The sequence below is a fragment of the Ziziphus jujuba genome, chromosome 6 (assembly GCF_031755915.1).
Source record: "Ziziphus jujuba cultivar Dongzao chromosome 6, ASM3175591v1".
Taxonomy (NCBI): Eukaryota; Viridiplantae; Streptophyta; class Magnoliopsida; order Rosales; family Rhamnaceae; genus Ziziphus; species Ziziphus jujuba.
In genome coordinates this window covers 27,525,975-27,653,148 of record NC_083384.1, presented here as the reverse complement: position 1 = coordinate 27,653,148, position 127,174 = coordinate 27,525,975, and the positions used below count along the sequence as shown (strand labels likewise).

Below are 127,174 nucleotides of genomic sequence, written 5' to 3'. Positions count from 1 at the left end.
TACATAATTCACCACATTAATTGATAAACAAATTTGCTAATATTTTGGTATGTTTAGCATTTTTATTTTTCAAATGTATCTTAGATCAAGTGACGTTGACTTAGTTAATATGTTATTGACACTCACATTCAAAAGATCATAGATTCTACTAAGGTGAGGAAATTGTTGTAAATTATAAGAGAAAACATGTACATCTTAGTGTATTTTTGTCAAAATTTTGAGGTGTTGATGATATTTTCTCTTATATAAATAAAACATGTGTTGTTTGTATATGTATCTATATATGTATATGCATATTGATCGTAAGTCATATCTACATTGTGCATGTAGTACCCATTTTGGTCCGGAACGTTAAACATTTGGTCCGGAACATTAAATATTATTAAATAAATGCATGTAATTTGGTCATTTGAAACTTATTTTGAGGGAGGAAAAAAAAAATATAGGGAGTGTGTACAAATGAATGACTACATACCCTGGTTAGAGTCTTCTCTTGGATTCCAAAATCCCAAAAATTATTGCAAAATTGAATTAGGTAAATATGACAAAGCTACATATATATCTATACTATAAGTCTATACTATAAAGGAGAAGAGAGGTGGTTTTTGGTCCTTTTTTACTGTTCATTTTGGTCCAAAACGGCACTTCTCCCATGTGTTTTGCCAACCTGTTTTTGGTTCCTTTTTACTGTTTATTTTTTTCTCATATTGTTATTTATTTTAGTTTAACTTTTTTTTTTTTTTTGGAGGGGGGAAAAACTTGTATGGCCTTAGCTTGATTTCAATGTTTACTCTTATTATTAAATTTGTTTAATTCAGGTCAATAATGCCTATGTCATTTATTTTATTTATAATATTAAATATAATTACAAGTAAGATGATAGTATTGTCTATTTGATTTCAATGTTTACTCTTACTATTAAATTTGTTTAATTCAGGTCAATAATGCCTATGTCATTTATTTTATTTACAATATTAAACATAATTACAAGTAAGATGATAGTATTGTCTATTTCAAATTTTGTCTAATTTTGTCAAAATAAAAAGGAAGTGTGTAATTTTCACTTTTTGATATATGGAAAGGAATTTGAACTTTAATAACTTAGCAAGTTTTTTAGTTGCACTCAATTAAACCCTAATTCATCAAAAGATGTTTAAATCATTATTTTAATATAATAGTGGTGCTAAAATGATAAAAAGCAAATAGTTGTGGTAACATACAATGGATATGCACATAATATGATAATAGTCATACATAAGAGTTAGACATTATTTCAACATTAATACAAAATCAGGTTCAAATATCCATTTTATGGTTTGGGTGAAAAGAGTAATATATAATAGGAGTGTTATTAGTAATGCAAAAAAATAGAAATAAATAAAAAGAGTAAAAACAAATCATTTTTTGTTTTTCAATTATGGTTGAATTAAATTTTCTTCGGGAGGTTGTAACATGTTGTATGGCATGGTATTTTTATATATAAATAAACATAACCTTAGAATAAATAGATGTCAATACAAATCATTTTTTGTTTTTCAACATATTTTTTTATATAAATATTAAATTTATTACTTATAAAAGATTTATTATATTGATGTTTTTACTTGATAAGGTTTTTAGATGTCCATTATATATATATATATATGTATTTTTTTTTTCACTACAAAAATGTAACAAAAATTCTCCTACATATATCTTTTAATTAAAATAACAAGTTAATACCATTTACACAGATTAAAATAATTTTCATTTTAAATAATATCATGACTAAAAAAGCATAGTATATTAGATAATATATACTATTTATATATAATATTAAATTAATCTAATAAAAAAATCAACATGTAAAGAGCTATTGAAAAAAAGGTAAGAACAGCTACAAGTTTACAATATCCTATTAAGAAATATGTTATGGTTTCATGTGTATGCATATAAATTGAATTTTAAAATAAATTAAAAAAAATCAAATATTTTTACTAAATATTTTATCAAATATACCAGCATGTATATATATATATATATAATATGATACTGATTTGATCCAATATGTATAAAAAAATAAATGTAAAATGAAAAAATAATTTATGTTTTGATGTGTATATAAATATGTGCATACAATATATATATATATATATGATTTTCAAAGTAAATTAAAAAAAATAAATATTTTTGTTGAATATTTTATCATATGTGAGATGTAGTAAATTTTTTCACTTTAAATATTAAATAAATTTCTGTTAAATGGACTGGACTTTTTTGTTAATAAATAATGGATTGGACTTACTCAAACTATTGCTTTGCATTAGCCTTTTATCTTTTATCTATTACGTTAATTAAAATCCTTGAATGTTCCATCACATATTTGATTTTCAACAGTTGCCATAATGGTGAGATCCACATTTTATGCTTCTTTTTTTATTTTGCCATACAGGTGTCACGGGTTGTGGTATGGCATGCATTATGGTTATGATGACTTACAGTATGGTAAGGATAGAGTTGGTGTACTTTATACAAAATTCTGGACTTCATTATTGTACTTCAGAAAGGACTTTGACTTACCATGTAAGTAAAGATTTTGATTTATAATATTTTAAAGCCTATTTCCTTGGTTTTCAGTATTTAAATGCCATTGGCTTTTTTTCTTTTCTATTTTTTTTTTCAACTTTTCTCTATCGCTACTCTCTTTATCATTGACGACAAAGAACCTGAGGATTGTGTTATTCACTACAAAATTGGTAACTTTAATTTTTTCCATTCCTTTGTCTTATTACTTAATTTCCTCGTGCATTTCAATTCTTTTGTGAGTTCATGAATTTCATTGTGCATGGATCATTGCATTTTTCATTGCTTTTGTGTGCACATGCATATGATTTATATTTCAGCTCTTCACCCAATATCACATATTGATATATGAAAAACCAACATGTATTTATATTAACAAAAGGACTAGCTTGTCTGCGTAGATTATCTCAAACATCCATTTTTTGAGAGCTCTAACAACTGCCAGAGCATCCGTGTTCCTCATTCTATAGTCTTCCCTTATTTCATTATTTGTTTTAGAAATTGCAAAATGAAATGTAGCATATTCAACAACCAACCAAAATCTAAATAAAAAAACTTTTTATGAACACCATGTAAAAAACAACTCAATATAAATTCTAATGCATATATATTACAACTTTCAAAATCAGATATATCTGGAAGTGTTGACAATGCTAAGATAGAGCAAATGAGCAATGAAGATAAAGTCCTAGCTGCTTTGGTTTCAAAGCCTACTGCAAGAAACAATGCAACAAAGAAACTAAAGCTGATGATTTCCAAAAGTGCAGGTGAGGCAGATCCAATAGCGTTGAATCTTGAAAGTTCTCATGTAGAATTTGGTGAAGGGAGTAGGAAGCAGTTTGCCGAGCTTAAAGACAATGCTTAATTTGTTATCATGGGAACCATCTTTTTGTTAATGTGGACATGATAGATTACTATCAGTTCATAAGTAGATTATTATCAGTCTTTTGTGAACTTATAGCATATTTAGACTATACTATGATAGTAACACTAATATTATTATTTTGTACATTGCAAGATGTAATAGAAAATTGATTTAGATATAACCTAATACATTTCTATTAAATCTTGCAATTTATCTTAGGAAGATAGCAATGATGCTAAGATAGATTCATCTATGACACAAGTATTTTATGACAACTTTTTTTTTTAACGAAAGTAAAATAGTAATTATGAGTTTTTATGATTGTACTTATATTTCCTATGATCATTTTTTATTTTTTGTGTTTCTTTTAGTTAATATATAAATCCATGAATAAATTAAATTTCATGATAATGGACTAGAATCAAAATAAATTGTTTATGTTTTAATTAGTTTTAAAATTAATTTATTCTCACTAAATATCTAAAACATCTCAATATTGATTGGTGTATAAAAAAAAAAAAAATTGAAAGGATGAAGCTAGAATCTAATTACAAACAATAATGGTTTTTGCTTTTTCAGATTTTCTGCTTTTCTAGATTTTCTGTTCATCTAAGAGTTGGTGATGCAAACCCGCCCGAGCTCGCACCATCGACAACTCGCTGGGGTACTGATCCGATACAGATGAAGACTGGACCGATCACTAGGGCTCAAGCTAAAAGGTTTAAGGACAACCTTGCTACCTTTATCCAGAAAGTAATTCATTCTCAAAAGGGCGTGTCCATACCTGAAGATAAAAGATCTGTTTTAAGTATTCAAGTGGTGGAGGATGATACATCAGATACCCATACATCGGATATTTTATATCGGACATCCATGTCTCGGACATCTGATCTCGGACTTCGGATATCGAAGCCTTGCCTCGGACATCTGATCTCGGACGAGTCTTGCCTCGGACATCGGATGTAACTTAGCTCGGCCAGACACAACTTAGCTCAGACAGACATCAGTTAGTTCGGCCAGACACAACTTAGCTCGGACAGACATCAGTTAAACTTAGCTTGGACAGACATCAGTTAGCTCAGCTGAGACACAACTTAGTTCGGACAGACATCAGTTAGCTCGGCCAAACACAAGTTAGCTCAGACAGACATTAGTTAGCTCGGATAGACCATAAGTTAGCTCGGACATCAGGCAGACATCAACACTATCCTCGAATATTTTATATCGGACACCCATGTCTCGGACATCTGATCTCGGACTTCGAATATTGGAGCCTTGCCTCGGACATCTGATCTCGGATGAGTCTTGCCTCGGACATCAGATGTAACTTAGCTCGGCCAGACACAACTTAGCTCGGACAGACATCAGTTAGTTCGACCACACACAACTTAGCTCGGATAAACATCAGTTAGCTCGGCCAGACACAACTTAGTTCGGACAGACATCAGTTAACTCGGCCAAACACAAGTTAGCTCAGACAGACATCAGTTAGCTCGGATAGGGCATAAGTTAGCTCGGACATCAGGCAGACATCAACACTATCCTCGGATATTTTATATCGGACACCCATGTCTCGGACATCTGATTTCGGACTTCGGATATCAGAGCCTTGCCTCGGACATCTGATCTTGGACGAGTCTTGCCTCGGACATCGGATGTAACTTAGCTCGGACAGACATCAGTTAGTTCGGCCAGACACAACTTAGCTCAGACAGACATCAGTTAGCTTGGCCAGACACAACTTAGTTCGGACAGACATCAGTTAGCTCGGCCAAACACAAGTTAGCTCAGACAGACATCAGTTAGCTCGGATAGGCCATAAGTTAGCTCGGACATCAGGCAGACATCAACACTATCCTCGAATATTTTATATCGGACACCCATGTCTCAGACATCTGATCTCGGACTTCGGATATCGGAGCCTTGCCTCGGACATCTGATCTCGGACGAGTCTTGCCTCGGACATCGAATGTAACTTAGCTCGGCCAGACACAACTTAGCTCGGACAAACATCAGTTAGTTCGGTCAGATACAACTTAGCTCGGACAGACATCAGTTAGCTCGGCCAGACACAACTTAGTTCGGACAGACATCAGTTAGCTCGGCCAAACAAAAGTTAGCTCAGACAGACATCAGTTAGCTCGGATAGGCCATAAGTTAGCTCGGACATCAGGCAGACATTAACACTATCCTCGAATATTTTATATCGGATACCCATGTCTCGGACATCTGATCTCAGACTTTGAATATCAGAGCCTTGCCTCAAACATCTGATCTCGGACGAGTCTTGCCTCGGACATCGGATGTAACTTAGCTCGGCCAGACACAACTTAGCTCGGACAGACATCAGTTAGTTCGGCCAGACACAACTTAGCTCGGACAGATATCAGTTAGCTCGGCCAGACACAACTTAGTTCGGACAGACATCGGTTAGCTCGGCCAAACACAAGTTAGCTCAGACAGACGTCAGTTAGCTCGGATAGGCCATAAGTTAGCTCGGACATCAGGCAGACATAAGTTAGCTCGGTTGAAGAAATAATTCCGCCTAAATGTCAAAGTCAACTCGTTACCTAATTTGCGATTGACTTTCTTTCTTTTTGGGTTTTTATTTATTTATTTTCTGGACAAATAACTTTAGGAAGGTTTTTATTTTATTTTAAATTAATTAATTCCTAATTTAATATAAAGGAATTAATTAATCAAACTTAGATTAGGAAAAGAAGTATAGTTGCGGCCAACTAGGATTCTTTATGTGTGTGGCCGGTTTTACCTAGGGTTTTTAGGGTTTATTTTGTTTCATTCAAAGCCTATTTAAAGGCGTAGTTATCAATAAGAACTAACTTTGATTTGATTGAGAAAATACTTGTGAGATTAATTATCTCTTTATTCTTTGAGAACACCTAAAACACCATTAGAGAATTGGTTGTTTTAGCTTAACTTATCAATAGGTTTTCCATCCCCTATTGTGGAGTCTACATTATACCAAGGTTTCTAACCACAGGTTGGTTAGGGGTTGAGGTCCATTCCATTAGAACTTGAACTTAATTAAGATCCGGGCTAATATAATACAGGTTTAGGAGCAGGTCGTCCTAGGTTCGTATCAGTTGGAAGTGTTCTTACTTCAAAATTATATGATGCGATTTGGATATTAAATTTATGAAAAACTTGGGATAAAATGATTAATTTCTTTATATTTGTTAATAATTTAAGATTAAATCCTTCTAAATAAATTGAAAAATGTTAATTAAAAAAACTAATTTAACAACTTTTTAATTCAAACTTTTCCATATTACTTAAAAGCTATTAAACATTCAAATTTTAATTCAAACCACGTGCATCGCACGTGGCCATACCTAGTATATATATATATATAATTTTTTTGTATATACTAGATATACACCATAACATGTGGTCTAATATTAGGCAATATATTGCTTAGCATCTTTATTAGGCAACTTGTTGTTTGATATTAGATATGTACATTATAGTGCATATCTAGTATGCAGTATAGAAAGCATATATATATAATTCTCTTATTCAAAGCATATTTGTCCAGGATTTATACAAGTGTTTAAATAAGGCTCTCAACAAATTAATTATTGCCAAACAAGAAAAGTTCTAAACAAATTTTCCTGACTAAAAGAAAAGTTATATTACATATTTGAACTGATGATCATACATAAATATACACATAAAACAATATTATAGAGACATATTAAAATAGAGAAGCATTAAAAGATTTTTCTAGTAATAGAGAAGCAATGTAGGATTTGTGTTTTTTTTTTTTCTTTTTTCTTTTTGTGTGTGTGTGTGGATAAAAGTCAATTGATTCCAAAAAGAACCACAAACACACCTCCAAAAAGAGGATTATAAATTTAAAGCTAAACTAAGCAAATCAAAGGTGAAAACATAAAAAATAACCCTAGGAAGGGAGTAAATACAAAAGTTCTCCACCTCAAAAAGCAGCTCATCACTTAAGGCTAATTTGGCTGTGCAATCTGCTAAACTATTAGTAGCCTTGAATCCCAACTTAAGACTCAGTTAGAGGCCTTCATAAAATCCTCCACCATGCGATTGAAGCGCACAACCTCATCACATGGATAACTAGCACCCGAAAAAAAATTATTTCATTTTTGCATTTCCAAATAAAATACATCAGAGAGGCCAAAAAGATAGTTATCTCCTTGCTTTTAAGATAATGGAGGTTGATATCAAGTTTCGGGTTGATGCATTACTTGCAATTGCAAGCCTTCTCAGGAAATGATAGTCCTTGAAGATATGAAAGACCGTTTCCACACATTATACAAAATTGGTCCCCTGTTCCAGTTCTGTTAGTCACAACCTCACAGGTGGGGATAACCTTGGAAAGCACTCGCCATAGAAAGAGCTTTAGTCAATCATGGATTTTGAGACTCCAATAGTTCTTCCACAAAATATTTCCTTCATTGGCATGAGGGGTCCAACTATTAACTCGTAACAACTTTTGACAGAAAATTTACCATCCTTGTTTCCTAATTAGATGAGCTTGTCCAACCAATGAATAAATGGCCATTCATATTCAGAAGGGCTTCTGCCAAGGTAGGATCAAAATTCTGTCTAACAACATCATCTTTCCAATGTTGGGTACTGGTATCCCAAATTTCGTAGACCTTTCTTCAATGAATGCTAGCTTACTCATCTCTTGCTATAGAGCATCTATTGGGGAGTCTTGGTAGCCAAGGGTCCTTCCACAGATCTATAGAAGAGCCATCTCCAATATGAAAGCAAGCACCGGTCCTTAAAGCAATTCTAGACTTTGAAATTCCTTTCCAAACCCAAGAAGTACCTTTTTTTCAACCTATAGCTGAAAAAGGATTCATTTTTTAAGTATTTGGCTTTTTATCATCTTTATCCATAGACAGTCTTCTCCATTAGCTAATTTACAACCAAGTTAAGCTAATAAAGCCAAATTCATGTCTTTAAACTTCCTGAAGCCGAGACCACCTAGCTCTTTGGGTTTGCACATATCATCCTAAGAGTTCAACACTAGAAAATCTATGGCTTTCAGTCTTCACAGAAGCCAAGCGGAAGGTGAAAAATGGCCATTGTGTAAGTAGGTATGGCTTGAACAACCGATTTGATCAGAGTGACCTTGCCCATTTTTGAGAGAAGATTTTTATTCCAGCCTTCCAATATGTTCTTAATCCTTTCTTTCAAATTAAAAAATTCCTTTGTTTTGTTTCTTTTGAAGACAAAAGTGTTTCCTAAGTAGATGGCTTTAAACTCCATATCTTTGAAACCCAAAATATCTTTGATCGCCTTCCTATCACTTCTGTTTGTGGATTTGGAGAAAAGGATATTCAACTTTTTGTTGTTTGCCAACTGACTCAACCAATTGCAATAAATATTGAAACACTCTTTGACAACGGAAACTTCATGGGGATCAACTCAACACATTATGAGAAGGTTGTCTGCATACATAAGATGGGAAACCACTAAGGTGTTTTAGGCAATCTTTATACCATGTAAACTTCCTTGTTCCTCTTTCCTCAAAAAAAGTCTTGATAAAAACTCAAAGCAAAGAATGATGAGAAGGGAGAATAATGGATCCCCTTACTGAAGACCTCTTTCTAGGAAGAAGGAACCTCTAATGCTACCATTCAGAAGAAAGTATTTTACCAAGCTAACACAGCTACCAATCGAGCCTTTGAAATCCAAAGAGAAACCCCAAGCTTTTAGAGCTTTAGTTAGAAAATTTCACTCCAAATGATGAGAGGCTTTCTTGAGATCTATCTTGATAATCATTAAACATTTTTTTCCTTTATGATTTTGAACTTTTTGAATGATCTCTTGTGGTACCATAGTATTTTCTACAATCCATATTCCTTTTCCAAAAACTTCTTAATTAGGAGACATAATTTTGTTTGACTTTGCTTAACCTCCTAGCAAGAATTTTCGCAACTATTTTACAAACAAAATTGCATAAGCTAATTGGTCGAGACTGATTAAAGTTCTGTGGCTAGTTTGTTTTCCCAATAAGGATTATAAAGGCCTGATTGAGATTGTTGGGTGGCTAGTTTGTTTTCCGAAAAAGGATTATAAAGGCCTGATTGAGATTGTTGGGCTCTTGAGTAGACGATCATAAGCACTGTAAGATTCGTTAATTAAAACCGGTGCACGAAGAGACATATTATATGGTTATAATTTGTATGAAGGCAGCATAGGTTTACAATAGCTTAGCTACTTTGTAGTACTAAACATCATGGTAATATTGCATGTGCATTAATTGTTATTTTGACCTACAGGTCATGTCACCCTTAGCCTTTTTTCTTCTTTAATTATATTAGTCCGACAGCCAATTTACGAACCCTACCTTTCTTTCTTTATTTATTTTTTCAAAATTAAATTAAAAATTCGATTTCGGATCATCGTCAAAGAAACTGTGGCTTTTATTACTCAATTATTCCTCAGATACATCATAAACCTTACCTTAACTCTTTGGATTTAAATTTTTTTTTTTTTTAGTAATTAACTCTTTGGATTTAATTAGATACTCAGATTATGGCCCTAAATCATGAGATAAGTCATTTATGTGGAGTTCAAATTAATTAACTAAGAGCCCTATTATCATTAATCCATTTTCCTCAAGTTTTAAACATATTTTCTTAACTAATTAAATTAGTTTTCATTGCATACGGCAAACAAACTTGTTGAAGCTATATAGCTGTTCTAAGTACATTATTGGGAAGTTAGGGTCTAATTAACTAATTAATTAAAATAGGATTCGAAGTTCATCAGCTCAATATATATATAAATATATTTCTGTTGGTAAATAAAATTAAGTGCTTAATTGCATTGCGCTCCCCCCATATATATATATATATATATATATGGAAATAAGCATTTCAAACTGCCATATAATTAATATATTATACACCCACAAACGTATATTTTTACATAGCAATTTAAGTTTCAGAAACTTTAATATTCTTGCAATTAATTAATTAAAACCAGTGCACAAATTGTTAATCTGCAGCAACTAAAACAAAACGTCCTAAACTTCAATGAATTGAAATATTTTTTGTACTTTCAATATTTTCCCACTTTAAGAAACAAGCTAGCCAAGTAAATAAGGCTTTGGCAATGCATATAAATATATATATATATATATATATATATAAAATATATTATTGGGTTTGATTATTTATGTCAAAAACCAGTGATTTCTGCTGCGGAGGTCACAGTCAAAATGGCGATGATCATTTTTCTATGTCCCCCTGACCAGGTTCAAGCTTTTAAAAAAAAAAAAAAAAAAAAAAAAAAAAGAAGAAACCAGTGATTTCTTTCTCCAAGAGGAAAGGAATCCTCTTTCTTGCTAAAGCCAGAGACAAACAAAATGTACAAAGAGAACCAAACATGGAATGCCAAGCATTCTGGTCCCATATACTTATCATGATCTTGGACCACATACCTAAAATATATTTCGTGTTCCCCTTTCTTTATTTCACACACCCTTTTTCAACAATCTAATTGACAAGATTTTTACCGAAAAAAAAAAACAAAAAAATTCGAATTCACAAGATACTCACCCCAATTGGCTTTCAATTTCTGATGGGGTTCATCTGATAAATATAAAATCTAAGGTAAATTCTCAGAACTGTTGGATTTTCTTATATTTGCTTAATTGGATTGAATTTATTTCTTAAAATTAAGTTTCAAGGGTTAATCCAATAAGTCTTTTAATAATTTATTCTATCAAATATTAGACAGTGAAAACCCTGAAATAATGACAAAATGAACATTGTATTAACTCAAATAAATCGTTGTTACATGCTATTACATCTTTAAATTTTAACCCTAAATTCACGTAAGAAATGATCCTCTTTCTTTAAAGAGAAGCTTAAAACTGACCTCAATAACTTAATTAGGCTATACCAATCGTGTATGTGTATATATATGTATGTATATAGATTATCAATCTATTTCCCTAGCCAGCTAGACATAATCGACTCCAAATGTAGGATGCAATTTGAGAATCTGGCCGTATACGGTAAAATATAAATTATAAACTAATGTTGATCAGAAGGTGAATTAAAAAAAAATTATCATAATCAAAATAAACCACGTTTAATCATATATTAAAAAAAATTCCCCAATTGATTTTTTTTATTAAAAAATTATATAGTTTTATATAGATTCTATAGAACTTAAAATAAATAAATAAATAAATAAAAGGTCCAATGAATGAGATAAAATGTGGGTTCTAAAATCGATCATTTGACCATTTGGTAAAGAAGGGTTGGTGGGGGTCGCTTTGCAGGTTCTTGGCTTGGAGTTTGAAATCTCTTTCAAATTTCAACCCCTATAAAAATAGGTATAAAGTGATTTAATTATTGCTTCAATAGTTACAAAAAACTTTTATTAGAGTAAGGACAACAACATTTAATTTGGGACTTCAAAATTGTCACCACACTACTTGTTTCTTATAATACTATTTCACAGAATTTATTCAATTATGTTTAATTAGGATTAATTCTATTTTTTTATGCCCTTTTCATATCAAAGTAATTTTTCAATCCTCTAATTAAATAAAAATAAAAATTAATTTGTAATTTATTTATATTGTTGGACTTAAAACTTCGTAAATGTATTGCATCGAATTTATTTTATTACCCAATTTTATTCATCTTCATATAATAATTGTTTTCATTTGATTGAATTTGTAATGAAACGATGATTATTGACATTAAGCACATACTTGTGGAGAAAAAGTTGCATTGCTCTCTCTCTCTCTCTCTCTCTCTCTCTCTGTGGAGAAAAAGTTGCATTGCTCTCTCTCTCTCTCTCTCTCTACACAAGGCAAATAAATGATAGTGAGTGCTTTGAAGTAGAGTTGGGAACTTGTATAATATGTATTCAAACGAAAAAAAATTGACTTAAATGCTTCTTAACTTTGTTTAATATTTTTTGGTTTTTTCAATCATTTTCATTTAATAACCAAGATTTCGGTGACGTTAAGTAATCTCCAACTAAGACTCAGTGTGAAGGGAACCAATTTGAAAAGCAATATTGACAATTGACCCTCATGAAAAGCCACTGAAAAGATCAAAAGTTTTCGGCCTACGAATTGAAATCATTCTGTATTATAAAAAATATATATACATATTGAAATCATTCTGTTTCTAGCAAATCTTGTCTGAGATGAAATTGATAAATTGAAAAAGAAAGATCAACAATAATGATAACTGGAATTTCTTTCTGCTGGTTATGGTCAAGCCAAATGTCAAGAAATCCACAGCCATTACAGATGATACATTCACATTTTTGGACCTCGTTATCAAACCCATTAACAAAAAGTGGGCGAAAGTGAACGACCAGCTGTGGACAATCTTTTTTTTTTTTTTTTTTTTGCTAGAGAGCTATGGACAATCTTATATCTACCAATAATATATATATATATATATATATATATGAACTATTTTATTTACCACAATAAAAATAAATAAAAATCATTTGGACCACAAATTGTCAGAAATCCCCAACATTGCATTAATCAAGGAATTTGAATTTTCTCTTCTTCTTTTTTATCCCAATTTCTATTAACCAATGATTTGATAACACCTTATATAAAAACATTAACAAAAAATAAAGTAAAATACATAACTATTTTTCTAAATAATAATACAAAATACTATCACTATCCTGACAGAATACGAATACAAAAATAGCGTAAAAGATCTCCATCCTCGTTAGAAACTTTCTTACTCTCCTTCCCATTAAAATCCATCGTCTTCTTTAAATACTACTCGGATCCTATGTTAACTTGGTCCCTATCATTTTGAACAAGAATCAGATCCAAACGCTATCAACATGAACTTGTGCTGTTTCTTTCAGACTCTGTAACTTTGGACAGACAGTGCTTATGGTGGTGGACATAATCCATGGCATGAATGTTTTGTTTTTCATTCAATCAGGAAGTCAATTAATTTTCACTTTAATATAAGTACAAGCAGGGTCTTCTAGAGACCAGGTTTCCATTTTTGCAGACAAGAAGTATTTTGATAAATTTCCATAATCCCACTTTCACCATCTAAAGTTCCAAGCACCACTGTCACCTTGATTCTTCTTTCAACAATTGAAGACTACTTGCTCAATTGAAGACTACTTACTAGGCTAAACTAGCATATTGGTGGTAATTGTGAATTCGATTGATAATCAGTTTAATGTTCAGTACAATGGAAACTAAATAAGTCCATGAATATACATGTAAGAATCTTAAGATGAGACCTCTATCGAGCTTAGTTTTAAGTCCATGAATGTATATGTATAAATCTTAAGGTGAGACCTCCATCGAGCTTGGTTTAACGCTGGCTTATCAAAAAGGCTGTAGTTCACCAAATGAGCGCGATGATTCAGCAAATGAAACCGTGGATAAAATGCAGACATTTTTGAAAGAAGGGTTTCCATAACGAATTCTTTTCAGTCAAGTCAAGCAGGATTTTTTGTCACGGAATATGGAGGAGCTTGTTCACCGCTACATCCAGAGCATCAACATTTCTCCTCAAGATTTTTCTTAAAGCATTAAGGAATTGCAAAAGCAAAGGCACATGAAAGACTACGCCCAAGATAGCATTGCAATGAGATCTTAAATGCCAGTATAAAAATAAACACACACACACACACACGAACACATAAATTACCATCTGATTGATAGCCCACTGGCCGAGTGTCACAGGATAGTGGCTAGCCCAAAACCGTAAGCCATTAGGTGAGTAAATCAAATCTTGCTCAAGGCCCAAACTTTCCCCTTGAACTCCCAATATGGAGGTTTTTGGGTTGGGCCTCCATCCCATGAACACCAGTTGATTTCACAATGGAATGAGTCACTGGAACCATAACCAGCTTTTAGGAAGAGTGAAAAAAATAACAATGCAATACAGAAAGACAATAATGGGATCCAAGTCAAGGATACAGCTGTGTGGCTAGACTATCCATGCCTTTCATCTCCTGATTTAATCTGCCAACAACAAATTTGATATTTTAATTAGAAAGGCCATTAATAAGTTGCAGAATCAGAAACCGATAAAAAGAACAAAGTTAAATTCCTCTTCCAAGCTGAGATTATAAATGTGCCAAAACTGTCACTTGAACTTTTAATTTTCTAAAAGCCAAGTGAGTTGCCAGAAACAGTCAGCCATAATCACAGAGTGGCCAGTTAGCCAGAAGTCCAACAATTATCACTCCTCTCTATGTTCAACATTAACAAGACTATAACAGATACTATAGAAATACTAGTCAATGACCCTATAAAAAGATGCAAGGATGCATTTATACATTCTTCATTTATGCTACCATTGCAGCTAGCGTAATTCAGAGTCATATCTTTCCACAAGATTTCATTATAAAGACCTGTAATGAATTTAAGACATTTATTATTAATGAACCTGCTTCTCACTTCTAAACCATCTTAATATGATAGGGGATTGCTCGATTTAGTACACAAGAGAGGGGTTCTTATTATCATTACAAAAATTTTTGGCTCTAAAGAAAGATTGAGGTCTGCCTATGCCTCACCATACTATTGCTTTGTCAACAATACAGACACTATTGAGGATAGCAGCAAGGGCAATCTGACAAGAGTAAAGATACTGTTAAGAATTGAAATCAAGTTATGGTAAGCTCTGTGAGGGATTCCTACCACCTGCGCTATCACAATCACACAATGGAAGCCAACTCCAGACTTAAAATTAAAATATCTTATACATTTATTTTAATATATATAAATACATATATATTATTAATTTAAATTGCTCAATTATGAGAACCTCAAACCAACAAATTGGAGTTGCCTAATCAAATCAATTTTTTTTGCAAATCGAAGCCTATCTAAGACCAATTTATGATACATGCCAAACTAAACAATAAGGTGAAACCAAAATGGAGTAGATAAAAATTCCAGATTAATGCGATAATTTCCATGCAAGGAATCATTTGAAGCCCTCACAATATCACAATTACCTAAAACTTAAACCACCATACTCAATCAATAATTCTGAGGGGGCATACTAGGTACTTCTATTATCTGTTACTTAAATTATATAACAAAAACTTCATTTATAACAAAAACTTCATTTACTTATGTAATTCATCAAGTGCAAAGTTGATGACTAAAGAATACCTGAGACATGAATTTATATATCGATTTCCCTTCGTTGCAGCATCAAGTACTGCACGACAAAAAACAGGGGAGCAATTAAAGAAGGAGACCAGTGAAGCACCCCATTTCCAACAACTAATAATGTAACACATGTGTGAGCAGGTTAAGAAATACGGAAAGGTCCACGCAAATTTACACAGACCCAATAATGTTCTACATTGAGAAATTTAAAGAGAAGCCATTTATGACAAACAAAAGACAACAAAGAACTTTCATATAATCATTCAAGCATAAATACATTTACTTTACAAGATAAGACTTGATTTATAAGAAATTCTAAAAACTCCATTTGGGAATGATTATGTAGGAATCACTTTGCCTCTAGGAAGTGATTTCTGAGAAATCTGAATCACCTAGGATCACCAAATAGTTGATTTCTGTTAAACAAATCAATTATTTGCATTAAGGGGCTCATTAATCTTACTCATCCAATGCCAATCACATCCAGTATCTGAATCTCCATGAATTATATCAAATATAAGTCCTCTTTTACCCCTTTTTTTTCCTTTAATTTGTTTTTAAATGACTTCTATAAGTTAAATAACTAAGATAGCTCCTGTAATCTTTTGGCTGAAAATGAAAGCTTTTATGCTCTTCATGTGAACAAATACATACCCGATTCTTGAAGACGGCCTGCAGCATCACTGAAACAATGCATGTGATCGACCGAGTTGCTTGTAACCTAAAAAATTCACATTTTCAAAATATTTAACTCTCTCTGCACCTTATGAGCTAATAAATTTTATATATATCTATATATATATATATATATATATATTTTCTTAAATAAAAATTCAAGCTTTGAACATTCAAATTTTCTACTTTTTTTTATTTCTTCCTTTTATTTTCTCGCCATCCAAACACTAATTATAAAAGAGAAAAAGTGAAACAAAAAGACGAGAAAACCTCGGAAAGAACCAAGCGAAGGGAATCGAAGAGAGAAGAGAAGCTCTCGGCGATGGCGATAGAGTCCCTCTCTACGACTTCGACGGCTCTGAAAATATCGGTACGGTTCGCCGGAGATTCCGATCCCGATTCGGCAACGACTCCTTCGGCGGGATCAGTTACCGATGACTGACACGCGGAAGGTGGATTAGGATCCGATTCCGATATCGGAATCCCTGAGTTAGCCACAAGCTGTTGCTCCGCCTTAGCTTCTATTTCTTCCATTTTTTTCTGACTGCCCAAACTTCCGATTCAACGCTCCGTTCTGCGTTTCCCTCTGCAAATGCTTCCTTTTAACCCCCACTTCATTTCTTTTTTAAAGTTAATTGCATTTTTAGTATTTTTAATTTTTAAAAAATTGCATTGATTTTAGATTTTTAACGTAATAGACTTATTGGTAAAAAAAATACACATACATACATACATATATATATATATATATATATACACACTAAAATAAAATATAAATTATAAATTTTTATTATTTTTTTCTTAAAAATATTTTTAACTTATCAGACTTTATTTTAAAAAAAAAATACTAACAAAACAAGTTAAAAATTAGAATTACTAATTATATATAAAATTAATTTTTTAAATAAAATAAATTATATATATAGATAAATCATGTCCATCTTAATAATTAAAAAATTTAAAACAAATTAATTTAATATGATAGCAAACACAAACATTTTCATTGGCTTAAATTCTTAATTATTTGTCCAATCCAGTTATAACTGATATTTTTTTTTTTTTTTTTTTTGGTTATGATAAGTAATAACAACCAAACTAAGCTTTAGACATCAATTTCAATTTTTTTTTCTTTTTTTTATTCAATTAAACTTTTTAATTGTGAAAAAAAAAAAAACAATTTTTATCCCGTTTTATTAATACCAAGAGGAAACCCGGCCCAATTTATTACAATATAGGCTTTTCAATTTCAAAATTTTGCATTTTTTTTTAAACCAAAAAAAAATGAAAAAATGAAATTAATTATAGAAAATAAAATAAATTAAAATATAGTTGGGCCAGGCCCAAGTTTTTCCACGCCAACATAAACATTGTGTTGGGATAAGTCCGAGTTCGGAAAGTAGAATACTGAAAAATATTTACAATACAACAAAAAAATAATAAATAATAAATAAATAAATAAAATTACAGATATTTGAAAATCCCAAAAAGAAACTTGGAGTGAAAGAAAGAAAGAAAGAAAGGAAGAGACCGAAGTACAAAGCGTAATAGGACACCCATATTTATCCTTTTTATCTGTATCTTATGATTCGAATCGATCGGATATATTTATACATACATACATACATATATATATATATATACATATAGAACCATCTGTCTACCATCTTTGCTTGTTAGTTTGATGCTTGAGAGTGTTTTGAGAATGGAAGGAGATAAAGACAGTGAATGGATGTTGAACACGAATGATTACGTTGTTCCAATTCGCGCTCTGAATGCTCAGGGCGTCGAGACTGTTTCTCTCTTATTTCTGGAGCACCACCAGTTTGACTATGACAGTAGCGTCGGTGGCGGTGGAGAGAGTGGAACCACCGCTGCCATTGGAGTGAGACTGGGAGAGTTGAAGAAGGTCAAGATTGAAAGCTCGCAAATATCGCATTCAGATTCGGTGAATCAATACGGCGGCGTCGCGGTGTGTGCGGTGTGTTTGGAAGAGCTCTCGGTGGGGATAGAAGCGACATGCACTCCTTGTTCCCACCTTTACCATGAAATTTGTATCCTCAATTGGCTTCACAACAGTACTACTTGTCCTTTGTGTCGATTTCAGATGATTTCTTCCTAATAAATTCCAATTGTTACTTGTTGCCGAACAGTTTCTGTTATTTTATATTATAATTTGTGTAAATTTTTTTTTTCTTCTTTTATTTTCTTAATTCTTAATAGATTTTTAAAATAAATAAATAAGTAAAACTTTTTACTGAAAAATTACGTAATGATACTGTTTTTTTTTTTTTAAAATTATTTTTCGGTTAGTGCACATTGAAAAAGTTTTTTCACAAGGAAATAATAACCACATCGCATACCGGAATTTTTTAGACAAATAATAATTTTGCTCCAATTTATTTCTCATCAATTTTGTTTTAAGAAAAATATTGCTTTAGATATTGTTTATATACTATATTTACTTCAATGTTATTTACAGTTAATTTCGTCAAAATCTACTAACAAAAAACCTGGAATAAGAGAGTAATTTCAACATTATGGAATAGTTGAGGGAAAATTGCTGGAAAAAAAAAATGTTGAATATTCAAATTGAAACATAAATGAAATAAGAGTTCTTTTTTTTTTTCTTTTTTAAACAAAATTAAACAGTGAGAACTCATAGATACCAATATTTTGTCCATTAATTTAGTTTTCAGATACAAAATTAAGAGTACATTTGCTTGCAATCTCCCTCTGGAACATATAGCATCAATGCCATAAAATAATAATAATAACAATAAGACACCATTTTGATTCTAATTCGATCATGGGTTTTAAAGGCTGAGTTCCAAGCATCGTACAAAATATTTTGGCTTCTCTTCGTTCCCAAAAGATACCACCAACCTAATCTATGACAGAAACTCCAATAGAATTTGTTTTAGTTTTGCTTCTTTCTGTAAAAATAACTTTGAGAGAATAAAGACAACTTATTGTAATGGTAATGACCAAATACTTCCAAAAAAATATCACCTCAAACGAAAAATACCAACAGGTTTGTTGGGGAAAAAAGGTTTAGTTTGAAAAATAATTAAACAAGTTAATTCTTCTCGGGGAAAGTATACCATGATTAAAAAAAGAAAAATAAAATTACAAGAGTTTCCACCGCCAATTGGAACAAGTGAAAGCGGTGAAGATATTAAACGCCTTGATCCATTGTTCATCACTTGGTGACTCTGAAAGCCTATAAAACACCATCCAATACCAGTTTTAATAATGGTTCATTGAAATTCAAAGAAACCAAATATTTCTTTATCTAATGGTAAAGAAACCGGAGAAATACCTTGACCCTTTTTAAAAGATCTTTCGCATTGCTGTCTGTTCTGAAGTGTTCCCGCACAGGCTGCAGGTATGAAAAATAAAGTTAGCCAGTAGAAATTGATTAAAAGATGAAAATGAAACTTCTTCTAGGCAGATCTCATAACAAACAGAAGTTTTTTCAAAGTAAAAAACGGAAACTCTGAGTCCCTTGAGCCAGCTACAGGTGATGTTACAAATTTTGTATGTACTCTAGAAACTGCATAATACCCCCAGTATTTTATTCAAAGCCTTCGATAAAGCCGGTTTGAGGTCAGCTGGATGTAGCTCCCCACTTTCATAGTCAGCAATCAATTCTTCAAAGCTTCTGAAGGTCCTGAATGAGATAAGAGGGACAAAATGAACAATTATAGTTTTAAGGATCCATGGGAAAAGGCAGGTCAAGCAATTCCACTAATTTCAATCGGGAGAACATGTCAAAATTCTTCCATCAATAAGATGAATCAGTAAAGAGTAGGTCCTAAAGGTTCATAAAACTTTACTTATCTCCACCGTTATCTGCACTGCGCTCTACAACAAATTGTTTAAACCAAGGTAGAACAAGGTGCTTTATGTACTCCAAGCATGGATTCCCTTCCACAACCTTCGGAGGGCAGTAAGCTTTCTTAATCTTCAAATTCACTTCGGCCTAAAACATTGATAAGAATTAGGATTTTGAGAATAAGTTTAATTTAAATCCGTCCCCTTCCCAAAATTACAATATTAATTCCATTGAAATTGAACCCACCTCATCATCTTCCATAAAAATGGAGGACGAAGGATCACTTTTGGACATCTTCTCCTGCCCTTGTTGCAAACCAGGTAACATGTCTACAAATCATCAATCAAGAAAAGGAACAAACACCATGTAAGCATAGACTTCAACATACGTAGGCAAAAATTATAAGACACTGAAATTGCAAGAATAGGGAGGTTAGGATAATACGGTGAGACAGGATAATAGGCTTGTTCTTCCTCTTAATGTCATCACAATACTCTCTTGCAAGTACATTAACTTTCCGCTGGTCCATTCCTAATTGGCAGATGTCCGCCTAATTTAAAAGGGAACTCAAATTAGGCCACAGTTATACCTAGGACAAACCAATGTAATGAACAATTAATTTTTGGTAAATGCACTAGACAACTTTTGAAATAACATATCAATAGACAATGTTCAAGAGTAAAAGACCTAATCAGAAATCTGTCCTGATAGACTAAATCAAAATCGCATTCCATAAAGATATTTTCTCAATACTTGCACTAGTGACATTTCCATAGCACCAACTTCATACTTCTACTGGGCATCAAAATGAAAAGGTTACCAGACTTTTCATCTAACCACCACTGAGAGGTTGGTTGTCAGGCTTAAAGAGGCAGAGGCATATTTGGGCATAAGCAATGCAGGCAAAAGAATACAAAAATAAATAAGCAAATTATGGGAACATCACATGTGTACCAAGTGCCAACAGATTGCCATCTACTCTAAAATTAGCTTCTCCACAATTACTGGTTGTTCTAAAATTGTAAGATACTCTTCATTCTTTCTATGTCAATTACACAGAAGTTTACAAGTCCACTTTATCAGAAATGTCATAGGAACAGCCCACCACCTAGCATATGTGGTTTCTCTTCCCACTTTTATGACTTAAAAATTCGCACTGAAATGAAACCTTAAATAAGAGGTGTAAAAACTGAAATAGGCTAGCACCAACTATAAGCAGATTAACCACATACTGCCTGTTCGCTAAACTCCATACAATGGTCAAGCAAATAATGCATTGCAAGATATAGTCAGTACCAAGAGAAGGAATCTTAGCCACAAAAAAGGATAAAACATAGCTAAATAGCTAGAAAAAATAAAATAAAAAGCAAGCACCTTCAGGAAGAATATATCAGCACATTGCATGCATGGGTAGAGAATTTGGGCTGCAGTCAGCTCATCTTGCTCACTTCGTCCCATAATTTGACAGCATCTGGAACCAGAAACAAACATTATGAGTCCAAATTCATCACCATATATTATACCAACTAAAACAATCAGACTTAAATTCACCTCATTATCCTCGGAAGTTTATTCCTACGAGCTATATCCATTACAAGGGGCCAGTACTCATGTGCTCTTGAATTGATCTCCTTTGACGACCATAAAAACTCAACTTTGCCCCCTTCTAGGTCCATCCCAGCAGCTTTCCAAATCTCAATGAAGTAGCGGCCCACAACTTCAATTTTCTTTAGGTCACCTCCCATTTTATTGTTCAGCTGAGCAAACCAATCTGCAATCCATATTTTCACTCTGCACCCGGCAGATGTCAACTTATTTACATTTATGGCCTTCAAAACTCCCTGCCCAAGGGTAATAAATGCATGCACTAAGCTTTATACTGTAAAAACAAGCGCAACAACCAGAAATAATTTAAATACTTTATTTGATAGAAGCTTTAAAATTGAAATCTTAATTACTCCTCATGTAAAACCAGTGGAAATCGCCACGTTCAAGAAGTTCACAGTACAATAGAGGGAATCTGCAGCCCGAAAACAAACCAGTGGAGAGTCTAACCACAAAGTAAAACAACTATGAAAGCAACAACCAAAACTTGTAGGTAAAGCAAGCAGAAAGAGCCAATAACCATTTCCGATTGCTTGGGTGATTCGCTAGTAGCCCATCACAACAAATATTTTTTTTCTCCCATGGCTTCCAACTCTTTTAAGCAATCTAACAAATTTTTCAAAAGCCAAGATACGCCCCAAAAAAATAAAAAAACAAAAAAATAAAAAACAAGGAAGCTCAACAATACCTGAGCGATGTGCATTCGACCAGAGGGTTCGAATCCATCGTAGCAGACGGGCTCAGGCTTTTTCTCCAGAAGATTCAGAAGCTCATCCTCTTGGATGCACTCCTCTCCTATGCTCCTCACAATCTGGTATTTCTCCTCCAAACTCATTCTGCCCCCAAAATCACAAACACATAAAATACACAAAATTCAATTATTATGTCTCACACACATATTATATTAAAATAATAATTTGTTCATCTTTAGAGATGGCGATATATGTATATATACTTACAGATTTGATCGATTAGAGGAGCTCGAAGGTTCCTCTTCCGTCTGTGAATTGGAAATGGACAGCGATTCCACTGCTTCGGTTGGGGTCTGATCTGGTGCTTCCGTCGCCATTGGAGCGCTCAAGGAAATAGCTTTCGCAGAGCTCTTGTGACTCCCTCTGACTAGGGTTTTGTTTTTAAAAAAAAAAAAAAAAACGATTGAAAGCGACGCTTTGCGTTTGCTTTATATAAATATTAAAATAAAAACAATGAAAATAAAAAATGGAAACAGAAACAGTTTGGAGAATACGTTAGCAGATGGAAGGCCCTGATTGGATGGTTCTTTTGTTTTTTTTTTATTCTTCTTGTGATTAGATGACTGCCGTCGATCATCCACGGTGGTATTAGTACACGGGAGTCATAGGCGCTTGATTTTTTTATTTTTTATTTTTTTTATTTTTAATCAGTAAACACTAAACGGTAACTTTTTTTATTTGACTGTTATTATTTCATTACAATAGAATATTGCCTTTATACGCTCCCCAACGTTAATTTGAAAATAATAATAATTAAAAAATAGAAATCTTAACGCTTTATCATATTCTGTGCTTTTAAAATATATGGGCCGACCTAATATTATTATAAACTTTATATAAATTATGATGTTAATTATGAATAAATTCTTATTGATTATGTATAATTATTAAATGAAATTGATTTGGTTATTAAGTTACTCTCATATTTTATGGATTCCAAACATCAAAATCAATCTAAAATACGTCATAATAGCTTAAAAACATTAGGGAATTTCTTTTTATTAGCAGTGATCCAGTCTTTATTCTCAAAGTTAAAAATATTCTATGCAGTGGAAACAAAAAAGTATAAATGCAAGAGAAGCTTAATAGCATCTATGATAAATGTAAGAGAAGCTTAATAGCATCTATGCCCTTACAAAAATGAAGAAAAACCCAATGCTGAATATTATTTACTGAAAAAGGTCATCCATAAAGAAATTCCATTCTTGCACAATGCACACCACATACATTTCTAAGCAAGTACTATTGCTCAACATGACTGTTTTGGTACACAATTCACAAGTTAGCTCTGTTTAGTATTTATAATTAAACTTAAGTTATATTATGAACTTTCCTTACAAGGATTTACAAATATAAATCATAAGAGTCAACATCTTTCTTGGGTGTAAAAATATCAAATTTTTTTAATGTGCACTTCTTCTCTTTCATTTCAACATTTTTTCTATTTAGAGAACTAAAATTGTTAAGAGGGAGAGAGAGCTATTTGCTCAGTTATTTTAGTTCACAATTCACAAGTCAGGTTTGCTTAGTATTTTTGAATAAACTCGAGCCATTTTGTAAACTTTTTTTAAAAGAATTTACAAATTTAAATAACAAGAATCAACATCTACTTTGAGTGTGTAAAAATATAAAAAACTTGAATCGGCACTTATTCCCTGTCATTTCATTTTTTACTTTCATTAAAGAACTAAAATTGTTAAAAAAGGGAGAGACTACTTGCACACCACATTGTTTTGGTCCACAATTCACAAGTCAGGGTGTTTAATTTTTGTGAATAAGCTCAAGTCATATTATAATTTTTTCTTTGAGAAATTTACATATATAAATAAAAAAGAATCAACATCTGCCTTGGATGTAAAAATACCAAATTTTTTTATGTGCACTTATTCCATGTCATTTCAACTTATTCTTTTATTAGAGAACTAAAATAGTAAATTAATGATGATTTACCTCCTTAAGCTTGTCCACTTTCATAAAACGATGACCAAATGATATATGGTCCATGCCATAAAGAAAAAAGGTGTAAGATGCATTTTAAGTTATGCAGCACATTAGAAGATGCGATCATAAAAGAAATGATTATTGCACAATACTACTGAAAATTTTTGCCGTTAAAACAAAAACTGAAATATAGTCCATGTCATAAAGAAAATGGTTATTCCACACCACTATTGAAAAAATTTTCAATTAAAATAAAAACTGATATATAGTCCATGCCATAAAATGCAAGGTACATTTTAAGTTATGCAGCACATTAGAAGATGCAGTCATAAAATAAAAAAAATAAAATAAAAATAATGTTATTGCACATCACTGTTGAAAAAAATTGAAATTTAAATAAAATATAATTTTTTTATTTTTTATTTTTTCAAATTGGTAGAATTGGTTGGAACCTTCAATTTATGAAGCTGAGAGATATCTATTGCATTCTCAATTCTCGTTGCTTCAACTTCAACACTCTGTAAAATATATCAATAACTTTTTAAATGAAAAATAAAGCAAGAGAGAATTACAAACAAACACAGCAGGCAGTATTATACCTCGATAGTTTTATAAATTCTTCATATCAAAAGAAGAATTTGAATCTTCTATTAGCCTTAAGCTTCTGTATGTCAAATTTATTTAGTATCAGGATTCAATTGTATGTAACAATAAAAACTTCAATAAAACTATACAATTACTCACTTGTTTTGATTTTTTAAGGTTAAGGAGCAAGTAGATACCACCTTCTCAATAGGAGCCTTTCTTTTTCTTGCTTCCACCGCCTTCACTGCATTAATCCGTGCCTTGTAAAACCAAGCAAATGATGGATTCCTAATAAGTGGGCAAAATTTTCACTTATTTAGTTTTTAAAAGCTTCATTATTTGCAGAAAAGTTAAGCATTTAATGGTTATTTGATATTGTTTTGAGTGATTGTATAGGTTGGCTTTTATTTGGAAATCAATGTAAAATCTTGACTTTTAGAAGCTTTTAAGAGTAATTGCAGATTGAGATTCAAATTTGGAAGCAACATTTGGTCATAGCATCCAAGCTAGGCACCAAAATGTGCTAATAAGTTGCCAACATGCTAAAAGCTAGCCTAACACGCCAATGCAAGCCATCACACGCCACCAGTACTATCACACCACAAACGGTGAACAACATGAGCTTTCCATGACATTCTCTTGTTTTCAAGCTTAAATGTTGACTGTTAAGTGTCTTTCTTTTAATTTTGACTTCTTTGATTTTAGTTAAAATGGAGCTTTGGTGAGAACATATGCCTTAGTGTAGAGATTTGTATGTGCAAATTTTGTGATCTCATTTAAAACAAACATATGAGAATCATATGCACATCTATGACTTTTTAATCTTGGTTTAAATATTGAATTTAACACAAAAACTAGGATCGTAGAGATCATCTTAGGAGGATTTTATCTGGATGGCTTATATATATATATATATATATATGAAAATGTGGGCTAGAGTTTGGGAAGGCCACATTTGAGAGACAAATTTTAGTTAAAGAGCTTAGTGAAGAATCTAGAGAGCAACACCCAATTTAGAGAGAGAGAGAGATATTAGTTTGGAAGAAGATTGAAGAATTAAAGGGAATCATCTCCTATTTCTTCCAACCTTTTGGTTTTTCTCTATTTCTTAATCTCTCTAAATTGTATTAGAATATATATATATATATATATATATATATATATATATTTATATATTGTGTATTTGACATAGCTTTAATGATAATATATATTTTATTTTAGATTTGGTTTATATTTTGTACATGGATTGCTAGATTGATTATCTATGATGTCCATGAAACTTTTTATTTGGATTATAATTGAATGTTAAGTTGATTATTGTTGTGAAATTCTATTATTTTCTTATATATTTCTTGTAATTAATGTTATTATGCCTGTTGCAATTAAGAAATTGTATGGGTAATGGTTAGATAGAACAATTAAAGCTAAAAAGGCCTAATTAAGTAAATTGGGCACTTGATTTACACAATTCTTTTACAAATTGCTTTTGTTTCCTTGATTTAATTGTTATAATATACGTAATTAGATTGTAAAATTAATTAGGAATTGAGTAGATCTATAAATTTTCCATTGAAAAAGTGTTATTTAATGGATGTATCACTGATATTACAAAATCCTTGTTCTAATTAGAGCTGGGAAGTTTAATTAGGATTGGGTAATTAGTAAAAGGGGATGCTAGTGCTTGCGTTGCCAGAATATGATTAAATTTTATTCAAATAACATATAAAATATAAAAATAATTACCATATAAACGAGTAGAGTTTATAAAAAAAAAAAACTAATATTATATAAAGATTAAAGTTGAATTCTATATCCTTAAGATGAACTTGCCGTACTTAAATGTTGACGGTTTTATAACAATCATCTCTCAAGATATAATGATTTCATGATAATAAGAGCATTCTAAATAACCAAAATCAGTCAACCAGACTTGATTTGAACTTCTGCACATACATAACACTTAATATTCTTTAAATATTACAAATGTATAATTTTAAAATTGAATTCTTCTCATAAAAAGTGGTAATCTTTGTGAAACTGTATAGCTTATAATTTATGGATAGATACCTTTTATAATTCTATTCAATTTTGAAAAATTAATTAATATAATTTAAAATTTTCTAACAAAATTCAATTGTAATTATCCAAACTAAGTTCAATTATTAAAAAAATAGGAGAGAGATCAATACTTTAAAGCTTTAAATTATAATATTACCATTTTCATTACATTGTGTTTTTTTTTTTTTTTTTTTAACTTTTGTATCCTACTATCTGAGTTTAGAATTAGATTAAAATTTAGTAATTAGAATATTATTTTTGTACATAAATAAAGTTAAATTGTGATTATTACGATCCTTCCTTGTGGATATAATATTCGACTTTTATAAATCCACGTCATTATTTAATATGATTCATACCTTTAATGTTTAGGAAAAGTCATCATCAATTCCTCAGATATGATTGTTATTTTCTAGCTAATTGGTGTTCCTTGCTTTAATGCCCAACTAAATTAATTTCTTGATGAATAAACAACCAAATATATATGGAATAGACTAAGCCTGCTAGACCAATAACTATAATTAGTACTTAAGGTAAGCGATATTGATGGCCTAACACTACCAAACCGTACCACCGCTCACGGCCATTACACCGAAGATTTTTTTTTTTTCTTTCTTTTCTGTAAGACCCTCTTTTTAAGATACTGTATATATAATGAAAAATCCACCAAAATTTCCTTTTGGGGCAACATCTTTACTAGCCTTCAAAATAAAATAAAAAAAATTGATAGCAGTAAAAATAATAAATAAATTCATGAGCATAACAAAAATTGGATGTGAAAGAAGTTGAGTATTAATTTAAATAAGATCTGCATAACAAAGTAAATAAGTAAAATATGGAAAAGATAACATTATAACCAAAATAAATAAGAAAAAAGCATTATTGGGAAATGATATAAGACAGATATTCAATATATATCAAGCAAAAAAAACAAGTTACCATTTAGGAAATAAATAAATAAACTAAAAAAAAAAATCTTATTTTTAATCAAGTAACAAAAGCCGATTTAAGGAGAAAAAAATCAAATAATAAAAAGTTATTAAGAAAATAAAATATTTATTACAATATGGACATATATATATATATATATATATATATTAAAGCAATATGCAAATACTTAAGATAAAAGTTTTCATAAAAATACTACAGACAAACGAAATGGTCTTAAAAATTAAATTGGCAATAATATTTTATTAAAAATTATATATATATATATATATATATACACATATACATGTTTGCTTAAGACATTAGTCAACATTAGTCAATAGTCATATATACTTGCTCAAGACATTAGCAAAATTCATGTATACAATTAATGACAAAATTTAGTACATATTGTTACCTAGGAATTTTTTAAAACTATTTCCTTAATTTCTTATAGTTTTTTTGTTTTCCTTAAATTCAGCACACCCAAAAAATTACAGTTAAGGAAACATGCAAGAAAATTAAAAATTAAACAACACATTCCATTGACCAAATCAGGAGCCTCCAAAAATCAAAAAGTATTCAAGCTTCTAAAAAAGACAAACAACTATTTGAACCGTTAGGTTTCCAACTCCTAATGAAACGGATCAAGTTTCTATTTTGTTTTCCTCTGAGCATTAGGGTAATATAGAAAAAAGAAATTAATAATTCAAACCTTTTAGGTGGCTGTGGATTTAATCAAAAATAAATTTCATACAATTTTTAAAAAGAAAAACATAAAAACATTCATAAGAGAAGGAAGCTCAAAGAACTCCTATGCTCTATTCCCCGACCTATTAAGCTTGTAAGAAATGGATTTATGAATTTCTTTCAACTCCATTAAATGCCCTTAAAAAATGGTCATGTGAACTTTACGTATAAATTTTTATTAGGCTTTTAATATCTCTTTATAAATTAGACTAAAGCGACACAAAAATGCTAAATCAGATGAAAATATAATCATTTTTAATAATTAAATGATAAAATATTAAACACATTAACATTCAAGGATAAAATGTATTTTATTCTATAGTTATTTTCTTACGTAGTTATGATTTAGAGCATTCTTAATGAATTTTTTAAATATGATATTTTTTTTTATTTTAAAGAGATAACATTTAAAAAAAAAATTCTAATAAATTTTTTATTTTAATTTTTTTTATATAAAAAGTTAGTTTAGCTTTTCAAATGTAAAAAACCAAAACCATTATTTATTTTAATATTATATTTATTTAATTGAATACAATATAATTTCCTATGTTACTATTATAATATTTAAAAAAATAGATAATTCATATAAAAAATATATACTATAAATAAAACAATAAATATTTATAAAAAAATAAAAATAAAAAATTTAAATAGAAAATATATTACAGAGCATTTTTAAATTTTATTAATTATTTTAAAAAATATTTTTTATTATAGAAAATATACTCTTTACCTTAAAAAATCTCTTAGTTATTATGCTTTTTGATGTTTTCATGTCCCAAGAAAGGAACAAAACGACAGTGTCTCTATTGGAAATGGCCAGCAGACCAAATATTATTATTATTTTTTGTTTTTTTTGTTGATCGATGTCAAGAGCCCAAATGTGATTTTGTAGTTGAAGTTGAACTACTAAATTATTCATGCTATTATATAAAGTTTTATTAATTAATCTTAATTTATAGATAATCAAATACCTTTCCATTAAAACAATGTGTCTATATGTAAAATAGTATCTTCTACGCAATATTTATTGAAGATGCCAATTTCAGATTTTGACATAATATCTGTTCCAATATAACAGAGTATCCCACTCACCAAAAATTATCAAAATGGCATATCGTGTTCTATAATTCAACATTTGAGTAGCCATTTATTAAAATTTAATATGCCAACCAAAATTCCCCTGATAATTCATTTTGAAAATTTTGATTATTATATTTCATTTTCTAAGTGGTATTTTTTTTTTTGGTGGGTTATAAATGATTAAAAATTTAATAATTGAAATGAAAAATAATTGTTTCAAATAAAAGATGTTTTGTTTGGTGCAAGCAAGATGTGGCTATAATTATATTAGCAAAGTTATTATTTTCAGTTGAAATGATATGTATATATGCAATTACTAAAAAGAAATTTATATTTTTAAAAAGAAGAAATCCATTGTGAGTAAAATATAACTTTTGAAAGTGTATTTTGAATATTTGAAATTTATTTTTTTGGGGCAAATATAATAGTTTGAGTAATTATATTAATATTTTATATTATGAAATACAAAATAACATAGACATGAAAAATATACAAAGTTTAATAACGCTTCACGATTGTTTAAAAAATATAAAAAATGTGATTATTCATTAACTAACCAATAGCCCCCCCCCCCCCCCCCAAAAAAATAATAATAATAAAAAATTATTTCTCGAATATTTAACTAAATAAATCCATATATATATTTTATTAAATATCTGTTTAACCAATTAAAGTGTATTTTTTCTGTTTGTTGTCCAAATACACCAAAAAATCATAATATATATCACTAGTCCAACTGCATCCCAACTAACAGTCTGGTTTTAAATCCCGTTAAGAAAGAAAGAAAAGAAGAGGAAAAAAAAAAAAAAACCCAAAAAGGAATAATACACGACGCGCTGTAACAGGAGGTCGCGTACACGTACCAAAACCACTCGCTTTAGAGTTGTTATTTTAATTTAATAAAGAATATTAAAAAAAAAAAATCAAAATTTTATTCATCAATTTGTCTCCACGCGGCAGGAGGAGGGCTGGTTGTTAATTCAAAATCCTGAACAAAGCCCAAAAAACACAAATATTACAGGGCGGGAAAAACCCTTATCTCCCAAAATCGTGGATTCCACGGATACGAACCCAATCAAAAAAAAAAAAAAAAAAAACCTTCATTTATTAATTTTCAATAAATAAATAATAAATAAATAATAATAATAATTAAACTTTAATTAAATTAACAAAATCAATATAATTAATCCCCACCAATCCCATTGCTTAAAAACGAGAAAAAAAAAAAAACTTTTTTTTGATTATTTATTTATTTATTTTTTAAATTTCGAATCCCACTTCCCAAAGTTTCGTGTTTCTCGAACTACAAACAAAAAAAAGGCACAGAGAGACAAGAAGGCCGTCCTTCTCAATCTCTCTCTCTCTCTCTAAAATCTCGGACCTGAATTTTATTTTGGCCACTAAAAATAGGAAAAATACATTGCTTTTTCGCTCTGTTGTTTAATATTATTGTTGTTGTTATTATTATTATTTTTAATTGTTCACTTTTTATTGACGGATCGGTGCTGAGAAAACTTGGGGGGTTTATTATTATTATTATTGTTGTTGCTGTTGTTTTCTCTCCAGCATTTCCAAATATATTTCCCAGGAAATTTCAAATTCCCCCTTTTTTCGATCTCGAGCCTCCAAGTGCGATATTTTCATCGCTGAGGAGTTTCGCGATTCGCATGTCACATCAGGTTCGTAAGTCCTTTTTTTTAATTTTTTTTTAATTTTTGGGTTTTTACATTTTTGCATTTCTGTGTAATTTTTTTTTTTTTTTCCATGGAGAAGCTAAAGGGTTTTTGGGGGCGGATCTGGTAGTTTTTCGTTGTGTATTTTTAGAATTGTGTCCAAGAACTGACAATGCAGCTTGGTGGATTTGTGTTGAGGGGTTCGAATTATGAGCATTATGTTTTTTGCCTTTTTTAAATTTTTTTTTGAGTTATTTTGAAAATTGTGTGGACGTTTGGTTGGTGAGAAACTGGGTTTTACAGTTGTTTTGTGTTTGTTTTTCTTTGCTGAAAAAAATCAAGTTCGAAATGTAAGCGAAAAATTTTAAAAATACAGTTTAGTGTGGAGTTATAAAAGTGCAGGACACGAAAAGGATCTAAGAGCTTTAATTTGCCTTTTCTTGTACCTCGTTTTCTTTTTTACCTTTTTTTTTTTTTTGGTTAATCTTCTTAAACCTCAGGAAGCTTCATAGGAGGGGTTTAGCGGCTTACCTAAGATAATTTTACTAAGTTAATATGGATTATGAGCATCAATTCCAGAGTAGCACTTAGCTTATCATCACCTCCTTTTAAGTCCTTCCTTATTGTCGTTGAGAACAAGAAACAACAAATTTCCTATTCAAGTATGTGAAATTGGTTATCTTGATAGAATATTATATGGGCATACCCCCCATGATGAAATGAAGTTATGAACACTATTCGTTGAATCAATGCAATGCCATTGGAGATCTTATAATATCCCATGTCGAAGACTCACACAGCCATTGAAGAATTATGGCTTCAGGACACTTGGATTGGCTATATCTTGTTACAATGGTATATGGGCATACCCCCCTTGATGAGATGAAGTTATGATGAACACTGTTCTTTGAATCAGCGCAATGCTATTGGTGATCTTATAATATCCCAAGTTGAAGACTCGCACAGCCATTTAAGAATTGTGGCTTCTGGACACTTGCATTCTTGCTATTGTGCCAACACCTTATCCTTTTATATGGAATTGTTTCTTCCTTTTGCTAATGTGCATTGTCTTTGTTTCGTTATAGCTCTGTGTCTATATTGATTATGGATGCTATTAATTCTTGTAGGTTTAGCCATGAATATCACATTAGAGTCACTGACAGATGAACAGTGGGGACTTGAAAGTTCAAATGGAACCGTTAATGAGGAAGCTGGAGGAGAACAAAATTATGTTGCCATGTTTCGAGGTACTTAATACCTGAAGCCATGTGCCTGTAGCTTGGTTTAATTCCAAATGCTTCTTTCTTGACGATATGCCTATGAACTCTGATTTTTGTTTAGGTAACCAGAAATCATCGCTGGTGGAGTGGTTAAATTGTATGGTTCCTCATTTGAGGTTACCACTGGGAGCTTCAGTGGAGGAAATGAGGGCTTGCTTGATTGATGGCACTGTTTTGTGCACTGTTTTAAATCAACTCTGTCCTGGTTGCATTGAGATGGTAGGTTTGCAGTTTATTCTGTCTGTCTACTTATGGCCTCTTTTGTCACTAACTTGTGCTATACTCTATGATTTCCGTTATATGTTCTGTCTTTATCTTTTTCTTTTTTGGTGCTTTTTAATTGCACAAACATGGAATTCTATCTTGGCTCTCTAAGTCATTTTTTTTTATTTTTAAATTTCTTTTTCCCACTTTAGGAAAGCAGTTCTGATCCTGATTTCACAAACGTAAAAAGGTTTCTTGTAGCTGTTGATGAATTAGGTCTGCCTAGCTTCGAACTGGCAGACTTACAGCAGGTATGTAAAGATCCACATTTCCTTCTCTCGCTCAATTTATTTGTTTTATAGTAACTCAATCATGGGTATTTGCTTGTGGTTTCGCATCAGTTTAAGCAATTCCATTAGTTAGGTTGGTTGAAACCAAGTACATCATGATCTACTTTGCCGTAGGCTATTAGGTGAGGTCTACTGGTAAGATCTGAATTATGGGCAATACTTTTTGGTGTATATTCCAAATTGGAATAGAACCTTGAGAATCTTTGTTTTATATTTAGCAAACTGAAAATAAATGCACCTGTATTCGATGTAAAACTGTTCGACAGTTAAGTGCTTGCTCTCTTATCTACTTTTTAGCTTCTCTGAAATTAATTAGTGGTATAAGATTGTTTGCAGGGATCAATGGTGCCAGTTTTTCATTGCCTTAGTACACTAAAGGCATCTTTTGATTATGCTGCTGGGGGAGAGAACAATGAAAATCATACAAGAAAGAGATGGGATTTTTCAGAGACAGGATCTCTGGAGGATATTGATTTTTCCCAAGGGGATGTGTCAACCTGTGGACAACTTCCTGGGCATTGTCCTGTTATATCAGGTATGATCACTGTTTTCTTGAGTTATTTGGGTAAGATCTTAGTCAAATTAGTCCGCAATTTGCTAGCTGAATGCACAGTAACAATTATCTAGCAATCCAAGTGAAATTTTTAGATATGCAAAGCATCTGTGTTTTCATGATTTGCAGCAATCACTTGCTGAGTGCTGTACATATTTCAATCCAAGCATCATATAATTTTTGACTTGACATTTAGTAGGAATAAACTAGCATCCTTTTGTCTCACTTCCTTCTTGGCTGATAAAATATATAGGGCATTGCTTGAGATTGGCTTGTCAGCCAGCTTGCCTCAGAACTGATGCTTTAGCTTGATTCATTACTTCCTGATAATGAGCACTTGTGATATTTTGTACTTTTTATTTTTATTTTTAAGACCTAATCAAATTTTAAGTCCTCTAGTTATGTAATTGTTCAGCAGTTTTTTATTTAATTATTTTATAAACTAATCTACTTTCAACGGCTGGATTCTTAGTTGGACACTTAATTATTAGGGTTAGAAATGTTGGCTTATACTAGGGCTGCTATGATTGTGCTGTATGTTTTGGTAGTTATTCAATTTTGACTTCTCCAGAGATTCCATTGACACAGCCCTTGGAGGGCTGGAGCAACTAAAGTGTTGAGAATTCAATTTTATATATGGAATTGGGCTTGTATATTGAATTGAATTAAAAAATACGTGTCTGAGATCATGTGATTGTGACAAGTGCCCAATGGCTATTTTTTATTTTTATTTTTTTTATTTTTTAACCTTGTGAAAATAGCTTACTAGATTATATCCCTGATTTATTCAATATGCCCTTATATTGTAGTTAGTATCTGATTTCTGTTTAGTCTTTTTGAGTTTGTTACGCTAATTTAGCATGTGATTTTCTGTATTGCTTACTTTATTCAATTTCTTATGTTTCTTCATTCTTGTTTTAAGAGCCGTTATCTGCCCATGAGGTGTTGCAACTGAAGCAAGCTGCCAATCTATCCGAAGATAAGATTTTGGAATTGACAAAATCAAACAGTTTTGATGTAAGCTCGCAAACTTTTCTTTTTCCTCCTTTTAAAGTTTATGAAAAGTTATCAATTAAATGTCTCATTTGTTTATAGTTTTGGCAACATTGCCATTAATGTTCTAAATGACAAATAATTGCCTGATTTCAAATGTTATATATCTATATTCATTAGGAAATAATGATACGTAAATATTAATAAATTTTGTAAAACATATCAAAAAATTATTTACTGCTACAAGGAGTTGTTATAGTAGCATTTTATTTATACTTGAATAGATTTTTCTTTTTAACCGTTTCACAAACAAAATTATTTTCGGACAAGGCATCCAATCCTGCAATTATTCTGGTATTGATAGACTTGTGATAAAGTTTTTCTTTTGCATGTACAAACTTTTTGATGCAATTCTCATTTTTGTTTTGAAATTTTTTTATGCAGAATGCTTCAACTCAATCGCTTTTCCTAATGGTGTATAGGATCCTAGATGATAGCATTGAAAGAAAGAACGGGGATGTTTCCAATGTATGAGGATGCATGCATGTTGATGTTGCTAAAGCATGCATGAAAAATTGGTTAAAATATTCTTTGTTTTCCCTTCTGTACATATTTATATTTTATGTCTAACACGTAACTTTTTTTAATTCTTTGCTCAGCGTGTTGCATATCTATTGAGAAAGTTTATGCAAGTATTTGAGCAGCGAATCTCAAATCAGGCACAGAACTTGAAAAATGTAAGATACCGTGTGTTTCCTTCAAAAGAAAACATTTTTCATTACTCTGCTTATCAATTTTGTGTTTATATTGTTGAATGCTTGTAGCAAAACAATCTCTATAGGGCTCGTGAGGAGAAGTATCAATCTAAAATAAGAGTACTTGAAACCCTTGCAATGGGGACTACTGAAGAAAATGAGGTACTTTTGTTATAATTTTTCAGGTATTCATCTTTTTATAGAAAAGCACTTATATTTGACTTCCCTAATAAAATTTTAAACTGATCTTTCTCTGTGCAGGTTGTTTTGAACCAGCTTCAGCGTGTGAAGGTGTTTATTCTTTATAACATATTGAATGATATTACCATATGTATCTTATGTTATATTTCATGAACTTGTTCATTTTAGAAATCTTTGGATTATGTTTCATTCCTTTTAACATGCTTTGCTGTGTGATTTATGTTCTGGTAATTATGACCTACTATTGTTTACCATAGTTGGCCTGATAAAATAACTAATATTTATGCATATATGGCTTCATTTCTCAAGTTAAAATGATTTTTCACGTTGCTTTTAGACTGTGTAAAATATACATTCTGAATCTTGCATGCTTTGATTATGCTCACATTCTACAAATTGGACATGGTTTAAGTAATAATTCGATTTCTTAAGCTGCAACATGTCTGCTTGAGAATTCCTTTGTATTTTTCACGTTTAATCTGTGAGATGCTGATAAATTAATATATTTAAAATGTCTGATAAAGACTCTAAATCCTTGTATTTGTGTGTGAAGCGGGACTGAATTTTGTATAATATGTGATGTAGCTGATAGGTACCAGTTATCTTGCTTGCTCTCCTACCTTGTTTTTATATGTTTTTGGCTTTGCAGATTGAGAAATTTGAAGTAGAGGAGAAGAAAAAACATGAAGAACAGGATGCGGATAGAATAAAGAAAGAGAAGTATTTTAGTGATATGGAGATTTCTACACTAAAACAAGAACTAGAAATGACAAAAAGCTTGCATGAAAATCATTACCTGCAGTTGGAGGAAACCTCTAAGGAGGTTAAAGTTGAATTAGAAAAGCAGTTAAAGGAACTGCAGTGTCTTCTAATGGATTCAGGGAAAAAAGTCAAAGAACTAGAGGCATTTTCTGAATCTGAATCACGGAGATGGAAAAACAAAGAGCACATTTATCAAAGCTTTGTAAATTTACAATTTGAAACACTGAAGGTTTGTCTGAATTGCCATGGTCCTCAACCTCATAGTTTGTCGATGCTGTTACCTTGTAATTTATAGTTTATTATTTTGTTAGGAATTAAGGGCTTCCTTGGAGTCCATAAAGCTTGAAATCTCGAAGAGCAAAAAAAGTTACTTTGAAGAATTTAATTACTTGGGTAAGAATAATATTTACTAGCTAAAGTTTGCTTTTCCAGTTATTGCATTTATTCTTTTCTTTTCTTTCTTTCTTTTTTTTTTTTTTTTTTTTTGTTTTTGGCAGAGAATTTCTTCATGATGAAAATGTTTTACTTCCAATAGGATCGAAGCTTAGAGGACTTGCAGATGCTGCTGAAAATTACCATGCAGTTCTTATAGAGAATCGCAAATTGTATAATGAGGTTCAAGATTTAAAAGGTATATATAGTATTCTTTTAGTTGGTTGGCTAGTTTTGCTTGTTAGCTGATGATGTTTGTTACTTTCCTTTACTTTCCTGTAGGTAATATTAGAGTTTACTGTCGGATAAGACCATTCCTTCCAGGGCAAAGTAGGAAGCAAACCACCATAGAATATATTGGTGAAAATGGTGAGTTAGTTATTGCAAATCCCTCTAAACAAGGAAGCCGCAGACTGTTTAAATTCAACAAAGTTTTTAGTCCTGCAGCCACTCAAGGTATTAATTTCCTATCTTATTTAAATGATGTTTGAATTTACTAATATTTTTGTTCTTGTTGCTATATGCCTTTATAAGTACGATTACTAACAGTTACATCATATGTCAAAATGTCAACAGAGGAGGTGTTTTTAGACACTCAACCATTAATTCGTTCTGTCCTTGATGGATACAATGTTTGTATATTTGCTTATGGTCAAACTGGCTCAGGAAAGACCTATACAATGGTGTGTAAGTTATTTATATTTTCTCAGATTAAATATGTTCATATTTCACTCTTTCATGTATTATTTTCTTTTATTGCCAGAGTGGGCCAAGCTTATCCTCAACAATGGACTGGGGAGTCAACTATCGAGCATTGAATGATCTTTTTCAAATTTCTGAGGCCAGGAGGAGCTCTATTTCTTATGAAGTTGGTGTTCAAATGGTTGAGATATACAATGAGCAAGTTCGTGATTTGCTCTCAAGTGCAAGCACTCAAAAAAGATATCCTTTGTTTTTATGTCCTTGATTCAGTTGAGATTTAAATCCACACGTTGCCTTTCACTACAGGAGTAATTTTGGCAATGATTACATGCCTAGATATTTCTTTATTTGTTTAGTGCTTGATAGTTTTCTATCTTAAATGCTTTATAAGGATATTGAATGTTTCTGCTTGACTGAGTATAAATTTATTTTCCTTTAACTTGCACACACTTGGGATTTGGAATACTGCCCAACCAAATGGGTTAGCTGTACCTGATGCTAGTATGCATCCTGTAAAATCAACTTCAGACGTTCTACAGCTGATGAACATTGGGTTAACGAACAGGGCAGTTGGTGCAACAGCCCTAAATGAAAGAAGCAGCAGATCCCATAGGTTTACTCTCTGTGAAAGTTTGTTTGCACACCTACATTGCACATTGGATTTATTCCTTAAGCACATTTTGTTTAACCAATTGATGCAGTGTTCTCACTGTTCATGTTCGTGGAATGGACTTGAAGACCGATACTGTTCTGCGTGGCTGTCTACATTTGGTAGATCTTGCTGGCAGTGAAAGGGTGGATCGCTCTGAAGCAACTGGAGATAGGCTTCGGGAGGCACAACATATAAACAAATCACTATCAGCTCTAGGAGATGTAATTTTTGCTTTAGCACAAAAGAATGCTCATGTACCATATCGAAATAGCAAATTAACTCAAGTCCTTCAGAGCTCTTTAGGTGACCTTATAAATTGTGGTTTAGATACATTACATGAATCTTAGTTCCATATTTCAAAATGTCTATTGATGAATTCTTTACTTTCATGATTGTAGGTGGTCAAGCAAAAACCCTTATGTTGGTACAGCTTAATCCTGATGTGGAATCCTATGGGGAAACTATAAGCACCTTGAAGTTTGCAGAGAGAGTTTCAGGTGTTGAATTAGGTGCTGCGAGGAGCAACAAAGAGGGAAGAGATGTTAGAGAACTGATGGAACAGGTTTGAAGCTAATCACCACTTCTCTCTCTCTCTCGTCTGTTCCATTTTCCTACAAAATGTTTTCATTCCTGAGCTTGAAATGAATCCAAGTAGGAATTCCTAAATCCATAAACATTTAACTGGAAATTGATTAGGTCATTTTGATGCTGTAGTGCATTTCCTATGGACCAATTGGCTGTCTTATGGGAATCTTAGGAATCTAATTATTTACTAGATATGACTTTTTATGCTGTGTATTGGAGCTATAGAAAAATGTAAAGCATATGATAGTCAATAAAAGGAGTCACCGTCTGGTATCATGTGCCATATCGTAGATGCATTTGCGTTTGTATTGTAATAATTCGTAAGCCTTGCTATTGATTGGATGTGTAGCATTTCAAACTCCAATTACAATTGGTCTTTGCATTTCTATTATTTTGGTGTTGAATTTTGCTTGTTCATTTCCCCTTACTGTTCCTATGAATATCTCTGTTGCTTCTTTCCTCCTGGTTATGGTCTAAAGGTTTCCCTCTACCCGCAATTCATGTCAAATTATCTATTCTTTTTTCAGGTTACGTTCCTTAAGGACACAATTTCCAAGAAAGATGAGGAGATTGAACAGTTGCTGAAGGCCAATACTAATGGTTTGAGGCGTGGAATGAGCCCACTGAGATATGGGTCTTCATCTCCAAGAAAAAGTTCACTTGCAACTCCGAAACAGAACCATAAAGTGTCAGAAGGAAAAGGATTACGTCTATTTGATAAAATAGCTTCTGATTTTGACAACTGCTCAGAGTATAGTGATAAGCATTCTGAAGCTGGTTCTCAGAAGTCAATGAATGGCTTTAGACATCAGAATGATATTCCCTCTCAGTCGAAGCCTGCAGGAGATTCAAGTAAGGATTTAACCGAAGATTTTGAACTCTTGGGCTTTGGAGATGCAGATTCAGAGGAAAGATTGAGCGACATATCTGATGGCGGTCTTTCCATGGGAACAGAAACTGAAGGTTCCATTTCCAGTGTTGTAGAGTATACTCTTTTCCCTGACGTTGCAAAACCAGTGGAAGACACTAAAGCTGGTAACGTAGAAGTTAAAAACTCTCAAGCTAATGTAATAGAAACTGAAAATTTACATGTTAAAAAGCCTCAAGCTGAGAGAATTCAGGCGGGGAACACTCAGGCAGAAAAGACACAATCTGAGAAAACAGAAAAGTGAGTGTTTTCTATTTTGCCCTGCTGAGGGACATTGCTAAAGTTCAATCTAATGTCCATTCTCTATCATATTTGTTTTTCTGTAGTATTCATTTCAATGATCACCCTCTACTGTTTTTATGTCTCTAAAAATACTTTGACTTGGAAGTTGTTCCTCTCACTTTGCTTTGCTAATTATTGCAAAAAGTTTCAAATGGATCTAATGTCTTGTTTTATTTCATCAGACTTGAAACCAGGAACAGTTTACCATCGAAACTTCCGAAGCCCACTCAAAAGCTTGTGCAAACAAAATCTTCTCGTTTGTCATTGGCCAAAAGTTCCTCAAAGGTTTTGCCAAGTACGTATTGTTTTTGCTTTCACTTTATTTGAATACTAATATTTGTAGTCCTAGTTCATTTTACTTTTTACCCCATATTCTCATTCCGTTTCCTCCTCCCCTTTTTTTTTTTAAAATTTTTTTTTTAATGGACATCAGGTCCTAGGAAAGCTGTTCCTAGCAGCAGCTCTTCCTCACCAATGAAGAATTCCAAACGATGGCATTAAAAGTGGCTAAAATTTGATGGCAATAGAATTCATAGAAATACTGTGTGTGCATTCTTGATAGGAATCCATTGTAGTTTGTGTTAACTATATGCTCCCCATTTGTCTCTATATTTCAATAGGCAGTTGGTTATCTTGTAATATATCTATTTTAAGGATGATAGTTAACAATTTCTTCTTCTTTTTTAGTTTTTTTGGTTCTTTTTTCCTTTTTTTTTGGAGTTTGTTTGTACTCAGTTTGGTTATAGATGCTGTAAGATTCTGACACATGTCATGTTACCTATTCCTTCCACTACATGATTAGATGCAACGTGGGGAAAGTTATTTAGTGATCCAAGCAATTATTTCTTCTCGAAAAGTACTATTATATGCTTTAGGACCATATGGCTGATGCCGCTAACGAAGACAAATAAAAACCTACATAATATAAAATTTCATCTCTTGGATACTATTTTTCCTTATTACAACAAACATAAGTATTATTTATATGCAAAGAGAACGTCGTTCGAGCTTCAGTTTCATGGAACAGTATTTGTTGAGAAGCCATTCTTTCCAATTCCTTATAGCTCTACTTAAAATTTCTCCAACATTTCACGTTTGGCTCCCTCCTTTTGAGCTTCATTTTTCATGGAAATTCTTGAAATTCCTTATTGCATGCTTAAGAAGTATGCTCATTTAAAGAACTTACAAATTTGTCGTTCACTAAGAATGCAGAACCTACCGAGTTGTGGTTGCATCAGCTTATAAGTTTGATGAAAATGTTAGGTTTTTGATAACATTTTTCTACATTTTTGCTTACCATAATAAAAAAAGAAGGTATCTTTATCCATCTTACTTTTTTCTGAACAACTCTAGATCTAGACATAAACTGGGACGAAGCTGTTCAATGGCAAGGGTGGGCTAAGCCAAATAAAAATTAGATAATATATTATTAGTATTATGTTTAGTTTTGATCTATTGGGCTAGGCTACCTAGCTTCCCTTATGTTATATGCAACCGATTGACCTGCACCAATTAAAATTTTTTGGTGACCGATGACTGATCGGTCCGATAACTGCCACCGACAAAGAGAAAGCGCTTGACTTCGGTTCTTCGAATCCCATAGCTGTTAGTCACCGAAACCGATCGATTCTTCTGCCATATATGTTTTAACATTTATATATATATATATAGTATTATAAATAAAATAAATGGAATCTTTTTCTTGAAATTTGGCACTTCTTCAAGCTTAGCGAGAGACGGAGAGCACGAGAGGCAGAGTAAGAATGAGAGAGAGAACAACATGATAAAAGAGAAATGAGCAAGAATACTGCCAAGCTCGTACATATAGGTGAGCACAGAAAGAGAGAGAGAGAGAGAGAGAGAGAAGAGAGAGAAAGAGAGGGAATTTTGGGTACTCGCGGCTTCAAGTACTCTGGTTTTTGATTATGAGGCTGCAACAGTGAGTTGGGTCTCACTTGCTCTGGCTTCTTGTCATTTTATCAAAGACAGAAGGGTTTTGTGGATGTTGAAAGTTGATGTGCAGTAATTTGGCTTTATTAAACTAAATTACCATGGGTTTGTTTGAGTAAACTTAACTTAGAATTAATCATTTTTAATGTATGGTTGATATTTTGCCACTTGTAAGGACATGATTTTAGATTTAGAAATATTTAAACAAAACTTTTGACTTGGCGGTGTAAAAACCTGTGTAATAGCAAGAAATCAATTTTTAAATAAAATATAAAGTGAATAGATAAGTGTTCTCTGCTCTTTCTCTTGCCTCCATTATTGATATACCAGTAACAATAGATAGAAAAAAAATATGTGTGGAAATGTAAAGCTTTCTCTGCTCTTTCTCTTGTCATTTGCTCTTTTTTTGGGATTTTGATTTTTTGATTTTTCACTGAGTTTTGATTTTAACCGAAACTGACCGAAATCGACCTGTTAATGTACTAAACAATAATATTGATAATATTATTATTATTTAGCATATTATCAATATAATTTACATAGCATTTATATTTTGGTAAATATATATATATATTAAAAAATAAAATTACTTTCTAACAGAATATATTTTATTTTTAATTATTAAAATTGTCGGATAGTGGTAAAATTAATGAAAATCTAAAATTCTATGTGAAAGTAAATTTTTTTTTATTTGGATAATTTTTTTAAAAGAAAAAATTTATGGATTCTAGTAAAAAAATAAATATAGTAATGTAGAAAATTGACAGAAAAAATGGATACTATTAAAAATGTGTCATTCTATTAAAAAGATGTCATTTTTAAATTTTCTGAAAAATTGATATTACGTATTTTTTTAAATATAAATATATAAAATTATTTAATTATTTGTAAGTTTTATTTTTTTCTATAATTAACCAAATAGTATAAAAAAAAATTCCAAAAAAATTTATTCTCAGAAAATTGAATTTCAAAAAATTGATTCCAAAAATTAATTTTTTTCAATATTTTTGTTTTTTACCAAACACCCATAAGAACCTTATATTAAAAACTAAGGTTGATGAGAATATGGTCATTTACAAGGATTATACAAAGCATGTCTAGTTTGATAATCCTATTTAATCAAATAACCGTCAATGACAAAATTACTGAGTGGGTCCCAGATTTTTCATTTTACTATTGTTCATTACTATATTCAAAATAAACTTATATTTAATAATTTTCTTTCTTTGCTTATTTCATAGTCTAGATTTATAGGTTGTGAATCCAGAACTAGAAACATAATAGATTTAATTAGTTGGTTTTGGAAGTCGTATAGATTAGTTGGTGATAGCAAATTGGAAAACTGACACAAGAGCTTCTACATCCAACATGTTTGGAAGTAATTGTCATAATCGTCATGCGTCAAAATATAGAGGTCAAAGATGAGGAGACATTTCCTTACTCTAATTACTCATCCAAATATTCACGAATTAAACAAAAATGAAAGGGTTTTTGTAAAGAATAATATAGAATTGAACAATGCGTAAGAATTTTATATTGATTGGTTGGATATGAATATATAAAATATCCTTTCCGGATAAATTTATTATGAATATATAAAATATATAATGTATGTATAATTGATTAGTTTATCTTGCATATATTTGTTAATATGGATATTAAGAATGAAACCTTTTTTTCAACATATTTTCCAAAATAATTGAGAACTATCATAAGGAAATACATATATATATATATATATATATACAGTCCGTCTATGGTACGGACGGTCTTTATGCGGACCACAGTATTGGTGATGGTTTTTCATATTATTGTGACGATTTTCTAAAAAACCGTCTTTAATACTATGAAAAACCGTCATCAATACTGTGGTTCTTATACGGACCGTCCTCACCATAGAATTTCCATACATATATATATCAATAACAATAACTTTTCTTTTTTTAGTAAGTTTGATTGTAGTAAGGTCAATTATTGTAAGTGTTGTAAGATTTTGATATATATTACATTATTTTAGGAGTACCAAAAATTTGTTCCACATTATTTTTCCACCATGTAATTAGAGGTAAGCAATTTCTTTCTTAATTGCAGAAAAATTCAACATAAAAGGTTGTTCTCTCAAGAAAACTATATTTCATATTCAAAATTCTCTCTTTGCATTACTATTTTCTCTTTAGGAAGTTTTTATTTTTAATTTTTTCTCATTTCTCTCTAGTAAGTTGCACAAAAAATGTGTAGAAAATCTATATAAAAAAAAAGTTAAAAAAATTATTTCTTTAAAAGGAAAAAAGTTTCAATAATATAATACTATAAATACAACAAAACAAAACCAAAAAATATAAACATATTTTTGTTACAATTTATGTAATACGACTTCAAAAAACACTACAAAACCTTCATTCAATCTCGACCGTTGGTGCTCTTTTTTTTTTTTTTTTTTTTTTTTTTTTTTTTTTTTTTAAATCCCTACCATTGACTTTCTCATCTTCATGATACTCAAACCCCGATCACAATCAAGAAAATCATATACCAGTTTACCAAACAACAAATAATTGAATAAGGTCAAATCTATACGGTACAACCCGCCGCACCAGAAAATTCGTAGTAGTTTCCGGTTCTTCCACACCGACGAGCACTTTTCATAATGTGCGCCTTCCGACGAAGAAAAAACAAATCATATAATTTGAAATTATGCTCCGTACAATTCTCTATTTAAACCCACCCTCCTTAAACCCTAATTTTCCCACGAATTTTCTCGGGAAAATGAATCTTACACTGATTTTGGCTCCACATAAATCCCTTTCTTCAGCTCCTTGTGTGTGAGTAATGGTGTTTTATGCATTTCATTTTACAAGTAAATTTTTAAGTTTATTTTGCTGTTTGGTTGCTGAGAAAGCTGAGATGTCTTTTTTTATTTTATTTTATTTTATTTTTATGATTTTTTTTGCTTAAAAGTTGTTTCGCTTTTTTCAATGAAGTTAACGCTAAAATGAACTGAATGCTTACATTAGACATTTGTCGAGCAGTCATTACTCAAGTCTAATGAGCTTAAAATGCTTTATTTTTTTATTTTTTATTTTTTTTGTTCCTGTATTGAGTGTCAAATTTTTCTAGTTTTCTTTGTTAAAAGAAACTTTATCTGCAATGACCCCTTTGGGTTGAGTAAGATATATCTTGTTATTTCAATTATTGCGGTTGTTAAAATGTATAATTTTGAAATTTGATTACATTTTTTTTTTTTTTTACCATGCTATACTACTTGGAATATAGATGGGTCTGTTATGTTATTCGGTTTTGTTCGGATGATTGTTCTTCTTGTTAATTTAGTGCATGTGGGTGTGTGACTTGTGATTTCCTTTTCCATTTCAGGGTTACTCTGTTGCTACTCAATCTGTATAACAGAAAAAGTTGATAGACAGGAAAAGCAAGGAATTGAATGGTAAAAGTTCTTCTAACATGCTTTCTGTTAACCGTTTTTACTGAAATTATTTGAAAATGTCTCACGGTTAAATCAACATGATTAGGAGTTGAATCCTTTAATTTATGTGTAAACTTTCCAATTCCATTTGTAGATTGGACAAACTCTTTTACTGATCTATTTTTTGTTCCCCTTTTAATCATTAGTGATCCTTGTTTGGTTATCCAACAATTCTGTGAATTTATTTAGGTTAGGTTGTTAGTCTGCATTCAGTTATATAGTTTGTTAATCTGTGTTGCAGTTACTGTTCTTACATGTTACTCTACTGCGATCAGGTTTTTCAAGGAAGTTCTTAAAATATTATGGCTGCTCGCAATAAACCACTTAGACGTGATCCACCTTTAATCAAATGCAGGTGGACCAAAGCTCAGACATCACCTGAGCTTGCTAGTTTTGTTCGTGAGGATTATGCCATCACCATTTCTGATAATAATGATAAGCAATGCAGCAAAGCATCTCAACCCAAGACTCCTGGGATAATGAGCACTGCTCAGCTGATCTCAGTGGTTTCCAATATATGGGATTCTGCAAGTGGTCCTTTGGCTTTTTTCCAACCAAAGGCAAATTTGAAACACAAGGACTGCAGCAGTCAGGAAGAAGTTATCTTTGGTACTTTGGGTGGGGAAGAGCATGGCGAGGTACCTAATTCAGCTAAGAGTGACTACTTTTGTGTTGATTTAGAGAGTGCTGGTCAGTTTTCATCCATACAATCAGATCTGGATTATCTGAAAGTAATCCAGAAGATGTCAGCTTTTGAAACTTCTTGTAAAAATAATAAACATTCGTCATTTTGGAGGTTGCTAAAGGGCAAAGAGAACAACAATGAATCTTGGAGGGGAAAGGGGATTTCAAGTGTAGAAATCTCATATGAATTGGAAAATGTATATGGATGGGTTAAGCAAATAATTCATGCTCGCTTAAGATATCCAAAAAAAGTTATTGAGGTAGGCAACAGAAGTAAAGAAAACTGTATTTCAAGAGATAACGTTAGTCTGGTTGAGGGCATAATGGGAGAAAGTACCAGTCCTCCAAATAATCTGACCACTGCTAATGCTGACTATAATTCAAATATATCCAAACCCTACAATTCATCATCATATTTTGCTGCAGGACTGGAGAGCAATGCAAGATACTCTCTGAATTCAGATTATTTCCTTATGGTTGTCCAAGACATTAAGGCCGAGAGCAGTATAAGGACACTGTATACAGACTATTATATTAACTTACTAGCTTCCCATAGTGGTGCTTTTGAAGATATTGCTGATGATAATGAACTGCTCGAAAACAAAAGGAAAGAACCTGTAAAGCTCGTCAGTGAGGAGGATGAATTTAAGAAGGAAATATGCTCATCAGCTGGTGGAAAACCTCAGTATAGTCTTGCGAAGCAAGAACATGCCTTTGCAGGAGCATTGGCTGGCATATTTGTTAGTCTTTGTCTACATCCTGTTGATACAGTTAAGACCGTTATTCAATCTTGCCGCGCAGAACAGAAGTCTGTCTGCTACATTGGGAAATCAATTGTTTCAGATAGAGGTAAGTTGCTCTATTGGAATAAAAGTTACTATGCCTTATTAACCTGAAGAATTTGTTTTGATAGTATAACGACTACAAGGGTTTTTTTATATGTAACTTGTCCATAGAGCCTTGTAGAGAAATTTGATGGAGTTTATTTATTTCAGGTTTATTTGGACTTTACCGTGGAATTGCTACCAATGTTGCATCTTCAGCTCCAATTTCTGCCATCTACACGTTCACATATGAATCCATTAAAGGAACTTTGCTTCCGCTCTTCCCCAAAGTACTTCTTGATCATTGATCTGCAACTATCTTCTTTTGTCTTGTCTTTTGTTTCTCTGGCTTGTATGCATGTTTCTACATCCCCTTATTTTATTATTATTTATTATTTTTATGGAGTGGGCTGTGAGAACGGAAATTAGATTGGTTTAAAACATTTTGAAATTATTGTGAAGCATTATAAAGAGTGTCTATCATTTGTCTTACTCCAACTGTAATGTTAGATGGTTTTTCAAAAGACTAAATCAAATCCTTGTCTTTGATGCAGGAATATTACCCTCTAGCTCACTGTGTGGCAGGTGGTTGTGCAAGCATCGCTACTTCTTTTGTTTTTACTCCTAGTGAGCGTATAAAGCAGCAGATGCAAGTTGGTTCACACTATAACAACTGCTGGTATACCTTTAAGATCTTAGTATTATCTTGGCTTGTATCACAATCCAAAGATTGTATACTTTCAAGTAGAAATCATGTTTAATGTTGGAATTGCTTCTTGACTCAAACGCCTCAAAAGTATTTTACTTTCTTCAAGTTTTTGGAATTGCTTCTTTTCCAACCAATTTACTTTTTTGTATGATTCCTCGAATAATGTTATGTGTTTTGATTGTTCTCTTAATGTTTTGTCTTTCCAGGAATGCAATGGTTGGAATTATTAGAAAGGGAGGTTTGCCTTCATTGTATGCTGGATGGGGAGCGGTACTCTGTAGAAATGTTCCACACTCGATTATCAAGGTTAGAATTTCTGCATACCAGATGACTTTGTGGCTAATGATTAGAATGCTTGGCAAAAAAACATTAAGGAAAAGAGAGGGAGTGGGAGGAATGCATTGGTTGAAACTTGTAAGTAGAAAGTATGTGTAGAGGAAACACCTTCACTGCCATTTTATGCGGGGAGGGGATGAGTTTTTTACATAAACATTATTACCAAGATTTCATCTTACCGAATGACTTTTTGTCTAAAGGACGGGAACTTCCTGATCAAAAAGCATGGCAGCCTCACATTGTTTTTTTATTTTACTCATTTTGATCTTTTACTACCTTTATAATTCTCTTCTGTACTCCAGCTTGTAAATTTTAAGGTTTCTTACTGTTTTATGTAGTTCTACACCTACGAAAGCTTGAAGCAATTGATGTCATTTAGTGCTCAGCCCAACCCAATTCAAACGGTATGTTCCCATTTTCTTCAACCCCAGCTCTTCTTTTTCTTTTTCTTTTTGGAATTTATTTTAGTAAAATAGTTTCATTTTTATTGTTTGTTTGCAAGTGGCTCTTTGCTTTTTCCATTTTATTTTTTATTGCATTCTCTTCTAATCCTGCAATATGATTTTTCCATCCCTGCAGCTAGTTTGTGGAGGACTAGCTGGATCCACTGCTGCTTTATTCACAACTCCTTTTGATGTGGTGAAGACAAGACTTCAGACACAGGTCAGTAACTTTTGTCTATGGTCTCATTGAGCCCATGATTGGCTTCCTGGTTAGACTTAGTGTGCCATTTTAAAATGGCTATAGAGTAAGCAAAATCATGTTGTGAAAGGGAATATCACAACCACAAAATTAGATTGGTGACATGCTGACAGGTTTTTCTGGTCATTTATAGAAATTTAGATTGGATATCTGCCAAAGAATATCAAAGCCATATAAAACTTGATGTAAATTTTTGTGTGCCTGTGTATCTGTTATGCTTCTTACAAAGTCGATGTTCTGCAGATTCCTGGATCCATGAGACAATATAACAGTGTGATTCATGCCCTTCAAGAAATAGGGAAGAATGAAGGTTTGAGGGGCCTCTACAGGTATGGGTTGCTCTGTTTCTGCATTATCATCTCAGTCACGAATCTTCCATGCACTTTATTTGTGAATGCCTTCATTAGAGCTGTATTGCTGATGTGGTAATTGTTATTATTAGGGGATTGACCCCAAGATTGGTCATGTATATGTCTCAAGGAGCACTCTTCTTTGCATCATATGAATTTTTCAAGAGAGTATTTTCTTTGGAGATTCCACAATCCAACAGAGAAAGAATCCAAAGCCAACGAAGCACGAAAGATGATCTATTATTACCATCATCCTGCGTGACAACATCCTTAAAAACATCATCATTATCCTCTACGTCAGCATCACCAGGCTGCATGCATCATAGTTGATCTTTAACAGGGGCAAAACCGAAACGTGGAAACCAGTAGTTGAGCAATTAGTTGGAAAATTTTGTTTGATGTGAAAATATTTTGTGGGTAAAGGGTGTACAACTGATGGTAGATTGAGAGTATATCAGCCAACTGTATATCACTGGTGTTGTTTGTTATACAAGAGCGGTTTGAAAAGAAGGTTCTAATTTGCAGGAAATAGAGTTGTAGAGAACTTAAAATTAATGTTCGATATTGTATAGAACTTCATTCTTTTTGACCGTCATATGGGGAATAAAAATCACTATTTGGCTTGGTACATTCTAAGATTTCTTATATACAAAGTAGCATCATGTTTTTCCATTGTCCCAATCCCCAATGCTGCTCCAGTTGGTAGCCAATGTTTATTAATAAATTCTGCAAAAAGGATACTCAACAGAAGAAATCTTTCTCATATTCATTGGTACCCACTATGCTAATCTAATCTTTGTTGCATTATCAAGTAGGTCAAAAACTTGTTACAGCTTTGCTTGCCTCCCATCAATGTGGTAATCGAGTTTGGTAAGAACATTAATATTTTAAAAAATACTATTTGTCACTATTTAACAAACGATAATTAGTGAGATTTATATGTCATATAACAATTTAATTGGTTACCGTTAAAGAATTCAATTATGTATTAATATTAAAATTTTAATATTAAAATAATAAAATAATAAAATTAAATATTCCAATTAAAAGTTATCATAACCATTCACCAATGTGAAAAAGGTAAGAGTTTAATATTTTTACTTTCAACTTTGCAATTTGCAGCTCAAATATGTATTGCCATAAAAATATATAAAGTACATCCGTTTTCGCACACAAAGTCGTTGTAGTATAGTGGTGAGTATTCCCGCCTGTCACGCGGGCGACCCGGGTTCGATCCCCGGCAACGGCGGGATCGATTTTGTTATTTTGATATACAGATTTGTAATGCCACATTGCATTTTTCTATAGACTATTTAACAAAGTCCCAGATATATTTTTTTATTATTGTTATTCTGATACCACAAACGAGGTCCATCTTACAAAATACTAAGGAAAAGAGGAAAATGACTTCTATCTCTCAAATAACATTTTGGATTACTACTTTTCCCCACTATTATGTTACAATATGGACAACATCTTATTCTGTTTAAAATTTTGATTATAGATGTTAAAAAAAAAATAAAAAATAAAATTGGGGAATAAAATGATACAATGAAATGATCCTGGCAGGTATGGTAATAACCCATAGACCGAGGCAAGAATTGGCAGGCCACGTTCTTCAAAAAGTTTGATACAATTTGAAGAAATCCATTTTTGCCATACCAAGTAGGTTTTTTTAGTTCATCCCATAAATCTATCCACATGATATAACCCCCAGTATATATCATTCATCTTGGAACTGGCATTTTTGACCTTTGCTGTCTTCCAATGTTTTTGCAATGCAGTTCATCTTTTATCAAAGTTTTGGGGGTGGTCTCTGGACCCCCAATATGAGATTCTGTGGCAAATTGTGTAATAGCTGTACCAAAGCAAGCTGGGCTTGAACCTATGCTCTAGACATTGGAGAAAATGGTGGGTTAAGAACAAAAGATGCTGGGATTTCTTTTACCCTCTTTGTGACATTCCTCTTCTCCTCTGCTGTGACTGCTTCAATTAAGAATTTCACTTCATCCTCAATAAGTACCTTCAGCGAATTGCAATGCGGCAACTGTTTGTCTCTCTCCTGCATTTGTCCAGCAGAAGAGGTTTCTGTACTGTGCAGAATAGCAATACAGATGGAGAATGCTTGTAATGTGGATAGCTGGGCATGAAAATCAACCGCATATAGTCCCTCCTCGACAACTGACATTGTCAATGCTGGTGTTTGCTCTTTTCCTCCCTGTGTTCAAATAGAAACCAACAACACCTTGTAAGATGCTTTTCTGTCTATATTAGCATACACTTAAATGGAATGAAGGATGATAAGGTAATATCAACGTCATTCGACAATGCTTAGGCATGGAGTAAACAGTTACTTGTGTTCAGTTCTTACCATTTTATTAGTCACAGTATGCCTACGTTTTTGACTGCTTAATTTTACATCCCTAACTGTTTTTTTCTCCCCAAAAACACGGTTAAGCTATAACTAAGGTTGGCCAACAAGTAAAGGCAAGTCAATTACCTTTTTTGAGACAGAAAATATAATTAATCAAAATGCATCCCATGTACAGGAATATGCACATAAAAAATGATCTAAATCCCACTATTTCAGGTGTTTTGTTCTTTGTAAGAGATCTGAGTGCCGTCCTTGTGTGTAGGCCAGCATTTTAAGTGGCTTCTAGAATTATATTTATCCAAATTTTCAATAACATGCTCATGAATTATCCAATTATGATCATGAAAATATTCTCTACCATCAGAAAAGAAATTACCTGAACAAAAAGTTCCAGAGGCCCCTGATTCTCTACAAGTGGTTGATTATCAGCAAATTGAAAATGGGGATTGCCCAAAACAACAAGAGGACAGGCCATGTCCCATCCACCACAATCACAGCCTCCGCCCAACCTCCACCGATCCAGTAATGATGATGGGCCACGGCTTTCAGCACTTGGCAAACCATGGTTTCCAGCTGGGATTACCACCTTCACCTTTTCTGGACTTCTGCTCTCAGGAAGGTCTTCTTTCCTCTGCTCAACAATTGAGAGACTTAGAAGGTTTTTAGGTGCTTTATCACTGCCCTTATCCCCTCTTTTGTATTTTAAGCTTTCTCTCTTCTCAAATGGGACTTGCATTATGATAGCTGCTATTTCAAGATTTGGATGCAAATTTGCAGTTGGCCAAGGGTGAGGATTTGACGAATTAAATTGACCATCGTAGGTAGCATGGTCTTGTTTAAGTTTGACAGAAGATGTATGAGTCACATCATCCAACTTCAAAGTTTGCCTATCCAAGCCTGGATTAGAATCTTTGGATGATTTTACAGCATCAAGGGTACAGCTAGAGTTCTCTTGAGCTGCCACATTTAGTCTTGCATGAGCAATATCATACAAGACAAACTCTGTCACCATGGAGTTGTCAAAAACTCCATCTTTTAGTTCTGAACATAGATAACAGGAAACTTGCATCTGTCCAACCATTGAAGAATCTTTGTCGCCGTCAAACAAACCCCATCCACTTGCACTGCTCTTCTTTCCACTGTCAACGGAGTGAAACGTATACACCCAGTTACATGCATCATTCACTTTCCATGACTTGGCTACAAAGACATCTTGCGGGCACTTCAATGAAAACTCAAAAAATGGTATCCCATGTTTAGTTTCTAACTTGAGGAATCCATGTAGGTGAACTGGTGAACATGCAAAAAAGGACTGATGGTTATCTCTCTCACCAAGGGTAGACTTATATTCTGGATCCCGTGCATTATTTGAGAAGTCATCCAACAAAGATTTACAATATGTCCTATTTACCCTTTTGTTTTTCATCCCCTTTATTTTCACCTCACCAGGTTCTAGAGCATAACTTAAGGGGCTTCTCAAAGACTTCGATTTAATGAACGGATCAAACATCTTTCTAATGGGGCTGAACCGGGACTTTGAGCTGGCTTTAGAGGAGCAATCACTTTCTGATGGAGAAGGTGAATGGCGCATTTCCACCTTGGTAGAGAGTGACTTGTGAAATGTGTGCACCGCCTCTCTTTCAAGAAGCTCATTACCATTGTTTAGAGGACCAGCAACTGGTTTACTTCCCAAACTCAAATCCATTGAACCTGAACCTACACTTTCAACAGAATTTTTTCCCCTGTTACCTGGATACAAACAGATCTCAATAAAGCCGTCTGATGAGGATGGCACTATACAAGGCTTGCTAACAGGTGATGGAATCGAGTTTGAATTTGAAGACATTGCTTGAGATCTCCTCTGTGGGCTTTCCTTGTCTGAATTACACAATGAGTCGACAATTCTAGAAGAGATAGAGGCATCACTACTTGGCAACATTTTGATTTTCCTCCTTCCTTCAATAGTGCTCAATTTCTTTATTTTCCTCACTTCTTTGGAGCTTTGATAGATGGAACCTCGCTTAACTTCTATTTTACCTTCCTGTCCAAAAGATCTAGATGGAATGCTTTTACAAGAAGTGCTGCGGTAGCGATGAAAGCTAATTTCTCTAAAATCTTCCTTCAAGCTCAATAAATCGTCCTTCCTCCTGGGCCTTCCTTTCGTGTTTCTCTTCCCAACATAAGAACAATGTTGATGAGATGGAAGAACAGTTTTAGGGCTCAGATCCACTGCACTGTTTTTTCCAAAGTCCAACTTCATCTCCAGTCCCATTGAGAGATATGCAGTTCTAAAAGAAACGAAAAAAAAGGAAATTAGAAATACATAACAATGCACAGAAACGATGGTAACGATCTATCCACCAATTGCATCATGAAACATTATGGAAACTAACTTTAACTCTAACCTGAACCTCATTGTTAAATTCTAATCTGCAGAACTATAGATTTTCTTTAACCAAACCAGGTAATCAATGAATAAGTAAACACGCATGAGTTTAAATCCTAATATCACAAGAATAAAATCTTCCATATATGATTTTTTTTGGCAATTAAATTACAATACAATGAACTAAGACACACCACCTATTTCATTAGGGACAAATTAAATTAAAAAAAATAAAAAAACAGAGTACATCAGTATCTGCTTCAGTTTTTCAGAAAGCAGAAAAAGATAGCAAATGAAGACTGAAAACAGATATTAAGAACAACTGCTTGATAAATAGTACCAATGCATTTAGAATTTCTACACAAATAATTTATTAGAATCATAGACTCAGATGCTCAAAATTAAAGCAAAAATCAGAATAAAAGTTATTCAGCATCTTCTACTCTTAGAGAAATAGTTTAAAAAATTTAACCTTGACAAAAACCAGTCTCTGAAAAGAAGTGAACCCCATCAATGATTCCAAACTTTGAGATCATAGAGACCAAAAAAAAGAAGAAACCGGAATCTTCTTGATCTAGTATAAAACTGAAAAACCCTATACGCCTACAGCAACAAGGGATCCTATGATCTCTATAAACTCCCGAAAATGAATAAAGTTAAAGAGCTAAAAGTTATACACATTAAAAACAGCTGCTTTATTTCACTTGCACTCCAAGCCAAAACAAAAAGCAACCAAACAAAAACCGAAAAAAAAAAAAAAAAGACAAAACAAAAACGGTGCTTGAAGAAATAGTCTTACCCCACTAGATCTCAAACTCAAAGAAGTGAAACCAAAGAAAAACCCCACAAAATGCCAGTAGATGCAATATCACTCTTCAATCTCCAAAGCTGAAAATTTTACTAAATCTACTATTAGAAAAAATAAAAAATATAAAAACCCAAAACCCCACACTTAAAGAACAGTAAGCTCTGACCCAGAAATGCCACTTAAATTTATCATACTAAAAAAAAAAAAAAAATTTAAAAAATGAAAAAAGAAAAAAGTAATGGGTAAGGGAGAAAAACCCAAAAAAAAGAAAAAAAAAAAGAAAAAAGAAAAAAACATACTAGACCCAACAGCAGTAAAGCACAATAGACATAAAAAGTGAGTCATATATTATAGAAAGAGAGAGTGAGATGATATAATGGTAGAGAGAGAAAGCATGCCTTGTGTAAAGATGTTGGGAAAGAGTGAGAATGCAAACTGAAGTTTCTCTTTCTCTCTCACAAGAAGAAGACTTGCAAAGAGAGACAGAGAGCTGCTAAGCTCCTGTTCATGTCTGCTACACAAGCCATGCCCTTCTAGTCATCATATGCTACAATCTTTCTGTGTGTTTCTTTCTTTATTAAAAACTTTTTCTTTTTCTATTTTTTTTTAATTTTTAATTTTTTTAATAATTTTTTTTAATTTTTTTATTTTCAGTGCTATTCGCTTAAAGTGAGATGACACTGAGATGACAATATTAACCTTTCCATGACAAACTGGTTTGCGTTGTTTGGTATTATTGGTTAATTGCTATGTGGGGTGTTTTTGGAATTTCAATGGCGATAATTAAGAGGAGAAGTGGAGTAATTATAAAAAAGATTAAGTGTGCTTATCACTACTCATTATGTTATGGTTTCGGGAATAGATAGAATCTAACATTTAATTTAACAGCTTCCAATAATTAATTAATTAATTTAAACCCAAAAAATTAATTCAATTAAAAGGCAGATCTCGTACTTTTGTAAGTTTACCAAAACGCCCATTGCCAGGATGACTATAGAATGAAATTGGTAATATGTATTAATAATTTTTTCAAAAATATATAATTTTCCTTTCACTTATTGTCATATAATTTAATAACATACTATTTATTTTCACTATCAACAATTAAAGTAAAAAAAAAAAAATTATAATTTTCCAAAATTGCAAATAGAACCATAATTAACTTGATTAAGTGCCACATTAAAACAAAAAAATGACTAATAAAGTCCTATCAGTTACTTTTCATAAAAAAAATTTAAAATAATATAATCTGTTAAATGTTTGAAATTATGAATTTAGGAAACATAATAGAATTTGGTTTGATATTTTTAATGAAAAGTAGGATTTTTTTGGTGTAAATGGTTATGATAATAGCAAATGGAGAAATAGTATAAAATGGGATGAAATAATAAAAATAAGAGTTAGGGAGAATTTGGTAAATATGCTGCATGTGATTGGTTAGGGCAGGAGGAAGCAAACTAAGACGGTCGGTCACTTCAAACCCACGGAATCTCTTGGATTTGGACTTGAATAATCTGCCCTTTTTGTTTTTTGTATTTTTTCCTTGATTTATTTACAAAGCAAATGGATTCCAAAGACCTGTTTAACTGTTTTTCTTTTTTGGTAAGGAAGTGATTGAGACTATTATTCTTCCAACTTTAGTTTCCCAACTAAAATTTCATCTCTTAAACCAATTTAATCACTAATATAACAGAATATTTTTTTACTACAGATATTACCTTTTTTTTTTTTTTTTTTCCTTTGTTGTGTGTAGTAGGTGTTACTATATTGATTTAAAAAGCAACATTTATCAAAATAACTGCAATCAAATAAATCATTAAACTGAAATGAGATATCAGAAACTGTTATGAATAAATTTATATTGTTAGTTATTTTGAAAAATGTTACTTGTTAATTGAAAAAAATTACAAAATCCAAGAGTTTGATTTATTACATTTAAATTATAAGGTTTTTATTTTTTATTTGGGACAAGAATTAGAAGGTGAATTTGATACCACATAAAATATGTATTTTCCTTTAATTGATTTTAGTTGTTCATTAATTGCATTGTACATAAGCCTGTTGCTTCGTGTAAATAGCTATTTATTTGAACACCTAATTGGATTAGCCCTTTCACCTGCTTAAACACCTCTTAATCAATTTCATGACAATGAGCTTTTAAGACATCAACTATACAGATTAAATGCATATTGTATAACCTACTCTAATCAAACCAATTCACAATCTCACTTTCCATTCCCAACGACAACAATAAAAGCAATAAAAATTGAAACAGCCAAAAAAAGATCAACCAACCCACAATCTCACTTCCATTCCCAAGAACAACAGCAATAAAAGCAATAAAAATTGAAACCGCCAATCGAAGATCCTAATTCCAGATATAGTATCTCATCTCTCTTTAACAACTACATGGTAACATTTTTCTAGTACACAAGTAACTATGTAAAAGCAATAACTCACAACATATCAGATTCGCGCTGTACAAGGTATACAAAGTCGCTAGTAAAATCTAAAGTAAGAGAAAAGAAAACTCACAGCTACATATGCACAACAACCTAGCCGGATTACAACTATACAAAGCGAGAAATTCAGTATTTGGTCAGTAAATGGGCATCAAAAAGGGCCAAGCGCATTACTGGTCAGTGTTCTTTGTACTAGCCTCAGGATTATCATCCTTTTTAGTCTTGCTAAACGATCTCTGAGCATCCAATACTGGCATGTATGCTTCACTTGTTTTCTTCAATACATCATTGGCTGCTGTCTTGGCAGAAGACTCGCGGGGACTAACGAGTGACTTCTCAACATCTTCGAACTTGGCAGTTGCCCATGGAGCTGTGCCTACATTTTTTGAACTTGGAGCATCGATTGTTAGGGTGGACGCCTCATCCCGAGATGCATACCATGAATGACCACATGCAATGCACTCCAACTGAAACCACAAAAACCAGGACTAAGGTCAACAACACTACCCTTGCATCTTAACTACCAATAGTGGATAACATTGTCCTATAGAAATCTGCTGATACAGATGGATAGAAGGCACATAGCAAAACCTAGAATCACAGGAAGGCCATATGCAATACTCAACAAAATGAAGAATAGAAGCAAATTTAACATGCAGCACTGGCATTTTCTAAATAAAATTCCCATACTACATTTGGCATCCTTCATATTACATGGCTAAATGGATTAATGTGTATGCTTCTCCATTTGCTAAAAAAGCAATGCAATATAGTAAAACCGTTAAATACACAGTTCATGCTTCAGTAGTACAACATGCATTTATACAGAGACACTGCTTGCATATGGCAACATCAACATCCAAACCTCCTAAATGAATGTAATCTACCGATCCATTTCCTACAGCATAGTCAGACTCACTATTTCTCTTTCAATTTATTTTAAAACAAAACATCTACTACCAGCAACTCTTCAAGTATTTCCACTGGTTAGCAGTTAACCAATTAGGCTGGTTAATTTGTAGATTTAAATATGATATACATATGTCAGTAGCCCTACTACATGACATCTGTATATGCAAGAATGTAGATTTAACACATTCTGTTCAAAATGCCATTGTTATTAAAAAGAGATATTGCAGAAAATAAATCAAGTTTAAATTTTAAAATAAGAAAAAAGTGCATAAACCTGATAACGGTCTCCATGTCCTGCTTGTATGATGTCCCTTACACCAACTTTAAACTCTGAGCATCTAGAGCAACGGGCATCCGTCATCTGTTTCACAAGAGGCGAGCCAACAATCAGCACAAGTATAATATGTTAGAAGAAAGAAATGTTGAAAACTGGATACAAGTGAAGTCACCTGCATGCGCTCTGACTCATCAGGTTCCTTGGTCGCCATCTCCTCAGATGTTAAACCCTCCTAAAGGAATATATAAAATACAAAAGGGAAGATTAATAATTTCACATAATTATCTAGTCTGACCACAGATTAAACCATCAGAAGAACAGTCATAGCATTATTATTGTTTCATCCGTATTTTCCACCTTAAATTTAGGCATATATTTTGACTACAACACAAACCGCAGAAAACTCAGATTTTGCACATACAAACATTCATAGAATTATATTTTTTATAGCTTATCAAAACAATATAATCTGAAAAAATAAGAATTTTGTAGGCAAAAAGTCAAACAGATCAAAGATAATTATCAACAAAAGACAGAGAAGACAACCTAACTCTACTATTAAATCAAAACTGGACCTTCTTTCCGCACACACCCCCCCCCCCCCCCCCTCCTCTCCTTCTTCTCTCTTTCACTATGACATCCTTAATGATCCCGTCAAACTAGCAGACTACTTGATTACTTCCACCAAAGATCCTTCACCGCATCTTTTACACACTTTGAATTTGTTTGACATCAGTTCTATGCAACTAGTAAAATGGTGGCAGTAAAATGGTGCACTTGAACAAAATGTCTAAGTTAGCATCTCCTCATCCATTAAAAACATGCAGCAGTTTTGGGAAATATCCCTATGCATTAATCTCACATTAAGATGCATACATAGATAGTTTCTCTATCACTTCTTTCTTGGGACTGGATTCTATTATGGTCAAATAAAAGTTAAAACAACATTACCATACATTGGGGTTTGTTAACCTGCAGAGATCCAAGTAACCAGACATTCCTCACACCCCTCTTAACCACACACACATCTTAACCATCTAAACACTTTCTCATGACTATTTTCCCGATAGAGAACATTGAGATAATGGACACAACAAACAAACTCAAGGCAGACAGAAAGCAAAAGGAAGATTAAACCTCCACTAACCAAAAAACTTTACCAGAATAACAAAACAACCTTAAAATTAGATTCTTTGAGTTAAAACTGTATAGCTGTGATGACAGAAAGAGTGCTACCCATCATTTTTGTAAGGACAACAATCATGGAAACTTCTGAAGTAGTAGTTTCATCCCAAATAGTAAAAGCAGCATAACCAGATAAAGTGTTTTCATCACAAGGTGGCAGTATAAACAGAAATAACTTCTTAAAATGGTTCAACGAATTTTAGATAATTTACTAGCAAACCGTGTAAAGAATCTAGTATTGTAACTAGTAGAACCAAAAAATTCAAAAGCTAACTGATGCTCTATTATAGCTAACAAATAGTTAAAACTTCAAGGACAAAAATTAAACAAATAAAAATATTCATCTTGAGATCAATTAAGGTACAAAATATTTACATCCCTGGTAGACCCCACTACACTACCACTAATCTATAAGAGTAACAAAGTATTCATAATTAACATAATGATCACATCCCAAGTGAAGGAAATCCCATAGGGCCTATCAATCACTCATAAACAAGAATCATTTACTCACTAAAACGCTCAAAAATGCACAAAAGAAGCCAAACCTAAGTGTCCATACCTTCAGCTCAATAGGTGACATGTTCAGTATTTTTGAAGGCTCCAACTCTCCACCAAGGAGACGCTGGGCTAGCAGCACACTATTCTGTCAAGTAAATAAGAAAGATAAGAAAGAAAGACTTTGAACTAGCAGCATAAAATATTATAACTTTCGACATAGCAGGTAAATTTAAAAGCAAACCATAGACCTTCAAACTATTCCAGACACAGATTGTTCATTAGTGATGAGCACCACACACTTCTACATCGAATAGGTAATTTAAAGCCACCTATGATGTTCCTTGTAGACTAAAACCAATCCAAAAACTCTTCTTTGTAATGACAAAACATAAACAGTCATTTTTAAATCCAATACACAGAATTTAGTTACAGTGACATACTACTTATAATTTTACTGCATGGAGATTGAAGAAGACTATAGGCAAAATTTAAAAAAATAATAACAATTAAAAAAAAAGAAAAAAGAAAAAGGAACAAGCATAGAAATATAGAGAAAGAACTACACTAGTTATCAAGTAAAGACCTAACTTAGGCCATCAGCTCCATCGCTGCATTGCTTAGAATATCTGAAATTTACTATCTTTTCCCTTCAATTTATCATTTTAATTATGTTTGTTATATTCTCATACAAAATCTGCAGTTTAATAACCAGTAGTTCCAATGCTATAAGTTAGCACTCATGCATGGATCTGGATGTTCATGCAAGTAAAATAGGATGCAGAAATGCATGTGCATGCATTAATATAAACAGATAAATGCATACAAATGCACATGCATTCATATAAGCAGATAAATCAGCCTTCTTACCTTAAGGTTGAAAGCTAACTGCCGCATTTTTTGGTTATACTTCTGAAAATCCAAGGAAAGAGACTCATGCGATGCCTTCTCCAAAGCAGCCACCGCTGTCACAGCAGCATCCGGCCAGAGAAAGGACTTGCCACTCTGTAAAATACAAGAATGTTCACATCCAAGTCGCAAAGCTCTAGAAACCTGTATCCCAGCTCCTAATGCCCATTCTCATACATCAACTACCAAAAAGAGAATGACATCGCAGAACTGCATATATAAGTATCAGTACATACCTTAAGAGTCTTAGCTTGAGATCCATTTGCAATTTCTGAACTCTTACTGTTATTTCCGTGGTTTGTGCCTTCACCAACCTCTCCTTTACCATCTTTATTTGTATTGTCAGGAGATTTGCATACATATTGAACCCCCTGGAGAAGTTTCTCCAACCATTTGTCACGAAAGTTATCTCCAGTAAGTACATTAAAATTTGTTAGAATGGTAGAATATTCTGAGACAGTACTTGGGCAACTTCCTGGTGTCTCAGATTTTAGATGTTGATCAGTCCTGGTTGTCGAGTCTTCCTCCCTAGAAACATCAAGTGGAGTGATGTTCTTTTTCCTGAGACTTCGTTTAGCCTTTAATTGATCTTCCTGATCAGCAGTGTTATCTTCAGGCACAATGTCAGGTAGATCTACCAAACGTTTCATTGTTTTCTGAACCAGTAGGTCAATTTCATGCTGCTTATTATCTTCATAGTCCTTATCAGTTAGCTTCCAAAGTTTTCGTTCCACAGTGTCATACACTCTCTGAACAATGAAGCCAGGATACTGTTTACGATTTGGAAGTTGCTTATGTAATGGAACAAAATGCACCACACACTTGTGCATTACAGATTCTGCTGGAACATCATCACGATGGAAACTATAAAACAGCTCTCTTGTGTCATGTGACTTCCAATGTCCACCACCTTTCAACTCCGCCTCTTCTGGGCGGTAGAACCACTGCCCAGTGACCATCATAGACCCACTTTTGTACCGAGTAATATCCTAAACACAAAACAAAATTCCATTATTAAGGAACAAAAAAGAGGAATGGAAGAATAAAGAGCTAAAAATAAATCAGGTAGCATACACATGCAACTGGAAACAATCTAGAAAAACTAATAACTTTGTCATTTATAAATTTAATAAAAAACCAAAAATATAAATGGAAATTCAGGAAAAGGAACACATATCTCTTACCATTCATCCAGACGTCAAGAGTTCAAGGTAAAATATTCAACTGAAGAATTTTAACCAATCTAAATAAAAACAGAAATCATGTTTTACAACTTCAACTACTCATGCATAAAGTAGAATCTTGTAAATTATTTCCTAGACGCAGCTGCATAAGGAAAGTATTAAACAGGAAAAATGCTAGAAAAGCATAAGAAATCTTCAATATTATATCTAAAATGAGAAAACCATTAAGCAAGTACCTTAATAATTGCCACATAAGGCTTTTGATACTTAGCCTCGGGAACAAGAAGTACAGGATCCTCCTGCAGAATACACCGCAATAAGTATAATGGCGATAGGGTATCAAGGCAAAAAAATGACAAACAAATTTACCAGAAAGCCAAAAACTCTCTTTCTACTCTCTTGACCCGTCATAGATTAAGAAACCGAAGAATATATAACGTAAGCAGCATCTTCTATTTCATATTTTTATGTGCATTACCAAGCAAACAAGAGAAAAACCCTGACTTCCAACAAATCCTTCAATTTCTGCTAATATAATCAAAAATCAACATAGCTAAAATCTATTCCCACCGGAAATGGAAGCCTCAAAATAATCCCAGAACAGGGAACAGAAAATGTTCGAATTAGTATTTGACACATTAAATTCCCACATTAAGCAAATGAAAAACCTAAATAAGCTTTTTCCATCCCCAATTCAACCTGTTCAAGCTACAAAACACCATTATACTTAATTCCCGAATTAAAACCCTAAAATCCAGAAAAACTCAACAAAAAACCGAACAAATGCTTGTAACAAAATAAATAAATAAAAAATGAAAAAGGGAAAGAGAAAATGTTGGAATTAAGTATATTTTTGATAATTTAATTTCCCACAATAAGTACATAATACCAAAATAAGCTTTTCTCCATCCCCAATTCAACCCGTTCAAGCTACAAAACACTATTACACATCAATTCCACATTTAAAACCCTAAAATCCAGGTAAAAAAAAATCAACAAAAATAACCGAACAAACGCTTGTCAAATTAAAAATAAAAAATGGAAATGAGAAATTTTTGGAATTAACTATATTTTTTGTACTTTAAATTCTACATTAAGACACATAAAAAAAAAAAAAACTAAATAAGCTTTTTCCAATCCCCAAATTCAACCTGTTCAAGCTGAAAAAACTATTATACTTCTAATTCCACAATAAAAACCCTAAAATCCAGAAAAAAAAAAAAATCAACAACAAAAACCCGAATAAATGCTTGTAAAAAAATAAAAAAAACAACTAAAAAAATTACGAAAACACACAAGAAAAAGAAGCCCAAAAAAAAAAAAAAAAAAAAAAAGAAGAAGAAGAAGAAGAAGAAGAAGAAACTCACAAGATCATAGCGATTGCCGTCGTACTCAAAGGCCTCGTAATGGCTCTTGCGACCCCTTCCCTTGCCAGAAACTCTAATGGGTTCTCCAATGGGCTCTAGCACAGGTTCTTCCTCCTCTTCGTCTTGTTTCTTCTCTTTCTCTCCCTTCTTCTTCTTCTTGTTGTTTTTCCTCCTCTTTCTCTTGCTTTCCTCCTCGTCTTCCTCCTCCTCGTCCTCCTCTTCCTCTTCCTCTTCCGCCTCCTCTTCTTCTTCTTTCGGAAGCTTCATTTGCTTCCTCTTCTTCTGCTGCTTCAACTGGTTTTCCTCCGAAGATTGTTGCCGTTGTTGCGGTATTTCTTCGTCTTCATCGCTCGTCGAGATCTGAGCGAACCTCCTGTTCCCCATTTCTGTCTTCTGCTATCAAAACGCTGCGTTTCCGTTTCTCTCAAAATCTCTACTCTCTCTCTCTCTCTCTCTCTCTCTCTCTCTCTGACTCTGAAACTCTTCGGCAACGAAAACATGCCTCTCTTATATGGAAATGGAAAGCTCTCGAGGACCAAAAAATGCGTTTCTCGCCCGCCAAGCGGTGAAGGTGACGACAACGTTTTATGTACACTTGGCGATCCTTTTAAAAATGGGCCTTACGGTGTTTCAGTATTACGGATTTGCCACTTCAATTCAACCACATAAAAATCTTTACTATCTTTTTTACCAAAAAAAAAATCTTTATTATCTTGAGGCGCTGAATTTTATTATTTATTTATTTAAGAGTGCTTGTTTGGCATCAATAACCCCTATATGGTTTCAGTATTTTTGAATTTTACATTGAAGTTTATAACCTGTATACCATTAGACCCAAAATCTCCATGGTGTGGATTTTCAAAGATTCTCTGCTAGGATATAATCAGCATGGAAAATGATTAATACATACTAAAAAGTCAGAGTGGAGTGTGGTGTAACTAAGTTTGATATTACAGGGGTAAGTGCAAAAAACGTTGAAGGAAATTGATACCAAAAAGCCTTTATTTTAAGGAGGTGCTCAATACACATTGTGAATGACCAATAGCTTCTTTTTTAGATAATAATAATAATAATAATAATAAAAATAAAAAAAACTTTAATGTTTATAGAAATAAAAAAAAAAAAATACTTTTTGAAATCATGAACATGGATTTTGCAAATTGTTTTGGTTAAAATAATACTCTTGTGTTTCAAGTCTTTCTGACAAACAATAACTGAGATAGATTAGGAATTGAAACTAAAGTAGGTCTATGAGTGGCCATGAGGCAAATAACAAAGGTTGGAAAAACACACACGAGACTCAAGCCACATCATAACCCAATAATGGAAAAGAAATTCAAAGGTATATTTAGTCCAAAAACAGATTGATCTGAGCAACTGGATTGAAAATAAGTTGAGTGTTTCAGCCATAATACAGTAATTCATTCTTCATTCTCAATTTACATTTTCTTTTTCTTTTCCTTTCGTTTTTGGCCCTACATATAAAATACCTCTATGCAAATTACAAAACCAGAAATCTATAAATCCAAAATCATTGGCCAAAGCTTGGAAAAAAAAAAAAAAAATCCCACTTGATCTATCCTCAGTATCCTCAAAATCGAAAATACATTTGACTTACATTAAGAAAGGTATTCTCAAATTGGTAATGTTTGTCTTGTTCTCACTGCTTTCAGCAATTTCCTTCAAACCTGTCCACGATTTTTTTCTTCGTTTCCTCGAATTGCAGGAAGTTTTTTCTTTGTCTATAGAGGTAGAAATGTTTTCAGGTTCGGCTGGTTTCTTAGCTGCTGATCTGTTTCTCTTTCTCCTCTTACTATCCAACAATGTGGTTCCAGTTTTCACCACTGCTGGAGTTGTTGGACAGTCGATGGTGGGAGTCTCTTCAGATATTGCTGGTAAAGATATCTCATCCATTTTAATAACCTCATCTTTATCAATGATGCTCCTCTCTGAGCTGACAGGCTGCTGAAAAATGGATTTATCAGCCTTTGGTTTCATAGTTTTTCTGATCTTAGAGGGGCATATATCTTTCATATGTCCTTTTGGGGTCCCTCTCTTCAAATTCCGTTGTGAACAAAAGTGGCACGTATACACTACACTGTTCTGAGTGGAATTATTAGGTTTCTTACTTCTACGCCGCGGCTTTGCTCTATTTTTCTCAATACGGACAGTGCAGTTGAAGCCAGGCTGAAGAATTGTTTCACATCTGAAAAAGAGCAAAATGCCAATTATAAGTTTTCTTTAGTTTCTAGTCTTTATAACATAACATTCACCGCAAAGACATGCAAATGCAATAGTATCTGATTGAAATTTCAACCCACAATTAATCCAAGCTAATATCAGTGACAGATCAAGTGAAAAGCATTTAAAAGAACATAAAACATGAAGTTGGAACATGTTAAAGGTAAAAGATAAGCTGGAAGACCAATATTTATTAGCATATTTCTTCGAACATCATATTGCAAGTGTAAAATAATCAGTATCACCATCAGAGAACCAGGAACTCATGGATTCTTTTACTTATCTTATGATTATGAAAAGAACACAAGAACCCCAGTTAATCTGTTAACTGGCTCATCCCGATTAATTTCATATGTCATGCTCATATAAATGCACCTATTTAGATGAATTTTACTATTTTTGTAAAGGTGAACAATTTTTTAAACAAAAGGACTCATAAATCATCAACCAATAACAACTTAAGCAAATATGCCCCCATACTTATTGATCATAACTTGATTTATAGGTTACCAACCATTAGTATAGGAAATGCAACATTGGAGTCATTTAATTTATTAAATGCTTTGAATCTTCAAGCTATACTACTCAACCAAAAATCTATATGATTTGCATCAAATTCGAAACTTCATGGCAAGAATGGTTGATCCAATATGCAGATTGTTCCCATAGAACATTGGGATGTCAATTAATACCTAGAATTCAAATTCTATACAGATTGAAAATGCAACTCAATTCCAGTCCCAAGCTATCAGTTTCGAAAGTCAACCATCAAATTAGTAATATCCATCCTTACTCGCTAAAACACAACTAACAACACAAATCACTCATGGGGAACACCTGTGTGGAAAACCAACAAAACTCAAAACCAGTAAATTTCCTTAACATACATGGAATCCAACTAGTTATGCATAAACATGTTATTCCCCTAGCATAACCCTTATGTAATTTAAGCCTATTTTTGCATAGCAACAAACAAAATGCATAAGCTTTGTCTATCTAAAATTCAAAACAAAAAACACCGTAATAGTTTCCATGGATCAAAGAAAAAGCTCAAAACATTACAAACCTTTGACAAGTAAACAAAGAAGGGTCAGGGGCGACACCCAAAGCCTCCTCGACAGAGGCCAATCTGCGACCATAGAATGCAGCCAGAGAAGGAATAGAAGCCTCCCCACTTGCCCATGTGGCTAGCCTCTCCAAGTGCTTGACTTTCAATATTGATTTTGCATTGGAGGAACCTCCTCTGGTTTGCTTTCTGCCGGTGGCTTCTTCTCTCAGTGTTATCAAGTTGTTCGACCCAGAAGCCAAATTTGGTCCTTTTCTGCCTCCTCCTTTCTTGCCCATAATACTCTTCTTTGGTATAATGATTTCTTTCTGTGGGGTTTTTAGTCGAACACTTGGTAGGGTGTCATTCAGAAAAATTTAAAATATCTATCCAATATAAGGTGTTGATGGAGGCGTGCAAGTAAGAAAATAGCAATTATTATTATTATTATTATTGTTACCACCAACCTGATGAACTCGTTTTTTATTATTTTTTTAATTTTTATAGATCAATTAAAATTTATTCAATTTTTAAGCAAAATAATTAAAAAAAAATTATTTATAGGAAAAACAAACGCCGCCTTACGAAAATGAAAAAAAAAAAAAAAAAAAGGGTTTATTTATTTTCTGCCTTGAATCTTCCTGATTCTCATTGCAAGATACACGATGGCACTAACGTAAATATTTTGTTAACTTGGGGCAAAAATGAACATGAAAAATGTAAATTTAATCGGTAACCGCGAGGACTAGGAGGGGCATAAAAAATGAGCCACTCTCTCTCTCTCTCTCTCTCTTTCCATATCACCGACACGTGTCCTTCCAATGGGTTACTTTCGCCGTCATGACCGGCCTCTCAATTTCTGAGCCGGTTCCACATTTTATGTGCCACAAAAAAAATAAAAAACTTTCTTTTTCTTTTTCTTTTTTGTGGTTTTTCTGAATAATAAGAACAAGGGAAAGATTTCATCTAATTCTTCTTTTGGAAGAATTTCAGTGTTTCTTCTATTTCGTTTTTTTCTCTCTGATATCTCTCAGCCCTGCAACTTCTCCATCAAACGGTTGATTCTTTGCAGGTTTTCTTTTATTAATGCATTTTACATTTTCTTTTATTTTCTAGTTGTTTATGATAGCATAAAGTTTCTATCTTTTTTTGGGTTCTGTGTATATTTAGTTTATTTTCTAGTTGGGTTTTTGGTTTTTTGTATTTAGGTTCTTTCTGGTTAATTTACAGTTACCAAGAGTTGTATTTGGCTTTAAATTTGGTGCGTCTTTGCCGTGTATATTTTTATTTTTTGTTTCCCAAATTACTTTCTTGTGTTGAATTATAGGTTTGAAGTTGTAGGAGTGTTACTAATTTGGTACTTTGGATTAGGGGGCTTAATGGGTCATGCTTAGTTTTACTTGAAGGGAATGTTTATGGTGGTTCTTTGACATTACTTTCTGGATTTGGTTGTGTGAGAAGGCTGTTTATTCTTTACCCTTTTGTAGTTCTAAAGAATAAATTAAAAAATTTTGCAGTCTTCTCCTGTAAAGATTGGTTCTTTACCTTATAACATATAGTTTTTGCTGATATTTTTGAGCAGCTAATTGGGTTCCTTCAAATAGTCAGAATTTTAGTGCTTATTCCCCAGTTGGGTAGTTTGAATAGGTGTCAAATTGGGTCAAGCTTTGCTTACAAATTTCTCAATTCGCATAGAGCTCACAAGGGTCTGTGGCATCAGGAGAATTTCGTAAGCTAAAAATCTGGTTGGATTTGGACTGTTATCACTGCTTCAAATATGGTTGAATCAATGGCTGCAACATCTCTTTTGGGGCATAGGCCGTTTTGTAGTGGGACTTCTGTAACAGATGTCTCCAACAAGCGGAAATCTACATATAACTGCCAGCTTACGAAAACAGAATTCCTTGGAAGAAGGGTAATTGCATCCCCTCCTTTGCCAAGATTGAAAGTTGATCATGTACCTGTTTCATCAATTAAGGCTCTTGCAATGGAGCTGACAAAAGAAGTGCATTCATACAAGGAAGAGCGAATTCCACGGAATTGGAATTATCAGATCGATACCGGTATAAATGAAAAGCCTGTTGTATGGCCACCTGAGAATAAAGCGGATAACCCTTCACTGCAAAATCCCTTACTTCGACAAGAAAGGATGGGTTGCGGTTGGTTAGGTGCCATATTTGAGTGGGAAGGAGTTCTGATAGAAGACAATCCTGATCTTGAGAAGCAAGCATGGCTTGCTCTTTCTCAGGAAGAAGGAAAATCTCCTCCGCCAGCATTCATACTTAAAAGAATAGAAGGAATGAAAAATGAACAGGCTATTTCGGAGGTTCTGTGCTGGTCAAGAGACCCGTCTCAGGTGAGAAGGATGGCTTCTAGAAGGGAAGAAATTTACCAAGCTTTGCAAGGTGGGATATATAGATTAAGAGCTGGGTCAAAAGAGTTTGTGAATATCTTGATGCATTACAAGATACCAATGGCAGTGGTTTCTACACGTGCTAGAAAAACTCTTGAGACTGCAATTGGAGCCATTGGTGTTGAAGAATACTTCAATGTGATTGTAGCTGCGGAAGATGTACATAGGGGGAAGCCTGATCCAGAAATGTTTGTATATGCGGCACAACTACTAAAATTCATACCTGAGCGGTGCATTGTGTTTGGTAACTCAAATCAAACAGTGGAGGCTGCCCATGATGCTCGGATGAAATGTGTGGCTGTTGCTAGCAAGCATCCAGTATACGAGCTCGGGGCTGCAGACTTGGTGGTTAGACACCTAGATGAGCTCTCAGTGGTCGATTTGAAGAATCTAGCTGCTGTTGAAACAGCTGAATTTGGTTCTGGAGAGCCAGAGTTGGAGCTGGAGGAAGAATATGATGGTCCAACTTCATCAACTTCGGCAGCAGTTGATGATAATTTCTGGTAACCCCATAAAATGTACAGTTCATTACTCATTGCTGATTCTTGATAAAAAATAGCTTTATATTGACAATGCTGTGTATACAAATTAGAAAAGGACAAAATGCAAAGAATAGAAAACAGATTACGGGTGGTCTGCATTGGACCACCTTGATGTTGTCATGCATGTAATTAAATATGTATGCAACTTTCAAAATTTATCTGCTGCTGTTTCTGTTATAATTCATTTTGGTAGGTAAGATTGGATTTGCCCTTTTCCCTCACAGAGGAATTTATTTTAATAGTTGTCCAAAGTAAGATGAAACAAGGAAAGGGAACAGTTTATCAACTAGTGGTCGAGGCAAATTTAAGAGAGAGTGGCGTCAGGTTATGTGTCCTAGATCTCTAGATGTTTAGAAAAATATGTTAAACTGAGGACTTATGGTTGGGCAGTACAAAATTGTTTCTTGAAAAGTTGAGGCCCTAAAGGAATGTACCACAAATTAAAAAGAAATTTGGTCGAACCAATTTTAAAGGAGATTGGCATCAGGTTATATGTCCTAGATGTCTAAATGTTTATCAAAATATGATAAACTGAGGACTGATAGATGGGCAGCACAAAATTATTTCTTGAAAAGTTGAGGCCCTAAAAGAATGTAGCACCAATTAAAAATAAAATAAAATGTACCACCAATTTAAAAAAAGTACATATATATATATATATATATATATATATGTATATGTAGGCTTTGGAATCGTCGTACTTGCCCATCATGGTCAAGCATATAAAGTTTCCAATTTGAATGTTTACAATCAAGTGGGTCTTTGTCTTTTGAAGTATCTGGTGATTCAGGTGCTTGTTACGTGAAGTTATGCAGTAATGTTTTAGTTTCTTCAATGTTTGATTATAATTAATTTCCTTTTTGGCTCAATTATTATATTCACTTAAAATAGCTTGAGGACAATGCATTTTGCTGTTAATTCTATTTTTGCCTTATACGAATGCCCTTTCTGTTATTTCCCTTCAAATTACCGTTACTCTGCTTGTAGTTAGGTAGGAGGCAGAAAATTTCTTCAAGGTGGCGATAACAAAAATAACAAATGGATATAGGAAAATCAAAAGTGAGAAATGCAAATAAGGGTTCATGAATGCGTTCAGCCGTATACATTTGTAATAATACGTACCAAATAGTTCACTAATGATGTTGCAAAATAATAGTGCCTTTTATTAGATTGTTTTTAGTTGCACTTATTTTTTTAAGGGCTTACTTAATTAAATCTAGATTATATTTTTTTGTTAATAAATAATATGAAATATATGACAATACATTATTTATGTCGTATTATTTGGTAAGCTATTTGGTGCATAGTAAAAAATTTTCTTTCCTATATTTAATAACCCTTTTTATTTTTATTCTTAACAAAATATATATACATATATATATATATATATATATATATATATATATATATGTATACATATAACCCACCGAGCTGTAATATATATATACAAGTTCGTGCCAAGTCCCGCTATGGATGAGTTTTCTTTCGCTACCACATACGGTATTTTGGTACTTTTTTATGTCTCTTACATGCAGTTTGCATTTTACACGTAATTTTTGAGTCCAAAATACTGCCATTCTGATATATAAATTATGAATTTATAATTGACCTTCTGTGTTTTTTTTAAAATGATTTTATGTGTTATGTGAAGCTGGTGATGATCAAGTACACTGGTCATTTCATTTTGTTGACATAAAACGAGAAACCTTTCATTAATATGAAAAAATTTAAAAGAAGAAGAAAATACCCAGAGTCTTGTGTGAAACACCCTATGCTGGTGGTAAATCCCCTCTATGGAATTTTCTTTAGCAACCCAAACAACCGGCTTATAGCAAAACTCTAAAATCAAAAGCAAAAAATTGTAAAACATAAAGGATACCTTAGAAGAGTTCACATAAGCTAAAGGACAAAAACTTACAAGGTAGTTCATTCAAGGTAAAGGGCAGCTACTTACATACGATAGATGGTTTATACGATTGGTGGTATAATATACCACTTATAAATAGAAATTTAATAAATATTTGGTAGAATTTATATGCTTTATTTTATAATTGTATGAGATTGCACATAATTATGGCTGATTAAATTTGAACGACACATGGTTAATAAAAATAATATAAAATGAACTTGGCATCACCGCTACATGTAAGTTTTTTCTCAACATAACACCAATAATCCATTTACCAAATATCATCTCAAAGGCAATGCTGTATTATAGCAATACTTTTCGATTAGGCATTTCCAAAGGGGAAATGCTAAAGGGGTTTTAGGCCTGATGCCCTTTCAAATAAAGCCCAAATAAAACTTACCCTTCTGACCAATGCCCTTAGATGAAACATTCCATTTTAGGAGGAATAAAAATGGTTATTATTATTATTATTAGTATGACGTGAGTAAGCAGCATTGGATCACATTTTTTTTTTTTTTTTGGATTTTCGGTTTTCTAATTCTTAGTTTGTGGGTTTTTTTATTCTTATGAGCGAGATTATTTATTTTTATTCAATTTTGTTAAAGTCAATTCATATTAACCGATGATTTATGTTACTGTCTTACAATATGTGTGTACAGTTGTGGTTTGATATTTGGAGCCATGTTTTGATCCTGGGAGAATTTACCCAAGTTTGAGACCGGCAGAGAAATTGTTGGTAATATGCTAAATTTTGTGGAGCTTGAAAATGGCTATATTTGATTTTGTGCTTGACGGTGGCGACTCTATGTTTTGTTGTGGATTCTAGTAGAGACATGGACGAAGAGAAATGGACATTTATGACAATCATGAGAAGAGAAAAAGGGCAAATTTCATTTTAATCTTTTTAAAATATATATATTGCCCACATCTATGAAGTCTTATATAAATTAAGAATTGTTTTTAATCATTATTATTAAAAAAAAAAAGAAAAGAAAAAGAAGGATATAATACTTTCTTTTTGTTTTTTTTTGGGTAATATATGCTAAAGAGTTGCAGAAGTAAAGCTTCATTGAACGAAATTTATCCAGGTGGCATGTGAAAGATCCGATGGGCGTGAAGACGTGCCGTGTCCATGATCTCTTGTTATTGCCATCCCAATCCAAGAAAGGTTCTTTTATTTTTATTTTTTGGTGGCTTATAATTCAGCAGAATATTCAGACTATTATACATTTTCTAGTTCTACCGCTTTAGATGAACACACTCATATTCATCGATTTGGACCCCTAATCCTGTATTAGAAAAAACAGTGGATTGTACAGGATATCTAGTTTTTATTTTAAATCATTAAGAAGGGTAAATTAGATATAATTTATTAGTGTAGTTAGTTCAAACAAGTTTTAAAATGAATGTATATAAAATGTTTTTAAAATGAATGTATATAAAATGTAGTGTAATAAATATATATTTGTAATATGGATAGAACTACCTTTTTAAAAAACCATCAATAATACTAAATTTTGCTAATGGGTAACTGATTTGCTATTGTTATTTATTTATTTTTGAAATTCTAAAGCTAATCAATGATTATTTATGGTTATAATTTGAATTTAAATTTGAAATTGATATAGTCGTCTCAAATTAAGTAAAAATTATGCTATTGAATGCACTTGGAAATTTTTCATAAATTAATGGAGTAAATTATGGGAATTTAATGTTTTAATTTATAGATTTTCCTTATTCGATGAAGGAATCAGAAATTTATGAACATGAAGATGTTACAACAACAAGGAAACCCCCTTCTTAACTCCTAATCAATCAACACACAGCTATCATTTTACAATGTTTCCTCCTAATTAATTTTAGTTTATGCCATATTTCTTAAAAGTTCATGTTATTTTTATTTTAGAAACTTATTGTCTCTTTTCTAGTTGATTTATGTTTAAAATCCTATTTATTTATACATAAAAAAAGCCTTTAATTTGATTATTCTTTGCAAATTAATACAGTGGTTTTATTTTGTCAGATTTATTTTCTACAATCTTTATTATTATTACATTTTATTTTTTCAAACTTATTTAGAGTGGCATGCCCACACAAAAAGAAACAATCCAAATTTTTTTGCTATTTTAAAAAAATACCAAATACAACATTATTATATTAACAACTAAAATATTGCCACATGATATTTGATATATACTTTGATAAATTGATACTATAAATATTATTTATTTTAAAATTGTGTCATGTCAATTGTAACATTTTTACAGGATATTTGTGTAATGACAAAATTAATAGAAATTTAAAATATTTTAGAAAAGTAAAATTTTTTTTTATTTGGATAATTTTTAAAAAGAAAAATTTGTGGCATCCAATAGAAAATAAATCTCACAATGTGGGAAACTAATGGGGTCTTTGGGTAATTATAAAATTAGTGAAAATCTAAAATTTCCTAGAAAAATAAAATTTTCTTTTGTTTGGATAGTTTTTAAAATGAGAAATTTATGGACCCCAGCAGAAAATAAATTTCACAATATGGGAAAGTTAGAAGGAAAGTAAATCCTATAAAAAATGTATCATTTTAAAATTGCCTGAGAAATTAGTTTTATATATATTTTTAAATATAATGTACTATTTAATTTTAATGTATAAATTTATTTAATTACTAATAAATCCTATCTTCTTTTATAATTAACCAAACATTATACAAAGAAGCCCAAAGAAACATATTTTCTGAAAATTAAATTCCAAAAAACTAATTCTCGGGAATCAGTTTCTTTTAATACTTTCCCTTTTACTAAACACCCCATAAAATGAAAGTTGATCCTCTTAAATAGGTATCATTGTAAATTTTTTTGGGAAAATTAGTTTTATTTTTTTTAAATATAATTTTATCCTTCAATTTTAATATGTAAACTTATTTAATTACTTGTAAGTCCTATATTATTCTATTATTAACCAAACATTGTAAAAATAATCCCTAAAAAACTTATTTTCGAAAAACTAAATCCTAGAAAACTAATTCTCAGAAATCAATTTCTTTCAATATTTTCCCTTCTACCAAACAAGGCATAGTGGCTTTTTGATTTCTATAAATAGAGAAGTCAATTTTGATTTTATATACTAGTTTCTAAAAACATGGTTAGATATATAATATTCAAATCAGTACATTTCGTATGTGTGTTATACATTATTTCTTTATTTTTTCCATCTATTTTGATATGCTTCATTTCTATAATCTTCAATTTTATGTGCGATTGATTGTTTGTATATATAGTCAACAGACTGAGAGCACTTTGATATGTAGAATGAATGCAAGAATAGAACAACTGTTCCACGATATTAAATTTTTTTTAATATTTGGCACATTTTCAAATAAAAAAATTGCTATTTTTTTTAAAAGTTTGGAATTAATATCATTTTTATATTCTTATTTGAATAAGCTTTAAATATATATATATATATATATTTATATATAGTTTTTTTTATGATCAGTCGGACTTGATCAACATAGTGCGGACTAAAAACATGCCAAAAAATTAGACCATTGGATTAAAATGATTTTATTCAGATGGTTCAGATTGTATGGAAGCTCATGTGCCAAAAATTGTCATTCGCACCGAGCCTCTTCTCCTTTGATACACATTCACACCACATCTCTTATCCTTTGATTCCCATTCGCTCCTTCCTCTTCTCCTATAGAGTTTTTTTCCTCTGGTTCCACCACCATCTCCAGCTTACAAGTCGTTGCAATCCTGCCGTACCAAACTCAAACTTACCCAAAAAAAAAAAAAAAGAAAAAAAAAGAAAAAAATTACTCAAAAATTAGAAAAAAAAATTAAAAAAGAATTACTAAAAATAAATTACCAAAAAAAATTTTAAAAATTTACAAAAAGCCAATACTTTTACATTATAAAAACATTGGCTTTGGTCTTCTAATTTTTTTTATTATTTTTTTATTTTATAATTTTCAATTGGCTTTCAATTTTTTTAGTTAAATTTTAATTTTATAATTTTGAATGATGTTTGTAAAAAAAAAAAAAAACTATAAAAAAATAACAAAAACAATTAAGAAAATTAGAAAAGCCGATGTTTTACATTGTAAAAGGGTTTGTAAAGCCTCCAAACTAAACTTTCAGTGGGACCATTTTGAAATGGGGAGAGAAATTAAAAAAACATGATGCATACGCGTGGCTAGGAAATAAACACGTAGTTTTCGTCTCACAAAGAGCTAACACTATTATTTCTTGGGTTGGGCGTTTGTGATTTGATTTGCTCTTCCTTTGATATATTAAAAAAAATAACAAAAAATAACCCAAAAAAAAAAAAAAACATTGAGGAGTCAAAACCGATCCTTTTACAATGTAAAAGTGTCAAAGTGTCGACTTATGTTAATTTTTTTTTTTTTTGTAATTCTTCTGTAATTTTAAAATTTTTTTTCGATATTTTTATAAGTATTATTCAAAATTATAAAATTTAAATTTAATAAAAAAATAATTAGGATCGATTGAAAATTATAAAATTTAAAGTTAATATAAAAAAAAGGAGGCCAAAATTGATGCTTTTATTATTGTAAAAACGTCAGTTTTTCTTTTTTTTTTATGTAATTTTTTAATTTTATTTTTCTAATTTTTGAGGTATTTTTTTTTTCTTTCTTTTATTTTTTTGGATAAGTTTGAGTTTGGTATGACGGGGCTAGAATGGTTTGCATGTGAGCTAGAGATAGTGGTGGAAGCAGAGGAAAAAAACACTATAGGAAAAGAGGAATGTGCAAATGGGAATTAAAGGAGAAGAGGTGTGATGCGAATGTATATTATATGAGAAGAGGAGAAGATGCTCTGTGTGAATGACAATTTTTGGTACGTGAATTTTTTTTATAATCTGAGCTGTCCAAATAAAATTATTTGAATCTAATAGTCTAATTTTTTGGCATGTTTTTGATACGCACTATATTGATCAGGTTTGACCTGATCATAAAAGAAGTCTATATATTTATATATCATATTTGTAATATATTTAAATTTAAATTATCTACTATATTTAAAAAATACATAAATAAATATAAAAGTTGGTTTGTTATTGATTATAACTGAATTATATTTTTAAAATTTAAACATTGAGTTTAATATTTTATTGTTACTCAATATATAAATAAAATTTAATATTTTATTTTATTTTATTTTTATAAATAGTTATTCCCATTAAAAAGGAAATAGCATTTTATAAATCAAACATGATTTAAAAATTTGATAAACAAAGAATTGTTTGAAATCATTGGCAATTCATCAGTAAATTGGAACGAGACGAGGGAAAATCCCAATAATATATTTTTATTTCTGAATAAATTTTAATAAATATCTTGTAAGAGCAAGAATCAAATCAAATAATATCCTGTAAGAGGATTTGATTCTTGTACACACACATGCATCGATTAACTCCTGTCGACCGCTTTCACATGGAGCAAACACAACTAAATAATTATTATTGTAATTATAATAAGAACCATCAAGTAGTTGGTTCACACTATCAAAAGGACCTTTTTTTATTATTATTTATTATTATCATTTTTTTATGTTCACCTGAAAAATAAAAAAGGGGGATGATCTTCTTTATTTAGTATATTGCTATGAAAAAAAAGATATCCCGTGTGGTAGTATTGTAGGTATCAAATTATAGTTTTGTATTACGAGATATTGCGATATAGGATCATTAGTTGCAATAATCAAACTTATCAAGTCTCAAATCTTAACTTTCAAATTCACAAAAATAAAAATTAAAAGTTTTTTTCTGTTAAACTACTATTTTTTATGATTATTTATTATCCAAAAAGTTTTTTAAGCACATGAAATAAAGTTTGGTACATATAATATGATATAGGATGTGATTACTAAATAATAATTAAAAAAGGTTGGTAAAATAATGCTTAAAGGGGCATCATTGAGGGTCCATGTATCAGCACGTTGTTACATACACACACATATATATATATATATATATATATAGGATGTGATTACTAAATAATAAATAAAAAAGGTTGGTAAAATAATGCTTAAAGGGGCATCATTGAAGGCCCATGTATGAGCACGTTGTTACATACACACACACATATACATATATATATATATATATATATATATATATATAGACATATGAAAGTTTTGATCTAATAGGTTATATATAAGTCACTTTATAATGTACTATGTAAAAGTAGAATCAACAGAAATTTTTTTACATTTTTTTTTTTTGCCACAGGGTACCAGACAGCTATGTGTTCCAGTTTATCAAATTCCTATACATATAAACATGAGATATCACTACATGCACATGTTGGTATATATATGAATATATATATATATATATATATATTATATCGTGGTCAGATCCATCTGTGACCTTTTCAAACATGGACGACAAAATTAAATACGACAAAGAAAATCAATACCTTGATTCTTGTACAAGACATAACTTACTACAATTAGTTGTTAATCATATAACATCTATCAACTAAATTTGTCGCCCAGGAGAATGGCTTCATGGCCAACTCCCTGTTGTAGTTTTTTTGCCTTTGGGTGTTTTGGTTGTCAAACCTTTCCGTTAAAGCAAAAATAAAAATAAAAAATAAAAAATAAAAAAATTTAATTAATGACATATATTGTAATAAATTAGTAGTATAATGCTCAATAATCGTGCTGCCTGTTGAGACGATCTAATGTGGCAAATTCCATTCCACACATATTTTGAAGAATCACACATTGATTATTCACCCAAAAAAAAAAAAAAAAACCATTGATTTCTTTCCTTTTTTATTTTAATAGATCACCCATATTGATTAAAAAAAATGCTCAATAATCAATTCTTTACTGGGTTCATACCATCAAAAGCACCTTTTTATTTATTTATTTTTATATGACTTTTTTACAATATTCTATTGCATATAGAGTTGAGCAAATGGCAATAACAAAAAAAAAAAAAAAAAAAAACAGAGGTATTCATGATTTATGACATTTTTTTTATTTTTTTTATTTTTTGCCTTTTGAAATAATCTAATATCACTGACGTTAGTTTTAGATTTTGAATTTGGTGATAAAACCCTTATTTTCCAATTTATTAGGAGAAGAAAAAATCTTTTGCAAAATTTTAGTTAGGCCCCCTATAAGTATTATAATATACTTAATGTTTATTTAAAAAATATAAAATATTTAATGCACGTGGATTAAAATAATTTCTTTTCAACATGAATTGAAATAAAAGTTTAAAAATACTTTATGGAAAATATGAAAATCAATTTTATCGCAATCTAAAAACTCGATTACAAACTTAATCTTTACAACTTGTGCTCCCTCTTACTCAAATTATATAAACTAAATTTTCAAATTGGCCTCAAAAATATTTTTTGATTTTGTATATATTATTTTAACCAGCAAGGTTTAATTATTTTATTTTATTTTTATATATGTATACATGTATTATTTCAACTTGTAAACTTTAATTCTTATATTTTTATGTCAACTAGTATGCTTAACAAGTGATATGTTTTAAATGAACAATTAACACAGTGCTATTAATTTTAACAAATTATCATTCATATACTGGAGGAGGGTGCTAGTAACACTAGCACATTATAATCTTTCAATGGGGAGCTTCACAAAAAAAATTAAAAAAAAATAAAAATTCAAAGGTGTGTTATTAAATAGGTAAAAGTTGAAATAAGACAAATCTCAAACATCGAGTACCAGTGAAAGGTTTTATTATTCCCCGATTATTAAATAATACTAATTTTGGGGAATGATTGACAAGCTCATGGGTGAGATTGCTATAATGGTCCTCTATTCTCAGCATCACACCAAGTTTTCCAGAAGATCATATATATATATATATATATACATATATAAATATATAAATATATTGTTGTTCTGACGGATTTTAGCACGTGGCACATTTTATTCTTCCTTAACCCTTCTTTTTTCATCTACGAATGCTAACATTCTCATCCATTTCCGGCCTGACTTCATGTTATCATATCTTTCTGTGATCTATCTCTATAGATTTGGCCATATATTTCATATGCCTTATGGAAAGGCGATGTTTTAAACTTTTACAGTAAATATACCGTTTTGAAAGTGCAAGGACAGTTTCATGAAAACGTACTTCACACCTTGAGAAAAGCTACCAATTAGAATTAGGAAATAATAACTTTTCAAAAAGCTCTTCTAAAAAAAAAAAAAAAATTAGAAACAAAAACTATCTCTAATAGGTCAAATTACTATTCTTTTCTCTACCCATGTCCTCATTTAATCCCTTTGATGTTGTCACGTCAGGGCAGGATTTCAATTGATATAATATAAATGCTCTGATTTGCTATTGTTATTTATTTATTATTGAAATTTTGAAGCTAATCAATGACTATTTATGGTTATAATTTCAATTTAAATTTGAAATTGATATAGTCGTCTCAAATTAAGTAAAAATTATGCTATTGAATGCACTTGGAAAATTTTCAAAAATTAATGGAGTAAATTATGGGAATTGAATATTTTAATTTATGGATTTTCCTTATTCAATGAAGGAATCATAAATTTATGAATATGAAGATGTTACAACAACAAGGAGACCCCTTTCTTAACTCCTAATCAATCAACACACAGCTATCATTTTACAATGTTTCCTCCTAATTAATTTTAGTTTATGCCATATTTCTTAAAAGTTCATGTTATTTTCATTTTAGAAATTTATTGTCTCTTTTTTAGTTGATTTATGTTTAAAATCCTATTTATTTATACGTAAAAAAGCCTTTAATTTGATTATTCTTTGAAAATTAATACAGTGGTTTTATTTTGTCAGATTTATTTTCTGCAATCTTTATTATTATTACATTTTATTTTTTCAAACTTATTTATAGTGGCATGCCCACACAAAAAGAAACAATCCAAATTTGTTTGCTATTTAAAAAAAATACCAAATACAATATTATTATATTAACAATTAAAATATTGCCACATGATATTTGATATATACTTTGATAAATTGATATCATAAACATTATTTATTTTAAAATTGTGTCATGTCAATTGTAACACTTTTACAGGATATTTGTGTAATGGCAAGATTAATAGAAATCTAAAATATTTTAGAAAAGTAAAATTTTCTTTTATTTGGATAATTTTTAAAAAGAAAAATTTGTGGCACCCAATAGAAAATAAATCTTACAATCTGGAAAATTAATGGGGTGTTTGAATAATGGTAAAGTTAATGGGAATCTAAAATTCCCTAGAAAAGTAAAATTTTCTTTTATTTGGATAGTTTTTAAAATGAAAAATTTATGGACCCCAACAGAAAATAAATCTCACAATGTGGAAAAATTAGAGGGAAAGTGAATCCTCCAAAAAATGTGTCATTTTAAAATTGTCTGAGAAATTAATTTTACATTTTTTTTAAATACAATTTACCCTTTAATTTTAATGTATAAATTTATTTAATTACTAATAAATCCTATCTTCTTTTATAATTAACTAAATACTATAAAAAGAAGCCCAAGGAAACACATTCTCTGAAAATTAAATCCCCAAAAACTGATTATCAGGAATCAGTTTCATTTAATATTTTCTGTTTTACCAAACACCCCATAAAATGAAAGTTGATCCTTTTAAATTGGTGTCATTATAAATGTTTTTGGGAAAATTAGTTTTATTTTTATTTTTTAAATATAATTTTACCCTTTAATTTTATTATGCAAACTTATTTAATTATTTGTAAGTCATATATTATTCTATTATTAACCAAACATTGTAAAAATAACCCCTAAAAAAACTTATTTTCGAGAAACTAAATCCTATAAAACTGATTATCAGGAATCAATTTCTTACTATATTTTTCCTTCTACCAAATAGACATTAGTGGCTTTTTGATTTCTATAAATAGAGAAGTCGATTTTGATTTTATATACTAGTTTCTAAAAACATGGTTAGGTATATAATATTCAAATTAGTATATTTCGTACATGTGTTATAAATTATTTTTTTATTTTTTCCATCTATTTTGATATGCTTCATTTCTATCATCTTCAATTTTGTGTGTGATTGATTGTTTGTATATATAGTCAACAAACTAAGAGCACTTTGATATGTAGAATGAATCCAAGAATAGAATATCTATTCCACGATATTAAATTTTTCTTTAATATTTGACACATTTTCAAATAAAGAAATAGCTATTTTTTTTAAAAGTTCGGAATTAATATCATTTTCATATTTTTATTTAAATAAGCTTTAAATATATATATATATATACATATATATAGTTTTTTTATGATTAGATCGGACTTGATCAACATAGTGCGGACTAAAAATATGCCAAAAAATTAAACCATTGGATTAAAATGATTTTATTCAGACGGCCAGATTGTTCGGAAGCTCACATGCCAAAAATTACCATTCGCACTGAGCCTCTTCTCCTCTTCTCCTCTTCTCCTTTGATACCCATTCCCATCACGCCTCTTCTCCTCTTCTTCTTTGATTCCCATTCCCTCCTTCCTCTTCTCCTATAGAGTTTTTTTCCTCTGCTTCCACCACCATCTCCAGTTTGCATGCAAGCCATTGCAGTTCCGCCGTACCAAACTCAAACTTATCCAAAAAAAGAAGAAAGAAAAATAAAAAAAATTACTCAAAAATTAGAAAAACATTACAAAAGAATTACTAAAAATAAATTGCCAAAAAATTTTAAAAAGTTTATAAAGGTAATACTTTTACAATGTAAAAATGTTGGTTTTGGTTTTTCAATTTGTTTTTATTATTTTTTAATTTTATAATTTTGAATTGATTCTCAATTTTTTAGTTTAATTTTAATTTTATAATTGTAAATGATATTTGTAATAGTAAAAAAAAAACTATCAAAAGAAAATAACAAAAAAAATAAAAAAAAATTTAGAAAAGCCGATGTTTTACATTGTAAAAGCGTTTGTAAAGCCTCCAAACTAAACTTTCAGTGGGACCATTTTGAAACAGGGAGAGAAATTAAAAATACATGATGCATACACGTGGCTAGGAAATAAACACGTAGTTTTCGTCTCACAAAGAGCTGACACAATTATTTCTCGGGTTGAGCATTTGTGATTTGATTTCTATTCCTTTGATATATTAAAAAAATACCAAAAAATTAATTTAAAAAAAGAATGTTGAAAGTCAAAGCGGATGCTTTTACAATGTAAGTCGATTTATGTTAATTTTTTTTTTATAATTTTTATAATTTTTTTGGAGTATTTTTACAAGTATTATTTAAAATTATAAAATTTAAATTTAATAAAAAATAATTGAAATTGATTGAAAATTATAAAATTTAAAGTTAATATAAAAAAGGAAAAGGCCAAAACCGATGCTTTTATTATTGTAGAAGTTTCGATTTTTCTAATTTTTTTTTATGTAATTTAAAAAAAATTAATTTTTTAAATTTTTTGAGTAATTTTTTTATTTTATTTTTCTAATTTTTGAGATATATATATATATATATTTTTTTTTTGGATAAGTTTGAGTTTGGTACGGCAAGGCTAGAACGGCTTGCATGCGAGCTAGAGATAGTGGTGGAAGCAGAGGAAAAAAAACACTATAGAAGAAAAAAAGGTGCAAATGAGAATAAGAGGAAAAGAGCATGATGCCAATGTGTATCATAAGAAAAGAGACTATGTGCAAATGACAATTTTTGATACATGAGCTTCTTTATAACCTGAGTCGTCCAAATAAAACCATTTGAATCTAATGGTTTAATTTTTGAACATGTTTTTGATACCCATTGTATTGGTCAGGTTTGACCTCACCATAAAAGTACTCTCTCTCTCTCTCTTTTTATATATATATATATATATATAATATTTGTAATATATTTAAATTTAAATTATCTACTATATTTAAAAAATACATAAATAAATATAAAAGTTGGTTTTTTATTGATTATAACTAAATTATATTTTTAAAAGTTAAACGTTGAATTTAATATTTTATTGTTACAATAAAAATTAATATTTTATTTTATTTTATTTTTATAAATAACTATTCCCATTAAAATGGGAATAACCATTTTATAAATCAAACATGATTTAAAAATTTGATAAACAAAGAATTGTTTGAAATCATTGGCAATTCATCAGTAAATTGGAACGAGGCGAGGGAAAATCCCAATAATATATTTTTATTTCTGAATAAATTTTAATAAATATCTTGTAAGAGCAAGAATCAAATAAAATAATATCCTGTTAGAGGATTTGATTCTTGTACACACACACACGCATCGATTAACTCCTGTCGACCGCTTTCACATGGAGCAAACACAACTAAATAATTATTATTGTAATTATAATGAGAACCATCAAGTAGTTGGTTCACACTATCAAAAGGACATTTTTTATTTATTTATTTTTTTTTATGTTCACCTAAAAAAAAAAAGGGGGGGGGGATCGACCTTCTTTATTTAGTATATTGCCATGAGAAAAAAGATATCCCGTGTGGTAGCATGGTAGATATCAAACTGTAGGTTTGTGTTATGAGACATTGTGGTATGATATTATCTGAACTAATAATCGGATTTATTATGTTTTAAATTTTAATTTTCAAACTTATACATGTAAAGGTTGAAAGTTTTTTTTTACTAAACTATCATCCTTGATGATTATTTATTATACAAAAAGTTTTTTTTAGCGTATGAAATAAAATCTGATACATATAATATAATATAGAATGTGATTACTAAATAAAAATTAAAAAAGGTTGGTAAAATAATGCTTAAAGGGGCATCATTGAAGGCCCATGTATGAGCACGTTGTTACATACACACACACACACACACACACACACACACACACACACACACACACACACACACGTATATGTGTATATAAAAGTTGTGATCTAATAGGTTATATATAACTCATTTTATAATGTACTATGTAAAAGTAGAATCAACAGAAATTTTTTTACATTTTTTTGTGCCACAGGGTACCAGACAGCTATGTGTTCCAGTTTATCAAATTCCTATACATATAAACATGAGATATCACTACATGTACATGTTGGTATATATATGAATATATATATATATATATATATATATATATATATATTTATATATATTATATCGTGGTCAGATCCATCTGTGACCTTTTCAAACATGGACGACAAAATTAAATAGGACAAAGAAAATCAATACTTTGATTCTTGTACAAGACATTACTTACTACAATTAGCTGTTAATCATATAACATCGATCAACTAAATTTGTCGCCCAGGAGAATGGCTTCATGGCCAACTCCCTTTTGTAGCCTTTTTGCCTTTGGGTGTTTTGGTTGTCAAACCTTTCCATTAAAGCAAAAAAATTAAAAATTAAAAAAATTAATTAATGACATATATTGTAATAAATTAATAGTATAATGCTCAATAATCGTGCTGCCTGTTGAGACGATCTCATTTGGCAAATTCCATTCCACCCATATTTTTGAAGAATCACACATTGATTATTCACCAAAAAATAAATAAATAAATAAAAATAACCCATTGATTTCTTTCCTTTTTTATTTTAATAGATCACCCATATTGATTAAAAAACATGCTCAATAATCAATTCTTTACTGGGTTCACACCATCAAAGGCACCTTTTTATTTATTTATTTTGATATGATTTTTTTACAATATTCTATTGCATATAGAGTTGAGCAAATGGCAATAACCCACATCACATGGCATATCTATAATCTGCTGACTCATGATTTATGAGATATGACTTAATTAATAAATGAATATGACAAATTTTTTTTTTAAACAAAATTTTCCCTTTTGATATAATCTAATATCACTGACTTTAATTTTAGATTTTGAATTCAGAATTTGGTGATAAAATCCTTATTTTCCAATTTATTAGGAGAAGAAAAAATCTTTTGCAAAATTTTAGTTAGGCCCCCTATAAGTATTATAATATACTTAATGTTTATTTAAAAAATATAAAATATTTAATGCATGTGGATTAAAATAATTTCTTTTGAACATGAATTGAAATAAAAGTTTAAAAATACTTTATGGAAAGTATGAAAATCAATTTTATCGCAATCTAAAAACTCGATTACAAACTTAATCTTTACAACTTGTGCTCCCTCTTACTCAAATCATATAAACTAAATTTTCATATTGGCCTCAAAAATATTTTTTGATTTTGTATATATTATTTTAACCAGCAAGGTTTAATTATTTTATTTTATTTTTATATATGTATACATATATTATTTCAACTTGTAAACTTTAATTCTTATATTTTTATGTCAACTAGTATGCTTGACACGTGATATGTTTTAAATGAACAATTAACACAGTGCTATTAATTTTAACAAATTATCATTCATATACTAGAGGAGGGTGCTAGTAACACTAACACATTATAATCTTTCAATGGGGAGCTGCAAGAAAAAAATAAAAAAAAAATAAAATTCAAAGGTGTGCTATTAAAATTTTGAAAGGGTAGGTAAAAGTTGAAATAAGACAAATCTCAAACATCGAGTACCAGTGAAAGGTTTTATTATTCCCCGATTATTAAATAATACTAACTTTGGGGCATGATTGAAAAGCTCATGGGTGAGATTGCTATAATGGTCCTCTATTTTCAGCATCACACCAAGTTTTCCAGAAGATCATATATATATATATATATATATATATATATATATATATATATATATATATATATATATATATATATATATATATATATATAGTTTGTCTATGGTACGGATGGTCCTTATGCGGATTATAATATTGGTGACAGTTTTTTATAATATTGATAACAATTTTTTAAAAAATTATCGTTAATATTATGAAAAATCATCATCAATACTACGATTCTCATGCGGATTATCCTCATCATAAAATTTCTATATATATATATATATATATATATATAAATATATAAATATATTGTTATCCACGGATTTTAGCACGTGGCACATTTTATTCTTCCTTAACCCTTCTTTTTTCATCTACGAATGCTAACATTCTCATCCATTTCCGGCCTGACTTCATGTTATCATATCTTTCTGTGATCTATCTCTATAGATTTGGCCATATATTTCATATGCCTTATGGAAAGGCGATGTTTTAAACTTTTACAGTAAATATACCGTTTTGAAAGTGCTAGGACAGTTTCATGAAAACGGTACTTCACACCTTGAGAAAAGCTTCCAACTAGAATTAGGAAATAATAACTTTCAAAAAGCTCTTCTAAAAAAAAAAAAAAAAAAGTAGAAACAAAAACTATCTCAAATAGGTCAAATTACTATTCTTTTCTCTACCCATGTCCTCATTTAATCCCTTTGATGTTGTCACGTCGGGGCAGGATTTCAATTCATATAATATAAATGCTCTGATAAAGATTTATCTTCCAATCCATGCGATTAAATATAATCAAATCGTATGCTATCCAACAGTCATCCCAACCACCAAATAGCAAAATTGTATTACATGTAGATTTTAATTTGCTGGTTATTTACCAGCGTGAAAAGTGCCAAAGGGTTGGAAACACATTCACAAATATAATATGACTCATTTTATAGATTTGATTTAATATGGCAGTCACATGAATACAAATAAATAAATAAATAAATAATTTTATGTGAATTAAAGTATGGTTTTGCATTCATTGAATGAACTAAATTATTGAACTTTCCCATCCCATGTGTTAGCTCTCAGCCAGTTAGTCTCCCCTATTTATAGGAATACTCCCAGAGCTCCATAACTGCAAGAAAAAGCAAGAAGGGATATCCTATATCCATCTCTTAATTAGTAGCTTTTTCTACACCTACATTGCAGGTTTTATCCTGAGAAATTCAAAGCTATAAATCTTCAAAACAAAGAAGAAAATGGGTAGGGAGACAAATGTCCAAAGCAAAGAAGAAAATATTAATGGAGGAGGATTTTTTGACAAATATTCGACCACTGTCACTGATTTCGCAGCAGCTCCCACTAAACCACTCACAAAACAAGATCTCATTAATTACTTTGTCTCCGGATGCAAGCCCAAGGATCAATGGAGGTATTATTCTCTTATTATCATATGATAACTACTACTTTATGATACACATGAAATATTTACTTTATGATACGCATGAAATATTTGTGCATTAATTAACTTTGTTATATGTGATTATGAATGGACTGGAGCAGAATAGGTACAGAGCATGAGAAGTTTGGTTTTGAAGTGGAAACTTTACGTCCTATCAAATATGACCAAATAAAAGAATTGCTATATGGTATTGCTGAGAGATTTGGCTGGGATCCTATTATAGATGGTGGCAACATTTTTGCACTCAAAAAGGTAATTCCAAAATAGTAATATCACATGCATCAAAATACTTTTTAAATTTATTTATTAAATAATATATATTAAAATATTATTGTTGATATATTTAAATAAACTAACTATGAAAATATTAATTTTTAAATAGATAAATAAATTAAAAAATAAATCAATTAAATGCTATCATATAATCTGATACATTTTTTTATAAATATCATAATAAATCCAGAGTTATTATTCCAAAAATTTTCTTTTGTTTTTTTTTTTATTGAAAATAGGCAGGGCTGTTCCCCGAGAAAAAAAAAAATATCCGGATTAAAAACACTCTCATTTTTTTGTGGGAAAAAAAAAAAACAAACTCTCTTATTGAAGTAAACTAAATAGTTTTTGCATAAACTAAAAACAGCCACAAGTAGACTGTTTGTTGTGGCTTATAGCCTTATACTCTATTTTTCTTTTTCTTTTGTTCCTTTTGTAGTATTGATCAAGTTGATTTATTAATTAAAGATTATTATTATCATACATAAATTGCAAATCAGGGTCAACAATGCATATCACTAGAGGCTGGTGGTCAAATTGAGTTTGGAGGTGCACCTGTTGAAACTCTGCATCAAGCTTTCGCTGAGATTGATACACACATCTATCAAGTGAGTAATTGAAATTATTACTTTACATATCTATATATATATAATTTAGATTAACGTTTTTTCTTTTAAGAATTATATTTGTACTGATTAAACACCATAAGTAGCAATTATTTGTCACTCTCATACTTAGTCCTTGTGATTATGTACAGGTTAAAGAGGTGGCAAAAGACATGGGAATTGGATTTTTAGGGATAGGTTACAACCCCAAATGGAAGTATGAAGAAATACCTAAAATTCCCAAGGTACTAATTAATATCAATGTTCTCTGTTTTCAATTTAATTATTTATATGGTCATAGCCGTAAATATATATTAATAGCATGCTTGATTAATTAAGAATTGGCTTAATTATTTTGGGTCAGGAACGATATGAGGTTATGAGGCGCTTCTTCCCTAAAGTTGGAACGCTTGGAAACGATATGTTAGACCGTACCTGCAGTATCCAAGTGAGTTGAATTTCGCCCTTAAATGTGAAGTTAATCACATACATTCATTATTCAAGTAATAATTAGATAAGTACTCTATTTATTTTCCATAATAAGTTTAAATTCTCGGGGTTTACTGTTAGGTTAATTTGGACTACGGTTCTGAAGCTGACATGATCAAGAAACTTCGTGCTAGTCTTGCGTTGCAGCCTGTGAGAAATTTTGGTTCTTCCATTGATATTGTACATACATACATATATATATATATATATATACAATCATGATCAAATCAGGATGTCATAACTTTAATAACATGTGCATATTCCACCAATATTATTAAAGTTAAAATATACTGATCAAGTTAAATGGTTTTATTATCAAAACTTATTTTATTAGTTGTTAGACCGCTTTAATGTTTAAAATTTAAAAATACATTTATAGTTTTGCTTAAATAAAATTTTAAAACTTTACTAAATCCATATTAAACTATAAATGAATTTATAAATCAAAATCATTGAAGTGATCTAATAGTTAATAAACATGGTTGGTGATGCTAAAGCATTCAGGTAGATTTAATGTGAATTATATAATTTTTTTTTTCCCTGAATTCCATGCATGCAACTAAGTAAATCAGTTTCAAATTAATCAAACAGATAGCAACTGCTTTATTTGCAAATTCACCATTCACCGAGGGCAAGCCAAATGGTTATCTCAGCAAAAGAAGGTAGGTTTTTGGTCTTTCTCTTGCTCAATAATATTACTAATTTGCTCTTCCATGTGATAAGCTTCTACAATAATAATAAATAACAATAACGATTCATACATTTTTGCATGTAAAACAGCAAGATTTGGACTGAAACTGATGATTCTCGCACAGGCCTGCTTCCTTTTGTTTTTGATGAGTCATTTGGGTAAGTTTCAATATACATCATTTTTTTTTTAATCTTTTTTTTTTGGGTATATTAATTCAACGTACATATTGATTAGCAGGAAAACATTGTTATAATATTTTAATTACCATGTTGTAGTATTCTACTAATGTTATATGCTACTTATACGCAGATTTGAGAAGTTTGTGGATTATGCACTTGATGTTCCAATGATCTATGTTCGTAGGAAAAATAACCATATTTTATGCGATGGAAAAACATTCCGGGTTTGGATCCATATATAGATATTCCTAATCCTCTTACATTATCAAGCTAATAATAATTAGTCTGAGAGATTAATTATCATATATAATACGCGGAACCTGTATTCTTCTGCAGGATTTCATGGAAGGAAAACTTGATTGTTTGCCTGGTGAATTTCCAACCATCAATGATTGGAATTACCATTTGGGAACAATATATACTGAGGTATATCACAAGCATTAATTTATTTCCTTTTTATTTTTGTTTGCCCTGTTTCTGTTCCTCTGTTTCAAGAAAAAAGAGCAACTAGTACTCTTATATAAATTTGATGTTTTTTAATCTTTGGTGCAATATTATTCAGGTTAGGTTTAGGAGATACCTGGAGATGAGAGGTGCTGATGCAGGGCCAATAAGCTTTTTATATGCTTTGCCAGCTTTTTGGGTAAATTGCCTTATTTTGATCAACATTATTATTACTTTTTTGCCAACTCCTAAATTATCTTATATTTCTTTCTCTAAAATCTTTCTCACCCTATTAACTTTCCAGTTAATTCTGAAAATTTCAATCTTGATTTCATTTGAATTGTTAGGTGGGTTTACTATACGATGAAACCTCACTGCAAAATGTTGTGGACATGATAGCTGATTGGACCCAGGAAGAAAGGCAGATGTTGAGGGTTGAGGTAATATATATATATATATATATTATTAGTTAGGCTCAAATATTTGAATAATATGTGATTTAGATTGAGAATTCAATTGGGTCAGAATCCAATGAATCTAATTTTAAAACAAAATACCACTTTGATTTTAGGTGCCTAGGACTGGTTTAAAGACTCCATTTAGAGGTGGATTGCTAAGGGAGGTTGCTGAAGTTATTGTTAAGTGGGCAAAGGTGAGGAAATTAGGTTGCCTAAAGAGGCTGAAAGCTTTTGCTTTTGTTGTTGGCGAAGTAAAGACATATATATATATAATCACTCTGTGGTAAGGAAGGTGAAGGTCCTGATCAAATATATATATATTTAAATTTTTTGCAGGAAGGCTTGAAAAGAAGAGGATTAAAGGAATCAATGTTCCTAGATGAGATTGAAGAAATTGCAAAAACAGGTACAAATGTATACATATAAAAATTTGATATGGTCAGGATTTTATGAGAGATTTATAAAAACCTTTTATATATAACATTGTTTAGTTGACATAGTTTGCTGGATATAATGTTTTTATCATAAAGTCTTTATCGTATGCTTTGTATATCAGATCCATATATATATATATATATATATAACTTCTTCTAGAAGAAATCCTTTGTATAAGTTAAATAAAGTCATATAGATTTTGTACGCTTTGAATGCCTAATGGATGCATATGTATGTATGTTAGCTAGGAGTTGGATTCTTATATGACACTTATGCAGGTGAAACAAGGGCCGAGAAGCTTTTGAAAATGTATCATGGAAAATGGGAAGAAAATGTTGATAAGGTATATGAACATGAGGAACTACTCTATTGATGATTTATCAATTATTTCTCTGTATTTTATACGATGGGAAAAAACAGTAGCTTATAAAATAATATTGCAAATGACGACTTATGTAAAAGTGAACTCTTTGAAGAGCAACACGGTCAACTATTAAGTTAGAAATATGTCATTGAGCTAAATATTTGCTGGAGTTGGTCCATATGGACGACGGCACAATAAATGTGTTTGTTAGTTGTACGCAAATTGAGTTTTATCTCTTTGGTTATGTATTTTTGTTTACAGTAATAGAGGAATTTTCAGTTTGGCATTTTGAATATGGTTTGTAGGTTTATCTATTTATCTATGTTTTTTTTTTTTTTTTTTTTTTTTTTGGGGACGTATGGTTTGTAAGGTTAGGAATACCCACTTTCAGTATTGATTAATGGTTATTATCATTTGGATTTTTCCAAAAAAGACACTACACTGCACTCATTAATTTGGAATTAATTTTGGTTTCTTAATTAATTTATTTAAATGTTTTTATGTTGGAGTAGTTAAGTTAAAGATAAATAGTGAAAAAATTTTATCTACATTTTAAATTATTTAAGAAAATAATCCAATATAAAATAAATAACGTGAAATCTATCAAAATGCTTATCAGTATCATTATTCTATTGATTTATATTTTATTATACTTATACATATTTAAATTATTTTAATTTTTCAATCAATAATTCATAATTTTTTGGTCTAAATGACAAATATTATTGGCAAAAACCAGAAAATAACATATTACTTTTTTAAAAAAAATAAATAACATATTACCTTACTATATCATTTTGATAAATTAACTATAACATTAGTTTTTTCTTTTTTTTATTAGGTAAATCATAACATTAGTTTCTTGGTACTTCAGCATTCCTCATATAAAATTAAAGAAAGTTGCATCAAAGAGATTGTTGGAGACCTCCAAAATAATAAATAATTGGTCCAAGGGACTTTAATGAAAAACCGAATATAAAAATTCAGAAGTAGAACAGTAATAATTTATCTAGAGGACGCCACCACAAAAAGAAAAAAAGAAAAAGAAAAAGAAAAAAAGTTAAAAAAAGGCCTCTGGGCCTTTACCAACTCCCCCGCAAGAGGCCGTAATAATACACCCCTGCTACTTTAGGCCCAAAAAATAAAATAAAATAAATAAAGGTCCACCAATTATTTAAATGCCAGATATAAGAATGTCCAAGGATTAGGACGGGATTAAAAAAGAAATTTTTTATTCCGTTTTTGCAGTTTTTTCTATTTCTTTAAATGGGAATAGAAATTTTCCAATTGGAAATGGAACGGATCGGTTTTTTTCATTTTTTTTTTTTTATAATTGATATAATTTTTTTTAGAAATTTATGTAAATTTTTTTTTAATAAAATATAAATAAAATGATTAAAATACAATAAAAATATAATAAAATACATAAAGATGATGTTGGCAGTCTATCGATATGTTTGAAAATGACTAAATATTTATTATAAAGTATTTATAATTTCATTGAATATAAATATTTTTATAATTTCATTAAATATTTTTATTAGGGATCATAAAATTATTTAGTCACAACTAGAAAAAAAATAATAAATATTTTTATTTATATATAAAAAATAATACAATGAAATTATAAAATATATATATATATATATATCGGGCTGAATTTAAACCAAGGGTTTTATTCTCTGATTCCAATCGTCTCCGATTTGGTTTTTAAACGTTTGTTCTAAATTGGTCCCATAATCCTGATGTTTCGGGAAAAGCCCCACACCCCCTCCCCCCCTGCGCGCGCGAGCGTTAAGGGCCGTGCACCATGGATATTGGATTGGTCGGGGCAAATTAATTTCAACTTTTTAAACCTCAACAGTAGAAGATATTAAGAAATTATTATAGGGTTAGAAATGTTTAATTGTTTATTCGCACTTTTAGGAGTGCTATAGTCTTGCGCAGTTGATAATATAATTATTATATTATGTTGGACATTTAATGACATTAAAAATATCAAAGGTTAGCTTGTCTAACTATGTATTAGTATTTTTCAGCAAAAAAAGTTACTATATTTTAGTGTTAAATTGTTTATTAAAGTGACACATTCAACATTTAATACATTAATGCATTCTCTTTTTTTTTTGGGGAAAAATATACTCCTAAAAGATCATTAAATTTTTTTTATTTGGAAATAAGGAATCATTACTCTATATAATATATATTTTCCTATTATGATATGCAATGAGATTTATGATATAAACAAACATGGACAGCAAAGACACATTTAAGAAAATATGTAAATTGACATGTGATGAGGAAAATAGTTAATAATTTCTGCACTGTATGATTCTGGTAGGTGGCTGTGAGCATAGTTGGTTATATACATAGCGACCAAAAAAATAAATAAAAATAAATAAATAAAACAATTTTTATGACCAAATTGCAAATCAAATAAAAAGAGTGTTAAGAGAAGAATAAAATATTTTTCTTATATAATTTTATTTTTATAAGTATTTTCCTCTTAATTTTTATCGAGAAAAACCAAAAAAGAAAAAAAAAGAAAAAAAAGAAAGAAAGAGAAATGGCTATTATGGCAATGATTTTTCAAAAGCCCTTCGCTTTGGGAAGTGATTTCCCAAAAAAAACAAAAAAAAAAATCGTTGAAGGGGTAATTTTCTAACAAAAAAATGTTTCTAATGTTTCAAAAGCCAGGATATCATTGAGCTGAAGCATCTTTAGCGGACTGCCCGACCGAGATATGTGGTCATTTTGGGATAACAGAAGAACGTGTCTAACGAATCCATTATACTTTATGTGTCAACCATGTTTCGCGGAACTAGCAATCCCACCAAGGCTCCAAAGTTACAAAGCGTTTTTTATTTTAATCATTTTAATATCACTTAAAAACTACCTCTAAACAAATGAAAAGAAGTGGAAAGCAAGAATAAAATTTTGGATTTTAACAAAATATTTAGAATTTTTTTTTTATTATATTGATTTTTCCTAAATAAAAAAAAAAAAAAAGTAAATCGGAATTAGATGAATTATAATGAAAGAAACGTGTGGATGTGGGAGAGGGGAAGAGTCAAAAAAAAAAAAAAAAAAAAATAATAATAATAATAAATAAATAAAATAAAATAAAACAAAACTAAACTTTCAAGTATGTGTGGGCCGTGTGGCTGCTTGAGCCGGCAGTCGGACCACACGGCGTTTCACGAAGTTTTTCTCCAGCTATCCTTTTCCTGACTTTATATTATATTCTTTTTTTGGACAAATGTTTTATTCTTTTTTTTTTTGGGTAATAAAAGTGTGAAATTAATACAGTAAATTTATACATATATATATATATATATATATATATATAAAAGAATTTTTTATTAAGAAATACTTATAAGATAAAAGAATTTATAAAATAAATGCTAAGACTTGTTACATTTTGTTTATTATTTTGGATTTGATATCAAAAATTAATTATTACATGATAAAGGTTATTACATCTTATTTACGATTTTAAATTGGAATCCAAATATTAATTATTACTTAAATGGGTAAATTTTTCTCGTGTAAATATTTTAATTTAATTGTTTTTTTAAAGGAAGCACTCTGGTTTAATTGAACTAGAATTTTTAATAAAAGATTTACTTTATATAATATAGAGAGAGAATTGTTCTATTGGGAACATATAATATAAAAAAAAAAGTCATTCTATTGGGATGTATTTTCAACATAAAATGAAGACCTAAAATATATCAAAAGTTGAAGATTTATTCACTTAATAAGTCAATATTAAAAACACTAATTAGATAAATAATAATATTTTAATATTTACCGCATTTTTAGATACCTAATAAAGTAAAATTATGTGACCAACAAATAAAATATATACACACATATATATCTTTTTGTGGTTTAGTTTTATTCCCACTTACATGTTTTGGTAATTATATTAAATTATATAATTATATTATAAGTGTGGCTATCATTATTATTAAGTTTATTAAAGAATAAAAAAATAAAAACAAAACAAATTTAATTTTCTGCAAGTTTGACCGCTATAAGGTTCTGCATGGATCGCATGGAATAGATTATTAATTGAACTTTCCATGTGTTAGCTATCTATAGGATTAAGCAAGCACAACCACTTTCCCAATTATAAGAATACCCTGAAAGCCTCCATTTTTAAGCATCAAAAGTGCCATCTGTCTTAATTATTAGATTCCTCATACCCCCCCACTCACCAAAAAATAAATAAATAAAAAGCCTTCTTCAATCCCCAACTAATTGCAGGTTTCTCCTTACAATTCCAAGCAATCCACCTTCAAAACGAAGAAGAAAATGGTTCGGGAGACAAATATTCAAGACAGAGAAGAAGAAAATGAAGGTGGAAGCACTAACACTGGTATTGCAGCTCCTGCAGCAAAACAACTCACAAAAGGAGATCTTATTGATTACTTTGTTTCTGGATGCAAGCCCAAGGATCGATGGAGGTATTTTTATAATTGTATTTTTTGGGGCTAATTTCATCCATATTTTTAAATTTGATTTAAATACAATTTAATATATTAGCAATTCTTATATATATATATATATACATACTGTCTTCTGATAACTACTAATATCTAATCATATACATGCAATATCTGTGCATTGACTTTGTTGTATGTATTTGGATGAAATTGAGCAGAATAGGTACAGAGCATGAGAAGTTTGGATTTGAATTGGAAACTTTAAGACCTATCAACTATGAACAAATAAAAAGGTTGCTATATGGTATTGCTGAGAAATTTGGCTGGGATCCAGTAATGGATGGTGACAATATTTTAGGACTCGAAAAGGTAAATCTAAACTTTATACATTGGAAATGCATGGGAGATTTTACTCTCCGGAACTTTTGACTTCTATAATCAATTAAATCTGGCAATACACATATATATATATATATACATATATATATTTATTAGTAGTTTCAGCAAAAATATATCTATATATATATATATATTTATTAGTTAGAGGAGATTAAGATTTGAGAACTTAACCTGCTGGAGAAATTGAACTGGCATAGAAGATTAAGACAGGCGGCGGCATTCTTAAATAAGGAACAAAGAAAAAAAAATAAAGAAAAAAAGAAGGAGAAAATAGATCTTCTAAATGCTAGACCTAATTAGGTTTGCCACAGACAAGGTTCCTTAATATTTTAATTAATAAAGTTAAAAATGGGCTCTTTTAAAACTTGAATAACTTGTATGGGCTACAAATAAAGAAAACTAATTTGGGCTGGTCCAAATACACAATTACATTAACCAACATTAAAAAAAGAAAAAGACTTTTTTTTTTTAAATAAAATGAAAAAAAAGGACTTAGAAAATATATCTTTATTATACATTAAAAGAAACAACAAAGTTGGTTCACTTTCATTAAAAAAAAGAAGAAGTTTGGTTCACTTTTAAAAATAAAATATCAGAAAACTATTAATTTCTAAAAATTAGTATTTATGTTTGAAAATTTTACGAAATGAATAGACTAAATACTTTAAAAAAAACAATTCTTTTGTTTTTAATTTATTTTTATAAAAATTACATTAAACTATTTCAAAAAACATAATTGTATTGTATGAATTTTCAATTATAACAATAAAATTAAGGCTTCTAAATGTAATAAAATTAAGAAATTTAATAGTAAATAGGGTTGAAGTATTTTTAATCATACTAACTAGTGCAATTTTATCTATTTACATTACTTTCTAAAGTTTATTATACATTATCAATTGTAGTTCTGGCATTTAAAGAATTATTTGAATAAAAAAAAACCTAAAATGTATTTCATATGTATTTCTTATTTCCTTTTTTTTTCCTTTTTGAAATTTCCATCAATATTTTTATAAAATTAGACTTGCATTGTTTCATTTGAAACCATTATTTTTTTTTCTCACCTATTAAAAAAATTGAAGCTACCAGTCTTATCTTTCTAAAGCAAATACATATATATAGTTTGTGTCTACTAAGTGGTATTTTAAATTATGCTGGGCATTACTGTCCTATTATCGCCTAATACGATACAGTTGCTGACATTCTATCATTAATAATATGAAGCTCATGTCAAGCATAATCTAGGCAATGACATCCAATAAAATAAAATGACATATTATACATATAGTTTTTTCACTTTTTGTATAAACTAATTAATTGTTGGCCAAATATTTTGATTAAAGATTATACTGTTATTGTTATTATTATTATTATTATTATGATAACTTTTCAATGCACATCAGGGTCAGCAAAGCATATCGCTGGAGCCTGGTGGTCAAAATGAGTTTGGAGGTGCACCTGTTGAAACTCTGCATCAAGCTCGTGATGAGATTGATACACACATCTATCAGGTTAATAATATATGTGTTGTTAGAAAACATACTCTAAAATCATTTTAGTGGAAAATAAAATGCATACATCCTTCATTCATAATTGCTCTATTAATTAAATTAACTCTTAAATATTTTAATACAGTTTAAATATAAGCTAGGCCAAGATCTTTATCAAGTAATAATCTTTATCATTCTCCACCACAAAAAAAAAAAAAAAAAAAATAGAAAAAAATCATAATAATGATGATAATAATAATAATAAAAAAACTGTATTATTAGATAGATAGAACATGGATAGCTAATTGATAATATTACTCTTTTAATTAATTATCCAAATATATGTATATATATATATATATATATATGTATATATTAAATAAGTGGACCATCTAAATAAATGTTTGGTACATATATATATATACAGATTATTATTTTTTTTTTTAGGAATTATTTTGTACTGGCGTTTTTTTGTTGCTCATTCTTCGTATTTAACCTGGTTTATATATATAGATTAAGGAGGTGGCAAAAGACATGGGAATTGGATTTTTAGGGATGGGTTACGATCCCAAATGGAAGAACGAAGAGATACCAAGAGTTCCCAAGGTACTAATTAATGTCAATGTTATTTGTTTTCTAATTTAATTTTTATGGACCTAGTAGCTAGTACATATTAAATAGTATGCTTAATTTAAGAAGTGGCTATATATCTCTGTTAACATTAACTTTGAGTATTTTAACATATTATATACATCACATGTATTCTAATTAATTGAACTCCATTTCTTATCAGGGGTTTGGTCAGTCTTCTTGGAATATTGGAACAAGCTAGCTGGCTAATTATTATACTCTGCTTTAACATCTACACTTGTCTATATATTTCTAGAGAAAAATAGCAAGCTCTTAATTACAAACTATATTCCCATATATAAAATAAAATTTGGATTTTTTTTTTTCTTTTTGTGGGATAAATTAACCGTCGGAGCTTGGATATGAGTCTGATCGAATTATTTTGGGCCAGGAACGATATGAGATTTTGAGGAACTTCTTACCTAAAGTTGGAAGACTTGGACTTGATATGTTATACCGTATGTGCAGTATTCAGGTGTGTTTGAATTTTGCATCACTCGGTGAGGTTGATCACATCATTTTTTTCAAAGTAACAATAGAGTAAAGGCCAATAGTTTTTCCATAAAATTAAATGAGGTTGCTATATATATAGGTTAATTTGGACTACGGTTCTGAAGCTGACATGATCAAGAAACTCCGTGCTAGTCTTGCTTTGCAACCTGTGAGAAGCTCTGATCCTTCTATTAATATATATATATATATATATATATGGTTATTCATTTATTTAGTTTTATTGAGGATTGATCTTGGACAAAATTTTAGTACAGGATTCACATTCATGCAATTATATGTTGCTGTTAATTATTCAGCTTTTAAATGTTTATATGCACCTTTAAATGCAAGAAATGTGGCTTCCAGGACCTAGAGAAGAGAATTTATATAATATATATATATACATGCATGTGTGTGTGTGCACTCTTGAATTTTTTTTTAATTTTAATTTTTTATCATCCTGAATTCCATGAATGCAATAGCTATAGCTCATGAATGAGTTTCAAATTTACCAAACAGATAGCAACTGCTTTATTTGCAAATTCACCATTCGCTGAGGGCAAGCCAAATGGTTATCTCAGCAAAAGAAGGTTGCCCCTTTTGGTCTTTCTCTTGCTCAACAGTATCAATTTGCTTTTCCATTTGATGAAGCTTCTACAATAATAATAAATTAAGAATTAAAATTAATATTTTTGTATGTAAAACAGCCAGGTTTGGATGGAATTTGATGATTCTCGAACGGGTATGCTCCATTTTGTTTTTGATGACTCATTTGGGTAAGTTCAATATATATTTATTTGTTACGCCCTTGTTTAAAAAATGTCAAAATTTTAAAAAAAATTAATTTTCAAAATTTAATTTTTTAGAAATGAATCTTTCTCATATTATGTTCAGTAAGTAATAGAAAATTTAAAATTTATAAATAATTAAATTTAATATTATGTAATAAATTAAGAATCAATTAATATTTTAATAAATTCTAAATTTATTTTCTTTGGAATTTTTAAAATAACATTTTTATTGGTGAGTACAATTTTCTCATCTATTTTTCTATATTGATGGGAATCTAATTTCCAAAACTATATTTTTCCACTTCCAAATAAATAGTAAAAAAAAAAAAAAAATCATTACATGAGAATTAGATTTCTATAAACTTTACCTTTATTTAAGTGTCTATTTGGCAGAGTTTTTTTAGGTCAAAAGCTCTATTTGAGGGTTAAAAGATTTTTTGTTAAAAAATAAAGATGTTTGGCAAAAGTCAACAAGCACTTGTTGACAAAAAAAAATAACTTTTTTAAGCTGTTTTAGAGAAGTTCAAATTTTGTGTTTTTCTAAAAAAACTCTTCTTTTAGCTTTTATGGAAACTTAATGGGTATTTAATTTAGTTTTTTTAGCTTATATGGAAATTTATTTAGTATTTAATGCAACTTTTTTACTTACAATAAAACATTTATTAACTTTTTCATAAAAGTTCTTTTTCAAAAAGATCTATTATGTATGATCCTAAATGCGGACTTAAAAGGAAGCTAATTAACAACGCCAAATAAATGAAGACAAAAAAAAAAAAAAAAAAAAAACCTTAAAATTTCTTTTTGCAGCCAAAAGACAAAACTATAATTTTACAACATTATTATAAATATATATTTTACCATGTTGAATTAATGTTTTATGCTATTCATAAGTCATAACTTGTTTGATATTATAGATTTGAGACATTTGTGGATTATGCACTTGATGTTCCAATGCTCTTTGTTCGTAGACAAAATAAGCACATTTTATGTGATGGAAAAACTTTCCGGGTATGCATTTATATATCTTCTTAATCCTTCCACTTCAATCGCATAACAAATTAGTCTGAGAGATTCATTGCCCTTTGTGTAATACTATCTTCTGTAGGATTTCATGGAAGGAAAACTTGATTGTTTGCCAGGTGAATTTCCAACCATGGATGATTGGAATTACCACTTGGGAACAATATTTACGGAGGTATATCACAAGTATTACATGTATTATATATAAAAATCTATTCAGGATCATTCAAGATAACGTTATGCAACATGCTTTATGACTGTAATGTCCTACAACATATTGAATAACGTTTTTTAAATGATTCCGTATAATTTTCGTGGATGACAGTGATTAATTATATATATTATATAAAAAAGTTATCATCGGGAAACAGATGCTTGAATATTTGTATATCCGACCTTCTTCGCTTTTTTTTTTTTTTTTTTTCCCTTTATTATTTTTATTTGTCCTTGTTATAAGAAAAACAATGATAGTACTCTTATATAAATTTGTGATGTTTTAACCTTTGGTGCAATAATATATACAGGTTAGGTTTAGGAAATACCTGGAGATGAGAGGTGCGGATACAGGACCAATAGGCACATTATATGCTTTGCCAGCTTTTTGGGTAAATGCCCTATTTTGATCAACATTATTTCTTATTAGCCGTAGATCCTAAATTATCTCTAAAATCTTTCTTACCCTATTTCCCAGTTAGTCTGAAATTTTAAATCTTGATTTCAATTATATTTTGTAAGGTGGGTTTACTATATGATGAGACTTCATTGCAAAATGTTGTGGACATGATTGCTGATTGGACTCAGGAAGAAAGGCAGATGTTGAGAGTTGAGGTAATATGATATTAATCAGCGAGAAATATTTTAATTATATGTGATTGATAAATTAATCTAATAGGAGAACAAAATATAATCTTTATTTTAGGCCCCTAAGACTGGTTTAAAGACTCCATTTAGAGGTGGAATGCTAAGGGACGTTGCTGAAGCTGTTGTCAAATGGGCAAAGGTGAGGCAATGAGGCTACCTAAAGAGACCATGACTGCTTTTATTTGCTTTTGTTGCGGAAGGAGTCGAGACATTTATCTATATATATATATATACACACGCAAACACATTTTTTGCTTATTGCAGGAAGGCTTGGAAAGAAGAGGATTAAAGGAATCAGCGTACCTGGATGAGATCGAAGAAATTGCAAAAACAGGTATATATTTTTGTGTAGATTTATTCTACTAGGCGATATCAGGTGTTGAATTTATTTATAAGAAATTGATTATCGAACGATGTAAGCTTTCAAATGTTGTCTAGTAAAATATTACAGTGTACAGTGGTTTACTAGTGGGAACATTTTGAAATTTTAAATGATAAATGTGTCATATCAATTAATAATTTAAAATAAAAATTCTAATTAGATAAGTGATAAAGTTTAAAAATTATCACATGAATAAATGTTCAATATAAAATGGGAAATATTGTTTCCAATATATTAAAACTATTATTATATATATAACTTATCCTATAAGAAATCCTTAATATAAGTTAAATAAGGTCTTTAATTAGTTTTTGTATGCATTGGAGGGGTGAAATGGATATGTATATGCATATGTATGCATGTACATATATACGTCTGTCTGTGTATATATTATATATATATATATATATATATATGTTAGCTAAGAGTTGTGCTGTTATATGACATTTATGGCAGGTGAGACAAGGGCTGAGAAGCTTTTGAAATTATATCATGAAGAGTGGGAACAAAATGTTGATAATGTATACAAACATGAAGAACTACTCTTATGAAGATATGTGAATGTGTGTTTTATATATGGAAAAAACATTTTATTAAAGAAAATAATGATGTTACACCACAACAAATAAAAAATAAATAAAAAAAAAAAGGAAAAATGGTGACTGAATTTAAAGGTTGATTATTTGGAAAGCAACACCGTCAATTATTTAAATTGATGCAAATTACGGAGAGCCAAAATTTGCTAGAGATGATCCATATATGGATGACACTACAGCGAATACGTGTTGGTAGTTGTAAGCAAACTGAGTTCTATCTCTTTGCCTGATGTGTTATTGTTCACATTAATAGATAAATGAGTTTTTAATATGGCTTTTTGAATATGCATGGTTTGTAAGGTTAGGATATGAACTTTAAACATTCTATTGGAAATATTGTTGTTTTTATTTTTGGGGTTACACATAAAGAAGCTATGTCATTGAGTAATTTTCGACACTGCACCCATTGAGTTGGGGTTCTAATTATTTAAATGATTTTATTTTGGAGTAATAATGGAGTTGATTGAGGAATTACTGAATATTTGTTTATTTATTTATTTATTTACATTTTTGAATTATTTGAGAAGATAATTAAATATATAAAATTAAAGAAAAATTTGGGATAATGAAATATATAAAATTAAAGAAAAAGTTGGCTAAAATCTTAAAAAGTTATGGGTCTTCCAACTACGGATAGACAAAATCCAATCCAATCTATTTAAACCGACCAATTCAATCCATTTTTAGCGGTTTGGATTGGATTTTTTATATAAATGAATTGCATTGAGTTCAAAATATCATAAATTTTATGGATTAGATTGGTTATTGAATTGGAAGTACAAACCTAATCCAACCTAATATAATCCAAATTATATATTATATGATTAAAAATTATATATTTTGTATTTTTTTTTATTTTTATATATTAATTTTTAATATATATTTTTTAACATATCTCCAAATGAAATGAAACCCTAAACAACTGCCTTATCATTATGTTGCATTGCTGCCGCCACCACCACCATAACCATTAACCAAGTTTCAACTATCACAGCCATCAAAATTCATGGCACAACAAGCTATCAGCTATTGCTCATTTTTCATTTCTTTGCTTCAATACTCAGCTATCAATTGCCCATTCTTCATTCTCTGCTTCAAGACTCACGGCAGCTTCACAAGCAACACTCATTCTTTGCTTCAATACTCGGCATCAGCTTGCTGTTCTTTCTCAGCTTCAAGACCTATGGCAGATTCACAAGCAATACTTATTGTTTGCTTCAATACTCGACATCAAGTTGTTGTTCCAAACCGATTAGCCAATTCAAACCAAACCGATCATAAATTGTTTAGATTGGTTTAAATTTAAAATTTCAATGGTTTGGATTGAATTCTTCTATTAGGTAAACCAAAAGTATAGATTGGATTATATTTTAGTTCAAAATCGAACCAACCCAATCCATGCCCATCAAAACTCATGGCACAACAAGCTATCAGCTGCTACTCATTTTTCATTTCTTTGCTTCATACTCAGCTATCAGTTGCTCATTCTTCATTCTCTGCTTCAAAACTCACGGCAGCTTCACAAGCAATACTCATTCTTTGCTTCAATACTCGGCATCAACTTGCTGTTCTTTCTCAGCTTCAAAACTCACGGCAGCTTCACAAGCAATACTCATTATTTGCTTCAATAATCGACATCAGCTTGTTGTTCCAAACCAATTAGCCAATCCAAACTAAACCGATCATAAATAGTTTAGATTGGTTTGGATTTAAAATTTCAATGGTTTAAATTGAATTCTTCTATTAGGTAAACCAAAAGTATAAATTGGATTATATTTTGGTTCAAAGTCGAATCAACTCAATTCATGCCCACCACTACTTCCAACCTTAACCAACTCCCAAAAAAAGGCCCTAGTATTTTACACAGCTAACTTTTTTTTTTCTTTTTTTCTTTTTTTTTTATTTTTTTGCTATGCCCGCGCCCCCCCCCCCCTAGGACTCGCACCCAATGTCTACTGGCCAGGCTGTGGTGTGCTAACCACTGAGCTCCCACGCGAGTCTATTTTACACATCTACTTGCCTCCATCAATTTTATTTTATTAATTATTATTTTCATATTATATTTGATACAATCATATTTTTTGGGTAAAAACATTGATATATCAATTGTTCTCTGTCCAAGATATCTTTTTGAGTGAATGGTTCCTATGATCACAAGATAGTATGGATATAAAAATTTTAAGAAAATTATTGAAAAGTGTGAGGTGTCATAATTATTGAAGTCTGCCATACATTTTTTTTTTTGGGGTCATTTTTTTAATAATATTTCCTATTTTTAAAGAAATACAATAATAAATTACTAAAAACAAAAAATACCTACAAGAAAAGAGAAAAACTTGTTTAGGACGGTTGCTCCACCGAACTGTCCTAATATTTTTATATAATCTTATCTAATATCATAAGATTTGGTTGGATCTGGTTTTGGGTCTTAAAAAAAAAAAAACAAAACAAAAAGAAAATCATAAGATTTAGATTTGGTTAAAGGTTTATATTTTTATGGGTTATCACTAGTTCTTACCATGGCTTCCTCTTTAATCATCAATCACATGTGAAGTCTACAATATCTATTTGGTGCCATGGCTTAAAAAAATTTAGTTAGAAACGTTTGCACGTGCGAAGTGTAAATAACATAAAAAAATATAAATAAATAAATAAAGAGTTGCTGGCTCTGGGTTGCAGCTTGTTAGAGGATGATGATTGGGAAAGGAAAAAATTAAAGACAAAAAACCAAAGAAGAAAAATAAAAATAGATTTTGTCCATGGGTATAGATTTTTGACAAAATGAATAAAAATCAAAGAGATTAGACAAAGAAAGAAGAGAGACCAACAAACCAGGTGGCACACCAATCCTCACATGGTTCTTCTATTTTTGTTCTCTACCTTTAGATTTTTGTGCTTGTCACTAATCACCAATTAAGTCTCACAACTCTCATTTGGGATTAGACTTCTCTCCATGGAAAGGCTTCCATGTGAGAGGTTACTAACGAAGGGTTAGTGGAATGCACTGACAGTGGTTTCCTACTGGAAAATATTGTGCAGTGGTTTGTTTGTCTTCTTGCAAGTGAAGATTTCAGTGAACAAGGTTTGGTGCAAACATTGAATGTCATAGAATGACTTCAGAAGAAGATCAAAATGGAGAGGTGGGAGGCTTTCCACAGCTAGAGCTCAAGGCAGATGTTGCAGAGGCAACAAGAAAATCAAACCTGACATTGGTAGGAAAGATCATTTCTACCAAATCCCTAAAGACAACCTCGGTTCAAGCGATCACATGGCGATTATGGTTCACCCAAGAACTGGTAAGTGTAGATCAATTAAACCTAAACACCTTCCTGTTCACTTTCACTAAAGCAGCAGATAGGTCAAGGATTTGGAACCGAAGACCTTGGACATTCAATGGAGCTCATTTAGCTCTTAAGGAGTGGAATCCACAGATGTCTTTTAGAGACTTCGATTTCTCATCCTTTACATTTTGGATCCAAATCCATGGACTATCACTCCAATTTTTAAATAAAGACAACGCTTTCAAAATTAGGAGTTTGTTTAGGAAGGTTTTATGTTGCGAAAATTCTTCTACAAAAAGTGGGTTGGGCATGCAATATATGCGGATACAGCTGGAAATCGATTTAACCAAACCCCTCCCAATGGGCTTTTTTCAAAAATTTGGGAAAGAAAATAAATGGATACATTTCTGCTATGAAAGATTGGGAGACTTCTGTTACAATTGCGGATTAATTGGGCATTTAAAGAAATCATGCCAAGCAAGTGCAAATACCTCAGCACTACGCGAGGGCAGTGAGTATGGGGCCTGGTTGTGAGCGGGAGAAGGTCCTTTCTCGATAATACGCTTCGGCAATTCTTTAAGGAAGGAGGACATTTCGAGGAGAGGATTCTTCGATTTGTCCACTAATGAAGAGCTGGGCATCGATGGCAAGAACCTAGAGACCGATCAATCACAAGGGAAAGCTCCAATACCTGATCGACATGAAGCATCCCCAATAGAGGGTGCGATCGAAGAAAATTCAGAGGTCCCCCCCTCAATCCCCTAAAGAGACCAATTAGTCCAAAGGGAAAGAACACATACCTGATCAGCACGAAATAGAATCACTAGAGAGGGAACATGAAGACAGGTCGAAGCAAACCAATCATCCCCTGAACATTGAATCCAGGGCTTACGGGTACAGCCTGAACATTAGAGGTATGGGACAACCTGCAAAAAGAAACCCTAGAAGTAGGGGAACATTGAAAGGTCTATCAGTTGTGTTAGAAAAGAGAAGCAGACCTACTGAGATCCAAAACCCTATAGAACACGCTTTTACCTTTTCCAAAATTGACAAAAAGTTTACTGAAGGCGATTGGGTGACAAAGGAAGATTTTGGGGTGACTTCTGACAACTTACAAATTAAACTCGGATTTTTGTCGAGCGAGGAGCGTATTCAGTCTAAGCAAATCAGTTGCCAGTTTCAGTTTGGGGCAAGTCACACGAAGGATTCAAAAGAACGATGATTGGTGGGCCTTAAACGCAAGGCCTGACAAAGTGGACCGAACTCCTCCTTTATTTGGCCCAAGCAATCGATAGAGGATCCTGAGCTAAAGGAGGTCTTAATTCTGAGGCCTTTAAGAAACTTTACTCCAAGCAAGGAAATTACGTTTCCAAGCCCGCCTGACTCCATTCAAAGCCTAACACAGATCAGGAATTGATTAATGAGAATCAAAGAGGAAATAAGAGGATGCGGGCTTCAGAGAGTGATTTAAAGATGTAGGGACATGGGCCTGAATAGATAGCCAATTTGGCAAGGAAGGAGATTCAAAAACTCCTCTCAATTACAGGAGAGATTGTCAAGACAAACAGAGAGCTAGGCGGGGCTGCAGATGCAGAGGATTACGGAACAAAAGATGCTAGAATGGCATCGATTTGTGCTACTATGGCCGAGGAGGCGGGCCTTTTCAAGTCCCCCCTCCCTTTCTTTTCCATGAGTATCTTGATGTGAAACTGCCAAGGAATGGGGAGGTCCTCGGCAGTGAGAGGCCTTAAGGGCCTAGTGCGAAAGTACTTCCCTCCCGGCCTTTTTCTTTGCAAAACAAAGGCTCAACAGGGAAGGATAGAGAAAATTCAAATAAAGCTAATGTTTGACAACTTATTTGTGGTGAAACCAGAGAACAGGAAAGGAGGTTTAGCCTTGATATGGAACAATAGTTGGAGGTGGACGATCCTTTCAGCCACAAAATGCATTATTGGAGTTCTGGCTGAATCAACCTCGGGAGCAAGATGGATGGTGTGGCTTTGTTACTGCCTTGCTGAAAGAGCTATGAGACAAGCTTTCTGAGAGGAACTATCCTTAAAAGTCAAGTCTGGATTGGACTCATGGGTGTGTTTCAGGGATTTTAATGACGTAGTAGACCAAAAGGAAAAGATGGGTGGCTGACCGGTAACATACGAGAACATTTAGACAGGGTGATAGCCAGCACGGAGTGGAGATTATTGTTTGATAAAGCAAGAGTTTCCCATCTGTCTAGTGCATGCTCGGATCACATTCCCATTCTCCTAAGCCTGAACCTAGATCACCAGTATCAGCCCAGGCCTTTTCGGTTCCTAGAAATTTGGTCAAGGGACAATACGTGCAAGGAGGTCATGGAGATGGCTTGAAAGCGTGCTGATTGCAGTTTCAGGGTAGCTTCTGTGAGATTCAAAATTCATAGTACGACCCTTGCTTTAAAAAGGTGGAATAAGGATGTGTTTGGTTTCTGCCAAATAAAAATCAATGAACTATAGGAGAAAATTCTGTGGCTTCAAAGCCTAGAACCATCGGTGGATAATTTGTCTGAAGAGCAGATTATTCAATAGGAACTGGGCGAATGGAGGAAGAGACAGGAAATCCTTTGGAGACAAAAATCTACGGAGCTTTGGCTAAAGGAAGGAGACAAAAATACGAAATTCTTTCATGCATTGACGATGAACAACAGGAGGAGAATTTTTATTTCAGCTCTCAAGGACAGTAATGGAGTGTGGAAAATGATCAGAAAAGAAGTTGGGGAACTCTTAACAGACGAATTTACAAACCTTTTTAAAGCAGAGGAAATCAGGAGAAGTGAAGGCCTAGGGGATTATATCCCCTACTGCATTTTTAGGGAGGAAAACGAGCTTCTTGACGCTATACCTAAAGACGTCAAAATCTGGAATGTGGTCAATTTAATGAATCCTTCTAAGGCTCCAGGCCTGGATGGTATGACGACCCTTTTCTTTAAGAAGTACTGGAACATTGTTGGCAGGGATGTGGTAAGGATGGTCCAAAATGTTTTCAGGTCTGGTCTTCTCCTTAGGGATATCAATCGTTCTTTCCTAATGCTCATCCCTAAAACCAGTGGGGTTTCGGAATTTAAACACATTCATCCTATTAGCCTATGCAACACAGTTTATAAGATAATATCGAGGCTTATAGCAGACAAACTAAAACTGGTGCTAAGGAATATCATCTCCCCAAACCAATCTGCTTTTGTCCCAGGGAGGTGGATTGGAGAGAATGTGATCTTGGCTAATGAAATGGTCCATTTTATGGATCGGAAGAAAGGTTTATGGGGAATCGTAGGCATCAAAATAGATATTCAGAAGGCATATGATAGGGTAGATTAGACGGTTATCTATAGGATTTTAATCCTCTTCGGGTTTTCAGAACATTTTGTAAATTTGATCCTCAACTGCTTATCCTCTGTGTCCATGGAATTACTCCTCAATGACAGTATATTTGGAAAAATACCTATGGAAAGGGGTCTTCGGCAGGGCGACCCTATGTGTCCATTCCTTTTCATTATTATGGCCAAGCTTCTCTCAAGGATGTTATATATGTGGGAGGTGGAAAAAAAGTTTACTGGCGTTAGGATTGGTAGGCTAGCTCCATCAATTTCTCACCTTATGTTTGCAGATGATATTATTATCTTCGTAGAGCCAACACCGAGGAAATTCGAAACATCCAACGGTGTCTTCAACTTTATTGCAAGTGGACAGGGCAAGCTTTCAATCGAGAAAAATCTGGATGCTTCTTCTCTCGCAATGTTGATCGGAGAATTAAAAGAGAAATCAAACGATGTCTTCATATGAAAGAGCTAGATAACAAGGCAAAGCACTTAGGACTACCCCTCTTCACTGAAAAGAATAAATCCAAAACCTTTGAGGAGCTGAGTAAGAGAGTCGAAGCCAAATTCCAAGGATGAAGTGTGAAACTACTTTCCCAGGCGGGTAGATTAACTCTCATAAAACATGTTGCAAACTCAATTCCTGTTTATACTATGTCCTCTTTCCTTCTCCATAAAAGGTGGTGCGAGAGAATCGAAAAGTGTTTTAGAGCCTTTCTATGGTGTAACGAAACTCATCGGACGAGAAGATTGGTGCCTATAGCATGGAAGAAAATTTGTTAGCCTAAAGTCCAAGGGGGCTTGGAGTTAAAAATCTGTGGAGTTTTAACAAGGCCCTTATAGCAAAGCTAGGATAGAATTTGATCTCTGCAAAAAACAAGCTCTGGGTTCAAGCCCTTAAAGCTAAGTATTTCCCTCACTCTTCATTTCTGAAGTGTAGGAAGAAAAGAGGATGCTCCTAGTTATGGACAGGACTATTAAAGACAAGGTCATTGTTAGCCAAAGGGGTTTGCTTCAGAGTAGGCAAATGAGACAAGGTCAATTATTGGGAAGATCTGTGGATCCTAAACAGGCCAAATTTTCTTCCGAAGCCAAGAAATAATGACACAACAACCTTGGGTATGGTCAACTCACTCAAGAGAAGCAATGGTGCTTGGGATGATAGCAAGCTGGAAGACATTTTTGATCAAGAATCGATGAAGAACATCAAGGATATGTTCTAGGTGAATGATGAATAGGAGGATAAGATAATTTGGACAAAAACCAAGCAGGAAGTTTTAGCGTAAAGTCAGTTTATAAGGTGGAAGAAGGCGAAGATCATTCTACGAATGGTTGGTGGACCCATCTATGGCGAAGTTCAATCCTTGAGAGAATGAAATTGTTCCTTTGGAAGTTTGCAAATTCTGGCCTCCCCACCATGTCCAACCGGATAGCAAGAGCTATCTTGATTGATTTGCAGGAGTGTGTGCATGGCTATTAAAGTGAAGAAAATGAGTTGCACTTATTTTTCCACTGCGAAGTGGCTAAAAGGTTGTGGCATGCTAGTCCATGGGGAATCAGATGGGAGTCTTTGAGGGGTGAGGAGCTTGGTTTCTACCTAAATTGTTTGAGCAATCCAGTGGGATTGTTACCTGTTCATCCGTAGGACAGGGAAGACTTTTTCATTTACAGTGCCTCAATCCCGGAACACATTTGGTGGCTGAGAAACAAAGTTTGCTTCGAAGGATATGTGGTCCAAGCTAAGTCCTCGATGAATTCTATTAAGAAAAGAGTCGAAGAAATAATGGAATCTTGGAAAAGAGAAGAAAGCTCAAGTAACACAGATATGAATTCCAACGGAGGGATGTGTAGAGGTGGAGAAAACCGAAGGGCATGGTTAAAATTAACTCTGATGCTGCCGTCAAAGAATCAGGCAGCACTTTGGCCATGGTTGCTCGCGATGATAGTGGAACAATTTTGCATATTCACACGTTTAAATCAAAAGTGTCTATCCCAGAAGTAGCGGAAATTGAAGCTCTGTGGAAATGCAATGAAAGTGGCTCACAATCAGGGATGGACAAAGGTTATATTTGAATCGGATGCTCTTTCTGTTGTGAAGGCCTTAAACATGAAAGACCCGAGTTTGCTTCACTGGGCAGCAGATTCTTTCTTTAAGAATATTCTCTCATATAGTGCTAATTTTGTTTTTGTTAGTTATCTTTGGGTCGCTCGATCTGCTAATAGTCTAGCCCATCTAGTGTGTCAATGGGGAGCAACTCATTTTGTCCTAGGTCCAATTCTCATCACTTGGTTGTCTCCTCCCATTTTGAATTGTATTACTCAAGGGTGTGCTCCTCTGGAAGCCTCCTGAGATTTGGCTTTTTTGTAGCCTGTCTTTTTGGTTTAATGAAACCCCTGTTTTAGAAAGAAAAAAAGAAAAAAAAGAAAAAAGAGAGACCAACAAACTAGATAAAAAAGGAAAGGTCATGGACGGGGAAGAGAAAAGATTCAAAAGAAAGGAGAGGAGGAATTATGTGTAATAAATTTAATCTCTTATAAATCGACCAAAAAAAAAAAAGAAGAAGTCTTAAAATGGGTCCATAGGATACAGCTTGTTATAGATTAAAATCACATGTGATACGCATGTTAGCTTTATGCATGATATCATTGTCAGATATATAGCACAGAAATTATTATCGAAAAAGATATTACCAAAAAAATTATTATTAAAAAAAGAAAAAAATCTTGATTATAGAAATTTAAAAAAGAAAAAAGAAAAAAATAGATCTATAGTACAGAAACATGAAGCAGACAAATAGGACAAAGGATTCAATCACTAATCACTAAATTGGAAATAACAGGGGACAGTCTTAGTAATATTTTTTTTTTTTGAATAATAATTCATTGTTAAAAGCATAAAGAGCCTTCCAAGAATAAAAATATTACAAAAGAATCCACTTCGAAGCATATCAAATAGCTATTAAGTATCTGTTTGACAAAACTTTTTTTTATATTAAAAGTTTTATTTGAAGGCCAAAATATTTTTTGTTAAAAAATAAAAGTGTATGGTAAAAGTCAACAATCACTTACTGATAAAAAAAAAAAAATAGCTTTTTTAAGCTGTTTTAGAGAAGTCCAAATTTTATACTTTTTTAGAAAATCTTTTTTTTTTTTAAATTTATATAGAAACTCAATGAGCATTTAATACAACATTTTTAGCTTATATAGAAACTTATTGAGCAATTAATACAATTTTTTTTTTTTAATAGCCAAACATTTATTAACTTTTTAGTAAAAGTTCTTTTTTAAAAAGATCTATTATACAAAGTTCTACAGATTAAAGCTCAATTTTATCAGTTATACCAAGCAGATTCTAAATCTAAAATATCTCCAGGAAGGAATCTAAAGTAAAGTTATTTAAATCAAACATCCAATCTGCATGAAGAGCTTTCTTGGCTAACAAGTCTACCACACTATTAGAGTTTGGAGAGTTCCATGATAATTTCCAATTGTTCTTTGCAAAAACTGCGTAGAGTAAGATTAGATCATACCTTGTCTCCCATGCTGAAGGATCCTCTGGGTGGTTGATGCCCATCAACCACCAAAAAGGAATTCAATGACCAACATAGGTTGTCCTACCTCCTCTCTTTTGGCACTTCTACTGCCCTAACTAATGCCTTTAGCTTAGCGTCATATGGAAAACCGCAACAAACAAGATTGGAGGGTAGATAGATGACCTCCCCTTTCTAGTAGTCTCGAACAACAAAAGCGATCCCAGCCTATCCATTGTGGAAAACTGCTTCTGTATTGATCTTCCACCATCCTTCTGCTGGTGGAACCCATCTTTCCTTGTTCTTTTCAATTTGACCTTGATTCACTTCGTTTGAAGTCAGAAAATCATCTACTAAACGATTAAAACAATACACCATGTCCTGTTTTCGATCAATCCTGGAAAAAATTCTTTCATTTCTGCAGTTCCATGCAAAATACATTAGAGTGGAGAGAAATATTGTGATTGTTCTTTTAACCATATTTTGAAAGCATGCTTCTATCTTGGGGTTGACTCAGAACTCCACAAGATCACAAATACTAGTAATCTCCCAAGAATCAAGTTTACATCCCCATTTACTTGCGAAAGCTAAACTCCTAATGCTATGGCACTCTTTGAAAATGTGGAAAGCCGTTTCCACCTCAGCTTCACACAACACGCAGCTTCGTTCCCCTTTGTGGATTCTGTTTGCCATCACCTCCCTTGTGGAAATAACATTGGACATCACTCTACAAAGGAAAAGCTTAACACGTTCATGAATCTTAAGTTTCCATAGCTTCCTTCATGTTTCAATTCTCTCATTAATTTGGTCGTTTTCGAACATGAGCTCATAGCAACTTCTGATTGTAAACCTTCCTTCCTTATTCTCCTGCCATATAAGTTTATCTCTACAATCAATTCCTGACCACGACAACTGTAAAATGGCTTCAGCTGATTTAGCATTACAAATTTACGGTATCTCACTCTCCTTCCAATAACAGCTCCTTTCATCCCATAGTTCGTAAACTCTCCTCAAAATATAAGTATATTACTTATAATTAATTGAATATACAATTATTAATCAATTTTGTAAAATCATATTATCGTCTTCTCTTTTTTTTTTTTTTTTTTCTATTTTGACCTACGACTGGGGATTCCAATTTCTTTTGCTTGAAGAAGTAGCAATTTTTCTAGTAGATTGTTTTTCAAAAGAGTTTTGCTATTTGTTATTATTGATAACGATTACTAGTTTTTAATTAGAATATTTAATTTTATTATTTTTTTATACTAAAATTTTAAAATTGAACCGTTTAGTAATAAGCATTTAAGTTACAATGTAGTATATAGATTTTATTGACGAGTTCATCAATAATAAATACCATTTTTTCTTTCAAAAGAAATAATTCTTCAGACGAGAAACAAGTACTAAATATATGTAATAATTTAATAATCAATCTCTTAGTGGGTTCACACCATCAAAATCACCTAATATTTATTTGTTATTGTATTGGAAAGTGGAGCAATTGACATATAAGTTTTGCTAATACTTTTGGATTAATAAAACAAAACTTAAATATGGAAAAATAATATTTATCCTTTTTGATAGGAGAAGGCATATGAATAATAAAAATATAAATATTGGCATTTATCTTATATTGAAAAATGAGAAATTTGCGGGTAAAATGAATTCTACATATTGAAGCTTTTCAATACATATTATAAAAAATAATAATAATAAATAAATAAAAAATGAGAGAGCAAATGAGATTCGAAAATGGTTTTCTTCATCAATTCCAACATTTAATACAGCCTTATGCATCAAATAAGGTTTTTGAGGAGACGTTTCAAACTATAATATTTCTATTTCTTTAGTTTTAATTCTAGTCCTTTTATACAGAGCTAGTCTTTGTTTTTGTTTGTTTTCTATATTTACATACAATCGCCTGCTAAGACGCCCTGTGTTATAATTCATGTCATATGCTATATGATTTAAGTAATAAGAAAACATTTCACCGAATACCTCTCTAAAGATTACTCAATTTTAACTTCTATCTACATGTTTCTAAAATTTTAATGACACCCCCATACAGTGTATTATGTTACTTTCTCATTTGTGAATTTCTTGTAAAGATTATAATGCTTTCAATGCTCATCTAAAAAATTAACATATATATCAATGCTCATCTAAAAAATTAACATATATATATATATATTTTTTTTTTGTTTTGATAAAATAAAAGAATTTCAATTAGAAGAAAGGTTTGACAAATCAGAAAATAGATTAAGAATCAAACCATGCAGGGTCCTCTTCAAGCCAAGTGTAATATGAATCACAACCTAAAGCAATTTTTTTTTTTTTTTTGGGCAACATATTTTTAAGATCAGCCACCATAAAATGTTTAATACATACAAAATGGAATAAAAAATATATATATGAAAAGTCTTTACGTTTGTTTTTGTGATAACACACCGATAAAGGGAGCTATCATATTAAAAACATTATCCAAAGGGAACCCCACCACCTATTTTATTCCAAATTCTGGGCAGGTTCATTTCCAATTGGACGTGCATCTGATTCGACAGAATTTTGAGTAACGAAGAACTGAAATATTGGCTTCATAAAAAATTTAAAAAATAAAAAAAAAAAAAGAAAGAAAGAAAGAAAACATAAAAGACAACACCTATCATCTTTGGTGCGCACATTCTTTCCACTTCATATGGTCAACTGGATGACTTATGAGCATTGTCTTAAAAACCTTGTCCGGAAGATATACACCTCACAAATATAGTGAAATTTAAGATTTTTATTTTTTATTTAAAAAAAAACTACCTTATACATTATTATTTATAAATTAAAAGTGCACGTTTTTATTGTATATTTATTTATAATTTATTAATTCTATATTTTTATGTAAGTTTCAATTGATTTATTTTACAGTTTAAAAAGATTATTTATATATATATTTTTTAATTTCATATCAATTTAAACATATATTTATTTTTTAATATTAAAATTTAATTCCCATAAAGTTTATCCTTCAACACCCTAAAGCTTATGCCTCGTCTAATAACAATGAAAACATCTCATCTTACACATTAATCAGGGTTGCTAGTTCGATTGATTCTTAGTAAGCTCTATGAGTATCTCGTGTATTGTTTTGGTATATGGTAGCAAATGGTGGAGAGGATTAAAAAATTATTAAAAAAAAAAAGACTAATAATTTTTTTAAAAAAATTATAAATTATCCAAATCTCTTACATATTTTATGATTCAAATTTATATTTTCATAAACATAAATAAAAAAATTCAATTATTAAAATTATCTATTTTTTTAAATTAATAATTTATTGACTAATAATTTATTGACCTAAATAATTTCTTGATGATACTTATTGAATAGAAAATCTTAAAGGTTCGGTGTATCATTGAATAGAGACCAAAAATAATGGAGGGGAATCCATGAGGCATCAGAGCAGACCAGAATAAGACGAATAATCAAAGTTGGGTAAGCACGAATTAATAATTGAAAAAGCTTGCAGATCACATGGCATGTGGTGGTCCTCGTTTCCCGTACTATACTGAATGGTTTTCATTCCAAGCTTATACGTAATAATTGAAATATATATATATATATATAATATCTTTGTCCAGATTCAATTTTTATCCTTCCCTTTTTTGTTGCAGCCTTATCTTCCTCCTTTAATTTCCAACTGCACACGTGGCAACATCTTGTTCATTTATTTCTTCGTCGATGGTTGCTTATCCTCTCACCCTTCCAGGCCTAACCTTTTTCATCGATTTTCTTCTCGATTCCTCGCATACAACACCGACCCACCCTATCTACATTATTATCTAGGGTTGGGTGCCATCTCTCAGCTCGTGTGTTATTATTATTATTATTATTTTTTAATATTTCAAACCTACATATATTTATTGTTATTATTATTTTTAATATTTCAAACCTACAACCTAAAATATATGTAAGTATAAAAAATTATATCAATTAAACTATTTGAAGAATAGTGTTAAAATTAATAATCTAACATATTATCAAGTTCAAGACGCGTGAGAGCTCAGTGGCTAGCACTACATGGCCCTGCCAATAGACGCTGGGTTCGAGTCTTGGGAAGTTAGGGGCTGCCTGGCGGCATAGCAAATAAAAAAAAAAACATGTTATCAAATTCAGACATCCATATTATCCCAAATAAATAAATTAATAAGACAAAAGTTCGACGACTTCTTCTGTAGTAATATAAATATAATAATAACTTACTTTCAACCGTTTAATCATTTGTTAAAGAAAAATGATTATAGTGTATTTGCAGTCACATCAAACAAAAAAAGAAGAAGAAAAATTCTGTTTTTTTTTTTTTTTTTGGTTTCTAAATGGCTGTTTATGAATATACTGACTAAGTTGTTATTATTATTATTATTATTATTATTTATTTATTATTTATTTTTTTTGGGTCTTGTGGATGTAGCTAGCAAGCACAATCGATGGTCGGATTTAACCAAGTATATAATCCAAAATTTGTGTGTATCTTTTTGACCTTTTATTTTTTTTATTTTTTATTTTTTTTTGAAAAAGAATGGTACCAGATTGTTGTTTAATATTATTTATGAGAGAACACACCTAAAGCCCCTATTTTAAAGCATTCACAAGTGTAACATTCTAAGGCGCCTATAGCCATTGTCTTCAAACAAACAAAGTTAGAAGCTTGTGTTTTCTGTGTCTTTCTTCCCCAATTCTTAATTTATTATTATTATTTTTTTTTTCTTTTTCCAAAACTTGGAATTTCGGGGTATGGGGACATATGGTGGAGGCAAATATGAAAATGGAGGAGCATTAATTTTGGACAAATATTCAAGCACAGATGGTAGTGATGCAGTTACTGCTAAACCACTCACTAAAGAAGATCTCATAAATTACTTTGTCTCTGGATTCAAGCCCAAGGATCAATGGAGGTATTATTTTTTTTATTTTATTTTTTTATTTTCTGAGAACTTCCTACTTTATGTTACATATGCAATATTTGGGCATTTCTGATATCGTCTATGTATAAAGGAGAGTTGCTATAAATGGAAATTTTAGAGGGTCGTCCTTTTTTTCTCTTTCCTTTTTTGTTTTTTGGTTAAATTGGGGATTCTAAAGTAGGTTTGATGAACTGAACAGAATAGGGACAGAGCATGAGAAGTTTGCATTTGAAGTGGAAACTTTACGTCCTATCAACTATGAACAAATTAAAAAGCTGCTATATGGCGTTGCTGAGAAATTTGGCTGGGATCCAATTATGGATGGTGACAATATTTTGGGACTCAGAAAGGTAATCAATTCTAGACGAGCAAAAATTAAATAGAAGTACAGCTTCTTCTCTTTTCTTCTTCTTCTTCCTCTTTTTTTTTTTTTTTTTTTTTTTTTTTTTTTTTTTTTGGTGAAGCTGGAAATTAGTTGGAATTATTTTGTTTTAACTGCATATCAGGGTGAACAAAGCATAACGCTAGAGCCTGGTGGTCAACTTGAGTTTGGAGATGGACCTGTTGAAACTCTGCATCAAGCCTGGGCTGAGATTGATAAACACATCTATCAGGTCAGCAATTGATATTATTATTTCGTAGATTAATGTTTTCTTTTTTCTTTTAATGAGGAATTATTTTGTACTGAACACCAGTAGTAGCATTATAATTATATGACTATATATATATATATATATATATATATAGGTTAAGGAGGTGGCAAAAGACATGGGAATTGGATTTTTAGGGATGGGTTACAATCCCAAATGGAAGAACGAAGAGACACCAAAAGTTCCCAAGGTACTAATTAATATCCATGTTCTTTATTTGTTTTTTAACTTAATAACTTTTATAGAACTAGCTGACTAGTACATATTAAATAGTATGCTTAATTTAAGAATTGACTTTAATATCTCTGTTTATATCAATTTTGAGTATATACTTTAGCCTATTATATAAATTGTAAATGTGTTCTAATCAATTGAACTCCATCGCGTATCAGGGGTTTGGTCAATCTTCTTAGAATACAAGAACAAGCTAGCTAGCTAGCTATAGCACTCTGCTTTACCGTTACACTTTATAACTGCAACCTATAAAATAAAATTTGGAAATCTATTTTTTTTTTTTTTGTGATAAATTAACCTTAGAAATCTTGGTTATGAGGCTGTACTCTGATGGAATAATTTTGGGTCAGGAACGATACGAGGTTTGGAGGGAGTACTTACCTAAAGTTGGAAGGCTTGGACTTGATATGTTATACCGTATGTGCAGCATTCAGGTGAGCTTGCATTTTACACTCCTTGAGGTTGATACTTGATCTCATAATTTTTCAAGTAACAATTAAACAAAGGCCAAGTATTTTCCATAAACTTAAATGGGGTTGCTATATAGGTTAATTTGGACTTCAGTTCTGAAGCTGACATGATCAAGAAACTCCGTGCTAGTCTCGCTTTGCAACCTGTGAGAAGCTCTGGTCCTTCTGTTAATTTGTCCATATATATATATATATATATATATATAAATTTTAGTACAGGATCTATATTCATGTGCTTTTACGGGCTTACTAATTACTATACTTTTATGCGCTTTTAAAATTTAAATGCATGAATATGAATCCTGGTCAAGAGAATTTCTATATATATATATATGTGCTCTTGAATTTTTTTTATTTTTTATTTTTTATTTTTTTTTATCTTCTTGAATTCCATGAATGCAAGCTAACCCATGAATGAGTTTCTAATTTACCAAACAGATAGCAACTGCTTTATTTGCAAATTCACCATTTACTGAGGGCAAGCCAAATGGTTATCTCAGCAAAAGAAGGTCGCCCTTTGGTTTTGCTCTTGCTCAACAATATATATTTGCTTTTCCATTTGATTAGCTTCTACAATAATACTAATAAAACAACAATCAAAATTAATAATCTTTGCTTGAAAAACAGCCAGGTTTGGATGGAATTTGATGATTCTCGAACGGGTATGCTCCATTTTGTTTTTGATGACTCATTTGGGTGAGTTCAATATACATCTTAATTAATTATCAAGGAAACTAGTAAACAAACCTAAACAAATAAAGACAAAGATAATAATAAGAAGCTTAAAATTTCTTTTAGCATTCCAGAAGACGGAACAATAATTTATAGCATTACTCATATATGAATTATACATTTTACCATGTTGAAGTTGAACTAATGCTCTATGCTTTTCATAACTTTTTTTCTGATATTGCAGAATTGAGAAGTTTGTGGATTATGCACTTGATGTTCCAATGGTCTTTGTTCGTAGGAAAAATAAGCATATTCCATGCGATGGAAAAACTTTCCGGGTTTGTATATATATATATATATATATAAAATTAAACATTTTCTTCTCTGTAGATTTTCTTGCAAAAACTGATCTCAATTATACCAAAATAACTGGACCACCCTGTATTCTTCTCCGCAGGATTTCATGGCAGGAAAACTTGCTTGTTTGCCAGGTGAATTGCCAACCATGAATGATTGGAATTACCATTTGGGAACAATATTTACTGAGGTACACATCACAAGCATTAATTTCTATGATTTATTAAATATATATATATATATATATATACATATATATATATTTTTTTCATGTTATTTCCTTTTCATTGTTCTTTGTCCTTTTTTCTGTTTCAAGAAAAAAACAGTACTAGTACTATTCTATAAATTTGATGGTTTAATATTCGGTGCAATAATAATATACAGGTTAGATTAAGACGATACCTGGAGATGAGAGGTGCTGATACAGGGCCAATAAGCACATTAATAGCTTTGCCAGCTTTTTGGGTAAATGCCCTATCTTGATCAACATTATTTGGTACTAGTTAGCCATAGATCCCAATTAATTATCAACTCTGTTTCTCTAAAATCTTTCTTTACCCTATTTTCCAGTTTGAAATTTTCAATCTTTTTTGATAAAATTTTTTTTTAATCTTGATTTCATTTAAATTTTGTAAGGTGGGTTTATTATATGATGAGACTTCATTGCAAAATGTTATGAACATGATAGCTGATTGGACCCAGGAAGAAAGACAGATGTTGAGGAATGAGGTAATATAATATTACTTAGCGAGAAATATTTATTTATTATTATTATTATTAAATTTTTATTTTTATTTTTTTTGAAGAAAGAGATATTTTAGTTATATAGGTGATTTAGATTGAGAAATCAATTAGGTTAGCTTCGAAATAATTAATCTAATTTTCAAACAAAATATTACCTTCATTTTAGGCTCATAAGACTGGTTTAAAGACTCCATTTAGAGGTGGATCGCTAAGGGAGGTTGCTGAAGTTGTTGTCAAGTGGGCAAAGGTGAGGAAATGAGGCTGCCTAAATAGACTATGCCTGCACTTTTTTTTTTTTTTTTTGGGAGTAAATACATATATATATATATATATATATTTATATATATTTACTTGTTGCAGGAAGGCTTGGAAAGAAGAGGATTAAAGGAATCAGTGTACCTGGATGATATTGAAGAAATTGCAAAAACAGGTGTATATATATATAATTTACCAAAAAACTCTATATATACATATATATAAATATGTATAATTTCTCTTATTACCAATCCTTTATATAAGCTAAATAAAGTCTTTTGGTTTTATGCTTTGAATGGCTGGAATGTGTGCATGTATGTATGTAATGTTGTTGGTACTTGTGACAGGTGAGACAAGGGCCGAGAAGCTTTTGAAATTGTACCATGGAAAGTGGGGACAAAACGTTGATAAAGTATATGAATATGAGGAGCTAATCTACTGATGAGTGATGACAAAGTAAATTTTCTACGTTGGGGGGAAAAAAAATAAAATGGTAGGTACTTGGCAAAATAATACGGCAATATTTGCCTTTTATTAAAGAAAATGATGGTCTATGCGAAAGTGACTTGTTTGGAAGTTGAGGTGTTGTTGAGGGTGAATCATTGTGAACCAAAAATTTGCTAGAGTTGGTCCATATGGACAATGCCAAAAACAAGTTATTGAGTTTTATCTCCTTGGCTATGTATTACTGTTTACATTATTATTATTATTTTTTTGCTTGAATACTGTTTACATTAATTAATAAAGGAGTTATTTAGTTTGGATATAAAATTAAAGAAAAAGTTGCTGCTCATAATTTGGATACACATTTTAAGCTCACATAGAAAGAGGAATTAATCACTGGCAAAACTATTTTATTGGTTCAATGGACTTTGAAGAAGAACCCAGTAAAAAGTTAACCAACTCGCAAAAGCATATCACTCTTAATTGTATAATATATTGATGTACCAATTACCGTACAATCATTGAGACATTATTGAAGTATAGAGCATCTCAATTATTTAAGTCCACCTTATGTTTCAGTCATATTAATTATTTTTTAATTTCATTTTTATATTATATATATATATATATATGCATGTTGGTTTATTTGTATGTGCAGTGCACATTATGATATCATGAGACATATAATATACATAAACATGGATGGCAAAATAGGACAAAAAAAACCCTGCAAATTGGCATGCGGTGAGGGGAAAAAGTTAATAATTCTCTAAACGGATATGATTGGTGCAGGTGACCGTGAGTGTATGGTAGGTAGATGTTCAAGCAAAAAAAACAAAAACAAAAAAATGGTGGGTAGATGTTGGTGTGACTATTGATTTTTCAATTGTCAGTTGGATCACATGGAGCAAAATTTTTTTTTTTTTTTTTTTTTTGATGAATGAGCAAAACCAACTTCTTAATTGTATTGTAATAATTTCTATTAATTATATGTTTAATAATCACCATTATAAATATATATATATATATATATATATATATATATTTTGCATATAATTTTTTTTAATTCAAGAGAAAATAAAAATTCCAATTCAAAATTATTGTAAAAAAAAAATTATGACTTTGTTATTAAATTATCAATATTGTTGAAAGTTTTATTTTGTTTTTTTGTTTTTGATAAGGAACATATTGTAGAAAGTTATGCATACGGCAATTGGGTATACAATATTCAAATTTATATGGAATGGTATAACATTTAATTGAAGTAAATGAAATTAACACAAGCAATGATTGAGTTTTTTTTTTTTTCTTTTTATAGGAAAATTACAAAGACCCGCTAACTTTCATTTGATTTGTGAGTCAATTTCCCCACTTCAACATTTTTATTTATTCTTCTTAATAATGTCAACCTTCAACTTTGTTGCATTGACCGATTACCCATTCTCTCAGTCACAAGTACAATCTTCCAAGGGGGGTTTTCTCCAAAATTTTGAAAAATCTATTCACAAAAAAAAAAAAAAAAAATTTGAAACATCTAGGATAAAAAGAAATTGAAATAATACAATCTTCAAGAAAAAGCAAAAAGTGTCGATGAAATGTTTCACTTAAAATAATAATAAAGACAAGTTGGCTAAAGAAGTGGTCCAGTAATAAATTTGAAATGTTATCATGTGGATGATAAATTGCTCTGCATCATTCTCTGTTTTCAGCGTCACACCAGATTTTTTGGAAGCTCATATATAAATAAATATTTAAATTTAATGTTGAAGCACGTGGCTTAGTCTTCTCCTTATTTCTTCATCTACATTGCTATCCTCCTCCTCCATTTCCAACATAACTTGATAAGATACGATCTCACATCTTTATGTCCTTTTATGACCCACGTTTTTTTAATTATTAGGTACAGACAGGGCAGAGCCAGAAAAGTACGTTCAGGGGCCAAAGCCATTAATGTCTTCATACACCCCCACAAAATTATTGGCTTCAAGAATTATTGGTATCCTATAAAACATTATTAAACCATAGTTTTATTGTATAATAGCAGAAGAATTGTTAATTGAGTTTTAAAACAATTTTGTGTAATTCTTAAATGAAAAATCTTTCTATTTTTTGATTGATTATAAAAAAAACAATATCTAGTAAAAATTTTAGAGAATGTATTTAGCCTATGTTCGGTATATTTTTCTTTTGTCAAAAAAATTCTATTTGAGACTCAATTTTTTTTTTTTAAAGCAAAATGTTTAAGTATTTAGTTGCAGTAGATAAGTACTTGTTAATTGAAGAAATACCAATTTAGTTTAGCTTTAAGAAGAAGTAAAACAAAAAGAACAAAAAATAAAATAAAAATAATAATAGCTTAATAGAGGAAAAAAATAAATAAATAAAAAATAAAAAAAACCACTTAACCATCACATTTGTGAATTCAAAATTTGTAATTTGAATCTTAGTAACTCCATTATTGCCTCAAAAGGTTGAGGAATTTTTCAGTACACATTATGAATTTGCTGATTTGGTACACATAACCGTTTATAAAATGCCACATATATTATTAGTACATTAGAGAAAAAAAAAAAATCCAAATCAGCATTAATCTTTCACTCCGTCAGTTGCCACTTTCATTTTTGCGTCTTATTCTTTGTTCTATAGGCTATACACTTCGTCTTATTCACCCGAAAGAAAAAAAAAAAAAAAAAAAAAAAAAAAAAAAAAGGAAAGGTTATACACTTCCTCTTGGACATGGATCATCGTCTCCGGCACCAATAGCTTTTTCTCAACTCTGTGGGTGGTTCCCTAATATATGGGAAACCCATCTAATAAATTATGCCATTAAGATAACAAAATGGTATTGATTGAGAAATAATGGAAACAAAATTGTTTATGTGGAGGCAGTTATGAAAAATGCGCCTCCCATCAATGAACGATGAATGTGTTTTGTGTTGAGTTTTTAATTGTCGTTTATGAAGGCGTATATTTGGTTGTTAAAGTTAGATCTCTCATATTTTTCAAACAAAAATTAAAAAAATTTCACCTCCTTCATTGGTCTCTTTAAAGAAAAATGGGAATAAAAAATTAGAAAATCTATAAAACTTGTTAGATATTAAATGGAAAAGATTGATTTAACTTGTCTCACAAAGAAAAGGAAAAAAATAGAAAATGTTAAATTATATAGCTGCCTATTTGAATTTTTTAATATGGTATGTGATTAATAATACACATATTATGATCTAATTGGTTATGTGTACCAGCTCAAATGCCATGTCAATACACGTTGTGTACCAAATAATTCCTCTTTTCCCTCGTTGATCAGATACACATTTACCAATGTGATGCTTCATGAACTTATTCCTCGGCCTTAAAATAATACATCAAGTGGGCTGACCCTCATGGATCAATCGGCCATTTTAGGAACTCTTTGATTGGGTTAACCGGCCAGCTGCCGCCATTCCCATACTTAAAATTGGGTTGTTTAAAAAACCGACCAAATCGATTAGATTGATCAAACTGATCCAATTCAATATGTTTGAATTGGTTGATTAATTTCTAATTGAATTAGTTTAGATTAATTTTTAGAAAAATTAATTTGGCACGGTATAGATTAATTTTTTAACTTTAAAATCCGATCTAAATCAAACCAAATCAAATAAATTTACATTTAATATATTTTTTTAAAAAAGTATGTATTTTTATATGTGGTTCTTTTTTATCCATGCACTCATCATTTTTAATGTAAAAAGAAAATCGAACTATCTCTAATGGAAAAAGCATAAAAAGTTTTTAAAAAAAAGCATAAAAAAATTAATAAATCTAAAAGCAGCAAAACCAATTATTTAATTTAATCCAAACCGATTTATAGTTTATTGGATCGGATATGTAATTTGATTTGGATTGGATGTGAAATTTTAAAAACTGATCAAGATTAGATCGGTTTGTTTATTAGATAAAATGGTCAATTATGGATCCATAAACACTTCTACATAAGATGAATTTTTTTATATGAATACTTTAGATTAAAAAACATGAAGCATTCAAACTATATATCTAGAATTAATATATAGTTTTTGCAATAACTGATTAAATATTGTTGGAAAATCAGGTAAATGAATGGTTGTCAGTAGGGCAAGGTGGCCAACTTGAGTTTGGCGTTTCACTAGTTGAAACTCTAAACCACGCTTGAGCTGAGATTGATTCGCAGTTTTTATCAGGTCAGTGGTTGAACGTACTAAATGCTATCTCATTGAGGTCTCTTTTTTAGTCTTTACATTATTTCAGTAATTAAAATTTAAATATATTTGAAATTTATATAAGAGCATAACGTAAATGATTTATTATATTTTTTTAAAATTTTAAAATTTTATTGTATTTATGTATTTCAAAAAAAATTGTTTTTATTAAATTGTATTTTAGTATGTAGTTAAAGCCGTACTTATTAATTTTTCAATTTTAAATCATAAATTTTAATATAATTTAAAAATTAATAAAGAAATATCTAATATTAAAACCGTTGTCACAACGTATAACGTGAGCTTAACTATAGATACAGTGATTTAGGAAATATCAAATCTATTTTCGGGTTTTGGGAGGGGAGAAGGAACTATGAACTGCAGATCACATGGAGTTTAATACATGCCAGAGGTGGGCGTCAATTTAGCACAGTCAATTTTTGTTCCTTTTGTTTTTTTAAACGAAATATTTTAAAAAGCCAAATCAAATCAAACCATCATTGGTTTTGGTCGTTTAGGATTTGATCTACTACTTTATTTTTATTATTTTATTTTTTAAAAATATTATTTTTTAATAATTTGAATTAATACCCTAATATCTTAAACAAAACATGTAAATATTTTTAAAATATAATTAATTATAATAAATATATTAATAATACATATGTATGATGGGTTGAGTACATTTTGATTTGGATTAAAATTTATCCAAACTAAACTGAACTAGTTTGATTTGGTCAGTTTGAATCGGTTTACACCAATCCTTAATACATAGATTACAAAATTCAACTTGCATGTTATTCTAATATTTTTATAGTATTACATATCCAATTGATGAAACAATTGTAAACTCTATGGATTGCTAAAATTATTTTGTCACAATAGAAATATAGATACACATTTAAAAATACTTTTTTAAATGGGTCTGTTTAAAGACTCTATTAAATATGATATGGTAAAAAAAAATATAGATATTGCAAATGTAATTGTCTACTTTTGAAAATGTTTATTAAACCGTGTGATTGAGTAAAAAAGTATAATCTTTATCAGCAATATAATCTTTTGAAAAAAAAAAAAATAGATTAGATACATCAATATTATTGGAGACTCGTTTTTGAACTATCTATTAAATAGATATTTATGCCACATGGATACACATCAAGCTCTTCCAATTTATGTGTCACATTGATCAT

The 127,174-nt window shown here is 31.0% G+C and overlaps 12 protein-coding genes and 1 non-coding gene across 19 annotated transcripts; 8 read left to right on the top strand and 5 right to left on the bottom strand.

The window, feature by feature from the left end:
* Positions 1-13,592: 13,592 nt before the first annotated feature.
* On the bottom strand, positions 13,593-16,923 carry LOC107405980 (uncharacterized). The gene is made up of 5 exons (XM_016013065.4): positions 16,530-16,923; positions 16,239-16,305; positions 15,585-15,633; positions 14,379-14,423; positions 13,593-13,978 (listed from the first exon to the last, which is right to left on the bottom strand). Exons 1-5 carry the CDS (start codon positions 16,791-16,793, stop codon positions 13,912-13,914), a joined length of 492 nt encoding a protein of 163 aa, XP_015868551.1. The 5' UTR covers positions 16,794-16,923; the 3' UTR covers positions 13,593-13,911.
* A 1,038-nt stretch (positions 16,924-17,961) lies between these two features.
* On the top strand, positions 17,962-18,378 carry LOC125419080 (E3 ubiquitin-protein ligase RDUF2-like). The gene has a single exon (XM_048464175.1). The coding sequence runs from the start codon at positions 17,962-17,964 to the stop codon at positions 18,376-18,378; it is 417 nt and encodes a 138-aa protein (XP_048320132.1).
* Positions 18,379-19,205: 827 nt separating this feature from the next.
* LOC107405976 (tyrosine--tRNA ligase 1, cytoplasmic) lies at positions 19,206-22,836 on the bottom strand. The gene is made up of 10 exons (XM_016013061.4): positions 22,659-22,836; positions 22,388-22,535; positions 21,646-21,935; positions 21,469-21,565; positions 20,539-20,644; positions 20,341-20,423; positions 20,096-20,241; positions 19,824-19,929; positions 19,579-19,638; positions 19,206-19,479 (listed from the first exon to the last, which is right to left on the bottom strand). Exons 1-10 carry the CDS (start codon positions 22,766-22,768, stop codon positions 19,459-19,461), a joined length of 1,167 nt encoding a protein of 388 aa, XP_015868547.2. The 5' UTR covers positions 22,769-22,836; the 3' UTR covers positions 19,206-19,458.
* An 8,239-nt stretch (positions 22,837-31,075) lies between these two features.
* On the top strand, positions 31,076-40,912 carry LOC107405975 (kinesin-like protein KIN-14J). The gene is made up of 22 exons (XM_060818432.1): positions 31,076-31,474; positions 32,596-32,715; positions 32,810-32,967; positions 33,165-33,263; positions 33,639-33,837; positions 34,778-34,872; positions 35,293-35,376; positions 35,508-35,585; positions 35,673-35,765; positions 35,865-35,894; positions 36,454-36,795; positions 36,878-36,959; positions 37,102-37,197; positions 37,281-37,454; positions 37,575-37,681; positions 37,762-37,941; positions 38,150-38,313; positions 38,402-38,655; positions 38,751-38,914; positions 39,465-40,105; positions 40,330-40,442; positions 40,581-40,912. Exons 2-22 carry the CDS (start codon positions 32,604-32,606, stop codon positions 40,646-40,648), a joined length of 3,333 nt encoding a protein of 1,110 aa, XP_060674415.1. The 5' UTR covers positions 31,076-31,474; positions 32,596-32,603; the 3' UTR covers positions 40,649-40,912.
* A 3,698-nt stretch (positions 40,913-44,610) lies between these two features.
* LOC107405979 (uncharacterized) lies at positions 44,611-49,810 on the top strand. 2 transcript variants are annotated; one of them, XM_048464577.2, is made up of 10 exons: positions 44,611-44,916; positions 45,467-45,536; positions 45,851-47,108; positions 47,255-47,373; positions 47,638-47,762; positions 47,999-48,098; positions 48,467-48,532; positions 48,708-48,791; positions 49,074-49,159; positions 49,273-49,810. In XM_048464577.2, the coding sequence occupies exons 3-10, from the start codon at positions 45,878-45,880 to the stop codon at positions 49,508-49,510; spliced, it is 2,049 nt and encodes a 682-aa protein (XP_048320534.2). In that variant the 5' UTR covers positions 44,611-44,916; positions 45,467-45,536; positions 45,851-45,877; the 3' UTR covers positions 49,511-49,810. The 2 variants fall into 2 exon arrangements, with proteins under 2 accessions (XP_048320534.2, XP_048320535.2); XM_048464578.2 differs by having other exon boundaries at positions 45,817-47,108.
* Positions 49,811-50,357: 547 nt separating this feature from the next.
* On the top strand, positions 50,358-50,429 carry TRNAD-GUC (transfer RNA aspartic acid (anticodon GUC)). The gene has a single exon. It is a non-coding gene; the product is annotated as a tRNA-Asp (tRNA).
* A 58-nt stretch (positions 50,430-50,487) lies between these two features.
* LOC107405977 (uncharacterized) lies at positions 50,488-55,306 on the bottom strand. 3 transcript variants are annotated; one of them, XM_048464555.2, is made up of 4 exons: positions 55,147-55,306; positions 54,740-54,828; positions 51,931-53,842; positions 50,488-51,398 (listed from the first exon to the last, which is right to left on the bottom strand). In XM_048464555.2, the coding sequence occupies exons 3-4, from the start codon at positions 53,824-53,826 to the stop codon at positions 51,066-51,068; spliced, it is 2,229 nt and encodes a 742-aa protein (XP_048320512.2). In that variant the 5' UTR covers positions 53,827-53,842; positions 54,740-54,828; positions 55,147-55,306; the 3' UTR covers positions 50,488-51,065. The 3 variants fall into 3 exon arrangements, with proteins under 3 accessions (XP_048320512.2, XP_048320511.2, XP_015868549.3); XM_048464554.2 differs by lacking the exon at positions 54,740-54,828; XM_016013063.4 differs by lacking the exons at positions 54,740-54,828; positions 55,147-55,306 and adding an exon at positions 54,413-54,660.
* Positions 55,307-57,032: 1,726 nt separating this feature from the next.
* On the bottom strand, positions 57,033-64,082 carry LOC125419006 (ASI1-immunoprecipitated protein 3). The gene is made up of 8 exons (XM_048463794.2): positions 63,543-64,082; positions 62,412-62,474; positions 61,228-61,980; positions 60,953-61,087; positions 60,147-60,230; positions 58,572-58,631; positions 58,397-58,483; positions 57,033-57,677 (listed from the first exon to the last, which is right to left on the bottom strand). Exons 1-8 carry the CDS (start codon positions 63,924-63,926, stop codon positions 57,381-57,383), a joined length of 1,863 nt encoding a protein of 620 aa, XP_048319751.2. The 5' UTR covers positions 63,927-64,082; the 3' UTR covers positions 57,033-57,380.
* An 860-nt stretch (positions 64,083-64,942) lies between these two features.
* On the bottom strand, positions 64,943-67,257 carry LOC107409526 (uncharacterized). The gene is made up of 2 exons (XM_016016960.4): positions 66,850-67,257; positions 64,943-65,748 (listed from the first exon to the last, which is right to left on the bottom strand). Exons 1-2 carry the CDS (start codon positions 67,125-67,127, stop codon positions 65,157-65,159), a joined length of 870 nt encoding a protein of 289 aa, XP_015872446.1. The 5' UTR covers positions 67,128-67,257; the 3' UTR covers positions 64,943-65,156.
* Positions 67,258-67,686: 429 nt separating this feature from the next.
* On the top strand, positions 67,687-69,967 carry LOC125419094 (5-amino-6-(5-phospho-D-ribitylamino)uracil phosphatase, chloroplastic). Of its 4 annotated transcripts, none has more exons than XM_048464254.2 (2): positions 67,687-67,900; positions 68,549-69,967. In XM_048464254.2, exon 2 carries the CDS (start codon positions 68,606-68,608, stop codon positions 69,746-69,748), a length of 1,143 nt encoding a protein of 380 aa, XP_048320211.1. In that variant the 5' UTR covers positions 67,687-67,900; positions 68,549-68,605; the 3' UTR covers positions 69,749-69,967. The 4 variants fall into 4 exon arrangements, with proteins under 4 accessions (XP_048320211.1, XP_048320210.1, XP_048320209.1 ...); XM_048464253.2 differs by having other exon boundaries at positions 68,524-69,967; XM_048464252.2 differs by having other exon boundaries at positions 68,467-69,967.
* Positions 69,968-87,502: 17,535 nt separating this feature from the next.
* LOC107429881 (glutamate--cysteine ligase, chloroplastic-like) lies at positions 87,503-91,991 on the top strand. The gene is made up of 15 exons (XM_048464176.2): positions 87,503-87,745; positions 87,877-88,027; positions 88,549-88,656; positions 88,806-88,898; positions 89,018-89,101; positions 89,224-89,292; positions 89,734-89,804; positions 89,923-89,991; positions 90,143-90,236; positions 90,349-90,438; positions 90,575-90,655; positions 90,804-90,896; positions 91,028-91,108; positions 91,251-91,320; positions 91,628-91,991. Exons 1-15 carry the CDS (start codon positions 87,573-87,575, stop codon positions 91,720-91,722), a joined length of 1,422 nt encoding a protein of 473 aa, XP_048320133.2. The 5' UTR covers positions 87,503-87,572; the 3' UTR covers positions 91,723-91,991.
* A 3,832-nt stretch (positions 91,992-95,823) lies between these two features.
* On the top strand, positions 95,824-103,094 carry LOC112488868 (glutamate--cysteine ligase, chloroplastic-like). The gene is made up of 15 exons (XM_048464028.2): positions 95,824-96,185; positions 96,383-96,533; positions 97,967-98,074; positions 98,567-98,659; positions 99,075-99,158; positions 99,276-99,344; positions 99,695-99,765; positions 99,883-99,951; positions 100,881-100,974; positions 101,072-101,161; positions 101,511-101,591; positions 101,722-101,814; positions 101,906-101,986; positions 102,112-102,181; positions 102,686-103,094. Exons 1-15 carry the CDS (start codon positions 96,034-96,036, stop codon positions 102,778-102,780), a joined length of 1,401 nt encoding a protein of 466 aa, XP_048319985.2. The 5' UTR covers positions 95,824-96,033; the 3' UTR covers positions 102,781-103,094.
* Positions 103,095-117,573: 14,479 nt separating this feature from the next.
* Positions 117,574-121,792, top strand: LOC107429880 (glutamate--cysteine ligase, chloroplastic). Its single transcript, XM_048464027.2, has 15 exons — positions 117,574-117,926; positions 118,135-118,285; positions 118,442-118,549; positions 118,683-118,775; positions 119,170-119,253; positions 119,367-119,435; positions 119,728-119,798; positions 119,917-119,985; positions 120,206-120,299; positions 120,419-120,508; positions 120,703-120,783; positions 120,955-121,047; positions 121,229-121,309; positions 121,423-121,492; positions 121,665-121,792. Exons 1-15 carry the CDS (start codon positions 117,766-117,768, stop codon positions 121,757-121,759), a joined length of 1,410 nt encoding a protein of 469 aa, XP_048319984.2. The 5' UTR covers positions 117,574-117,765; the 3' UTR covers positions 121,760-121,792.
* The last annotated feature ends 5,382 nt before the right edge of the window (positions 121,793-127,174 follow it).

What these genes read in the sequence shown, in the direction of transcription:
- LOC107405980 (XM_016013065.4), bottom strand. Translation starts at nt 16,793, where the DNA reads ATGGAAGAAATAGAAGCTAAGGCGGAGCAACAGCTTGTGGCTAACTCA. An exon ending in TTCGCTTGGTTCTTTCCGAG is followed by an intron (nt 16,306 to 16,529) that starts GTTTTCTCGTCT and finishes TGAATTTTTTAG; the next exon opens with GTTACAAGCAACTCGGTCGA. An exon ending in TATATAAATTCATGTCTCAG is followed by an intron (nt 14,424 to 15,584) that starts GTATTCTTTAGT and finishes TGTTGTTGGCAG; the next exon opens with ATTAAATCAGGAGATGAAAG.
- LOC125419080 (XM_048464175.1), top strand. Translation starts at nt 17,962, where the DNA reads ATGGAAGGAGATAAAGACAGTGAATGGATGTTGAACACGAATGATTAC.
- LOC107405976 (XM_016013061.4), bottom strand. Translation starts at nt 22,768, where the DNA reads ATGGCGACGGAAGCACCAGATCAGACCCCAACCGAAGCAGTGGAATCG. An exon ending in TTTTTATGGAAGATGATGAG is followed by an intron (nt 20,242 to 20,340) that starts GTGGGTTCAATT and finishes TCAATGTTTTAG; the next exon opens with GCCGAAGTGAATTTGAAGAT. An exon ending in ATCTTTTAAAAAGGGTCAAG is followed by an intron (nt 19,480 to 19,578) that starts GTATTTCTCCGG and finishes GGTGTTTTATAG; the next exon opens with GCTTTCAGAGTCACCAAGTG.
- LOC107405975 (XM_060818432.1), top strand. Translation starts at nt 32,604, where the DNA reads ATGAATATCACATTAGAGTCACTGACAGATGAACAGTGGGGACTTGAA. An exon ending in ACCAGCTTCAGCGTGTGAAG is followed by an intron (nt 35,895 to 36,453) that starts GTGTTTATTCTT and finishes TTGGCTTTGCAG; the next exon opens with ATTGAGAAATTTGAAGTAGA. An exon ending in TAGTCCTGCAGCCACTCAAG is followed by an intron (nt 37,455 to 37,574) that starts GTATTAATTTCC and finishes AAATGTCAACAG; the next exon opens with AGGAGGTGTTTTTAGACACT.
- LOC107405979 (XM_048464577.2), top strand. Translation starts at nt 45,878, where the DNA reads ATGGCTGCTCGCAATAAACCACTTAGACGTGATCCACCTTTAATCAAA. An exon ending in TCACACTATAACAACTGCTG is followed by an intron (nt 47,763 to 47,998) that starts GTATACCTTTAA and finishes TTGTCTTTCCAG; the next exon opens with GAATGCAATGGTTGGAATTA. An exon ending in AGACAAGACTTCAGACACAG is followed by an intron (nt 48,792 to 49,073) that starts GTCAGTAACTTT and finishes GATGTTCTGCAG; the next exon opens with ATTCCTGGATCCATGAGACA.
- LOC107405977 (XM_048464555.2), bottom strand. Translation starts at nt 53,826, where the DNA reads ATGGGACTGGAGATGAAGTTGGACTTTGGAAAAAACAGTGCAGTGGAT. An exon ending in CTCTGGAACTTTTTGTTCAG is followed by an intron (nt 51,399 to 51,930) that starts GTAATTTCTTTT and finishes ATTTGAACACAG; the next exon opens with GGAGGAAAAGAGCAAACACC.
- LOC125419006 (XM_048463794.2), bottom strand. Translation starts at nt 63,926, where the DNA reads ATGGGGAACAGGAGGTTCGCTCAGATCTCGACGAGCGATGAAGACGAA. An exon ending in AGTTAGCTTTCAACCTTAAG is followed by an intron (nt 60,231 to 60,952) that starts GTAAGAAGGCTG and finishes TTTACTTGACAG; the next exon opens with AATAGTGTGCTGCTAGCCCA. An exon ending in TGTCACCTATTGAGCTGAAG is followed by an intron (nt 58,632 to 60,146) that starts GTATGGACACTT and finishes ATATTCCTTTAG; the next exon opens with GAGGGTTTAACATCTGAGGA.
- LOC107409526 (XM_016016960.4), bottom strand. Translation starts at nt 67,127, where the DNA reads ATGGGCAAGAAAGGAGGAGGCAGAAAAGGACCAAATTTGGCTTCTGGG. An exon ending in TCTTTGTTTACTTGTCAAAG is followed by an intron (nt 65,749 to 66,849) that starts GTTTGTAATGTT and finishes GCTCTTTTTCAG; the next exon opens with ATGTGAAACAATTCTTCAGC.
- LOC125419094 (XM_048464254.2), top strand. Translation starts at nt 68,606, where the DNA reads ATGGTTGAATCAATGGCTGCAACATCTCTTTTGGGGCATAGGCCGTTT.
- LOC107429881 (XM_048464176.2), top strand. Translation starts at nt 87,573, where the DNA reads ATGGGTAGGGAGACAAATGTCCAAAGCAAAGAAGAAAATATTAATGGA. An exon ending in AAGCCCAAGGATCAATGGAG is followed by an intron (nt 87,746 to 87,876) that starts GTATTATTCTCT and finishes GGACTGGAGCAG; the next exon opens with AATAGGTACAGAGCATGAGA. An exon ending in TTATTGTTAAGTGGGCAAAG is followed by an intron (nt 91,109 to 91,250) that starts GTGAGGAAATTA and finishes AATTTTTTGCAG; the next exon opens with GAAGGCTTGAAAAGAAGAGG.
- LOC112488868 (XM_048464028.2), top strand. Translation starts at nt 96,034, where the DNA reads ATGGTTCGGGAGACAAATATTCAAGACAGAGAAGAAGAAAATGAAGGT. An exon ending in ACCGTATGTGCAGTATTCAG is followed by an intron (nt 99,159 to 99,275) that starts GTGTGTTTGAAT and finishes CTATATATATAG; the next exon opens with GTTAATTTGGACTACGGTTC. An exon ending in GGTTATCTCAGCAAAAGAAG is followed by an intron (nt 99,766 to 99,882) that starts GTTGCCCCTTTT and finishes TATGTAAAACAG; the next exon opens with CCAGGTTTGGATGGAATTTG.
- LOC107429880 (XM_048464027.2), top strand. Translation starts at nt 117,766, where the DNA reads ATGGGGACATATGGTGGAGGCAAATATGAAAATGGAGGAGCATTAATT. An exon ending in GTTTTTGATGACTCATTTGG is followed by an intron (nt 119,986 to 120,205) that starts GTGAGTTCAATA and finishes CTGATATTGCAG; the next exon opens with AATTGAGAAGTTTGTGGATT. An exon ending in TAGCTTTGCCAGCTTTTTGG is followed by an intron (nt 120,784 to 120,954) that starts GTAAATGCCCTA and finishes AAATTTTGTAAG; the next exon opens with GTGGGTTTATTATATGATGA.